Source organism: Indicator indicator, chromosome 7 (genome assembly GCF_027791375.1).
Source record: "Indicator indicator isolate 239-I01 chromosome 7, UM_Iind_1.1, whole genome shotgun sequence".
Lineage (NCBI taxonomy): Eukaryota > Metazoa > Chordata > Aves > Piciformes > Indicatoridae > Indicator > Indicator indicator.
Genome location: NC_072016.1, coordinates 29,089,030 through 29,233,208, shown reverse-complemented (window position 1 = coordinate 29,233,208; position 144,179 = coordinate 29,089,030). Strand labels below are relative to the sequence as shown.

The 144,179-nt window shown below is 42.4% G+C and overlaps 1 protein-coding gene across 2 annotated transcripts; it reads right to left on the bottom strand.

Annotated features, from left to right (window-relative positions):
- Positions 1-22,594: 22,594 nt before the first annotated feature.
- On the bottom strand, positions 22,595-139,104 carry ARID5B (AT-rich interaction domain 5B). Of its 2 annotated transcripts, XM_054382507.1 has the most exons (10): positions 139,084-139,104; positions 138,608-138,868; positions 125,878-126,103; positions 91,061-91,291; positions 57,704-57,816; positions 51,227-51,431; positions 48,856-48,908; positions 41,181-41,278; positions 28,687-28,885; positions 22,595-24,745 (listed from the first exon to the last, which is right to left on the bottom strand). In XM_054382507.1, exons 1-10 carry the CDS (start codon positions 139,102-139,104, stop codon positions 22,595-22,597), a joined length of 3,558 nt encoding a protein of 1,185 aa, XP_054238482.1. The 2 variants fall into 2 exon arrangements, with proteins under 2 accessions (XP_054238482.1, XP_054238481.1); XM_054382506.1 differs by lacking the exon at positions 139,084-139,104 and having other exon boundaries at positions 138,608-138,898.
- Between the last annotated feature and the right edge of the window lie 5,075 nt (positions 139,105-144,179).

Below are 144,179 nucleotides of genomic sequence, written 5' to 3'. Positions count from 1 at the left end.
AGAAATGTTATCTGAGATGCACCTTGTTTCCACAAGGGCCACAATTTTGGGCTCCCCAATTCAAGAGACACAGGGATATGCTGGAGGGAGTCCAACAGAGAGCTACAAGAATGATTGCAGGACTTGAACATCTCTCCTATGAAGAAAAACAGAGAGCCCTGGGGCTGTTTCATCTGGAGAAGGGAAGGCTGAGAGGGAATTTTACCAACATCTACAAATATCTCAGGGGTGGCTGTCAGGATGAAGGTGCCAGTCTCTTTTCAGTGGTGCCCGGTGACAGGACAAAGAACAGTGGGTACAAACTAGAACACAGGAGGTTCCACCTCAACATGAGACATTTCTTTATGGTGATGGAGCACTGGAACAGGCTGCCCAGAGAGGTTGTGGAGTCTCCTTCTCTGGAGACTTTAAAGACATGCCTGAATGTGTTCCTGTGCAGCCTGCCCTAGGTGATGCTGCTTTGTCAGTGGGGTTGGACTCCGTAATCTCTGGGAGGCCCTTCCAAACCCTAACATTCTGTGATTCTGTGAAATGTGCCTGAATGTTTTGGTGCTATGTTATTTCCTTCATTGCCTTGCAAGAGAACACATCATGAAGCAGATGGGATGTCATGCCATCTGGTTCGTATGGTGACTTTATAACTGAGCCACTGACACAACTAATGCCAGCCATTAATTTTTCCCTTTCAAAGGAAGGAAGGCAGCCTTGTCCTGAAGGGGAGCTCCTCTTCACCTCACCAGCTACAGCTCAGCGTAGCACTGCTAATTTAAGGCTAACTGTGCCACTCAAATAAAGTGTTCTGAAGTGTCATAAACATTGAGGGAATTGGTAGATGGTTTAATTTTGGAATATTTGACTGATTTAAGAGTCCACGAAAAAAACAAAGTATGACTGATAATTGCAAGGCAAGCCAATGCAGCTGAGTGATTTAATGAAATTCATGCTGCAGCTGAAGTTGCTGCAGTTTGCTTTAAGGGAGCATAGTAAAGTCAGATTTGATGACCTGTTCATATACCTATTAGCAAATGGTTATACTGTAATCCTTCCATATATATATTGTATACTCATATCATAATCCTTCCATATATATTTGTATACTCATGGAAAAATCTGTTTGCAAGACATAAGAAAAATGCTTTTCATGGGGAAAAAAAACAATCTTTCAAGATTTTTATATCAAGATAGCTTTCTCAATGTTCTCTGTGTATCTCCCCAAGGGAAGAAGAATTGCAGTAGCTCATGGATTGTCTTTTATTCTGTTAAGAATTTTCTTTGCATTTCTATGACCTTCTTCCAAAAGAGTTACAAAAGACACGTCAGCCAGAAGGTGATCAGGACCACCTGCAGAAGGAAGTTGTGGAGTTGTTTCATGCACAGAAAGCTTCTTCCTAGCCATTAATTGCAGACTCTTTTATATGCCTTTTATCTTGTCAAAGTCTCTCTTCATGTCTGTCTGGATGTGACAGTTGAAAGTAAAAAAGAAAAAGTATTTAAAATTTATTTAAATTTTGACATCACTGTTGCTTTGTAGAACCTGTGGTTCAATTATATGCCACAAGAGTTTTCTTTCCAGATCTACAAAAGTGTATATTTTCTTTTGCTAAGAGGGAAAGAGTCAATAATTGTCCATCACCACTTTTTTTTTTGCTACTGGCTATAACGGTGGTAACAAAATACAAATGTATTTGTTTGAGTTTTCTCATCTTGAAGGCAAATGGTCCTAATCTTTTCCATCTCGACTACTGCATCCAATTCTGGTGTCCCCATCATAAGAAGGACACAGAGCTGTCGGAGTGAGTCCAGGGAGGGCCAGAAAGATGATTCAAGGGATGGAACACCTCTGCTATGAGGATAGGCTTAGGGAGCTGGGATTGTTCAGCCTAGGGACGATAAGATTCTGGAGGGACCTTAGAGCTGCCTTCCAATACCTGAAGGGATCCTACAGGAAGGCTGCAGAGGGACTTTTCATAAGGATGTCTAGCGGTAGGACAAGGGGGAATGGTTTTAAGCTGAGGGAGAGTAGGTTTAGGCAGGATCTTAGGAAGAAGTTCCTCAGTATGAAGGTGTAGGCTGCCCAGGCAGGCTGTCGATGAGTCCTCCAAGGCCAGGCTGGCTGAGGCCTTGAGCAGACAAGTCTAGTTGAGAGGCATCCCTGCTCATGGCAGGGGGATTAGAGTGGATGATCTCTGAGATTGCTTCCAACCCAAGCCATTCTGTGATCATTTTTTGTATTATGTTTTCTATTTTCCAATTAGTATCTATTTCAAGTCTCGCATGTATTTTGACTATACCTTTCTCGAGTTGGGTACCCAGAGCTGAACATGCATTTCTACCTGAGGGGTGATTTACAAGAACAAATGTTCATTAGTATTGTCTCCATTTTAGCTGTTCATTCTGCTTTAGCAAGAAGCAAACAAATACATTTCCATCGCTCTATGGCCAGAATGGTCTGTGCTTAATGAAAGATGCCCTTTAGGAATGAGAAGATCATCCTAGTGCAGTTATGGTGGCTTAACATCTGACTTGCATATTTCTCAATAGCAGGAAAAACATTATGGATGTGTAGCTGGCACAAGTAAGCTGTTTTGTCCACACAACATTTGTTTTTCAGGTGGTAGCACCTGCTGTATCCTTTGGTTGTGAGTTATTCTTCAGTCCCTCATGTCTATATGCAAAGGTTGAGAGCTTTTGAAATACACAGAGAGCAGTTCAACTGACCATCTCATGATGTTGGATGTATCAGACAGAGTCACAATCGTTAAAGCACTGAGCTGCCAGGCTCTTAGCCTGTCTGTTTGGCTTGTGGGAGAAATAAGGGCCTCTGGCAACTTTGCCTTTCTTCTAAATCCAGACTTGCTGACTGAGCACAAAGGACAAGGCTGCTCTTCTCACCAGTGTAGCCTTCTCTCACAGCATGGCCTTTTTGAAATGATGTGGAGCAGAGTAGCTCTTCAAACATGGAAGAAACTTTACCAAGACTTAGAAGCATCTCACTTAATGAATTTAAGTAAATGAAAAGCTTTTTATTAAGGACAGATCCTACTAATGGTATTCCACACACAGCTCCAGGTCAGATTGAATTTACTATGCCATGCCTTTAATGTATCTGAATTTTAAATTGTTTTACTAGAATTCAATTGTGTGCCTAATAATACATCACGTTTTATTCATGACCTCATTAGAAAGTTTCTTAAATATTGGCTTGATCATTTATCCTTCAGTAAAGAATAGTCTGCTGTGTTGGGATGATCTTGGGTTTATCCTAGCTCATGGAGTAGCCATTTAAGCCCATAGACAGATGCATGCTCTTCCATTTATCCATTTAAAATAATTCCATAATTCCTTGTCAAGTAAAGTTGGTGATTTCCAAGCATTAATACCTAACCCACTGTTTACATTTTTCATAATGATAAACCAGGGCATACCAGACTCCTGCTCTACTCTACAGCTTGTTAGAGTGATTAAGACAAACTTTAACAATGTTCTGTTTATTTGCCTTTTTCTACACATCTCCTTCAGCAGGGCAAATCTGTCAACCATGCCTAAAAAAAAAAAAAAGATAGAGCCAGTTATTTAGTTAGGCTCCATCTGTCTCTTATTGAAGCACTAAAAAGACCTGAGAGGTTACTGCAGAAAAATTATTTCAGTCAGGGTACATAGTACATAAATTCAGTCCAGGCTCTTGCCTGTTTTTAACAAGAGCCAATGCAAGGGCCATGGCTCCTCAGCTCATCACCTATAAACAAGGACAGTTGTGATAGTAATTTCCATCACACTCTTTGAGGAATTAGTCCTGGATTTGGCAAAATAGTGCCACAGTTCATGACTGTAACCTCAATTGTGCCATCCTCACAGATTCTTCTGAGCTGTGGGCTTGCAGGAAAAGGAAAGGAAATTCTCCTCTTTTTTAGAGAATATTTTCAATGTAAGAACAGGACAGTTTTGAAAAAGTGACTGTTAGGAGTTTCATGTGACCCACAGAAAGTTAATTAGGATGTTTTCTGCAAAGCCACCTAACATTCTCACTACCCTCCACCTTACTGGGCAACTTTTTCATGTGTTTATAGTGACACAATATTTAGACATGGTTATGTCTAGTCCTTGTACTTTACTTTACTTTTGAAGCCACTTACAACAGGAGGTTTTGAACCTTTTAGCTCTCCTCGTTCAGTGTCACTGCAGGAATTAGACTTAGCTGGCAAGAACATACTTCATTTCAGCTGGTTTGCAAAGCATGCACAGTGCACAAGGTGAAAGAAGGAAGCGTGGCCTTATGCTTAGCCAGTGCACTCCAGGCTGTGACTCATTTATGTAGCAGCGTGTGGGACTGTCTCATGTGAGGCACTGTGGTGTCCCTTGTATTGCTGAAGGAGCAGTACGCAAATACCCCATGGACAAAGGAGCTGAAGAGAAAGCAGAAACTCCTTCCCAGGAGGCTTCAGTACATACCTAGATCAAGCTTCAGCAGTGATCCCACTATTTTAGACAATACTCTAGTCCCACAAAGCACCAATATGCACAGGTTAGATGCAAACTCTCCTGATGCTGCCCTGGACACAGCAGAGAAGGAAAGGTGCCAGCAGTGATGCCTTTCCCTAGTGTCTGCCCCCGAGCACTGCTGCCTACGGAGGCACTTTGGCCCAGCCATGTCCAGAATCAAGATGCCCACATGCCTTGCTCTGCTTTTCATCCCACTCCAGTGCAATCACAGCAGCTCCCTTTGGGAGACAGTCTTAAAGTGCTTTATAATCATTAAGCCTCATAATACCCTCTGGGTTAATTATTTGTATAGCAGGAAAAGTCAGCCGCAGAGGTTATATGTACAAAATATCCATGAGTCAGCCTTTATAGACCTGATTGTGCTCCGGTTTGTTTGGCCTTTTAGCAGCATCCTGAGCCTATAATTGAATGATCTGTGTGAGTTCTGAGGTTCATAAACCAAAGCTTAAGAGAACAAAAAAGCAAAGGAGCTTCTCTTCTGTTGCAGTCTGGCATTTCAAGGTGCAATCTTCAAGTGCTCCACAGAGCCAGTATGCAGCTCACCAAGCCCAAGTCCTTTCTGGTGCTCTCATTCTTGTGTTCTGTCAGACAGCATTTTCTTTGATTTTTTTAATCAAGATCTTCTTGACTGAGATCTTCAAAGCAATTAATTCAGTACTCTGTGATTTCAGCTGCTGAATAATTGTTTGTTAGAGTATTTTTTTCCCAGGCAGAGGATGTAAAATAGTTGCTCCCCTCAATAAACAAGTTGTCAAATGTGATTAGTTAATGGACTTGTAATCACACAACAGCATAAAGGTAAAGATTTGGTAAGTGCCATGTGAAAATGCATATTTAAATTAAAACTATAGGGGAAGATTTTTCCCATAGGAAATCTTAGTATCAATGCTGAAGTAGACTATTTATCATTCATAAAGATTAACTGTGGATCATTAACTAAAGAAAATGAGATTAGTCACCAAGCACTTCAAATTAAAGATACATTGCTTGTTTAAGTTACTTTCAGGTCTGGCTGGGAGATCAGGTTAATGCATAGGTCCTTGTGCCTGAGCCAGCCTTCCTGTGCAAACTGATATGCAGAAATTAAAGCCTGGTAACAATCACTGGGAATGTATTGGCCAATATTAAGGTCCAAGAGCCTGAAGTGTGATCCTGTGTTCATAGTCACCAGCCCTGTAATTCACTGTGCTATTGTTGGTAGATTCATCCTAAAACACAGGGACCATGGGTTCGGAGGAGAGAGGGAACATCTCGGTTTTTGGCAAATAAGTGCTAAAGTCCAACCTAAATGCAGTTACAGCAAATGTGTATTATAACCCCAAAAGTTAAATTGCTTCTTTTTATCTCTAAAGGTAGCTTTATTCTACCTTTCTGTCAGCTCTTTAGCAGAAATCTCAGACAGTCCTGCAGCAGCATCTGTGGAAAGTTGAAGTCCTGTGCAAAGAAGTCTTGCAAGGTTGGTTTTTCCCCCCCCCCCCCTCCTCACTTGTGAAATGTACATTCAGTGCTATCATTGCCTAGTTTTCCTTGGCAGAAACAGGAAAAGACCTTTTTTCCTTTTTTTTTTTTTTTAGTGTTAAAAGCTGTATCTATTATAGACATTTGATTTTCCATTTGGGAATTAAAAGCAGTAACACAGTAATAATAGCTGTTGGTTATCACACACTAATTTCAAACTGTTGCAGGCAGCTGCCTTCTGCTTTCTGTGCAATCTCTTAGCATTAGACTCCAGTATGAAATGAAATTACTCTAAACTGTCTGCCAAATTTGACTACTCTTTTAAAATTGTGTAGCTGTTACTTACATTATGTAAGAGCAATTTAATTACTAAGTCACACATGAAAAATAAGACTTCAGCCTGCAACCGTCAAGTAATTAACCACCTAACTACTGTTAAAAAGAAAATTATCAGGGCACACAATGCTGGGACTATGGTCATGTCAACATTGGTGATGTGCTGCATGGTCAGAGGCCGTAGGGTTATTGCTGCTTATAGCCAAAAAAGTAAGGGAATATTATTTGTATTGATGTTTTGCCCATTCAGGACAGTAGGTCATACTTTGAGGACAGTAGGTCATACTTTGAGGGCTTTTCTCCTCTGAGGCTATATTGTAATGAAAGTTGAGACTTGTGAATATGGTGGGTTTAGACAATCCCACGAGTTGACTGTTTAAAGCAAAACCCCACCATGTTTCAGTGTTGGCTCACTTACAGCTTTACCCCATGGTTTTACTGCAGCATTCCTCCAGCTCCATCTCCTCTGTAGCTACTTCAGGGCCTGTGCCACTCATTGTCTACATCATTGTTAGCTTCCATGTCACAACAGGATTCTCTGAATCCCCTTTCATCCCATTCCCTGCTTTTCCTGATGTGATATTTAAAGACAGTGGTTACATAAGAAAGTGTTTCAAGGTCCTGGACTTTTTGAAAGTGAGCAGGTTATCCAAAGGGTAGATCGTACACATAAAATACGGTTGTGTAGGACTTTGGCAGCCAGACTGTGATGTGGTTGGCCAAATGACATGATGCTCATAACAGTATCCTCCAAGCTAATGAGACTGAGGTTAGGACCTTAGGTTAATCCTTCCAAGAGCCATGTTGCTCACAAAGGGCAGCCAGGTTTTCCTTGAAGGCTACATGCTGGCTGGAGTGCCTGCATTCCTTCTTTGCCCACGTGCTGCTCAAGAGCCATCCTTGTCCTTGTTAGTATGCAGCTGGTGTGGTTCACCAGCTCTGCCAAGCAGAGCTTTTTTAATTCTCCCTTGCTGGAGAGAGGAAACTTCAGAACAAGAGAATGATTAATGGGAGGAGGGGAGAAAGAAGCAAACAAAATTAGGAAAGGAATAATAAAAACCTTCAATGAAAGTGAAACAATTAAGATTTATGAGAATTCTATGAATTCCTCACCCTTGTTCAAAGCAGGACTGTCTAAGCTGCAGCACATTGTACTCGGTGCATCTAGTAATAAGCTGAGCTGTGTCTGTGCTTTCATGTGCACCACCTTTGTGCCCACCAGACCCAAGCACCAGGCCTGTTCACACACGTAAGGGGAAAACCAGAAAGCCAGACTTGAGTAACTCGGGACAAGCTGGAAGGTTTTTGGCCATGAAGGGTGGGTCTTGCCTGCAGCACAGTTCAGAGGGGCCACATGGGACAACAGCTCCCAGGACAGGAACAGCTTAGGGGGGGAGCGGGGGGCACTACAGTGAAATCTGGTTTGTCACTACTCCACAATGCCTGGTGTATAGATAAATCTCAGTTTCCCTGGAAATTCTCACCAGCTCAGCATTCAGCAGTGTTCACTGCAGTCCTGGAGAGATCTGCCAGGAACATGTTTTCCTGCCATCCCCTCCACAGGATGGAAGTCAATGAAATGTCTCTGGTCAGGTTTCTTACTGTGGCTGTGGACACACAGACTTCCCATGCTCATATAGCTGTAAGCACAAAGCCAAACTGCACTGAGGGTGCCTTCAAGCAGCTTGGAATTAGAAATTGTTGGAGCATGTATACTTTAGTGGGACTTCTTCTCTGGAGAGAGTCCAGCAGAGGAGAAGTACCTGGCTCAGCTGTGAGACATTCGCAATGAACTGTCTTCATGCAAAATATGGAACTTGAATAAGAGCCCTCCACTCTCCATGAGAGTAGTGGTGGGTGTTTGAGCATTTTTATTCTAATAGCTCAGCTTTGCTCTGCACCCTTTATGCATCCCTTCACCACCAAACTCGCTCTTGTGTCTGTGGGCAGATAAGGGTGTTAACATCAGACTAACTTGGATGGTACAAGCTGGGAGAAATGGCATCGTTCCAAAGCACAGCTCTTAGCTAATTGTAGGTAGCACAATCTCACGTTTATTCAGCGTGACTCACAGAAGCTTTCCCATGTGATGTGTTGCAGGATAACCCATCGAAAAGTTGGTTATGATGAGTAGAGATGAGGAAAGATGATACCTGAGCACAGAAATATGTCAGCTCTTGCAGGAAGGGGTCACACCTGAACTGACGTTTGCAGTGCGTTCTTCTTTCATGGGTTGTGTTAACCCAGGACATCTCCTCAGTGCAACAAGCCAAAGACTGCAAACTTTTTTGAAGAGTTTTGCATGCCAGAGCAAACTGTTTGACCTATGCCAGAGCATTTAAGAAGCTGCCACTTCAATAAAGAGATTGTAATTCAGAGGCTGTGAAGAGGAGGAATGGAGGAAAAGGAATTGCATCCATGCTTATTCCAGATCCCATTCACTCCAGGTTGAAACATGGAAGCCTTTGTGCTGTCCATTGTGTGCACATGTGTATGTGTAAATTTTAACCCTGTCATCAGCCTATGAAGATACAAGCAGTAGGAACCTGAACAGTGGGGGCACAGGGTCTGCAGCACAGTCCCAGTGCTAGTAAAATACAACACCCAACTTCTACATGTTAAATCCTTCCCTTCTTCCTGCATTCTCAGTTGGATAAAGAAAATAAAATCAAACAGCGTGTGCAGAATTTTTCCAGTTCTTATGACTGTCTATCTAGATTATACCCAAGGGCTGCTCACCTAGTCCATGAAGCAATTCTTGCTTGGCTACAGGCCACTGCTGCTAATTTGCTGGCTGCATTTTCCATGCTAGTTGAGGTGAGGCAAGGCCCACATGCTGCAGCTCAGTGCTGAGTGGTGGTGGCCAGTTCAGCTCCAGATGATCTGGCACGTGGTCATAGTTAAGACTTTACAGAACAACCAGCCTGGGCAGGATAAGCAGCACCACCATCACAGCATCATGTACTGTGTTGTTCCAGTAGACACAGCTTGCTTTTTGAAGGCTTAATTAGCCCAAGCAGGAGTTCTACTGTACAGTTACTGCAGTTGATTTCAAAGTTGTGCTGTGCAGCTTAGTTACCCAAAGGGATCTCACAGAGTGGGCTCAGTGCTGGACCTCAGGGCAGGGGCCTGGGTGTGGGTGCATCCTTGCCTTGCAGGGCAAGTGACACACAGCCCTTAGATCTGGCTGCTCTGCTCTGGGCAGTCTCAGAGCAACAGGTACCAGCCAGTCTGGTCCAAAGAAAGATGTTTGTCAACAAAAAAAAAAAAAATGACAAACCTTCCCTTGACAGTACATAAGAAGTGGGATTAAAACAAAAGTGATGTCATAGACATACACACCAAAAGAAATAGAGAAAGGAAGCCCTCAGAAGGGGGAAAATTGAAGAATGTGCACTGTTGGGTGGACAGAAAGATCAGCCAGGACAGAAGTCTAGGACGAAGAGTTGCTTCAGCTACAAATGCACTAAGTGGTGCCCATTTCTACTGCCCAGTAAATTTGGGTGGTGCACATCTGCCTGGGGAAGACACAAAGGGTATTAGGAAACCATCACTGCCAATGGTGCCTGGCCAAGTTATTTTTCCATTGTTGAAGTATTCCACCACAAATTACTACGTTGCCCTTGCTTCCTGTGCTCTTGGCCCCCTCCATCTTAGTGACAAGAGACTGCTAGTGGTTTGTTGTGCCTGCTTAGGACATGGTGTCTCTGGGACCTTTTGGTCATTCTGTTTGCACCTCAAGCACATACAAGGCCCTGCCTCCTTGTCTAACATAGAGTCATTGCATTGTAAGGCAGCAAAGCAACTGCAGTGCAGGGAAATGTTAAAAAACCGTTGCTTTGGGGGAGAGTTATTAGCATGAAAATTAATACTTATCCAAACCCTGCTCCACCACAGAGAGGACCTGCATTGAAGAGCAGGCCAAGGGGTGGCAGCAACACAAGGGGTAGCACCAGCCAGGTTCAGAGGCCCCCACCAGCCCACCAGAGATGAGGGGGCCATGGGAGTTCTAGTCCAAGTAACCATGTTGCTTTGTTTGAAGTATCCAGTGTGCAGCTGTAATTCCTTTGTGTCTGATCTGTATGGAGATGTAGCCTTAGTCTACTAGCATGCAGATCCTTCTACCCTCTCTGGGGTTTCCATTACATAGCCTTATAAGGGTCTGTCCAAAAAAAAGGAGGCTTGACAGAGTTGGGAACTGCTGTATCCCACTGTGCTGATTTCAATCCCTTCATCCACTCATTTCCTCTGAATGGAGGAGGACTGATAACCAATAGGTGCTACAGGCAAGCTCTTTAGTGGGACTCCCTCTGAACTTGGATAAATCATTTGACCTCCTCTGCTACCATCAATCCTGTTGCAAAAGTAGCTTAACACTGGCTCTAAATGAAGAACAGATGCTCCTTCTGAGCAGAGCTACCATGAACCAGTGGAGAGTGAAGGGGATAAACAAACAAGCAGACACTGCAACTGCAGCCAGTGGAAAATGCAACTGGTGGCTCCCCTCTGGAGTTGTTCCTCTACCCTCCTTCTGCAGCTGAAAGCAGAAGATGCAGGGGAAGGGTAATAGCTGCTTTCTCAGAACTCCCCTGCAACCCTGCAGAGCCAGCAGCTCAGGGCATGGTGGACGGAGAACAAAAGATGACAGGGTATATGTCTGAGGGGTGATGGTACTCTGAGGTATGAGACCTGAATGCCTTTCACACCACATTTTTACACTACTGGAAACCCAGCTTTCTAGGAGCCCATTTGGGAGATTCTGATGAAAATCTGGGAATTATGTGATTTAGGAAATTCTGATAAAAATTAATACTAAGGGCACATTGAATGCTCTGCTCACCACAAAGCAGATACTAATGATACAGAAAAACAGGCTACATTTGGAAATCTGGAGTCACTGTATAGTAAGACCCCAGAGTTAAGGCCCAGATGCTCTGCATTGCACAGAAAAGCTGGTATAAAAACCACCCACCCCCTCACCCTCCTGCCAGATCCCCTTACCCCAGCTATGGATGGGTTTTACTAAGCACCAGAGTAAGATACCAGCCTTAAGCATGTCCCTGATGGGGCAGAGATGATTGGTTTGTAGCCACAGAGCTGTACTGACACCACCCACAGCTATGTGTGAGACTCCGAAGCGCTGGTGTTGGATCCCACAGCCTTCCAAGAGCAGTAGTTGGGTCCTGCTGACAGCTGCCCCACATATGGGAACCCACCTCACCCCAGCCCTCTTCCTCACTTGCTTTTTTGGAACCCTAGTTCTGCTAAAATTGTACTGAAAGATCAAAAAGAAAAAAAAAAAAAAAAAAAGAGCCAAACTCTTACTTTCTGATAATATCATCACAAAACCATCACTAGCTCCATGTGGAAAGCTATTCCACTGCAAAGCCACTAGTGGTCTTGTTAATCTCATTGCCCGCCTGGCAGATGCTGAGTCCTCAGTACTTTAAAGGTTAACAGAAACCCTCTTTGCTGCATTATTTTGTATTGGCCTCACTTCCTTGCCTACAAAACATTTGGAAAATGACTTATCCCTCACACCCAGCTGGTGTGAGCCAAGGGCAGCAGCCTGCCACCCTGACAGCGACTCAGTCTTGCAGACATGCAGTAAGAGCAGTGAACACACACACACACACACATGCACTCACTCGCTCACTCTATATGCCACTGTTGCATATAATTCAATATTTCTACTCCCTCCTTCCTCTTTTCTTCACCAGAAACTAGTGCTATCTGGTCACAGTTCGTCAAACATTGTGGGAGTCTAAGGGCAAACTCAGGACATTGGCAGTGCTCCGACAGCCAAACCCAGCATCTGAAGGAAAAGACAAATCCATGAGCATCCTCATTTTGTGGGCTTGATCACCTATGGAGATGCTGCTGGTGCAGTTGTGGTGTGTTTCTGGGTCTGCCTGTGTAATCCAATTTGTCTGCCACTTTCTTCAAAATATATTTTGAAAGTAACAGCAACCAAATAAGCTGTCAGAGAATCTCAGCCACCAGGGACAGAGGAGTAGCAGTCTCAAAGATAATGATTCATTTCACTGATATAATAAAAAGCAATATAATTATAGATTCATAAAATGGAATTGTATATATATATATATATATATATATATATATGTATAAATATATAACTAATATATTTCACAATATATTTTCATAATTACATATTGCATAATGCCCACAAGCGTTCAGAAACCCCACAGGTGATTGGAGGGGCAAGACAGCTGGTACCCCTCACCCCCGGCAGACCTGAAAGGCTGGACCAATCCTCACAAGCACTGGGGACCCCCAGGGGAAGAGCTGCTGGAGGGGAGATGAAGAATAAACCCTCCCTGAGGAGCTACCCATCAGAAGGCAGCCTCTCCAGCCCCACTGCAACCAGCTCTGCCCATTGGCACCTTTGCTGGCATGCTCAAACCTCTGGTACCTCTTCAAGCAAAGAGGAAAAAAAAAAAAAAAAGCCTCCTTCACAGACCCTTCTGAGGATGAGCTCCTCCAATTCACCTTCTCACTGTTTCAGGTGAGCACCAGGGAAAACATTCACTACATACCCTCCAAAAAGAAGTTTCTCAGCTAAACCAGAGAACATCAGCCTAGGTATTTGCAGTCCCAGCAGAAAGCAATCCTCTGCTCTCCTTCATTAATTTTTTTTTGGGGGAGGGTGGGGAGGAGAAGCAGGCAGGGATGATGACAGAGGGACTAGGTGACAGCTGGGCTGGAGCCGTTTCACATTCACTTTGTCCTGCATCACAAGAAATCAGAATTGGCATGGATTATTTTTGTCCCTCTTTTGTAGGTCACTTTTAATAGAAATGTTAATAATGCTTGCTATCTGTAGATCTGAAATCTTAGATGGTTGCTCTGTAATTCACTGGCTTTATCAGCCTTCTTTAATGTATAATTTAATGCTTGTGTAGCTATTTTGTTTGGGTATGCCTCTCAGAATTACGACTGAAAAAAATCTACATGCTAGTTAACTACTTTTTATGGAAAGTATTTCTTTCATGTTATTTTAAAACCATAGAGCCAGGGGAAGTATTTTATGGACCACAGAACCTCGCAGGGTAGTTAATTTCTGTTTGAGCCGGTTTCTCTGCTATTTTAAAGGGTGCCATCAATATCATTGCTATTTCTCTTGGTCAGGAGCCAGCTGACTCTTCTGCAGTTGCGACACATCCTCATGCTGTTACTAAAATAGTAAAGATGGGAGCTGGATGCCACATCACCCCGTGCTGATGGGTGGCACGAAGGAAGGAGGGAGGGTCTGTCTCACTGTCCCAGGCACCCCAGGGCTTGAAATTAAGCACTGAGGATGCTACCTCCTTCTTTGGATGGGCATAAATGATTTCAGCCTGGAAATAAGGGAATAAAAAATTTGGATGATGGCAACTCACATACCCCTGCCACCAGGTCCCATTGGAGCTGTCCTTCCAGCTGGGTGCAGGGAACTAGGTGTGTTGGTGCCAGCCCATGAAAGGTGCTTTCTTCCCATGGGCAGCAAACGGGCCTCGGTCACGTGCGAACTGCAGGCTCAATGGAGCATGTGGGTCTTTGCTGCACACGCCTCAGCTCAGAGTAAGAGCTCTCTGCTTTTAAAGCAGTAATTGGGAGGTTAGCTGAACCCTAGGCAAGCTTGAGTTACACACTAAATATTCTGCCTTTTGTTTCATAATGAATTATTTGGTCTATCTAAGCAAAGGTGTGGGGGGTGGGGTTCTTTTTGGTCTTTTCTCTGCATCTTGTTCCTAGCTTACTTGTGGGTGTGTGTTGAAATCTTTGCTTTTTGCTTATGAGGTCAAGTGCTTTAATCTGGAGCAAAAAATTTGCGTGCTTTAGTCCTAAATTCTTTGAGCAGCTGCCAAATATAATTAGAAACAAATGGCTTTATTCCTCATTTAAAAACTCCACAGACATTGGAGGGGGTGGCAGAAGGGGAAAGCTTTCTTTGCCTGGCTGGTTTTTGGGGAGCTTGCAGACAAAAACCATGAGGAAGCCCTGAGAGAGGAGGAGAGTCTCTTGTGCTCTCTGCAGAGGACAGGGAGTTTGAGCAGCAGTGCAGGAAGCAGTGCTTGGGGTAGCATGGTACCCCTTGCACATCTGCTTTGTGAGCAGCCCAGTGTTTTTCCAGCATTGCTACCAGGTAGGTGGTGGTGGTAGTGGTTTTGGGGGGAGGGGGCAGAGCAAGGTATTGGCCCAGCAAAGCTGCCTGGCTGTTGCTTGCCCACATAGCCACACACACTGCTTACATCCATGTTCCAGGCACCTTAGTGGAAGTCACAGTGGGCTTTAGACAGCCATGTGCAGGACATTTGAGGGTTTTAGTGCTCTCTGGGATTACTATCCCAGACCACCAGCAACTGAATCCCAACTAGATGTTCACATAAATAAATTATAAGAGCTGAAGTCAGCTCCAAGCCACGCCAGTCAGCACCAAGCCACACCAGTCAGCACCCTTCACTGCAGATACCCACTTTGCCTCTGCTTAAACACATCTGGATGGCCTGTAAACTCAATTAAATTGTATTTAGGTGCATCCAAAAACATCTGCAGTCTGAGAGAGATGTAATAATTTCATCCTACTGGTGTGATGTCCTACCATGTCCGTTACACCTATCTTAATTTTTTGGGCACGTGCTGCCCGCCACCTTTGCCCACCGTCCCCAGGCAAACCACTCTCCTCCCCGTGGTGCTGAGGATCCAGCCCCGCTGAGGTGCCTGGCTCCCCACAGGAGAAGCACACCCACTGGCCCTGGGAACGTGTGGTTATCTGCTGGCGCTGCAGCTCCCACAGCCTTGTGTGATGGCCCCTGAACAAACAGGGGCTGTTGCTCACCTCTCCGGCGCCTCCCCGTGTGAGGGGGGCCCCTGCTGTGTGCACAGGTGCTCGGAGGCCACAGGCCGCCTCTTGCAGCACAGAGGAGTTTTGGCACCAAAACGGCGGATGAGCAGTTCTGACTGGTTTCTACAAGATGTGAAGTTTTGCAGCATAGCATCACAGCATGGCAGTGCCTCAGGGCATCGCATTGCCTCATGGCAACACTTTGTAGCATAGCATCACCTCATGGCACAGTCTCACCTCACAGCATGACATGGCCTCATGGTATCACCTCAGGGCATGACATCGCCTCACAGCATGGCCTCACCTCATGGCATCCTTTCACAGCACGTTACACCTCACAGCGTGGCATCTCCTTGTGGCATCACGTCACCTTACAGTATCACCTCCGGGCATGGTGCTGCTCCATGGTGGCAGGGCCTGCAGCAGAGGAGGGGCACTGAAGGGAAATGGGGAGCCCCCAGCCACCAAGTTCTGAGGGATGGTCTGCCTCAGACACTGAGGGATGGGTATTCTTTTGCCTTTCCTGAGTAAATTTCAGAGCAAACTGGATAAAATTTGCAAGTCTGTGGTTTTCCTCTCTTTCTTCAAGACTTCCATGGGCAGCCTCAGCCACTCCCCCTTCTCCTGGAGGAGCAGGCCACATCCCTTCCCCTGGACAACCCATGGGGACACGGGTGGGCAAGTTTTTTACCCAGATGCAGGACTAGGCTCAGGCTAGGAGTCCTGGTGACTGCTGCAAGACAATCACCAATTTGTCGAATGCTTTTATGCCCATCACTGAGAAAAAAAACAGCAGTTGTTGAGCAGCTCTGTCTCTACAAGCAGGAGGAAGTGTAGCAAGCTACCAGGATTTTTCTGCCGCCTTGTTATATTGGAGGAGATAAGGTGCAGGGTGCACCACCCAAGGACAAGGCATAAATGCTGACCCCGAGGCCATGTCTCTCAGCGTCTCTTGCCCACCGGCAAACAGAGAGATATTTGCAGCTGGCAGTGCTCAGTTTTGGGTCTCCTGAATGTGACATTTGTACCTGAGCCACTGGTTTTCAGCAGCCACAAAAATCTTCATGAATTTGTCTAATCCAGTTTTGATCACATTAGTCCCCAACATCCCAGCCTGCTGGCCCTTGAAGTCCCAGTGCTGCAGGGAAGGAGGGGCTCAATGACCACCAGGACAGAGGACATCCCATCCTAGGCTTTGCCTGTGACTCAGGGGGCTCACTCCCCACATAAGACACTAGATGGAGCATTTTTTAACTCCCATAAAGGATAAATGGAAAAGCTGAATGAAAACACAGATTACTTTGTATCCCACAGCCCTCACGTCCCTGTCTGCTTGCTGGGCATATGCCACCTCAGAGGGCACTGCCTGGGCCCTGGCCACAGTCATAGTTTTCTCCTGCAGAAATACCAACCTCCAGTACTCACACGTCCAGGGCACATGAGGGAGATGGGATGCATTGTTGGCCACTCTTTTTGCTTTCCTTGATGCTATCCAACCCTCCCAGGTTTCAGCTGGAGAGGCAACATGGTCTGACAGCATCTCATTTGTGAGCATATCCAAACTGGGGAAGGCAGGCTTCCATTTTCTTGCTCTGCGAATAGCTGAAGGTGTCTGATATTCCTGGAAAGCCTGTGTGTGAGTGTTCCATTTCCCAGAACAATTACAGTGCCACAGGATTACTGGTGATGTCTGTACATAATCTGCTCCTCTCACCAGCAGAAACTTTTGTAAAAATGTTCCTGATATTTCTGGAGCAGAGACATTGCCAGTATGGCAGGGGGGAGAGGAAGGTCCCCACTTTCAACAGGTCGATGGAGTTAAGGGTAAGTCCCAAGATGCTGCTGGGAGATGCAGCTGCTGGCCAAGCATCTGCAACCAGCTACATACCCAGGATCCATCCAGGGAAGGGGGATCCTGCCCCAGTACCTCCACCTGCTTCCAGCCTTCCATGCTCTGCCTGCTGGTGAAAGGCCTGTGAAGAACCTGTGAGGTACTTGGGGCAGGGGGTGCGTGCCTCAGGTACGCAGGCTGCCATGGCTCCCAGAAGCACTGCTACAAATCTTTCTGGTGTGCTGGTTGTGAGCATTAAGGAGCATGGCATGGGGCACTGTTGTGTGATGGCAGAAAGGCAAGACAGCAAGAGACAGAACCAAGAGCCCTCAGCCCACTGTGGAAGTCCTTGTGCAGCCCACTCTGAAGGGCAGATGATTGAATAAGAACTTAGACATCAAAAGGGCATGTCAAGATATGCCAGACATGTCAAGGGCATTTCAGTGCATTTCAGTGCAGTGGTGACCCTCTTGCTGGTTCAGGAAGTGCCTTGCTGGCAGCCATGCCAGTGGGCCATGCCACAGGTGCCCATCCTGCCCTCATATTTCCACTCCTGGACTTGTCCTTATGGGAGAGGATGTGAGGGGTTGCACAGAGCTGCTCTGCACAGCTGAGTGTGGGAACTGGGCAGGAGGCACCCCAGCTTCCCCTGGGCGTACCCAGCCTGTGCACCAGCACAGCCTCAGTGAACTCCTGGCACTGCACTGCTTCACCTATGCCCAGTGGCTGCCTCTTCCTCCCAGCTGGTATTTCCCCTTATTTCCCAGTGCTCACAAGAAACACTTTGAGACCCTCCCTCAATCACACGGCGTATCTGGAAGCCTCACCTAATGATGACATCAACCCAGTCCACGCTAGCCTGGCTGCAGCACAGTTAGGGCAACAACTTCCCCGCAGTGTGCTGTGCTCTGTGACTTCCCCACAGGCTGGGGGTTACATCTCTGACAGCAGCCCGTACCATAACCGTACACCAGCCTCGGTCTGTAGCTTGTGCTGCCCTTGGAGACACCGAGTGGAAAAGAGCTCTGTGGGCATGGACAAACGTCCTCAGCTGTGCACCCAAAGCAGGGCAGAAGCACCCAGAGCAGCGGCAGCTGCTGATACTGGGCCTATCCATGGCTTTGACTCCTGAGATCCCAGGGATGGGGAAGGCTTCCCTGCACATACCCTGCCCAGGACCACAGAGCTAAGCTAAGCTACAATGTGAGATCAGCGAGTGGTCCTGGCCACCGGGCACACCTGCCCAGATGTGCCAGGCAAGGACAGTACCTGGTCCCGATTGACATCCAAACAAATGGTTTTCTCGTTTGTGGGACCAGGGGAATAACAGTGCTCCAACAGCACTCACTGTGGTAACAGCTTCTCAAAGGACCACCAGCTCTAGGGGTGCTTTTTGGACCTGTCAAGGAAGAGAGTACAAATTAATTTTACTTCATGGCTGTTTACTGTCATCAGGGGAATTAGTAGTCAGCACTCGGCTCCAAAATCTTATTCATAGCCAAGCTGGGAAGAACAGGGGGCGATTTTCAGATCCCAGATCAAGCCTGCAGTGCTGGTGGGAAAAAACCCTGCTCTGAGATGCAAACAGAGCAAATACGCTACTGGAGCCACTGGCTGAGCATGGATGTTATCCCCTTAAAGGCTATTCCTACAGTCAGCTTGACCATGGCCATGCTTTAATGAGAGCACCCTGTCAAAATAGAGGGGCTCTGACTGAAGATCTTGTCTCTTCCTCCTCTAGGCAATGGCAAACCTCCATTTCTTTAATCTAATAATTTGCAGGAGAAGATATTTTCTCTAGAAAAGCCAATATAAGAGGGCTGAAAGGTCGGATGGGATAATATGTAATCCACTGTGATAAGGACTGTTTACAGAATTATTAATCAAACACAAAAGGGAACAGATAGTAACATTTTTTATTAAATATTACAGTGGATCAAAAAGTACAAAATATCTTTTGCCTGCTATGTGATTGGGAAACTATTGGCACATAATACAGTATCAAAAGCATTAATAAGTACAATTTGGAAAACATACAAAAATCGACTGTTTATAGTTGGCTCAGCTTTATTTCTGGTAGTGTTTAAACTAACACAAAGGTTACTCAATAACCTTTTAAATGGGAAACTATATAATATTACTGGGCCATTTTTATATATACAAATCATCACCTTACAGAGCATATAGGCTACATAACTTGAATCACAAAAAGTATACAATATTTACAACAAAAGAAAGTTAAAAAAGTATAAACAGCTAGTAGATTATGCTGCCATTATTAGAACATATTTAAAACTGTGGGGCTGGGGGGAGAGGAGGGGCGGAGGAAGAGAACGAATGCGAATGAAATACCCACCAGGTGTACAGCAAACACTGCAGGAAGTGCTCAGGGGAGCACAACTAACACTGCCTGCCTCACACCAGTGCAACAAGTCTCATAGCTCATTAAAATCATCATAACTGCAAAGCCAGACCAGACGTGACCTTGCTGACCACTGCAAAGGACAGGACTGGGTGGCGAGTATTGCACCAGCAGTGCACCAGCAGTGGTGTGGCAGAGGTGCTGGTGGAGGCAGGTGCCGTGCTCACCTCCCATGCCAGCTCCAGGGACTGCCCAGCCGATTTCTCTGCAGCTGGGACAAACTACTTCCCTGGCACGACACACCAGGCAAACTTCTCAGGCCAGGCCAGCGTGCAGCCAAGACAGACCTGCTGCAAAATGCTGGCTTGTTCCCGTCCCACTTTGCTAGGGTTATGGATTTTACTAGGAGTCAGATCTGACTCCCCATGCCTTCTGAGAAGTCAGGCTCAGTGTGTGGCCAGAAGCTACAGGCGAGCTGTTTGCTGCCGAGCCTTCTCCTTTGAATCTCACAACCTTTAGCATCCCTAATGAATCCTGGACATAGTGCGTTTGAATTGCAACATTTCTTGGAACTGGCTCCTGGTAAATAGATTTATGACTCTATTGCCAATTAGATTCCACAGTTTCCTTTACCAACCTACCAATAACAATGGTTTGATTGCACAAAGAAAGGCTTGTGCAATTTCATTCAATAATAAGGCCCCTTGAACTCAAACAATGCAAACAAAGCCCAAGACATTAAAAAAAAAAAAAAAAAAAAAAGGACTTTTCAGCTAATGGAGAATTCAATAGTCTTTTGAAAGATTTCCAAGAATTCTCTTAAGAGTTTTCAAACAAATAATGCAGCGCTTCTGCTGGGAGTTTATACTACCATTCCTTTTCCTTTGCCCTGATGTTTTGCCCAGTATATTACGACCTTCCCCAGCCAGCAGCAGTGCATCTCTTTGTGAGGGTGGTGAGGAGCCTTCCTCCCCTCTCCCTGTCCTCCAGCCCCACACTGCCTCAGCATGGCTCCACACAGCCTACCATGGAACTCCAACAGGATGTAACCAAAAGGGAAATTGGACACTTAGCATAAACAAATGCACAACTCCAGGACACACAACTAAACCGAAACGAGGAAGAGAAGCATTTGCTTTACCAAACACACAAGCTTCTGTTTGCATTTGCTGTAGAGTTTTATATTCTCTCCCCTTCCCCCTGCCCTCCTCCTCTCCATCCTCAAACCCCTGATTCTCAGGTGATTCAGATCTAGTGCAACTTTACTAGAAATGTCCTCCACACTGTGAACTCTGCCCAGAGGAGCTTGCAGTTCATTTTCCTGTATTATTTGTGGAGCAGCAGGATGCCCTGCACTGGCACATCCATGTTCTAAGTTCTACTAGTCTGTTTATTGATCAATTAAATATAGTTTTACCACAGGAGTATAAAGTATTTAATTGAAGAAGCTGGATCTTTAACAGTAGATGAGTATATTATTCTGGTTTCCACCTTTGGATATTAAGTATGATATATTATATATTGTATTTGGCTTCATATCACGGGAAAAATTTAATGACATGCCTAGCATGCAAAGTGTTCCTTAGTAGTTTCCATTTTTCTTTTTGTATCGACTATGCTGTCTCTGAACAGTAACTGAGATGGTCCTGAATCACAACTGATGTTCACATTGTAAAAAGCCTCCAAGTCACACTTTGCTTTATTGACGTTTATGCTCAGCTGCGTCGTGGTGATGTCCTGCAAAGTGAATATACATCCATAGGGAAGCTCTTTCATAAGGAAAACCCAGCCCCTCCATGCCCAGGCTTTGCTCCTGCAAAAGGATGCCCAGGAAGCAGCTGAGATCACTGTGGGGGTGTGGAAGGACCATCCCAACCACTGAACACAACCCCCAACCCATCCTACCAAGCCTTGCCCATGCATGTGGGCACAGGACCTGTAAGACCCTGATCCAAATCCACACTGGCTCCTGTCCTAATTTCTGAAATTCTCAACATTCTAACAAACCTCAATTCCGTTTTCGGAACTCCTTTGTCATCCAGCAGCCTATGCCAGGTAGGTTTTGTTTTCTAGACTGTTTCTCTGGTAGGCAGGAGGGTTTCACAGCCTAGGTAAAGTGAAGTACAATGCTTGACAAATTCACAGACCACAATACAGGAAAGCAAAGCTCGGCGGGAGGGGAGAAGTGCGTAAGAGCCATCGCAACAACCAGAGGAGGGTGAGAGGTGCTCAGCACCCTGTAGGGGTGGATTGAGGGAAAAGGATTCTTGTTTTCATCCTTGCACAATAACATCACCTACAGTATGTATAACCATCAAGATTAAAATTAAATCAGTTGCTTCACTTTGTAAACAGTAAACGTTACCACAAAACCAAAACACTGCTCAAAAGTATAAAGAAACTGCAAAAATGACAAATATGTAAAAAAAAAAAAATTAGGACAGCCACAGCCTTTAAAAAAAGTTGCAGATAAAATGATACTGTTTAATTAAAAAAAAAAAAAGAAAAAAGAAACACAAAACAAATAAAGAAAAACAAACATAAAGAGCACAGAATATACTGGACAAACAAAACTATATAAATTACTGTGACCGAATGTGACACCGGTAGTTTGCGAAGTGGATATGTACAGTCAAATTAAACAGTGTTTACCCTTCTGTTCTAATAGTGTTAAAATGAAAAACCTATTGCCGTTTTACTATACATTGCATTGATTTAATCTTTAAAAGTCAGGAAAAGTTACCCAAAAAGCACATCCACTGATTGTATGGATTCTTGGCCTGCTTCTCCCTTCCAGGTTCAACTCGAGACCTCGACTCATTCGCAATAACGCAGGGCCCCTGGTCCTCAGCTCAGTGAAGGGCAAATGCAGCCCCCACCTGGGATTTCAGTGAGCACTGGACAGGGCCTGAATTTCCACGGCTCCCTTTGAACATTTGCTCTTACCATACACAAGTCCTTTCAGAAAACACATATGCAAAATCCAAGGATTTTTTTCTTTTTTTTTTTTTCTTCCATTTTTTTTTTGTTGGTTGGGTTTTGGGGTTTTTTTGCAGGGGCAGGGATAAGGGGTGAGGGTGCTGATGTGGGAGCCAGAATTAAAGAAGCAGTCCCATCTCCAAATTCTGAAGTGCTCTTCTAGGCGGGATATGACTGCGTCCTGGCTGACAAAACTGCAGAGTGCTACATCTGCGAGACATCATCATCGGGGGAGGAATGTCACTAACTTCTCCTCAGACCTTTTTTTTCTGAGCGAGGGGGTTTACAGTTTTGTGCTGGGATGTACAGAGGATAGCTGGGAAGGTGGGAACGCAGCTTGAGGGTTTATAGCAGCTAAAGGATAAATGCTGTTATGCAAAAGGTCACCGTAGGAACTTCCTACAGGTGTTGTTGCAGCTAAGTGTCTGTACAGTTGCTGAGAATTTGCAGGGGATGTGAGGAATTGTCTCTGCACCATAAAGGAGTGAAGAGCCAATGGCTGCATTAGTGGGGAGAGCACGGTCTGATTTTTCAAGTACTGCAGGGGATGAGAATACCCAGGTGGCAGGCGACTGTTCAGCCCTGTGCACAGGCTTCCTGGGTACAAGCCTGGGAAGATGGGGCCTGAAAGGGGAAATTTGTGGCTTTCTAGCATGCTGCCAGAATGGGGGCCATGCACTGGCTTGCTGCCTTCTCCCTCTGGGTCGAGAACCTTGTCTTTTGCCGAGGTCTCCTTTGGTAAGTGCATAGGAGAGACAGCTCGGATCTTTTTTTCAGAAATAACTTTGTCCAAATCCTCCAGGCTCCGTTTCAAGGGCCGGGCAGCCCCCACGTTTTGAGGGCTCGTTCTGCGGCCGATTATAGGATGCACCATCCCCTCCATCTTCCTCAGATTCTCCAGCCTCTGGGCCTGCTGCTTCCCAGATCTGTGGAGTAACTCACTGTGTTTTTTTGGAGCCGTCATGGCCATGGGGGACACACGGCAGGCTTTGGGGTTACAATCTAGGCTCACTGCTGGGCTGCTTGCAGCTTGGAATAGGGAGATGCCTTTGCTTTCTTGCTGGACCATGGATGAATGAGGGAGGCTGGAGCCTGGAGCCTTTGCAGTCTGTTTGTGTATGCTCTTTGGAAGACTCAAATCTGTTGGCTGATCATCTGAAGAGGCCTCCACCGCTGCCTTTTTTTCTTGCGGATGCAATGATGGGCAATAATTTAAACTTCGTTTTTCTTGGTGTTTGTGTTGAGTAAAATTAGAAGTATTTTCAGATTCTCTGAACATGTCCCGGGGGAGGTACTTTGATGTCTGTTCATTATTAAGGTGGTGTTCTGTGTGCCTATAAAGGCTGTGCAGATGAGGTGATGAATAAAAATCTGCCAAGAAAGTGGGCACATGGGAGTGTTGCAGTGCCCTTTTCTCACTCATTTTATCTTTGCAGTCCTGGATATCCATCTTCGGTACATATGAATCGGCAAGAGAACTGAGGTGATGTTTGGAAAAATCACAGCGCTGAAGATCCGGTTTACTTAGCATGTCATGTTTAAAAATGTTGTTAATTGATTTCCTTTCTTCCTTGGTTTTAAAACTCTGCACGTGTTGTATGACTGAGGGCCTATTGATTGCTACAGGATCAGAATTAGGGGCATGGGGACCTTGCGATATGCCTGAGGACAGTTCATCTCTGCTGTTCAGTTTCTTTTTGCTTATCAAAGGTGGAGGAGAACCGTAAGGATAGCTACACGATAGGGCTGCCCCGCTGACCTGCGACAGCAGCTTCTTCTTTGCCAGGGGTGACATGATGCCTGGATTACCCTTTGAGTAGAGCAGTGGTGTATAACCAAAAGTGGAGTCATCATTCAGGGACCCGGGCAGCTCCTTCTCCTTGAACATGTCGAAGTTCTGGACTACCAGTACTTTGGGTGTTTGCTTTAGTGCGTTGTGGATATCTTCGTTTCCCAGCTGGTCCACTTTGACTGTGCAGTTTGCGATGTAATCAGCCATCTCTGGCAATTTGTCATCTTCTGTGTCGCTCTGAGGGGGCAGCTGAACCGGGAAAGCCGTGAAGGGCATTTCTGAAGGTTCACTTTCTATGCTGTCATTAAAAGCTTTATGTAGTCTCAGTTCAGCCTTTGTATCTTCGAGGTCATCTGCTGGGGAGTGTAATCGTTTTGTGATGGTGGTATCCAGCACCGTGTCTTCTTCTGGGGACACAGATATACTTGAGAAAGAGGATGAGTGCTGAACTTCCTCTTTGGTTTTCTCGCTGCTCGTGCTGTTTTCTGCCAGGTCTGTCTTTTCCAGAGGCACTGTCTGAGATGTATCTGGTGGAAGAGCTGGAGGGCCTTGTACAGGTAGTTTCATCTCTCCCACTGTAGGATGCTCGGGAATATTTTTATGGTCTGCTGACTCTTGATCCTTTTCTTGTTCTGATGATATCTAATAAAAAGATTCAACAAACAGCAGTGAGAATGCAGTGCCTTTCGGCAGACTGTTCATAAGAATATACACAGTACACCATCACCTGCTTCTAGAGAAGTACTTCTCAATCACCTTGCTGTATCACGAAGGCTCTAACACCAGGTATTGGACTCAAATAAAGAGATGTACCTCCTGGAAATACGAAAAATACACCATCCCTGCCAAGGTCACAAAAAAGCATTTCAAAACAGCACATGCTTGTAACCTGATGAGAAGCACTGATGCCTCAACCAGACAGTGGTAAGAATGCAGTGCCTTTTGGCAGACTGTTCGTAAGAGTGTACATGGTACACCATTGCCTGCTTCTAGAGACTATACTTTTTAAAAATTAATTAAGCAAATGCAGGGGAGCATACTTCTTAACACAAATGATAAGGCTGTAGCAATTTTTTCTGCTAGCCAACTTCACCTACAACAACAACATGATTCCAATATTTTTTCTTACATAAAGTCTCTCCACTGTAGCTATCTTAAAATTCAGCGATCACAGAAGAGATCATTCACACTCAGTTCTACATTAAAGTGTGAAAATCATAGAAACGGCATACTAGGAATCCCTATTGTAGGCAGCAAATCACTGCCACAGCTTAACTAGGACACACATTTTTTTATTAAAGGATTAAAATGAAGTTGTCAACATTCAGTAAGTGTGTGTGCCTGCTATTACAAACATGGCTTTTATGCGATATCGTCAGCGGGCCCGCAGCTCTTTCTGCTCACCCATTAATAAAGCCTGTGTGCACAATTCACACTATTCATCCCATTATGTAGCTGGCTGAACTGTGACCCACAGAGGTCACCAGAGCGCCCCATCTGTGATCCAGCTGACTGACAGCCCTTTTCAAAACCGCTGTCACTCTCCTCTGACATGTCGTGGTAGAAGACAGTCATAAAACAGCAGCATTGTGTGAGTCCTTTATTATTATTGTTTTCTTTCTTTCTTCGTTGTAAAGATAAGACGCATCAAGAAAGTTATTATCTAAATGCTGCTTTATGGTCTGGCATAGGAGTGGGGGATTGGAGAAGGTCCTAATGAATCCAGCCCTCTCAGAGATTTATTTCTTCACAGCCGCTTTTAAATATTCCTGTCTGTTTGGCTGGCCTATTAGTTACAGTGTCTGTTAGTCGTCCTAACTTCTTCTTTTTAAACTCATAGATGCCTTTTGCAGCCAAAATACCATCATTAGGTCCTTTACAAAGTACCATTGCTCGTCTCTTGAGCTTATAAAATTACAGGAAAATACCAGACAGATGAGCAAAGAAAGGAGGATAAAAAAAAAAAGGAGAAATCATATTTAATAACTGTACATTCTTCTCTTTGTTTCTGTTAAGCAACACTTTGATTGAAGTTTCAGCTATTGTGAGGAAATGTGCAGTCTAAGGCTAATAGCATTTTGTCTGGTATCTCATTATATTGACAATGTCATTGTGACAGTGGGAAAACAGTGAAGAGCACAAAAGCAAATGCTATCCTAATAAATTAAAGTTATATTCTCTCCCTGCATACTTACAGTGTATTAGTTGGACATGCAATTGAGAGGACCACACATTTGTAACTTGATTATGCTTTTAGAGCTCACAGCTACAGCCAGCTTCTGGGCCACATGCAGAAATGGTTAAAGCAATAGCTTGATTGGAACCATGCATATATATGTGGTTATAGAAGCTTCCAGGCACCACCACTGCTGTGCCTGGATGAGGACTGCACCCAAATATGGAGCCTGAAACAGCGCTCCACTGCTATGGGACAGCTGGGGAGAGTGGGACATATAACGCTCTGCCTGGCTCCAGCAGAACTGGACTTTGCTCCAGCCAAAGAAGCTGGACATCTCCTTTCTGCTGGTCCTGTAAGGCAGTGCATTGATGAGCTCAGCAGATTGGCACCTGCTCTGGGTGGAAGCATCTGCCCCTGCAGGCTCCTTTGCTGCTTGGGCTTCATGTAACCACCTACTGGTACAGCGACCTTCTAAGGCTGAGGTCCTTAATTGACCACACTGTTTAGACAGGAGCAGGACAAATCTGCCACCCCCATCAGGGAGGAGACATTAATTCTGCTATAAAAGGTACCATTTTAGAATAGGAAATTGCTGTAATTGTACATTTTTATGGTCTTGTCTAGGCTCCCTACATTTCCGATAAGCGCAGCTTAAGAACTCTTCCTTCAAACCACACAAAACGCAGTTTTAAGCAGCAGGAAACTTGAGATAGGGAACAACAAAAGCAAGAAAATTCAAAGTTAAGGCTGATGCTCTGTTGCTGACTTGTTACATTGGTGCAGTTACATCGCTAAGCAGTGGTGGTATGGATGTTGTGTAACGTATCTTGATGATTCAAGACCCCTCGATAAATAACCAGGCATGACGGAGTGACAGGGGAAAGGAGCACAAGCCTTCACTTTGCATCTCTTTGCTTTGGGCAATTTGTATTGCAACCAGCCACTGAAGCAGGTTTGTGTGCATGCTCCTCTCTATGTATCTTCCATAAGAAGTGGAGGGGTTTTCCCCCATCAGGGTACCCCGCTTTAAAATTAGTGTGAGAGAAAACAGAAAACCCTCCCCTCTATGTGGAGTGCTTTTAACAGTAGATATTAAAGGTGCTGTTGGTCAAGGCAATTAAAACAAACAAACAAACAAACCAACCAACCATAATTTGGATGTGAGATGAAACTATAAAGAGGTTGTGGGACTCAAAAATGAAAATTCTCTATCAAAACTGGGTACACAAAGCCTCAGAGGTAGACATGTTTACTGGTCCTGCATTGTTTTTTATTTTAGACAATGAGGAGGAGTATTGTTGGTAGCTGACTCAATACCGATTTCCAAACTGGTTTAGAAACAGGACTGACAGATGACAATGAAGTCAAAGGAGCAGCCATAGTCTGCCGGGCACATCATGTGTTTCAACATTCTTTAAATACTTACTTCCACTGCAACGCCTTGAAGGCTGCTGTGATCTGGCAGACTGAGGAAAAGCAACATCTTGTGTAGGGGTTGTGTGTGAGGAGCATCACCGCCTCGTTCACACAGGGTGCAAGCAGGGCACAGGAGAGAGTGGGCAGGATGTGTGAAAGAAAGTGCGTAAGTAACACCGGAGCAAAAACCCCATTGATTTTGTATCATTTAGCAACACATGAAATTTACCCTTATTTGCAGACCAATATGAGTTCTACTGCTCTGCTTTACTCTGGGTGGTGAACAGAAAATCTCTTCAGTGAGGGCTGTCTTATGTCTGCAGGTAACATGGCTCTTTTTGGAAGCTGGGGCCTGCCACATAAAGCAGGTGACAGAATAGGAATCTATCTCAGCTGAAAACCATCTGTGGTATGTGAGAGGGAAGTTGGTCTCAATTAGCGCTAAGAAGTTGGTTCTCTCAACATCTGACCTTTTAGTCCATGGAGAAATTTAGTATAATGCAGTAAGAATCCTGGGGAGTGTTACATTTTTTGATAGACATGCATACATCTGTGAGCACAGAAGGGCTGATCCAGAGGTTACCCATTACAAAAATCAACTGTGTTCAACAGTTACCACAGCATTATCAGCAGTATTAGAGGTTCCCGCACCCTGTACTTAGATTGGGAAATAACTGTGGTAGCTGTGTGGTTTCCTTTTGGCAGCTGCTGATCTTTTAGTGGTGACCACTGTGTAATACAATGAGCAGAAATGGTACTTGTTACATACAGTGCTTGGTTTTCTGCCATCACTGCTACGCAGTATGGAACTAACTGGTTGCTGTATGTAGCCCAGCAAAATCCCAACACAGTACCACAACTGAATTGCCATGGCAAACTCAACTGGTTGGAATTCTCCGGTTTAAGTAGTGTATTTTATCATTGGATTTTGTATGATTAAAGCCGTTCATTTTTAATTGAAAAGTTGAAAAGAAGAAAGGCAACCAACCTCAGATGCATCTTGGGGTTTCTGTGCATTATCTTTTTCCTTCTTGCTCTTTTGGTTTTCATTTTTGATGCGTTTTGTTCCAGACACTTTTGTTTTTGCTTCACTCTCCTGGGAACTGTTATCCTGTTTTCGAGGTTTCACTGGAGGTAGTGGCTTATCTTCCTCTCCTTTAATAAATCTTTCATATGGCAGGATTAATCTAGGGGATTAAGGAACAAATAATTGATCAGGTTTCGCCATTCTAGCAAAGAACAAAATGTATCTACTACAAACAGTTTACTTAATAAATCCATTCTCTTCCCTGCCATAAAAGCAACAGTGTAAACTCTACATCTATAAGGCCAAGTATGATAAATCGATTTATTTGGCAAGATTATCAGGTGGCATAAATTCAGTGAAGTTTGAGTTGGTGTGGATCAGTAACACTGCGGTGATTTGTGTGGCTACATCAATTTGTACCAGATGAGGATATGAGCCACTATTTTTTAGACTGATTTAAGAAAAGAAAATACACCATTTATTTTTATTTTCTGTCCCTGCCCTTAAAAACATGCAGGAAACTCCAGGAAAACACCTACAAAGCCACAGCCATCTTGGTAACAGCTACACAATTTCCAGGCTGGTGGTTCCCCTGAGAGCAAGGGTGAGTGCCAGGGTCTTGGCAGAAGATGAGAACAGGGCTGCAGGAAAACACAGTAGTGGGCATAGCACCCGGCACACTGCACTGGCACCAGTCCATCACCAGCCTGGCAACACACCCATACCAGGACAGTCCCCACACTCCCTGCCTTTGCTAGTGAGGCTTTTTTAAAAGAAGAAGGAGAGAGAAGAGGTAAAAGTGAGGGAATTCTTCACTGTGGAAGTGTCCTCTACAAAGCACACAAAATCACTTTAAGAAAGCGAGAAAAAAATACAAAAAATATCCTCCCCTGCACACGCTGAGTTTTAATCTATCTGCTTTCCCTTTGCAGTTCTTGAGCTGAAAGGAAAAATAACTGATATAATTAAAAGGGATGGATTGCATTACAATCTCAGTTTCAACTTCAGTGATTAAAGTTTTTATCATGCATTTGGTATGATTAATGACTCACTGTGGGATTAATACTTTAAAAATATGAACTTTAATACAGTAAACATAATTTGTTTTGGTTTTTTTTAGAAAAAAGACAAGTTGACTCTATGAAGAAAATGTACTTTGCTTATAAACAACATAAATCTGTTCAAATACCAGGAATCTTTAATTATCTTTAATCTAAGACTCCAAGGCAGAAACCTCTTTGGTTCAGATATTCGTTTGTTATCCCAGAATCAGTTCCTAAGCATGCAATTTTGATTTACATACTTAGATGTTCAAACACAGTTTGGGCTTAAGAGAGCAGAAATTAGATTGCTCGTGATCATAATATTTTACATTTTAATAAAATACAACATAAATTATGTTAAAATATAAACCTAATTTATGCTATATTAGAAACAAAATTCATTAACTGAGCATGCTCTGACATGGTATGTGCAAAGAGGCATGAATAATACTTTCTAGCCCTGAATTTGGCAGGGCTCCAGTAATGAAGCTAAGCAGAGCCCACAGGGAATATTCATCTTCAGATCCCATTACAAACTGAGTTTAAACATGTTACAGCTGCTAAAACTGGAAACTGCTCCCTCTATGCAAACTTAGCAAAATAATACGTAGCTGCCAAATACCTGCTTCCCACTGTAATATTACAGTTAATGTTTATATAATAAAAAGCATAACTAAGCAGAATAAGAAAAAAATAATCTTGTTCATACTTGAGGCTGCTGCACTTCACTCGCAAAGCTCAAATATTGGTGAAAACACTGAATTCCTCCCCGCACTGCACAAAGCGCTTTAGACTTCACTAGAGGCAAGGTTGGGTTTCACACAGGGTAACGTTGAGGCTGCTCTGCCATGTGTTAAATATTTAAAATCGCTTTTAATAAAAACACGTTTTATTACAATAATTGTTAGCACTGTGAGGGGAGTGTTTGACTTTGTTTTGTTTCCATGGGAACACATCATCCATTAAAAATCTACATATTCCATCCGTAAAGGTCTCAGACGCTGTCCCACAGCCCACGGGAGACAGAGACACTCTCCTGACCCACCAGTGGGCCCTCCCATTAAAGATGCCACGTGATTAACCCTGTGGCTACAGCCAGGACGGGAGCAAGGCCTGGGCCAACATGATTAATCACTGCTCGCGTGCTCTCCACCAAGCCTTGTAGGGTAACGTGGGACACAAACACCTCCTCCTCCTGCTGCACCTCACCAGAACTCATTAGCTTTGCGCTAATTAGTAACCGTGGCTTAAATTTCCTTTTCTGATCTTAAGGGTTCATGTGGGAGTACAAGCTTTTCAGTTTAGTTATTTTTCACTGAGCTCAGCAGTTGGCAGGCCGACAGCAGTAAAAATACATTTCACATAGCCAGTCAAAGGCCTGGAAGCCAGCGGCAGGAAATCTGGAATTAAATGTTTTGTGTATCGGGGAGGCGGCATGACTAAGGTAAAACTGAATCAAAACACAGGGATGGCTTGTTCTAGGATTTTCCCCTCCTCATTTGAAATGAGGGCCAGCAGGCTGCTGTTCCCTGCTGCAGCCACTGAGGTAGCTTTTGGGGGCTACGGGGAGCAGCTGGAGAAGAGCTGGGCAGGACTGTGGGCTGTAAGACCCCAGGGAGCAGCACGGAGGCGAGCCACACCAACAATTGCCGCTCCACGTAGAGATTTCCGACGGTTGCAATTTTCACTGAATGTTTTTTCAGTTATCCTGTCATGGTACAAGACAATTACCCACAGGATATGATCTTATCATTTGATTATTAGAAGTTTTTATAGTGCAGGAGTAATAAAGCTCATACAGCTCTCAGAACATGTAAGCAGCCAGCTCACATGCCATGAAAGCAGACGGCTTAGCCAATTTAAGGTCAATATTGCCCAACATTGGAAGAATGCAATCTGCTGTTAGCCAAATAGTTTAGCAGAATGCGACATGTCTAAAACCAGCACGAGGTGGTTTTCTTTTTTTTGGTCAAACATTTGCAGCATAGGTAAGATTTAATCAATCTTTGTGCAAGGAGAGGTAAAGGCAATGTCCGAAAACAGGGAGCCAAATACCTTGAATGTGCCATATTTTGGAAACAAGAACTACGTTTTCAGTGACTTTGAACTGTGTCTGTTTTTCACAGTGGGGAGAAGTATCAAAGTATTCTTAAAAAAAGGAAAAGAGGGGGAATATTTTGTGGTCTGAAGAATATTTACTTGTAAAGCCTACAAGGAGTCCAAATAAAAGGGTCTTTATCACGATCAAGTTCCCAATATTAAGACTAATAAAATGTATTATTTATAAGTCAATTAACATAAATAGAATATGTAAGCACTACCGTACTAAAAAAATCTTTCCACAGGCAGCAGATTTTTAGCAGCATGAGGTTTTTTTTTTTCCCCTGGAATAATACAAGAATAACATTTTCCAGCCAAGAGCAGAAACAGTAGGGGAGTCTTTGCTATCACAGGGCTTCTTATTAAATTCAGTCATTGTGAAAAGCCAGTCTTTTTTTTTTTTGTTTTTTTTAAATAAAGCCAACTTAAAATCAATACAAGTTAGATTAACAAATCAGTACTATTCTAATCCTGATTTATTATGATCGGCAATATTAAGTTTAATCACGTATAAACTGCTACTCAAAAAAAGATTTTGCTTTACTAAGTCCTGAATTAAATAATGGTGCGGAGTGTACTGAGTTTTTAGATCTACATCATCCGATATTATGAAAAATTCAATGTACTTCTCTGCAGCAGATGTCAGAGGTCAGCAAATCTATTACAGTAATGTAAGTAATCTGGCTTTCTGCCAGCCTTTTTAAAAAAAAACACTGAAGCAGATAATTTTATATTTACAAATTCTAAAATCCTCCAGGGACTGAATCTCCTTCCCCACAAAAAGCAGAAACTTCACATTAGAGAAATGTATTTCACAGTATATCAAACATGTCTTCATCATTAGCATTTCATAAAAAGGAGAAAAAAAAAGCCCTTAATCTTTATTAGTCAACATTTGTTTTCCCAGCTACAGAACTAACAATGCAAGATCTCATCTGAGCCAGCAACCAGGACATTTTCAAGTATTGATTATGCAGAATGAATGACATTTTTGGCCCAACTCTGCTTCACAGTACACATAAGAGCACATCTATTTATAGACACGATAAAAAAAGCAGTTACAATAACGCAAAGGATCTGACCAGCCCAGAAAGAGGAAGGAAATGAAATGTTAAGGCTGCCAGTTTCCTCTTTAATTCTCCCCACTGTGTATGGATATGACGGGACTCTTGGGTCAGGGAGGAACCATATGCCCAGGACACACAAGGTGAAGGAGGGAAGGAGGCAGTTCAACACAAACCCTGCAGTATTTTCCATATTGCTAACTTCAGTGCTTATTTTTGTTTTCTATTTGGCATAAAAAAAAAAATATTCTAGCACGTCTCCCATTGACATCATCTTGCTTTCTCAAGGGCTCCATGCCCAACACAAAACTGTGTGCAATGGAGCCTCTCAGCCCCAAGAATAACCTAGGAAGGATTTAAAATACTGAAGGCCATTCCTTAGGAGATGCTGCCCCATTCCCATGCTTGGCCAGAAGGTTAAGAAGGTTGATTGCAATGGGAATGGAAAAAAGATTTAAGTCTGCTCTACCAAATGAATGCAGCAACTGGTTCACCTGTGGAACTCACTGCCAATGGATATCTTGGGCCCAAGGGATTAGTGAGATTATGCAAGGATTAGATGCTAATGTAAATCGTGAGAACATTAAGCTCTTAGAGTTTCAAAAACACTGAAAAGGGACAGGCAATAAATCTCGTGACTGGTAGGAGTTTGGAAAACACTTCCCTCCCGGGCACATTATGCCACACTGGCCCTTGCTCGTTCCTCTGCTGCTGGGGGATGAGATGACCAGTCTCACTGGTTCAACAGGGCAAGCTTCTGGTTCAACAGGGCCTCACAGTAGCTGAGCAGAGCTGCCTGCACTCCTGCAGCCATAGGGTCTGAGTGCAGGGCCAGGACAAGGGGCTACTGAGCTAGGTCAGCTTGGGGCAGCTCCACTGGGTAACCTCAGTGAGAGAAACCCAATTCTTTTTCCCTAGAAAGTCAGTGGCAAAACATTGATTTGTTTTAAGGGACCAGCAGGAATGCCCAAGCTCTGATGCCAATGGAAATCTTGCATTTTCTAACCTGATGCTCTTCAAAAGGGAAAAATCCTGGAGCAACGCTGTGAGCATAACCATGGGAAACCATCTTCAACTGCTGTTGAAGCTACAAGGGAAGGCCAGGAGAAGGAGGCAGCTCTCCTGGGCACCAATGACATTTGCAGCACAGAAGGGAGAAGAGGACTAACCCAAACTCTGAGGTTTCAGCCTGTTTTCCAAACTGGAAATAAAAAATACATTGAGGAAATGTAGCTGCATGGTCCTCAAGTCTGATTTTCCTAGGCCACATTGTAGAATCCATGGGCTGCAAAAGCAAGCCTTTTGTGCAGAACACAATAGCAATAGGTTTATTTGCATTTGTCTGAAGTATAAAACTGGCATATATTTTATCGGCAAAGACAAAATACGTCTGAGTTCAATTTTCTTCCTGAAGAACTTCCCTTCCTTAAAGAAATGGCTCTTTCATTCTTTTATCAACAACCTTCCTCAGAGCCCACTGGGAGCGCTCGTGGGTAATGAGAATTGCTCACTGCTGAAAGGTGGGAACTGCACTGCTGTAAGGGAATTCAAAGACACTTTGTTTTAAGTAAACTGGAAATTAGTGACATTACAAACACAGCTGTTGATTTAGCTGCACAGCCAGGGAAGCCCAAGCTATTCTCAGTCCTATGGCTCAGCAGGGGGAGATGAACAGCCCCATTTTTTTGCCTTTGCTGCAGATTTACTGCATGGGAAAGATTCAAAGGAAGGGTGATGGGGATGGAGTAGCTTCACCAGGTCACCCTACCAGACTTGCTACAAGCTTCTGTTTTGGCCTCAATCACCAGTTCTACACGTAAAAGCAGATGTACTTGTTTTGGTAGGTCCATACAGTCCCTGCAATGCTTGGTCCCTGTGCTCAGGACAAGCTTGACTTTACATGCCACTTTACATTGCCTGTGGGGTGCAGGTCTCCTGGAGGGACTCTAAAATTCTGTCGACCCTCACTGGGAGCTCTGAGCCACATCTCCATTGCACAAAGTTGAACAAAGCAGGGGTAATTTCTGCCATGTTAATATCCCCCATTTCTGCTGGGACAAACTCATGGGTTGAAAGAAGGATGCAGATGGGAAAAAAATTCTCTGTGAGGAAACAGATTATCTGTTTCCATGTACTGGAAGGCAGTGCCATACCGTCCAGCACTCTTACATCCAAGGACTCCTGCTGACTCCAGTGCTGGCCAGTAAGACTCTGAGGCTGAAAGCCCAGACATTTTGAAAAAAATATATGTTCTCAGATGTTTTGAGTGGACAGCTAAGGATCTGCTTTAATGATAAACAATTACATTCCTCTGTCATCTGATACTTTTTAAATTTTGGGGAGGGGGGAAGCTTTCTGAATTTTCAATAGTTCCTTTGTTAAAGCATCTGTTACTCACATAATTGAAAAGATGTTTGTTCAGTGGCATGCTTGAGAGTACAGTTATTTAATCTTAATGATAAAGCCCTGAGGGCAGAAAATCATAACTAGAAACCTCCTGTTATTTATAAAAAAAAAAAGAAAAAAAAGAAAAAAAAAAGCCCAGAAACCACCACCAAAAAAACCCAAACCAAAAACCCAGGAAAAGAGAGAACTGAGACACCTCATCTATCTTCAGGCTTAAATTTGTACTTGATGGAAAACTATTGAGACAATTTGCAACTTGCAAAGTTTTCTGGAAGTCTGGGACTAGCTGAAGTGGAAAGGGGAGGGGGCAGGGAAGTGGTGTGAAGACAAAAATAAAACAGCCAAGTTCATACAACAAGAAAAAACTGCTGCTTGGCAAGGTTGTGGGTGTTTTTTTTTTTTTGTCAAACAAAAAGCTAGCTGTAGTTTACAGCATGACATAACATTTGATTAATTTTTGCCTGAGGATATTTTCACACTTAACAGCGTAAATCAAAACCTTCTATTAATTACAACATGTATTAAAAGATAACCATAAGTATTTTCATATAGATGCTATACTAAGCCGCCTGTTTTTCGTTCCTTTTGAAAGCCTGGCTGTGTTTCCTGCAAAACTCCACTGAAATGCTTACACGCTACCAAAGTTATCCAAATGCTTTAACAAAACCAAACAGTTCTGTGTCATGGAACATGGGGCTCTCTTATGTATTGAATTACGGCATAAAATCCTTGGGGTTGAGAGACGTTACGGCTGTTAAAGGGAAACCATGCAAGGGACTTATTTTGACCTGCCTTGTGTTTCTGATAAATATATAATATACATGTGGGCAACTTAGAAAAATGGGAGAATGGACTCTGAACTGCACAAGACACTGTATCTCCCATGGTTTAGTCCCCTGGTAAGGCACAGATGTCCAGGGCACTCTGCAAGTGCCCAGAGATCACAGAGCCAGAGTAAAACCTTCTGTGTCCAAAGTGTGGGCACGGCCACTTTGCTGGGTTGTGAAGAATCATGACCCACTCTTGGGACCCATCTCACCGGATCTGTGAGGACCAGGGTAGGAGATGCACTGCTGAAGAGCAGGATATAGCCCATAGGATTCTCTGGCTCCATCCCTGCTAGAGACCTCAAGGGAAATGGGCTCCTTGCACCACTCAAAGAGGCCAGGAGGCCTACTGCTCTGTTGGACTGTCCATCTGCCTGTCATTACACCTTTGAACACTGACACATCTGTCCACCAAAGCAGCTGAGGTGTGTTACTGCATGCCATTGTGCACCACAATTCCCTGGCCCTTGCATGTTTGCATGCAGCTTGTGCACAAGGCTTGCTTTAGAGGAAATCAAGATGAATCACAGCCAGACTTGGAAGCTGAAAAAGGCCCCAACAGGCAATTGTTTGTACTTTTGTTTTGTTCAACAGATTTTACTGGAACATTTATATACCTTGCAAAATAGGAGGTTGGGGTTTTTTTTTGTTTGTTTGCCTTTTTTTTTTTTTTTTTAAGAGGAGGGTTGGTGGTGTGTAATAGATATGAAAAAATCCCTGACAACAATGGCGTCAGCACTGCAGAAACACAGCCTATCATTCATGCCAGAAAATTAAAGCTGCGGATCATGTGCTCTGTGTAAAAAACGTGAAAGAAACCTCAAACTCTGCATGTGAAAACCACATCTGCATTATTAGGGGAAGGAGCACTTCGCAGAAAAGTAGCCGTTTCTGAGGGTTTCTTGATAAGCGAAAGAGATGTAGGGTACTGACAAGGGCTGTAAGAGTTTCACAGGAAAGGTTCAGGCTGAATCAGCTACCAACCACACATGCCTCAAGCTTTCTGTGATCATGCAAGGTTAGTGCACTGAAGGAGCACAAATGAAGAAAATAACAACCAAAACAACAATTCGTAAGCTCTGCATGGTCTGAGTCATGAACAGAGCAACAGCCCTACAATGGGAAAACATTAATGCCTTTTATATTGGTAATCATCTGTTACACGAGCAATTAAGTACAGTACTAATGGACTATAGCCAAGAGCCTGGTACTAATATTAAAAACTGACAGAGATGAATAGGTTTGGAAGGAAAACTAGGCTGACAAAGACATTTTTATGAAGTGCTTGGGCCTATTTGGAACAACCCAATCAGAGGCAGGTTCAGACCAGCCATGCCTACAGTGACAATAACACATTCATTGGCATTATGCGATGCCTGCTATGCTTTAAATAAAAACACCCATTGCTTCTACACAACAACCTGCACTTTCATTATTATACTCATTAATAAAACAAAAGTTGTCTAACTAATATACAAATAACACTTACTGAAACACTGGCTGCCTTGCTTTGTTTTAAAATGAAACCAGTTACTGGAAACACAAACTGTGCTAGATGAAAAATGAATCAGTTGATAACACACACAAAATCTTTCCTTCCCTTTTACCAGGCAAACAAAGCAAACACCGCACAGAAGCAGTCTGCCTACCTATAGCACAACATCAACCACCACAACCCCTGCTCCAAACGGGGGGGGGCATGGAGAAGGGAGCAGAGCATTCCCCATAGCCTTTAAATCTTGCTTGCTTTCAGCTTTTGCCACCCTCACAACCACGGGTCTGCAGCTTTTTAGAGGTTATAAGCACCTTTTGGGAAAAACATTTCTAACATTTCTTCCTGGGATTTGCTAGACAGAGGTGATTCTGTTCTCTCCAGGTCTTAGAGTTGTTTGTTTAAAGAAAATTGGTTTGGTCCTCCCCCACCCTTGTTGTTGTTGTTGTGTTTTTTTTTTTTTCTTTTGTGTGTCCTTTTTTCTTTCCCTTAGCTTTGAAGTTGCCTGTGAAACCCTACCTTGCAGAGGGGAACTCGAAGAGGGCACGAAGGTGGAATACCCATAAAATACCTGAATAGGATGTATGTGCCATTCCACTCCTCAATATCCTAAGAAGTCACTGAAAGGTTGATGCCACCAAAGCAGCCCTGACACATTAAATGCTGTGCAAACAGCGAGGAGAAGGGGGAAGATTGGGTTGGATATTAGGAAAAATTTCCTCACTCCAAGGGTTGTGAGGCACTGGAACAGGCTGCCCAAGGAAGTGACGGAGTCACCATCCCTGGAAGCATTTAAAAGATGGGTAGATTTGACACTGAGGGACATGGTTTAGTGGTGGACTTAGCAGTGTTTGGCTTACAGTTGGACTTGATCTTAAAGTCTTTTCTGACCTAAATGATTCTCTGTCATCTTGGAAGAAGCTAGTTAACACAACACCAGTTATAGAGATGAATGGCAAGACTAAGTCAAACAGCAGGCAGGATCAGTGAAGTCAGGGAACTGCCTGTTCTGCCTCCAATATGCTAGGAAAGGCTAGTGGGATTAAAAAAGGAAAAATCATGAGGTTTATTCAGCATTTACTTCCCAGATTAATTCAATTTCCAGTTTAGCTTTACAGCTCACCTTCAAGTCAGTAAATGTATGCATGTCCCGAATCATGAACGTCTGTTCCTGCACTGCAGTTCTAGTTTTAGATTAAATGTCATCTGAGCACTTTGGCTACAAATGAGCATTACATTTACAGGTGCTACCGTTAGAATTACCAGCTGAAACAAACCATGACAATTTAATTTACTTTTTTTCGAAGTCTGAGACTTAATACAACTTTCCTGTGGTGGAAAAAAGGCTAGAAATATCTAGAGATTGGTCCAGTCACCGAGGCTTTTTGTATAGATGTTTTAGTTCTTCAAACCAGACTTGGTAAAGCATTTTTAGATAAGCTCAGGGCTTACCCAAAGATCCTATAAGACTTTTTCTCTAAATGCTGTATTTTGACAGCCAGAGACCTGGAAAGTAGCTGGGTGCATCATATCAGATCTAAGCCAGAACTACACAATATAGACCGGCATCCAAGAGCTCAGATTTGAGCTCTTTGGTGGGCTAAAACCAATCTAACCATAAAGTAGAGTTTTCCTCAGACTGGCTCAAGGCAAAGAGAAGTGTTTTTTGTCAGCCTGGACAGGTTTTTCAGTCTTGAAGGCACCATGAGCCTGCTCAGGTTTTCTAGTGAGTACAACAAGCTTTGTGGCACTTCATAGTATGCCCCTGACTACATCACATGGACGAGTCTCTATGCATTGAAGAGTAGTGGAGTCTGAGGGGTTTGCATGCGAAAAAATAAACCACTAGCATGAAAGCAGAAGAGAGCGACAGGGGTTCATGGAGTATTTGGGAATGGCTCATTTTTCCACAACCACAAGAGACAGTCTCTCGTGACTTGGATTTCAACAGAGCCTGGCGATGCTTGCTCCCTGTGTGACCTAAGCCTGCACAGACCTAGGTCTTGTGTGTACCTGGGTCTCCTCTGTCAAATAAACAATATCATATGAAGCACATCTGGAGAGGGAAGGCCCACACTGCCAGCTTGAAACCCATCAGCTGGCTTGGGTGCAAGGGAAGCCCTGAGATGCTTCGGTTTGTAATGATGAAAAGGAAGAGCCAAATCCCCACAGTCTGGTAAGTCAGTTAATATAATCTCTAACATTTGTCTGTAACACAATGGTGGGGAAAGCCCTGTCTGATGCATACAGAAACTCACTCCATTTCCTCTGCTGCTTGACCTCCAGAGAGCTTCTAACTTTTATAGTGGCATTACATTCAACTTCTTTGTGCACTGATCTTTTTGTTGGAGAAGCCTCCTGTAAATGAGGGTGATCAACCTCCTCCTGCATGAGCAGGGTGACATCTCCCTTAGAGTGGTCAACAGGTAAGGCACTAAGAAGGGGAAGGACTGCCCACTGAGCACAGCTCTGCTGTGCCGCCTTGTGCACATGCGAGTACAATCTCTTTCTGACCCCAGGAAATTAACTTCTTTGTGCCCTGGAACAAGAGACTGGACTTTTCTTTTCTGAGCTTGAAATTGCAAAGTTTTATTAGCATTTGCTTGTTTAAGAAAAAAAAAAAAAAAAGTAACAAAAGCGCCCCCCAGCCTCCAAACAAACAAAAAACCCCACCCATCCACACAAAAAACAACCCAAAAAAACAACCCAAAAAACCCTCAAACAACAATATTAACAAAAAACCCCCCCAAGAACTAAAACCAAACAAAACCCCCAACAACAAAAAACAACACAACCAAAAAACCAAAACCCAAACAAAAACAACAAAACCAAAAACAACAAAGTAAAAAAAAACAAAACCCAAAAAAAAAACAACAAGAGAGCTGTTTATAAAAACCATAACAAACCAAAATAACATTCCAGCTCCAGTCTTTTATTCAATGCATGCTGGCTTCACAAGCCCTGGAAGTTATTATCTACATGGGAAGAGTAAGAAATCAACAGTTCTGACCAGCAACAATGGCTGCAGAGAAAGAGAGTTTGGCAGCAGCTCGCAGGCAGGGAGGAGAGAAGGAATGCAATGAAGAAGAGGAATGCAATGCTCTGCATGACCTACAACATTAACAGCACCCTGCATTGTGGGCCACCCCATTATTTTGATCACAACCACAATTTGCTTAATTGGCATTCCTAAAAAACGACAGAAGACAAGTGTCTGCATCAATTAGCTGTCATTTCTTATTTTTCCTTGAGTACGTTTTGCTCAATTTTTCAGCTTCTTCAGCCAGAAAGCTGTTGTAAAAATTAAGATATGCACCAAAGAAAAATCAGATGCTTGTTTTATTTATACAGTCACTGGAGACACTCTGGTTTAAATAACAGATTATCTGACTAAATTGTGGGGGAAATATTTACTATGTCTTTAAGAACCCTCTCTCTTTTCTAATTCTTTATAAATGGCTTTGAAGGCTCTCTAAATTAATTTTTTCATTATTAAACAAGTATTTCAGATTTGTTATCTTACCTTTCATAATGTCTGCGAGTGCATGTAGCAGCACTTGTGCTTCCAGGGTTACCACCTAATTCATCATAAATATGTTTCCATTGTCGACGGGCTGTTATCTGTAAAAATGGCAATGGAAAATTTAATCTTGCATCTTCACAGATTCTACAGCCTTCGAGTTCACAACAACAAATGCATGTGTGACACTTTCAGAACAGCATGTACTACAAGCACTATAAAAGCCCTCACAGAATATATAGAGTGCACAGAGCTTTGGGTGTCCTTTTTTTGTAAGTTAACACTATGTCTATTTTCTTTCTCTCTAAAATGGAGTGATCTGTCTGATTCATTATCAAGTCACAAGGAATACAAAAGAGAATCTCAATCAATATAGGGCCATTAACCATCAGAAGTTATGCAGACAAATCCCACAGTGAATTATGAAAATGAAGCTCAAACCATACTCAGCACAAATAATGATTACATAGTTATTTTAACTGAATTAGAGAAAATAAATCTGCTGCAAAACCCAAATCCACCACTAAATTCTGTAAATCCACAAAAGCATAGCCTGTAACTTTATATGTTACAAGCTGTTTATTTTTATCCATTTATGTCACTAAAATATACAGATTAAATAGTAATAAAATCTTAACATACTCCAACGTTAATATCTGAGCTATGTACTTTATTGGGCCATGCTGATGAAAACAAACATCTTGGAACATATTGAGTTGCATACCATGTTTCTCCCCCCCCCAACCCCAAAATTAGGATTATACAGAACAACAGATGGAAGACCTGGCAAAAGAATTGTTTCTGAATACTACTTCATTATTTTATATATTCTGCTATATTTAAAACAGGAAGAAAAATAGGAATAGGACAAGAACAACAGATCACCCTCTTCTGCCTGCAGCTCATATAAAAGGGCAGTGGAAAATTGTGGGGGAAATTTGGGGAGAGTTTTGTCATTTTCTGTGGAATGCTGTGGATTTTAATATATTCAGCCCTGGAGGCTTCTTCAGCATTACCCACAGAGCAGTCAATGGCGTTTACTGAGTTGCTAAAGGCAGCAACCAGAAGAAAACAAATATTACAACCTGCAATCTGAAGCCTGTAATTTTAATCTAAACAAGAGCAGATAGCTACTATCATTAAATATTACAGGGTAAGAGGTGTTTCTTTTTTGTTCAATATACAAGGAAAATCTTTCATTTGCAGAAATTATCCTCTAAAGCCAAAAAGCATGGCTGGAGACTTATCATTTGATAAGTCATTAAAATTTCTTCTAGTTTATTCACACAATTCACCTCAGAACTCAGCAGCCTCTCCAACTCACCATTTGCATCTGCACATAGTTTGCACCTACGGATACTTGGGAAAGGAAAAAAGTGTTTTATCTCAAATACTATTTAAAGCAAAACTGACTGATGGCATCCACTACTTTTATTTTCTGCCATCTGTAATCAGCCCAAAGACCACAGGCACACGAGAGAGACTGCAATTCAAGGACAAGTTCTACATGAACTAATTATTTAAATACAAATCAAACACTCATCTCACTTTAAGTCTCTTTTGTTTAAATTCCTATGCTTTCTCTTATGCAGGCTACCCACACTTCTACGTATTATTATTGCTAAAGAGTTTGAAGAACTGAAGTCCTAATGAACCATAAAGAACATCACCTCCTGAGAACAGAAACAGATGCTCCTTCTTCAACCTGAAAGGTCAAAAAAATGTTGGGTAAGTATCCTGCTGTGGAGCAATGACTGGATGGGAAGCTACCTCTGGTCCTGTCTTCTACACCTATTCCACTCATCCTAAAGAGAGGCAAAGGACGAAGGCATGGCCAGACAGCCCTTGCTTTCTGGTAGCTCCCCAAAACCACAGATGCCCTGAGGACTGCTGCAAGTGTCTTATATTAAGTCAAGTCTCTGGCAGCTTCACGAACTAGGGGAACAAAGATACACAAAGCCAGCCTGTGCTCTGGCCCTCTGGCAAGAGCAGCCTGGCTGGCTTGTAAGGCTGTGGGCCAGGACCTGATACTTTGGCTAAGCACAGTGACGCTGTAGAGAAGCTATAAATGAAAGCAAAGGATTAGTCAGCAAGAGGACTACTGCAAGGCCCCATTTTAAACATCCCAATGTGACTGAGAAGTATGGTCTCCATTTTCAAAAAGAAAACGTTAACCTTAAGAACCCAAGAACACAAGTAAACAATCAGCTTTAAAGGGGAAAAGGGATCCCTCTGAAATTCCTGGATCATTTTTGGTGTCTCTTTCCTCTATGCTACTTAGAATAATAATAGTTATAAAAACATTTGCCCAGCTTTATCCAACACTGCCTCTGCAAGAGACCAGAACTCCTTGGCAATTAGCACAGCTGTGCCCTCCCACACGCAGGACTCAGTTTAAATTTGACATTCCCTGGAACGACTGTTATTCTAACAAAGCCTGGGGTTGAGTTTTCCCCTGCTCTGGAAAGTTTAGTTTTTTATGCTTAATAAACTTCAAAGGACTAAAGTAACTGATAAATTACATCCTTAAACAATCTGAACAAAATGCTGCACTGTAGAAGCTTCAGAGTTGCCATGCAGAGCAGTGCTGTTCAAGTTGAATGCTCAACCTGGCCATGTCCTAATCCAGGACTGTGTCCATTTCTTATTCATGCTCCTCTCAGCCAACTCAATGACTAGGAACTTCCTGAGGAGCCAGGAAAGGGCAGTGCTGGGCAATGCTTTGCTTATGGTTGCTGTTCCTACCAAAAATGTCTGTCTTGGCTGCAAGTTTTAAGATTGAAAGAGGTTCATATCTGCTCCTGAATAGTAACATATTCATGACCAGGAACAGAAAGCTAGATAACAAAAGGTATGAAAATTGTAAAATATTTTAGCTGTCTGGGCAGGCAATTAATTCCCCATAAATGAATTTCAAGAGAAAGATGTTGGTTTGTTTAAGGGTGTGGAGATATAACGGTGTAAAACAACTAAAACCCTGCGAAAGCTTTAATAAATGTCCTCAGTACTTTCATTTCATACTTTTAATTCAGCTTCAGTTTCCTGATGTAAACTGACCCCCTTCAGTAGAAAACATATAGAAGAGAAAGAAACTTTAGTGCTTTAGTTCTTGTATTTGTTTTTTCCTACTCCCACCAGTATATACACCCCTCCCTGTGCCTACCACATCTCTAAAAGCGTAGGATGCTCGAGGCTTGCCTATTAATCAAAGTAATTGCACAGGCCAGTCTCATCTCTGACAGCTTTCCATTCCAATGCTGGCTTTAGTTTTAAAGTAGTCTTCTGGTTTGCAGACCCATCACACAATTTGCTCCAGCCTGAAGCTCCATAACCCTACAGTTGGGTCCACTGGAAGCCAAGAGCTTTGAAAGCCTCCATTACATCTTTCCCAATCAGCAGAATTTGGAGTTAAAAGCAAGAGACTTATCTGCCCAGGCACCTGCAAGAGATCTCATCTGGTTCCTATAAGCACAGTTAGTACACAACTGGTACTCAGGAACAACCAAAAAAAAAAAAAAAAATCAATGATCTTAATGATCTTATCTACTAAAGGAGAGATTTGTTTATACAAATGCTTTACGCTTTCAATAGTGTCTTCTGCTTTGAGAAATCTGAAGGTCCCAGCTCCCTTCCTTATCAAAGGCTTCTTGCTTATTTCCTGCTGCAAATCTAATGGGGGATTTTCTGGTCATGGTATATGGTTTCCCAATACTCCTCAAAACAGCTCTGAATATTAGCTCTATATGAAACAAACCCAGGTAGCTTTGCATTCCACTGATATATCAGTTTCCTCAGGCCTGCCCAGACATAGGACTACTGTAGGTGTCAATCATTAATTTTTGAAAACTAAAGTACTTGATCGTTGCTTCCTGAAGGCAGCAGCTGAATGGGATCCTAATGACCTCCAGCAAAATTTAAGCTACTAGATATTGAAGGTTAAGCTCCAGCTAATTTTCTTTTTTACTTTTTATCTAAGACATCTCCAGGTAGAGTTCATTCAGCACCACAGCTTTCTGCAAACATGCCACAGCACTCTTTTTGTATTGGCTTGAAAGGAAAAAGGCCACTTCATGACTTGCTGAGGACAACTCTTTAGGTAAGTCCTGGAAGTTTTCCATCTATGGACATCTGCACCTTTTACTCACTTGACTTAGGGTGAATGAGAAAATTCCAGGCAATGGCTGTTAAATGCCACTGCAGCTGAGCCCCTCAGAATGTGACACTGTTTTGTATTTCATCCAGGGATTTGGGGACATTCTAAATCATTCATGCTGTGAAGGTCTGCTATAGAGAGACCTTTCCAATGCACTCTCCTATTATTACTAACAAAGATGCTTATTTCATGCGTCTTTGTTTAAGAGAAACATGATCCCACCAATTCCAGAGACAGCTTCATCTGTTAAGGACTTAAACCAATTTGTACAGGTTGCTATTTTTATTAAGCCTGTATTATGTCCAACAAGAAGTACAGGGAATTCTGGCATTACACAGTTACAGATGACAACTAACTAAGAATTAGTAATCAAATAGATAATGAACAGATGAGAAAAGACCCTCACAAGTACTTTTAACTGGAGAGCCCTTAAATATGGCATATGACACATAATCATGACATGAGACTACTAGGTATCTCATACATGTATCATGTATGTGCAGGTAGTATTCTCTGTCAAGCCTCACTGGATCCATTCAAGCCCCTAATACATGATAATAAAAGTCAGACAGATGGCTAAGAAAGTTGTTCTCTGTAACTCGAATCCAGTCTCTGGCTGTTTTGATTCACTTTTAAATCCTTAACTGATAGGAATGAACTCAGAGGTCTTGCACTGTTCGTGAATCTGGGCTGAAGCTGGAAAACACCGGATACAATCTCTGCTTGTTTCAAAAACCTATTTTTACAGCCCCATAGAAGTATCTATACATGGACAAGGTGGACAGGGTAGGGGATGAAACTGAAAATGGGCCAACTACCATTACTCTGTCAAACACAAGGACACAAAGTTTGCAACTGCTTTAACTGGGAGGGTTTCTACACTTACTAGTAAATAACTAGTCATCTGACCAGTCTTAAGTTCCCACATGTGATATTAACTATTTTTTTTTGTTTGCTTTCTGTTCATAAAATGGCTGCCACACACTGAAGCCAATTATGTACTTTTAAATAGTCTTTTCTTCACAGTAGTTCCAAAAGAAAAGACATTTCTATCCCAATGCATAAACCAGAAATCTGTGAAATTTTAAAACAAGTTAAAGATGATGAAGCTCCTATAACGGCCAAAGGACTTGTTGAAGTCAGATGGAAGGGTCCATATACATAGGTGTATTAATCAGAAAGCCTTTGCTCTGCACATGACTTTTCGTCATCCACAGATATTGACACCATGTGTGTGTGTGTCTAGCATAGATTCTGGACTTTTTGAATTACAGCACGCACTCTAAATTTCTACATCTAAGCAGACCTGCCTAAGATTCTGGAACTGATACTGAGGTCCATGTCACCCCAGTCATCCATAGCCTTGCTGAAAAATGAAACACCAATCAAACATGAAAGCCTCTCAGCAATGCCCGCTATGATAAAATATAAACAAACAAATGCAACTGGCAAACTCAATGAATATCAACTGGCCATAAAATAATAAAAAACAGGGTGTGCATAGGTCAAAGCATTGCAACAGCTATTGGTTTAACATTCAGGGAATGTAAAGCAAAGGCAGATCCATCTTGAGGATGAGACTGTTCAGAGAAGAGAATGAGATCAAGAAACCTCACACTGCATTTACAACTTTTACTGCATCACAACAGTCCTCCCAACTTCAGCTCTTCTACAGAGAGCACAGATGCCACTCATTATAAAACCAGGATCAGGCCCATCACTTCAGCCAGTCACTCTCAAAACAAGGCCGGGCTCTCAAGCATGTCAGCGGGTGTGAGCCATGCTTGCCTTGGCGTTTACTGACCTGCTTAGTTACTTCTCTATGAAATGTACTGCTTGTACACTTTCAGCAAAGGTGATGAATGCCCCTAAACTAGGGAGAACATCTATCACTGAGAGAAGGACAGGAGCTTTGAGATGACAGTGAACTAATTCTACTCTGGATGCCATTCTCATGTATGTGATTCTTCCTCTCTGATCCTCTCTTGCTCCTGCTACTGTTGGTAGACCTGGCTTGCTGGCTTTGTGTTCACAAACTCAGCATCCCATTTCTGCTCTGCCTCAGGCACGGAAGTTCACCTTCTCCATCATCTCTAAATCCACCTCTCTCCCTCTCATTCTGGCATGAAAACTCAGTTCTCTCCAGCAAGTCACCACTTTGGCATCCCTGCTCAGTCTCTTCAAGCAAATCTGAAACGTGAAAACTGCTCGCCTCCTCAAGCACTCTGAACATGCCACTCCCATTTCAGTCTCCCTTCTGGCCTTCCCTTGTGCTCTGTGTCAAGATCAAGATTCTAGCCCCCATTTTCATCACACTTTACAACTTACAGCAATTACCGCTGGCTCAGAATTGCTGTTACGATCTATCTATGGTAGCTATTCATTCACACATACCCATGAGCACACCTATGCACACCCCTGTACATTAAGCATGGTATGTGCTGATTAATGAAAGATTGAAGTACAAGAAAAGCCAAACCAAGCATGTATTTTTGTTAGGAATGTTAGATTTCGTGTTTCACAAAATCCCTGCCACACCCATGCTAATCAACCTGGGCTGCTGATTTACAGAACAATATGCTTTATTGTGAGCAAGGCAAGGAGTGAGCCTTGTATTTCAGTTCAAACAACTTTCAGTTTCTTGATAGTGCATTTCTTCTTGTCATTTCTCTACAGCACAGATATGTCCCAGATTACTTTGTAAACAAAGCAAAAATAATTTCTTTCATCCAACTGCAGCAGGAACTGAACAACTTAATCTGATCATTGTGTGCAAAGAAAATATTTCCAATGACGACATCTTCCTATGTCAATTGGTTTTTATTACAGATGTCATCTCGATGTGCCGTATTAATACAGCTCTTTCTTCTCGTTTCAAGATTTTAATCTAAGTTTGTTGCTCTAATATTTTATTGGTTCAAAATACATGCTGTAAAATCCATGGCCATTGAATTTTCCTGTGAGCTAAAAATAAACTGCTCTTGTCAGATATAGTTAGCTGATAAAAAGTGTCAGAGACTTTTCTGAATTACTTTGATAACTTCCTGTTTATGTGGTACTGACCCTTGTCTAATAAAGATCCTTTACACTTGGAATAAGAGAAGATACTGCAGCATACTATTCCTTAATGGACAATGCTGATTACTTCTGAAAGCCTTTAATACATTTCCCATATTAGACATGAACAGATGTCAGGGATGTTGCCAAGTGAAATTTCTTTTATGCAATCTTGGCTTGTTGTACAATAATAGCCCTTTCTCAACATGGGAAAAAATTACAGACCTAACTAATTTCCTTGACAGGGAAGAGTTACATATGTTTTCCACTTGTAGTTTTTATGACAAGTTTACAATTTTGCCAAATCTGGAACTAATTTGGACCGTTTCCAAAAACAGTCCAATAAACCCGCAATGTGTACAACTAGCCTAAAATGCAGCAAATTATTGTTTGCTTTTACTTCTTTTTTTTTGAACAGGGAAAAGTTAGATTGCACAATTATTTCATTTAAGTTACTTAAACACTTACTGTTTCATATCCTCCCAGTTTTTGAGCAGCTTGAAACATAGTCCAAAGGTTAACTGTTAGAGGGACAATAAGTATTTAGATAAGCATTGCATTAATCAACATTATTTCAAAGAAATGTAAATTAAACTAAATAGTTATTAAAAAAATAGAAAAGCAGAGAAAAAAAACACCTCACAGCCCCCGAAAAAGCTCCTGTGAAACATTTTTCAAAGACGTATTTACATAATCCTAAAGAGTACACATTGGCCCACACTATATAGATTTTTAATTACATATAAGCAAACACACTTAGATTCCTTAACAGGACTGGAAAAAATACACTGAGACAAAGATAATGGGCTCATTTGACTTTGCTGATAAAAGACACAGTATAATGACTGTAGCATGTTTCCATAACTTTGATAATAAAAATAACTCATTGGGAAGAATGTTGCTTTTAATTATTTGTTTAATACTGATTTCATTAGCAAGCAAGCATGAGCCACACACTGGGCTCACAGAGAAGGCCCTATTGATTAAAAAACAATATCCAATATTTACTGGAGCTCAGATAATGGTCTCCATAATCAATAAACAATAAGCTGCATTCTAACGGGTCCTGTGCGAATGGATCCAGAGGGAGCACAAGTAAGAATTACCACAATTATGGTAAGAGTGGTCGTGCCTTGCCCATGGCTGTGGGGTTGGAGGAACAGAGGCAACTCAATTCAAAGGACACGTTGGGAGATGCCTGTTACTTCCCACAGAATTCCTCTCCTCACACGTGATTTTCATCCTAGCCCACTGTCCCACGGGACCACTGCTTTATTTGATTATTTTATTTAATTGTAATCGATTACTTAGCTCTGTAAAAGGTGGATGCACTGTCCCACAAACAGTGATTCCCCACAGACGTACTACAAATACTTCAGGGTAGACTCAGCAATAATGCTGTGGACCTAAGAGGATGGGGTCTCTCTCTCAGTGGGGGGATGCTCATTTGTGCTGTACATACTGCTTCTTCCCACTAACCTATTTATATTGGCAATGTTTGCATGAGTCTTGGTGGACACATGCAGAGTTCCATCCAGCAAACGTTTCTGCTCTCCTCAGCATACTTTTATTTGGTATTTAAGTATTTGCTGGATCAGGCCCCTAATTTATAATCAATGCCAGGCAACTTTTGGTGTATTTCAGCTAAATGTTAGCAGGAGGCCCTACCCCCAGTGTGGAATTTTCTAAAAAAATATGGCAGCTTGTCTTTCAAGCCCACCCTGTCTCCATGCTTGAGGGAGTGCAGAATAAAATAGAGGTAGAGGGGGAAACCCTCTCTTCAACACAAAATGTTCTAAAAGCCTCATTGAACCTTGTACTGCTTCAAAGCTATCAAGAGCTTTGCTTAGGCCTTGATTTAATCTGAATCAATGCATAATGCAATGAAGCTGTTCATAGTGCATTAATTTTACTTCCATTTCGAGCAGCCAGTTTTCAGACAAACACTGTAATCATTTGGAGTTATATAAGTTTATAATGGCTGCTGGAGGCCTGTTGCAATCAGTGCCAATTGCTATTAGGTATGTAAATTGTTATGCAAAACATACAGGTCTGACATTCCTCATCAAAATAACACATGGTTTTAATCTGGGAGATAAATTAGAGTAAATAATATTTCAATCCATGGAGTTTTCCCTTTAAGGAAATAAAACATCATTCAATCTGTACATAAGGAGGAAAAATACCACCATTAACAGCTTTTGTTGGAAACAAAGATCTACTCTGCATTGCAATATTTATATAAAATTTAGTTACAACTGTATCTTTTCCACCTACAATTGCTTTACAGCTTGTGGCACTACAAACTGTATATGCCAAAGCAATTCTAAACATTGCATTCTGTATTAAACAGATACAGTCTAGCTTTATATTCTCCAAAGTCAGTAACTTATTAACTATAAACACATTTTGGGGCTTAAAAATATGATCCCTGTTGTGCCTTTCCTGGCCATCTTTAAAAGTCTTCCTTTAATATTTGTGCTTTCATAAAGAACATCTGGGCACAATAAAGATACGTCATATTATTAACTCAGAAGAAAGGCATTACAGACACTGCAGATTTACAAAACAGACAACTAGAGATTTTTCAACATGCCTATTTCTAGTCATAATCAGTGGATTTAAACCTATAAATATCCGGCAGTAACCACCCCAGAAGGAGGAGATGCAAATCTAGACATAAGACAGTGAAATGCCTGGACTGGAAAATGTGTAGACATAAACATGGTCCCCCCATCCATAAAGGCTTTAAAATAGGCTTTGTGTGCAAACGCTTTCTCTGGAAAATTCAAAACCACTCTAAAGTGTCAATAAGAAAGTGAAAAAAACAGATACTTACTCTGCTTAAAACCTAAATAGGGTATTCGTTCAATTGGTGTTTTCCTTTCTTTCATATATTTATAAAGAGCCACAAGGAAAGCCTGCTCATCAGCTCGGCATTCTTCACCTACGGCAATCTTTGATTTATCCTCACTTGAGCCTTTTTTACAGTTGCTGTTGTTACTCTTGGGTTTGGGCAAAGCTGACTTAGCCTCACATTTTACCTGGGAAAAGAAAAGATGTCATATCAAATCTGGGTAACCTTTAATTTTCACTTAAGGAATAAATATCCTCTCCTAGCAGAATGGACTGTTGAAGAAATGAAGGCCAAACCATGCATCTGTGTTTGAGGAGAAACAAAGGAAGCTATTTATAGAGCTAAATGTCTTGTTCTGAATCTTAGTCACAACATTTTAAAATAGCCACATCTTTAAATCATTATAACCCATTGGTAATGCTCTCCAGATCTGTATTTTTATGACTATACATTTCTATGTCACAGACAGCTCCCATCTCTCACATACACTTGCCATTAGCAAGTCTAATAATAACCCTTGTTCCAAGATTGACACTGAGCGCTGTCGACTCCCGTAGACAACCCTTGGAGCTGAGGGTGCTCAGCCCCTTCCAGGAATGCTCAGCAGTCAGCTCTGAAATGACATATTTTTCTCTGCTTTGGCCCACCAAAAGAGATGCAAACCTTTGGCAGGGCTTATACAGGCAGAGCTCTCAGCATATCCAAGTGGAAGTTCTGCTGTTGCATGGACTTAAGTCAAATGGGTTTGAGCATCTGCTTAAACGTAAGCACAGCCCTCAATATGTAGCAGACGGAAGAGACTGGTAGCTGGATCCTTTCCTGGTAGACACAGGCAGCTCCAGTACACAAATCTCAGAGTTACAGGTCTCCCACTGGCTTCCCTGGCAGACGTGTGCCATTCAGGAAATCAACAAATTGGAACCACTTTACTTCCTGTCAGTATTCAAACCTAGGGAAAAATATCCAGTGAGATAGGACTAATCCTATAGTACTCCTGAAGATAATCTTCTCTTTGAATCAAGCAAATTACAACTCCAGCATTCTCATAATTTATGTATACAAAAACCCAAATAATAATAATCCTGCAAGCTGATTTTTAAAAGCTCTTCATGACCAAGAGAGGATCAGTACATTTCCAGAGAAATACTGGGAGTCCTCTAATACAAGGTAGTGGAGATAGTCACAGGCATTTTGAATTTGCACTCTCCTCTCAATGTTTTTAAGTGCTGTGAGGAGTTTTCTGGCAGCTCTGTAACGCGTTCAAGACACATCGCTTGTGCTCCTAGAGGGAGCTAGGAGACCCTTAAGAGCCAGTATTTTGTACTTTAGGAGGACAGCAGGGGAGAGTAGGGCATCTCACTGAACAGGAAGGCAGAGGCTCTTGGCCAAGAAAGCCACTGACTCACTTTTACTCTCCTCACTTCTAAGCCAGGTATCTCCTGGGTACTTGTTGACATCTTGGAATTAAGTTCTATGAAGAGCATTATAGAAGTGCTTGTAAACAAACAACAAACATATAATTGCAAAGACTATAATATGCTTATTTTACCTCAGTAAAGACACCCCGTGTTTCAGGCTCAGGGAAATAAAAATCTTTTCTTTTACACTCTGCCAAGGTATTAATTTTGCAGAAAGCACTGACTTAAGGTTAGCTGCCTCCATTGTTTTCCAGAGATGCTGGACAAAGGCAATGCTAGCTCCTAAGCAAACAGGAGAAGCTGGCTCCTCCAAGACAAGCAGGGACTGAGAAATGGATTCCTGTGGAATTTTTCTTGATCATTTGCTGCTGAAGTATGTCTGCTGTATAGCTTGATATTGCCTGGTTGCACGGTTCAAAGAGATATTGTCTTCCTACGGCACAAGGCACTACACTTTGCCTTTTAGTAATAGATGTACCTGTTGATTAAACTTCTGTGAAGATCCTGGTTTCATCCAAAACTCAATGGAGCTAATGGGACATTTTCCTTCTTAAATGAACTTTGGATTTCCTTATCCACTTTTTAGTTCAGAGCTATATTCCCTTGACTTTTTCACTTTGGCTCCTTAAAAAATTATTTAACAGCTTCCCCCTACAAAGCTTAGATTACATTGTCAGAATTTTCACTGCTATACCAAAGACTGGGTTAACCCTCCTGATGCACCCATGACTTCATTAAGTTTAGTATTTTTGAGCTGCAAAGTTGTTGCAAGCTAAAACTTGTAACAAATTCACTGGACCCAGGACTGAATTAATTTTCTTTTTTTTTTTTTTTTTTACCCACTTGCTAGGTAAAGTCAATCAGTCTTTTACAGTGATTGAGCGTGAATGCTCAATGAAATCAAAGATCACAAGCAAACTACCAGCAAGGGATGTTAATCCCAAGGAAACAAAGAAAATAACATTAAAAAAAGCCACCAGGAGTGAGAGAACCCCATGCTACACACAACCTCTCTTTCTCCAGCGTACAGATAAGTGAGGTCAAAGCACCTGTTGAACTCAAAGGTGTCAAAATGCAAGGGACAGGTTCAAGGAAGCTTTGACGACGGCCACAATGCTTCATCCACTCTGTGTTTGAGGCATCAGCCTTGGTTTTGGAATCTCCTCACCATCTGACAGGACATATGTATGAATGCCATGACCAACAATTAATGAGAACTGTAAGGGCCAAATTCCATTCTGGGTAACACTGATGTAAATCCAGCATAAACCTTAACAAAGTCAGTGACAGCAATGCCAGACTTGCAACAGCCACCATAAACCACCCTTCTCTTCCAAAATCCAATTTTGAATCTTCGTACAGGGCAAAGAGCTTGAGGAAGGTCCTGAACGTGGCTCTGCTCTCTTTTCTGGTCTGCACAGAATGACCCCTATTCTGCTCAGAATGAGGGTTCCATTTCCACAGAAGGACTTCAAGCTCTTTCATTACAGCCTCAGTAATATCTCCAAAAATGACACTGAGTTAGCCTAAGGCCCTGACAGGTAATCTAGTGCTGCAGAGTGGATAAGCTGGGAGTGCATGGAGATGGGCTCTGACAACAGCTGACCACCTCCTACTGAGTGCTCCACCAGAGGTGTTATGATTCATGACCAAATGGCCAGTGAACACCCATCATGGGTGAAACCACATGTTTGTTTGTCTTCTCCTGACAGAGGTTACACACAGCACAGACCACTACAGACCTACATTTTGAAGTTTCAATCAGGTAACAGCTGAGGTGGTCAGAATAAACCTGCATGTCTGAGAGCACGCCAGGCCACCTGTGGTCACAGGAAAAGCATATCCTGGCAACTTTTAAACTAATTTCCCAGATCTTGCTGCACAAATGAAGTGAGAGATTTAACCTTAGCATTTGCACTAGGAGATGTAATGAGTAGATTCATTGGGGGGGACAATTTCTATGTTTAACAAGTTAATCCCTTCAGCTCTTTGAAAAAGCCTTAGAGTGGATTTCTGCACACTTTGAATGAGAACGCTCATTGGAATCATGAAGCAGGTAAGATGAAGGTCATACTGGAATCTGCAAGTCCCAAAAGCCTGTCCAGCACTGACAAAACATGAGGTATGAAAGTCTTCAGAATACTAGGAACGTGTGATAGAAGAGCTTGATATATGCCTTTCCTGGAGTGCTCAGCCTACCTCAGGAGATGGCCTCATATTCCTCTGACTTCTATTCCCTGCCCGGGGGAAACAACCCTGGGATCTTCCCCAGGATGCAGTGACCAGCAAGAAGATCCAGAAGAGGTACACATGGAAGACCTACTTCTGTGGGCAGCACCTCCAGGTCCAGAACCACACTGCCTGTCCAGTGGTTACTGTATTTTTAACAAGTCACTACATTAGAAGTTACTCAAGAGCTGCTCCTTCTCATTCAAATGCTCTTCTGTGTCAGATAACAGAAAGAGCATACAAAATGATCTGCTGATGGTTCCAAGTAAACATGTCTAATAAGAACTAAGATGCAAGAAGGTAGAAAATGTTCTAGTAATTGGCAGCTGGTAACATGAAATTCGAGAAGTTATTACAACCATGTGGCTTGTGTTCATCTCGGCAGGCTCAAAAATCAGTCTTCAGAATGCCAATTCTGCCATTTCCTGACCCAAACTATACCACCACTGCATTTCCATTAGAGTCATCACCCCACCACACAAGAAATAAGACTGCTGCCAGACGGTGGGTGCCATGACCTGAGGATAAAAGCAGTACAACTTCTGGCCAAAGGAATTTTAGCTGGAACAGGAATACGATTGGGACTGCTGCCAAACTGTTTCAGCACCTGACACAAGTGAATTTGTACTGTTTACACTAGCAGTGTTCACTCCTGCTCTCCACACATCCGTTGTCAGCATTAAACAGAGATGGAGCATGGACAGTGGAGGAAAATCAATGGTGAGCCCAACAAGGATGACAACACCCAACTGTTCTCAACAATGAGAAGACATTGGTGCATCTCCATTCCCCTACCTTCCCCAAATACACCTTCCCTCCTTCCCCAGAAACCCTTGGGCAGGGTCTGTACAAAGTGCAATCCATCTGCGGTAGAGAGTTTTTGATTCACTGTCCTCCTTTTAATGAGGTATATCCACAGCCCTGAGACACAGATTGATGTAAAGAGCCACAGTGAAGTCAGAGTAACTACATTCAAGGACACTGTATCATAAGCATGTCTATTATTTATAATGAAATTAAGCTGGCCAAGGTAATTAATGCTATTAGTACCTGCACAGTGATGAGCATAGTGTGACTAGATAAATAGGTGGCATTACTTCTCATCTGAAATATCCTCCCATTGGACTAGTAGGGTGAACCCAAATATAAACAGTATAAACAGTTTGGTATGAAGTGTTAGTGTTGTTTTTAATTAACTAATATGTACATATCAGGTTCTGAAGAGGCAGAACTACTCATGCTACAGTCTGGGGTGCTTTGATGACATGGTCCACAGTGCAGTTTGGTGGTAATATTTTAACATGAAAAATGACTTGAGGGAAGGGAGAAGTGAGGCAAATTGAGACATTTTCACACCACAAAAAAATGCAAAAACATTCAAACTCTGTAGTATGTGGCAGGACCCTGCAACTCAACACATCAGGCTCTATCGCCTTTTACCATGCCTGTCTAATACAAGTACAGACTCCAACCAAGCACAATAGGGCACAAAAAGAAGAGAAACAGTGACTTAAAGGGCAGAGCTTCATCATGAACTTCAGCTTCTTTTATCGTCATCAAGAGAAGGCAGAATTTTAACTGAACTCCTAGGGAGGAGGTAGAATTTAATTTGCCTTCCTATGAGAAACCGAGAGCAGAACACTTCCACTTGACCTCTTTAACCTCCTAATCTCCCAGAACATTCCCTGCATACAACAATACCAGTGCAAATGGATCTATAGATTCACTGTATTTCCTAATGAGATGGTCATAACAATGGAAGCACTTTTCAGACACACATCCATCTAACTTATTGAAACACTAGATTCAGTTGGCCGAAAAATTCAGCCTATGCAAACCTGGATAGCGGTTTAGCTTAAAAGTACCACAGTGGCAAAGTTCTGCCACAGATAAAAAACTACAAGTATTGCTTTAAGTAATTTTCCATCTTCACATCTTACAGTTTCAAATGAAATCATCTTGAAATGAGCCATTTCGGCTGTTTTTTTTTTTGTTTTAAAAGAGAACTCCAAATTTCTATTTAAAACTACAATGACAACAGAAAGTAGGATGTATATTATATGACAGAAACTCCATTTAAAAATATTTTAAGGAAAAGATGCAAACCTAGAAATACATAAAAGATTATGCCTATAAAAACTAAATCAATGATCCAATTTTTACTCTCAGCATGAGCTAAGCACTGCAACATGTGCAGAAGACTCTAAAAACATGCACTATTCAGCAAACCTTGGAACATGCAGATCAGTATTAAGTATTAAAGAAACAGTCCAGATTTAATTTTTTTTTAAGCTTTCATAGTGAATTTATTTTTATTTATTTTTTCCCCCCTTCTAATTTAAAAGTAGTTGAGACTTTAACATCAGGGCAATGTCATTTGTGTGGGCTTCTTAGAAACCATTACTGAAGTGGTTCTAGTTTCATAGTCTGTTTATCTTCAATCTTATATTTAGAAGTACATTGTAACAGGGTGAGCTGCTCCCAGGTTTATTTTTAATTCAATGATACTGTCACAAACTATGTTTGTGTGTCACAGAATGTGAAAACTAACACTAGATGCCAAGAAAGCTTAAGCACTACCAGTTACCAACAAGTTGATAGCATTAGATTGTTAAGTCATTATAGTTGCTGGTAACTTTTAACACAGGCATGATTTAAAGTGAAGAATAAAACTATTGGGAAAAAAAAATTACATTTATCTCCTCAAGAAAATAAGTTACATTTTTATTTGAAACAGCACGCGGGGAAACAAAGACAGGGCTGTACCTAAAAAAGGAATGCGTAGTGAGAAGAGTATTATTAAGTGATTTACCTTGGCAACAGCTTTGCTTTCAGAATTATTGTTGGAATCCTTAATGCCATTTAACAAATCTCTTCTCTGTGGGCAAGGCTTCTTTTTGCGTGGTCTGCCTTTAAGATTTGGCGCTGAAAATTAATGGAGAACAATTTAAGCACATTGTCTTATACTGGATTCTTAAACAGCTGAAAGCATAATAAATAATTCCACTACGATCAGTCACAGAAATGTACACATCTGTCTACAGTAAATGCTTATTATGAGATTCCCATCCTCCATGAGTTACATCTTGACATGTTATGCATTTCTATAGAATATCCCCCAAGGCTAATCTATTCTACTTTCACAGAGCTAATTAATACAAAGGCAAACACTGGTTTCCAAAGGACTTGGAGAGAAAGCACAAATATTTCTCCATGGGACAAAAAAAAAAAAAGAACAAAGTAGAATATTAATAGGTAACTTTGCATTAATCAGCCTGCTGCATTTATTATTTCTAATTTTCAAAAAAGAGTACTAGCTACTACTTCCAGGTTTGGGAAACATCTGGTTTTGGAAACATTCTGAAATATTGAAATTCCTTACAGCTCTAAGAAACGTTTATATATCCTGTCATTCTTGTCAAAGTTCTTCTAAAAAAAAGTTAAAAAAAAATAAAAACAAAATAAAAAAATACCCTCCAGTCCTGAAATGGATCAAAAAACCCCTTAACAACTAGTTCTGGAAGTTGACAAGTACTGAAATAAGTGATTGATTGTTTCATAAGGGTTATGTACCACACATACAAATTAACATGAATCACTTTCAGTTTTGTCCAATTCTTAAGATAAAACAGCTCTGAAATAACATGGTGACTAAATCCTGGCTGTGCTGAGCCATATGTAAAACGGGATATGGATCATCATAAAAAAAATATCAGACTCATCATTCAATGGTGATATTACAATATAAATTATGCTCACACAGAAATAATAGATGAAGCAGATGTTTGCTCATTATTATGTGTCCTGCCTGCTTTCAGATTTAAAAATCAGCCTCTGACTACTATGGAAACATTTAAAATGATAAACAATCATTAACTAATGACTGTACCAAAGAAGATAATTTCCTTTAAACCTTTAATTTCTAGGTAACCATTGTTTTCATTACTTAAAGGGATGATTAGAACAATGTCAGAAATCTCAACACCACAAACCTCTTGAGTGCCTTCTAATTGTTTCTAATCTTACATTTGTCACACAGTAAGCCAGTGGTTTCAGGACATTTTACATTTTAATTAGTTTGCAAACACAATAAAGGGTGCTAATTTGATTTTATAGTTTGAGTAACAGTGTCATATTTGGTCTGCTAAAAGAAAAAGAACAAGCCATGGGTTTAAAACCTAAAGTCCAAGACACATCCTTTTTCTTTCCCCAGCACTGGCACACAGTGAATATATACATACATATATATATACACACACACACACATATGCAAATGTGTAAGTCCACAAATGTGCCTCTATATAAGTATGTTTAGCTCTATTGAAATATCTCCATCTATCTCTGGTGAAGCACATTCTGCTTATTGAAAAGTACTGCAGAAAGCAACTCTGAAATTGTCATCTGAAGCTAACATGCAAAATCAAACAAAGAGAGAAAGAAATCATTACCCATTCCAGTCGACAAACATCTGCCTGATTTATATCTGTACTCATGAATGCTACAGCATGTGACTGCACACTACGTCGCTGGAAGTCTCAACTTGGTGTGGATGTCAGTCTTACACAAAATGAACACTAAGAGCATTTGCTCCGTGCTTACAAATCCCCTCCCCCAGCTGCTCCATTACTCATATAAACAGAGATGAGCGACTTGGCGGGAGCGTGGGATGAGCTCTGAGGGCTCCAGTGCCGGTTGCCAGACTGCCAGCTCCGGCCACGCCACCCTGCCTTATTTATAAACCCTGTTCATCCCCTCTGTCTTTCAGCTCTTCCCGATGCCTACTTCTTTTTGCACGTGACCCGGATGGGATGGGCAGATCCTCAACCATGGCTCACCCCAGCGCTTGTGACTTTTTCGAAGAAGGTAGTGAAGAATCCAGAAATGTTTTCTGAGGTTAGTACACCCTGGCACATGCAATAAGACAGTAACCTTCAAATGAATGGATCCCCCCAACCTGGTCCCACCAAGGGCCAGGGAGAGTTGTGGTTCAGCTAGGATCAAATACACTAGCATGTGAATGACTTCTTTTCTTTTTTTTTTTAAACGAATAAAGAAACTAGTTCAAGGCTCAATGTTTTCCAAACATACTTGTTATCCTGAGTTTTGGCACTGTTCGTATCGCACTATAAAGCGCTCCTAATGTTTTGCTAAAAGCTTTAAAACCAAGAAGGTTTTAAATTCCAGGTATATTGAGCTTGCATATAAACACTGTTTGAATTGGAGCCTTCCATGGCAGAACTGGCACAAACCCACTTTGAAAAGGGGTATTTGCATTCTCCCCATGGCTCAGGAGCTGCAGCTGGGAAGGTCTGTCTGTAACAGACATGAAGACTGTCCCACATACCCCCCACTCTGACCTGAGCTGAAATCACTTCAAGCCATTCCAGATCAGATGCACCATAAACGAGAAAGCAGCAACAGGAATTGATACCAGAAGAGAAGGTCCTTGCCTCTGGTACATACTCCATAGAAGAGTAATTTGAAGTAGTTCCAGTCACAGTTGAAACAAAACCATTAACATTTTCCCCCTAAATCACTACAAATAAATGCTTTATTCAAAGATTATTTATATGTCAGCTATACCCATTTTGTTCTCTTCAACTAGGAAATATGACTAGGATGAAAGGAATAATTTTCAAGTCACATACTTGTTCTATTTTTTTTTCTTTTTTGTTTCATTTACAACATATTCATGAGCACACTGCAGATTTCTTGAATTTGTTATTCCTAATTATTTTAGTGTAATTTTACAGACATGTTGTGGCTTAGTCCCAGTCAGTTTTCCTGATGATACTGAATGTTCAGTATGTACTGGACAGCTAAGTGAATATCCCATGCTTTTTTCTGTTTGCTGGTGGAAAAGGACTTCTGGCATGCCTACTTGAGAGTATCTGAAACAATTCAATTTCTTCACATGTTGGTGCATATGGCTTTCAAATTCATTTTCTAAAAGCATTTGTGGCAGTGAGACCTGGTAACTTGTGCATTCCCAGAAGGTGAGAACATAAGCAAAGGCAATAAAAGTTAAAAAAAAAAAGAAAAGAATGAATAACTAAAAAAAAAAAAAAATTTCATTTCTTTTTGCCACCTCTTCAATCTAAATGCCTGAAATGGGAGCAAGAGAGATATGACCTATTACCAGTTTAAATACTTTTTTTGACCTGTGCATTTGACAACATTTGCTTTTGCCAATTTCCCCTTCCTTCCCCCCTTTCTTTTCTTGCTTCCTGATGTATCTGAAAGAGGAAAATTCAGCTACTGAAATTTCCACTGGGACCCTTGATGGGCTGCTGGAAACTTTTTCTGACTCTACTCAAGTATGATTCAAAGGATGAGTATTAGCACAACACAGGTGCCCTGTATGGTTGAGGTTTGGGATGCAAACCAGAACACCCCCATGCCTGCCATCAGCCAGTGACAATGCCTTGGGAGAGCAGAGCTGCTGCTGTTCAAGACAGGGTGGCAGGGAAGGGCATCAGCAGAGATGTACATCTCGTACAATACAAATGGCCCAAACCTCTGGAGTTCCGACGTCTGGAAGAGAGGGGAGTTTGTCCACTTGAAGCCCACACACACCTCGGTCTTGCTGACTCAAGAGTCTCTTCTTGAGATTGCAGTGAGCCGCACAGGAAAGAGGAGCTCAGGGTTAATGCTGTTTAGACCAGCTTGTTTCTGTGAAGCTAGAGGTTCTCTCTGTTCGTGAAGCCATGAAAGAACATCATCGCTCAAAAATCACTTCTTCCCCTCCAGCACTCTCATGAGCCTGTGTAAGCATCAGGCTATTGTAGGTGACTGGGAGAGGGACAGAAAGCAAGGATGTAGACAGCTACACTGTCCACTCATTCAGAAAATTCGCAAGGTTGTGGACACTGCTCTCCTGCCACTGTCACCCTCAGCTGCTCAACTTCCAGGGACACTACTCAGCACGACATGGGAAACAAGCATTTCTAAGCCTCACGACCTTGTACAACTCCTACTCTGAGTTAAACCTGAGGATAGCAAGCTCTGTGCAGGGGAAGGAGAAGTTCCCAAGAATGAGATCCATGGGAGATGCTGAGGTCAGCCATAATTAAACACTACATATGGGGGGAAAGTGTAGGCCACTACAAAAAGACTGCATCTCCAGGATGAAGAGGTTATCAGTGCAGGTACCATCTACCTGTCAAGCAATCAAGCTGGCCTTACTTGAACCATGTCCATGCCGAGAATGCATTGTACTATGTACACACAGCCACTCCTAGATGCACAAGTAAGTCAAAAGATGATGGCTGTGGTTTGGGGGTAGCCAACTTCAGCAGGTTAGTTACAGTAGAATTATCTCTTTTTCAGGAGTCTGATTATCATTGGAAGTCCAAGGAGTTCAACCCACCCCATAAAACTGTTCTCTAGATGCAGATATTTTGGCTGACGTGGAAGCTGTGTTATTATAGGAAGGGTGTTAAAAAAAAATAGTGGCCTTCACACAGCTGAGGTCAAGCCATGTTGGCACATTGTCAAAATCAGTGGTGTAGCCAAGAGTTTTTAAATGAGCCTGGAATGCATTACCTCATTTGTCATACCTGGATCACTTACTCACGCTGAGTCCAAAATAACCTTGGACCTTGCTGGCTGCTCAACAAACTGTGTAAGTAAACATTACTGTACTCATGCCTAAAACATGCACTTTTTTTTTTTTCCTCACTCCATATTACTTAGAGAACATCTAAGCCTTTATAATACCTGTGATCAAAGTTCTTGACTTTTCCAGGCCTCTCTGATCTGCATAATTATTTCCTGATATGACTTTTGATTTTGGCTTGCTGGTTTCTCAGAAACACTTCAAAATTGGAAGAAAAAAAACTGAAAAGGAAAATACAAAGAGAAGGACATTCACTGGTGTATTTCGCTGAGGAAAGTACCAGGATAATTGCTCAGTACTCTAATGCAACTTAAGACTTAGGCTGCCAAGCAGATTCTGACTGCCTGTTTCTTTTGCAACCACGCTTCTGTCCTGTGGAAATATGAAGGGAAAGGAAGGAACAACAGTATTTTTGTCAACTGCAAGAATATGAAAACACAAACAATATCCCATCTGTAAAACTAACCACGACCATCAGCAAAGAAGGGCCAGTGGAAGATCTGATGCTACTACTGGGGTGGGCCTATGCAGTCAGGTGAGCTCTAAACATGAGAGATGGGAGTGTACCAGACTGAGGTAATCACAAAGCTTGAATTAAGGTGGAGCACTGGAAAGCACAAGAAATTAACAAATAGGAATGTACTGTGGTGCTGAGTTTGGACAAGAAGTATATTTGCATAAGACAAGCTGCAGTGCATCAGCCAAATGCATCAACAGTCTCTCCTCCCTTTGGGACACCTTGCAGAGCATCTCCTCACAAGTTTCCCTTTGCACTGTGCCAGTCCTTCATAGTTCTTCCAGTTTTCACACATGCACACAAAAGCTGCAATACCAGAACGCTTGGCCCTAAGCTGCAAAACCAGCAGCAGGTACAGAACAGATGAGGAGACTTTCCTTCTCAGGTAGGTGGAAAAGGCAGGATGCATCAGATCACAGAGCTATCCATGATCAGGTGCTAAACAGAAGCTGGAGGTGGCATATGGAGGTGCCTGGCCATCAAAGTAAAGGTGAGAAGAGTGGTCCCTGATCTCAAGAACATCCATGAACTGACGATGCCTGCTGGTACATGGCAAATAGCTGGTTGATGAGGACACCCCAACAGCAGCCTGGCCAAAGTTAGCTCTTGGCCAAAAAACATGGTTACATGTTGCACCTTTTAAAATGTAATGAATAGAAAGTTAACGGTTTTAATGGTTTTAACACTTAACCCCTCTAGGGGGCTTCTGGAATTCTGCAATATCTGAAAGTTAAGAAAAGCATATTGCTATATTTAAGAACAGTCTCAAAAACTGTTCAAAGGTTAGTTAATCTTGCATACTGCTCTGGAGTCCCAGATGCTGCCTCGATTTCCTCATCGCCTCCATCTCTCTGTTTTCTCTCATTCACCTCATTCCCTTTTCTGGATCCTGAGTTAGGATCTTACATTTAGTTTTTCTTTTTTCTCTAGTCTTTCTTCTTCACCCCTAAACATTTATTTAAAAGCTTCTGCCTCCTGGAAACAGGGTCAGAGTGGTCAGAGTCTGAGGGCCTGGGGTGTTTATTGCCTAGGCACACTGAGCAGAGCTGGTGAAGAGAAGCAAGTTGCAACCAACCCAGTATTGCATCAAACAGTCAGAAATCAAAGTGGCTAACAAATAAAGCAAAAGAGCAGACTACATTAAAAAACCCAGACCTTTGTTTAGGAAAGACTAGTATCAACTGAATTTTAGGAAACTCTCCACAATAGAAGTCTACCATCTACCAACAATTAAAGCTCTTGCTGAGCTCTGTAAGTTGCACAGCTTCTCCACAAACACAGATCTCTTGCTTCACATAAAACAATTCAAATATCAAAACCTATTTTTACCTCACTTTTTGTAAATGCCAACCCTTGTTTATTCCTTTCCTTATAACTAAACATGTCAGACCTGACCCGCAAAAGAGTACTGCAGCAAACACTAAGGATCCATGCTGCTTTCTAACCCACATGGATAAAGAGCGGACTTGTGCAGCCATTTCTGAAAGTTTTGTTTTGGAAATGAGATATCCCATGCTCCATGTGGGGAAAATCAATTTGCTACCTCTCTAAAGAAAACATTCCTCATTTGGAAGTAAGTAAAACAGACACTTCCTTGTGTGGATTAGTGTGGAGACATATGACTTGCTGCAGACTGTTGTTTTGACCCCCCTCCTGACCAGACAATCTCTGAAAAAAAAGCAAAAAGGTGGTTATTTTTCATGGATTACAGTTCAGACTAGCATTGCTTTTAATAGAAAAGTTCGAGGCACTGCAAATATCAGGTTGGCCATTTATGCCAAAAATTGAATGTTTTTCATTTCCATGAAAGATGTGGACAAAATTCAGAATGAGGCTTGGAGTCTCATTTTCTTCTTTTCAGTATGGTTGGAAGTTAAGATTTTTGCTTCATCTGGGCTGCTGACTAATTTGGGTTTAAAAAACAAAACAAAAATGGAAAAAGTGTTGGTTTGGGGGTTTTTTTTGCCAACAAAATCTATACATGTGTTAGAAATTATAAGTGCAGTAAATTGAAAAGGGAAGCTAAAAACTTCAGAGAAAAATCTATGCCTGACGAATACGTGACACTCAAGCAGACCTTAGAGCAAATTAAAATAATACTAATAAAAAAAATCCACTGTAGGCCTATTACTGGCTACAGATGACAGGATTGTTATTAACGATTCAAAAAGAGGCAGAGGTGTTTGGTAAATATTTGTTCCATATTTGCAAAGAAGCCAGATGATATGCTTGCAAAAGAATATAATTAAAGCCAGTCAATTGACTTAGCTTTACAGAAACTAGATCTTAAAACAACAGGAAAGAAAAATAAACAAAGCATCTTGTTTTATACTTTCAAAACTACAGGCTTGGCTACAGAAACCAGCTGAACACATCTAACTTACCTGCCTTTCAGTAAGAAAGCTGTTTTAAGACTAGATAACACTTGGATTAAAAAAACAGCTCTACAGAATTTTATTCAAATATATATGAAATGGATTAAGAACTGGCTGAATGGTAGAGCAGGCATCAGTGGGTGATTTCCATCAAAGGGAAATATTTCTGGTGGAATTCCACAGGGGCTGCTCTTAGCCTTGCTAGTATTCAACATTTTCCTCAGTGAAATAAATACAAGATATTAACACTCACACAGACACAAGGACTGGCACCGTGCTAACACTGAGTCACACAAATGAGTAATAAGAAGGGAAAATGGACCATGCAAACACAACGTTCTTCAGTACAGCTCCAGCATGAAACCCAAGAGCAAGGACTAAAGGTCCCACTGACTGAGGCCAAGGGTGACACTTTGCAGGCCACTCCTCAACCCAAGATTCAACCTACCCTATTAGGAAATGCTACAGCCAAAGGGAGGTCTGCTTTCTAATAAAAATGTCTGAATACCTCAAGTTGTGCAAATGACTGCTGAGTGACTTCACCCAGGTAATAAGAGTGCCTCAAAGGTGAGAAGCAAGGAGGCATAACCAGGTGTGCCTAAGCACTGCAGTTCACATATATGATCTCTTGCCAGTATACGGAGGCATGCGTACAACCAGCTTCAGAAGACCTTTCATGAAAAGCCTGAGGTAGACACAAGCTGGTGTGCAGAGTGCAGGAAGAAATGCACGCAATTTGAGGGGTTTTATCAAGATACCAGACTGGAGCTGGGTGTCTCGCCTCAGCCACAGCAAGGGCCAGGTCCAGGCTGCTGCCAGGAGAGAGTTGCTGCTGCAGGCGGCTGCAGCAGCCTGGCTGGCTGCACAGAGGAGGCGTCCAGCTGTCTGGCTGTAGTCCTTGCTCAAACAGCTGTTTCCCTTCTCCTTCAGAAAAAAGGTGGTGAACTGGATGAAAACGTTTGCTGGTAATTTTGGCTGATAAACCACTATTTGGGGTTCATACCAGATTGGATGACTCAGTAGTTCTTCTGGTGAGAAACTGCACGTCTATGGGATCAAATACAGTAAATTACTGTGCTATGCAGGACAAGGAACATGAAGAGCTGTAGCCCTGATTCAGCAAAGTACATGCCTAAATTGTCAAGACCTGGAGTATGCAAAAACCTCCCTCTGGTGACCTCACTAGAGCTATTCACATCTTTAAGGCTGAGCCCATGCTAAGCATTGAACATGACCAAGCCAGCATGATTCTCTCTGTCACCAACAAGAAAGAAATGTTCATGCCCTGAACAAAGAAATCATCATATCTCATCATGAAACACCATGTGCTTGGGCAGCATTGCACAATCAGACAGCAAGTTTCCCTCTCAGAAATCTGCAGTCAACCTCTGGCCTTGAAGCCCTCTGCCCCTAAAGGTCACCTCCTGGGATGCTGCACCCAGCAGACAGGGCTTCACTTTCTGTAGGAGGCTCACACCAATACTCAAGAAGTACGTATCTGACTGCTCAGAATAGTCCGGGGTGGAATAAAACAAAACAAAAAAAAAAAGGCAAAGAGAGGAAAGACTGGATGGATTATGTAATAGCCAAAACAAAAGCAGCACAAATATGGGCACGAGGAGTGAAAATGCATGGCAAATTCATGCAAGTCAGCCTATCTCATCAAAACTCATCAGAACATCCAAGACAGACTTCCTATTAGAGTGCTTTAGAAAATAAAAGGCAAATAAGAGCATGCAGAAAATCTTAAGGCAGCTTTCCTGGCAATATTTCCTTTTCTCTCCAGTAAGACCCAGCATTTGTGAAATTGCTGTCTAGCAGAGTCAGCAGTACCCAATGGAGATGTGACCTACATACCTTGGAAATACAGTAGATATGTAGACAGTCATATCCACATAGACAGATGAGATGGGCTAATTGACTGGTAAAGGATGGACACTGTGCGTGAATCCAAACAGGCTGAAATTCATGCAAGAAGCGTAAGATGGAAGGTTTTCCAAGACCCTGCTTTTGGGAATGACAACCGCAGGTAGGGAGCGATGACCATCCAGTTGCGCATGACACGAAAATGACAAATCTATTATTTAAATCTCTTACATTTCTGATTTGTAACTGATTATATAAGACAGATTTTAATTTTTCTTTTTTTTTTAGTGTACGAATATTACAATTTTCTTTCATATTTTTTCTTTGCACTTGATCACTGTACTGCGAACTAATCAAAATTTGTTAGGCATAATCAACCTGCAGGAAGGTATTAGTAAACCGACATGCAGAAACTACAGAGTAAGCTCCCCACTGATGGCTGCGTTCAGCTGCCACCACAATGAGCACTACACGATGCGTCAGGTGGAGACAGAAATATCAGCCACCGCCTAAGCCCTGCTCCTATTCACATCTCTGGGCCATCACCAACTTCACCAGCAGCAGTTAGTTTGCCAGGCACCCTGTCACAGCACACTCAGCCATAAAGAGGTTCAGGAAAAACTGCTTCCACAGAGAGGCTGGGACAAAGCCCTTGCATTCCTGCATACCCCTGACACAGCACTTTGATGCTGGGGTGTGGAGGTGAGCACTGGTGAACAGAGGAGGGATCTGCACTTTTCTGCGAGTAGGACACAGTGATGGAACTCCAGTAACTTCATCAGGTTGTGTACAAGTAGAAAGGTAATCTGCATAACCACCAAAACACGCCCAAAATGCCTGGTTTAAAGTCCTGACAGTAAGATCATGCACCCAGTTTAAAAGAGTGCACTCTGATCTCAGTGTAATCATCCCAAACATCAACACAAACAAAAGTGAGCCCATCTCTGCATTACAGCCCTGGGAAATCTCTAGCACTCAGAAAATCCAAACAAAACCAAGCTGTATTCATTAATTTATCTGAGTAGGGCAGAGTTTAAACAAAATATGAAGCTGGTTGTGCAATATTCTTTCATAGTCAATACTGGCTCTAAGGAAATTATCTGAGTGAATTAAGTGGAGTGACTATTAAACAATTTACACACTTCCTTGTGTTTCAGTTGTCTAATTATAGCCGTGTTTGTCTCTCCCCACAGAACTGTTGTATACCACATGGTATGCATATTTCAGCATCCAGCATTATTAACTCATGACCAACTGTCAGTTGATCATTATCTAACACATGGGGTCTGCAAAAAAAGCCTTATTTGGGCAAAAGCAGGCTTCTGACCCACTCCTGCCATATTTTTCCCCAGAAGAACTTCAGTTGGATTATTATTTGCTGTCAGTGGAAACTCAGAGGTTACATATGTGAAATCTGCAGACAGGAAAATAAATCCTTACTGAGTTTAAACATTTAGTTGATATTAAAACCATCTCCAGCCTGGTTGGTTTAAAGAAAACTCTCAGTTGCCCTCTAGTGTCATCTGGCTGCCATGCCAGGTAGCCTGCCTGCTACAGCCAAGGTCAAAAAATTTAACCCGATTTCATGTGATGAGATTTACTGTATGTGCAGTATTTCTTATAAAAGGGTGTGTATGGGGGTGCTCTTTCCTGTTGGAAATTTCAGGGCTTGGGCCTCTGGAAGCCCGGAGCTTGCATAATGTTTACCACTGTAATTGCAGCTCAGGACACGTGGGTTTTATGAGTGAGAATCTCTGAAATCACTCTGCACACTGTGCTCCATAAAGTTCATTCATAACTAAAAATAGACCAATGCACAAACTGATTTAGCATTATACTGAAGCTAGAGAACATAGGGAGTCTGTAGAATTCCCTAATATGGAAGAGAAGCTGCGTTTTCAAAAGCAGCAGTTTATTTGTTTCTGAAAATGGACAACATATGTAGAAGATTTAATATACAGAACCAGGTGTATATATAGCCTAGATCTTCATATGTGCCTGTTTCATTCTATATAAAGACTTTATACAGCCTGAAACTATAAATTTAATAATAGATTACTAAATTAAGTCTGTACAATCACTTCATAAAAAAAAAATCATTTCAATTTAAAATACAGCTGTAGGGGTTTGGACAATTTCCTGCATAATAGAGGCCCATCCCTGAAATGTAAATAACACTGGTATTAAAACAAGTCAATCAGGCACATCAGGAAAGAAATAACAGTACATGAAAACATAAATGCATTTTCCAGCCTATCCTAAGTAAAGATGCCAAACCTTTATTTTATTTGCTTTGATAAATCACTACTGCTTCAGCTGGATTTCCCTTCCCCACCCCACTCTCCCCCCCCCCTGCCAAATGTCCTGTTTTTCCTAAAAGAAATCCAGGGCTGATTAAGCCTTCACATTTTGAATACACCAAGACATCAGGGTTTTGCAATAAGAATTATTCACTTCTTTCCTGTGTACCATCAGCATTCCTAAAATACTGTTACTGTAAAATTAAACAGTGTGCTCTTCAGAAACTCATGACGTTGCCTGCTCTGTTTTTTTAAACTGTAATTATGCAATTTCAAAATTATTTTATTTCTCAATGCCTTTTTCCCCCCAAAAATACCTTTGGTAGTTAAGAAAGAACAAACCCAACTTTTTGGTTTGGTGGTTGGTTTTGGTTTTTTTGGGCATTTGTTTATTTTTTTCTTTTCTTTTCTTTTTTTTAGTGTTACAGGCCACCTATAACATTATTGACTGACTGCACAGTAAAAGTCACAGAATGGCTGAGGTTGGAAGGGATCTTAGACATCATCCACTCCAACCTCCCTGTGATGTGCAGGGACACCTCTCAACTAGACTTGGCTGCTCAAGGCCTCAGCCAACCTGGCCTTGAACACCCCCAGGGAGGAGGCATCCACAACTTCCCTGGGCAATCTATTCCAGAGTCCCACCACCCACGTACTGAAGAGCTTCTTCTTAAGATTCAGTCTAAACCTACTCTCCCTCAGCTTCAAACCATTCCCTTTTGTCCTACCACCAGGCACCCTTATGAAAAGTCCCTCTGCAGCCTTCCTGTAGGATCCCTTCAGGTATTGGAAGGCAGATCTAAGGTTCCCCCCAGAGTCTTTTCTACTCGAGGCTGAACAACCCCAGCTTCCTCAGCCTATCCTCATAGCAGAGATGTTCCAGTTCTTAGATCATCTTTGTGGCCCTCCCCTGGATGTCCTCCAAAAGCTCTGTGCCCTTCTTATAACAGGAACACCAGAACTGGATGCAGTATTTAAGGTGGGGTCTCACAAAAGCAAAAGGGTGGAATCACGTGACCTGCCGGCCATGATCCCCTTGATGCAGCCCAGGATACAAACATTACTTTATTTGGTATATACCCTAATTTAATTATAAAGCTTTCTCTTCTTAATTTGACAAGATTGAAATACCACAAGAGGTACATATGGCAACACAGAAAACATAATCAAGGAAAAAGTGAAATGAACATTTGAAAAGATAAATGACTTGATTTGCATACGCAGATATTTGTAAGGCGTTGCCTGAATGGCGCCTTGCTCTTGCTCTCACAGTGCAGCTCACAAGCACCATCACTGCACTTCCTACCCCAGTGTTGCCCTCTATCGGCTACTGGAGGCTTATCCTTGCAACTCCCAGTGATGCATGTGACATTGCGAAGAGGAGACACGGCCCCAACAGGCAAGGAAGCAGCAGGGAGGTGCCCAGGCTCCCTGTGCAGTGGCTGCTCCATCTGCACATGCTGCCCCAGCATCCCCACTTTTCAGAGGAAGGCTCTCTGTCAGTTTCAGCCTAAGCTGGGGCCCCAAAATACTGAAACTGCTACTGAAATGATAGGGGGATTATTATGGCCTCACTTGACAGGGTTTGGTCAGGGCTACGCTATTTGGTCTACACATCTAGTGGCTGCCCCTGGCTCTCAAGGAATGGGTAGCAAAGTTTCCAAGCCTGGCTCCCAGAATCAGGGATATATCAAGATCAGCAGAAGGGAGCAGGAATGGGGGAATAACTAATACTGACCTGTAGAAAGCCATTGTGATAGGGACAAAACTGGCCACTGAGCCCAGCATCAGCCCTATCCTGAGGCTGCCCTGATGCCAGATTTGTATCTCAGGAGAAGGGTAGGAACCCTGGCAAGCCACTGTTACCCCTTGCCTACAAATCGGTCTCTTGGGCTATGCTGTTCTTTAGTGCTACACTGCATCTAATGTTGTGCTCTGTGGGATTAGGCTGCTGGAAGACACAGAAAGCTCACAAACCTTGCCTCACAGAACAGCAAGAACTTTATTGACTAATGCTGGTCAGTCCCCGCCTCCTGACAGCATCTGAAAGGGGTTTCACATTGTACAAGAATCCCTATCCTCATTTCCAATAAAAGGATTGCTCCACTCCCATATTCATCTGCTTTGCCTGATGATGGATCTAGGTTTTTCCCAGAAGCCTCCCCCTCAGCCATGGCCTGACACTGCTTTGTTTAGGAATTCTGACAAAGTGACATGAGCAGCCAAACCTTTGTATATCCAATTTTAAACACGTAACAGTAGCATTAAGACAAATCAGCACCTCCTCTTCTGGATTTCCAAGAACACTATTAAGCGGACTTGGACTTAAGCAAAGGTGAGCATGAAGATTCATTGTCCCAAGAGATAAATATTGACTGAGGAAAAGCAAAGGTCAAATTGGTCAATATTTACTCAAGAAACTCTAAATCTTGATGCTGCATAACATACACTTTGAATGTCTTCATCAGCTATCTATGGAGATCTTCTCATTATGGCTGAGAATTTCAAAAGCATAATCTTCTCCCCTCTAAAATTCACATTTTAAAAAAAGAACCTCACACACACTTACTCCAAATAGGAAGCCTATGACTATGGCCTCAGCAAAAGGAGCTGTGTTGATTTTCAAATACTATCTGCTCAGTCTGCACGCCAGAACTCCGGAGCCCTGAACTCTGAGGACATGAAGTGTCATGTGATGGCACTATTTCAGACTATCACAAACAGGAATTTCTTCTTTGGTAAGGATTAATGCACTTCCTTCTCCCTTTGTCTTAAGTATCTGTAAATTAAGGAGGAAATTTTATCTCGTGCTTCTGTTCCACATAAGGAATTACTCTGAGACAATGCCAATCAAGTTTTGGGGGAGTTACGATCCTATGATTTACTGTGGCAAGTATATTAGTCCTAGTATTTATCTAAGGTTTCAAGTTTACTGTCAGGTTTCTGAAGATCTTCTACTATGCTATTTTTGTCTGAAGCCACAGCACTATGGACTCTTCTTTCCACCGAACAGCACTGTTGAAAACAAAAATTCCAGGAAATTTACAGAGGCTGATTATTTTGAAGATTCGTGAGGAAGGAAGATACTCAATCCTCTGGGGTTTCAATGAAGTTATTCACCGAGATCCTTTGGCATCTTCATATGGCCATTCAGTGACTGGGAAGGCACCAACCCTCCAACTCCTCTGTTCATTCAAACAGTCTAGCAGGTGGGGGAACTCTTATTTCTAACCTTTGTCTTCACTAAACAGTCAAACATAGCACAGCTTTGTTGCAATCACCATGGAGATCAGTTGGTTTCAAATTAGGTACAAACTTTTTGTTTCCCTTGCTATTTTTATTGTGTTTTAAAGCTATTATGCTCCTCCCATCCTCTCCTTTCTTTATCTTTATTGGCAAATCAGAAAATCTTACTTTACTGGGGAGTTAAAACCTAGGCATAGCCTCTCCTGGGCTCAGCTGGGGACAGCAGTGGTCCTCCCTTCTCATTTGTCTCCCTTGCTGGTTGGCAGCCAGTAAGACTGCACAAAGTCGGACTCACAGATGAGATGACACAAAACGCGGGCTTTGGTCTCATGTCTGCAATGGCATGGATGGACAACCAAGGTCTGCCGTGAGAGAAATGCTATTATCCTGGATAACAGAGAGGACTCAGTATGAAGATGAGACCTCGCAGCAAATAACATGAGGAACTGAGAAACAGGAGAACTGAAGCAATGGGGAGTGGGGGAAGCCAGACTTCAAAGACTGTTTAGATGACATGCAGAAAGCAAATAAATCCAGAAACAAGAAACCAGCTGCAAGTGTTACTCTTCCACCAGGCGACAACTGAGTTACTGCAGCTAGAGGCTACTGAGTATTCTCTTGCCATGGAAAGGGTACCACCAAAAGCATGGAGTTGTTATTTGACTCTCAAAGATGTGAAGTCTCTAACAGAAGTTCCTTTGGAGGCACAGAAAAAGACACAAGGACCGATAGTGCTGAATGTAGGTTTCCCACAGCCCAAGTCAATGGGCTTCCTGTGCCAAAAATGCAGGAGGCTGAGATCTGACAGTCCCAAAGATGCAAATGCCAAATGCAGTCCTTTCCCACAGTTCTGTGACAGGTACATTGCTGCCTGTAAAACAGCATCAACTCTCCACTAATCCATCCCTTCTCTTCTGGAATCATATGCAATCTATAATGTGAAGCTTAACTTTACATTCAAAGACCAATTAAAAAAAAAAAAAATCAATGAAAGGCTTTTATGAAACAGGAGATTGATCTGCAGCTTAAAACTTCCAGTAATGTAATATTTTAGAACTTTAATAAATAATGCTTTTATCTTGATTGCAAAATAATACCCTGCCATGAAAGCACAGAGCAGAGGTAGGAAACTGTTCAGCAAGAATTAGAATGTCACACTTTGCACAGAACGGAGCATTACAATTATTGGTGAAACACATTTTTCATACTTGTTAACACAAAATTAACAATTACATACATCAGTTAATTCTGTAAGTGCATATCTCAGAGTACCCATTAGTTAACCATGCCTAGTTCAGTTTTAATATACATGCAGGCTTTGCAGCACAGGGGGAATGTAACTATGAGAGCACTGGCACAGTAAAGCCTGAAATGGCAAGTGCCATTAAATTGAGATGCAATCACACTGAAAGGGAAACATTAACAAACAGCAGACAATTGAGAAGAAAATACAGGGTGCTTGTGTTCTAATACATGTGCTTCAAAACCTTATATAACTAGTCATTGTCTAGTTCATCTGGCCAGGGGCCCAGTTTGCTCTATGCTATGCTATACTAATTTTATAATAATAAACTGTTACACAAGCTTTATGCAGTCATGCATATGAAGAGGTTGCGGAAGACATTACATTTTGTCTTTCTAGCAAGGACACCATCTTGAAATTAAACAAAGCCTGCTAGAAGTATATAAAAAAAAAAAAAAAAGAAAAAAGTGAGTGTATCATAAAAAACCAAAACAACAGAAACCCCCACAAAAACTCCTTTCCAAAATCCTCTTTTTCTCCTTTGAATATCACCTTCACATTATGCATGACAGATGAATACCACTAATCCCATAATACAATGCAAGAATCTGCATGTTCCTGGACTATGTTAGTTCAAAGACAAACAGTGATTTTTAGAAATGTAGGTTTTGGTGTTTTTTTTTTTTTTTCCTTCTTGTAAATACACCTTCTTTTTCTAAAAACAAGACAAAATAGTTTACAAAGCCAGAAAGAATGCACGAAATTGCTGGGTTTAAAAATCTTTTATCTTATTTGTTGCTTTAGCATGAACCAACATGAACCACTGAGATGCTTCAGTTAAAGATTTATCTGTACCACAAAACATTTGTAGGATAGCAGTTGGAAACCATGGAGGTGAGAGAGATAGGGGAAACAAAAACATACACTGTATGAACGAGATACAATCCAGAAAAGTAATTTCATATCCCACATTGGCCTATGGAATTGTCTGAGAATTTTCTACTGGACATTATTTCCAGGTTCAAAACTGGCTATATTTAGTCACTGCCCAGTGCCAGAAAGCACTACCAGACTATAGGATCATGGCATATTTTAAGTTTGATATCTCAGCAACCATCAAGGCCAGAAATAAATGCCTTTTATAAATCAGAAAGAGTAATAGCCTCAGATCTCCAAGATACATAAGGAATTTTTTTCAGCTCTAAGTCATGAAGTATCAACCTCAAAAATCATATGATTTTGATTACAATTGTGCTTCTGCTATGTCCTCACTACCCCCACATATTTTGATTTCAACATTTTAACATCTAATCTAAAAAAATCCCACTAAAGCTAGCGAACCAATGTCCTATGTGGGGCCCCTGAGGCACTTCCACATGCAAATACCACCACCACATACCAAAAGCAGAGTCGGCAGTCAAGTGGCACTGAAATCAACGGGTGTAGGAGCAAACCCCAAAAAGCTTTAATGCCAGATTCTGATCTAAATCACATCACTGCCAATCCAAAGTAATTGACTCCTGTGGATTTACATGAGTGGAAAGGAGATTGTAATCTTGCTCTTAACCTTAACCTTTGAAGTAGAGAGGGTCATAAATACGATCTTTTTATCCAATAGGAAAATGTCAGAATTTCATCATTTTCTTCAAATTGGGGCACATAGTCAAAAAGGTCTGAGCAAGACTAACGGACAGTTCTCAGGCTCTTTAATTTTGATGTGTCTAATGAGAAGAAAACAACTGAAAATACTTCTACAGATCAAAATTCTTTTGTCTTACATGGCTTTGACATTAAAGACTGTCCCACTAAACTGCAGGTCTCAGAGACAGTGTTCCATGTTGAGCACTGAGCACAGAGCACCCTGAGCCGTTGCAAACGGTGTAACCATCAAGCAGACTGTGGTGTAGCACCAAGCCTTGTCCCAAGAAAGCAGAAGGCACTAGACATGACCACATTAGTATCAATGTGGCAGAGCCAAGAATATGTCCACTCAGCATGATAAAGTTGAATCCTTTCAACCCCAGACCAAGTATTTAATTTCAAACTTTCTGATGAAAAAAGAAATACATGGAAAAAAGACCAAAGTCCAAATAGATGTACAGTGGCTGTTACTGCATAAAAGATTTCCATTTCATTCAGATGGTATCTACCAGTGCTAAAATAAAGGCATCAAGGACTTAGAAGAGTGAGAAAACCTCCTGTGAGTTAAAAGTTATGCCAGAATGAAAACGCAAAATGAGACTAAGTGGGAATCATCTGGCATTGCAAGAGAAGGGCTGGAACCAAGCTCCATGCAAGGGGTATGTCTGGTGCTTAGACCACACCTGAAAACCTCCACCAAAGGAAACATGAACTTAACTCATTCTCTAACTGCAGATGAAATACAACACAAGGTGGTAAAACTTTCCTCAGCCATTAAGGAGTGTTTGTTGACTTTCTACAATTTATTTGAGCCCTTGTTTCATTGTTTTGGTCTAGGCTTCTGAAACTAAGGAAATCCAACTGACTGCAATGGATTCTGGCTGCACAGCTTATCTCTGCATCTGAATGACATAAAAGTTGGAGCTCATATTTTTTACTTTGGGAACGTCCAATTTTCATGGATATTCACGTTTAGATCCGAAGACTCAGATGAGCCCTGATGCCTTCTCCAGCTCACCTGAAATGGGAGCTGATGTTTCTGCTCATTCATCTACAGTTCCTTTGCTTGCCTGAATATTTCTGATGGTTGCTAGGCAACTATTGTTGAATACATGCATGAGGCATTAATTGTCTCTGCACTTTAAAAGAGGAAAATTCTTTAAAACTGAGGACACTGCCATACCAAAAATAGGATATTTCCTTTATGAAGGGCAACACTCGTGGCTGGGAATGTTGATGGCTGCAGTCTGTCAGAGGCTAGATGAGTCACCGAGATTACTCGCATGCAGTGCAGCACAAAAGAAGTATTTCAGAAGACCTGACTTTATTATAAAGTTTTATTTTACATGAAGTGCTTCAGATCTAGTTTTATGGTCCACATTTTAATGAAATTAATGGTGTTGGATCGAGCTGCTATTACAGACAGCATTCTAATTTGCTGAGCCTACCAATTCACTACCTGTGAAACCCAAAAGGGCAGTGGCAAGTACTCTTCTTTGCTACACTTCAAAGAGATGCTGTAGCCTCACTGCTGATCCTTCGTGTTCTGTGCAACTTATCCATAAATGTGGATTTCATTTTATAGGGTCTTTTTTTTCCCCCAAAATACATTCCAACGTCATGATCAAGGCAGTAAACACAGACTTCCATAAATTGAATTAAATGTCTAAACTAAACAACTGCTAGGATTTGCAGCTAGGTAATCTCCATTTTTTGGTGGTTGTTTTTTGTTGTTGTTTTATAACAAACCCATCTCTACCATAGCTAAACATTCAATATGTATGCATTCATCTTAATTATAGGTTGCCTTTCAAAAGAACCAACACCAAAAAAATTCTGAAGAACCATTTTTTTTTTTTGGCAAACCAACAAATAATTATGGTTCACTGCAAAATCAGGATGCTATAAAATAACGAGGAAACTATACTGCTGATTTTGAACATTGTATTCTGAGCTAAGAGCTGCTGAAGATCCTGGGAATTATCCATTCCATTTTTCAAACGTGCTCTACCTCCATGAAAAACATGTGATGGGACATAGGCTCTTCTCAGCAATATTCAGCAGAGGTTTCTAAGACCTTAAGATGAAGTGACTGACAATCACCAAAGTGAGAAGCATCATCATCAACACCTACTTAAACAGGCCACTCCACAGCAAAGACCTGTTTTCACTGGGAGTTTAACTTCTACTACAGTTGCAAATCCAGAGTGAAACACAGGAAAGTGATGACAGAGTTGGAAGGCTGCACAGTAACTTTCTGTGGAAGCAGCAGCATCTGTGAATGTCATGTATGTTAGCAGGATGATCACCATTAGCCTTTTCACTATTCTCTTACCTTTTCTAAGGGCTGAAACAGTTGATTTCAAATGAATTCCTCCTCTGCTATTACTCACTTGTTGCTAACACCTGATTTTTAATTATTATGCTCTTTAGGGTTATTACACAAAAGGTAAGGTGACTGGAGACATACCTCAGTTATATTAAGTCTGCAGATGATCTGGCAGTGTGTCACTGCATATTTAAATGAGATGCTATTGAGTTACACTTTCTATACTTCAACTTAGGAGACAGCCCTTTGTAGGAGTTACTAAAATGTCCTAAAATTCACCATATCCAATTCTTACTGAGCTGATCTCCCCAGCAGAGGACAGGCAAGAGACAAGAGCAGAGAATGTGCTGCTCTGTCAGCACTCTGAGACAGGCAATGGCTTATGGTGGATGGAGACTGGTAAGAACCAAGAGGACATGGCCTATCAACAGACACCAAGGTGGACCAGCGGACACACTGGTGCCTCGCTCCTAGTGCTCCAGCTTTTTCTGTAACCCTGTTCCTCAGCCTCCAGTCCACACAAAACTCTGTTTTATCTACTGAAGCGCAGAAGCAAATTTTAGAAAGATTTCTTCTGTTGTATGATAGACACAAGATCCAGAACAATCTAGGCTCTACAAATCACATACACGAACAGTTTTTCAGGACAGAAGGAATTGATAGGATATTAGCACCTTGTTTACTTTCTTCACATATTGCCTATACAATGTCAGTGACCACTGTATGAAGATAGTATCGTTTCCCTGAGTAAGGATCATGTCTTTTGGGAAGCAATCTTGATTTACAAGATTCAAGTAATAAAGATTCTGTCACTCCAACCTAAGTTGTTCCTATTAGTTAATTACCCCTCACTGCTAGATAATAGTTCCTTGGTTTCAACATTAATTTATCTGCTTCCACTTTGAAGCAGAAGGTTCTGCTATGTATCTCTTTGCCAGATTGAGCTTCTACCATTACAGGTCTTCTTCTCATGGACATATTAACAGATTATGATCAGGTCCCTTTGTTAGTCCTCTCGTCCATACACCAAACAAATTGACATTCTCTAGGCTTTCACTTGAAGGCAAGTTTTCTGTGCCATGAATTGTTTTTTGAGTCCTTCTTTAACCCAACCCAGTATTTCAATACAATGTGCAATGTATGGGCATCAGAATTGGGCACAAAGCTGAAAATAGGGGAAAAAAAATTGCTCTAATAAACTCTTCCATGTTCCTCTGCAGCCCATAGCTCAGAACAATACATCAGAGTATTAGTACTGCAGTTATCCCATGAGATTGTATCACACTTTTTGCAGAAAGCCATCATAATTTGACTTATTTACCAAAAATGTTAGCTCTTAGGGGGGTTGATAATGATTTCCTGCAGTGATCTATGCAGCAGCAGTAACTCCTCTTTATTTCTTTTCACAATTCCCCTGCTTACTCATCTAAGAAACCAGGTTTACTCTCCTACTCTAGTCAACTGGTTATCTGTCATAACTCTCCAGTAATTTATGACATTAAGACCAACACAGGCAGCCCTAAGGCATAAGGCTTGTCTGATCACTAAAAGACCAACACAAACTTCGCTGAAATGTAAGCTCTCACTTGTTTTACTGGCCTTTGGCCCATAATGGACAATACATTAATTAAAAAAAAAATTACAAAGTCCTAATTGCCAATGATGAATCTACTAAAAAAGCAACATATTTCTTCTTTTTCTTTTAAATTTGCCTTCCTATGCAGTACTTGGACATAAAACCAAGGTCCTACAAAGAAACTACCAGCATCCATCGGCTGGGAAGATGGATGTTTACACCATCATGGGTTGGTATCTTCTCCAGTGGACACAAAAAAAAAGGGATCGCAGAGGTCTCTTTAGCTGTTGGCATAGATGATAAACTAATTCACATATTGTCTGTGATCTGTCTGATGAGGTTTCCAAAGATGCTGACAGGCAACGAGAAAGTCCTCAAACAGCACTATTGTCAATAGAGTGAAAAATCTCCCCTCTAGATCACCTTTAATGCACTCACTCGATTTTAGAGACAGAGAACTAGAGGAAGAATTTTAATGCCCTATTTTGCCTCTTTTGCAATTTGATTTAAAAACAAATTCACAAAACCCCAGCCAGGGAATTTAAATTCGGCAGAAGTCTCATTCACTGGTAATTACTACTGCAGTGTTGAAAATTTTAAAAGAAAACAACCCCAAACCCGAACAAACCACGATTTTTCAATTAATTTTCTTCCTCTGATTTCTCTCCACATTGCATCATCTCCCAATTACTGTGATTTTGCTGAGTGTGCCAGTTTCTTAAAGACACAGCTATAAAATGTATGGACTAATTGTTGAGCAGAACTGAAGAGCTATTAAAACTGCAATAGTACAGCACTTCCAATGGTAGTCTATTATTTCTACATGATTGGTTTTGTACAGTCTAACTCATGCAGTGAAACTCTTAGATAAATTAACTCCTTCATTTTGACATAAACATCAAAGGAAGAATTAAAGGAGAAGGAATACTACTTTCTGCTGCTATTTATGATATACTGTTCATAACCCCCTTGAATCTTCCTGAAAAGTTACAAATTACTGAAACTGAGGAGGCCATTTGCTGTTTTATCAAGTCCATAATACATAAAATTTGACTCCAGGACTACCTCATTTTCCCATTTCATGTTTCCTTGTCATCTGCACGGTAGAGCATGTTTACAGAACTTTATAACTCTAATATACAATTCAGCCATTTCTAAACAGCTCTAGAAGAGCAAGTCTGAAATGTACACATTTTAAAGATTATTTAGTGAACACCAAACCCTTTCCCAGCTGCTTTAAATTTTGAATTTCCCAATAAATGAATAACATACTAAAAAAGCAAACAAGATCTGACATTATTTAGTCTAAGTTTCTAAAATGGCATAACATCTGTAGCTAAAAACAATTTTGAATTATTATATTTAACTAGAGCAGTGTTCTATTATTCATAGCTCATTTTCCTTACAGACCAAGGGACTTAATGTGGTGTTCAAACATTTCTTTTAATTGTTTAGTCCTTCCAATAGCCAAACTGCAGCAAAAAAAAAAAAAAAAAAAAGAAAGAAAAAAGAAAAAAGAGAGGGGAAAAAAAATTCTTCACTCATATCTTTTATATATATTCATGTGACCAGCTCATGATCTCAGTTAAGTGCCACAACTGTTCATTAACACACATCACAGCCCCCCAGTCAGTACTGTGAGCTTTGAAACCATGCCAGAAGCAGGGGCTCAACAAATGACACTTTGACCTTTTCACTACTAACTTCAATCTTTATTAAAATCTCTAAGACATCAGCTCTAAGACATCTTTTATCTGTTCCTGAAATACCTAATATCCATTCATTAAACGGGAAAGTTTGCTACACTCTTACGTAATGATAGATTCCCCTTTCACTTGCAATCGCCTTGTGAAATGCCTTTGATTAAAAAAAAGAACGAAACACACACACTCCCCGCCAAACAACTCTAAATTCAGATTGCTCACTCATTTCCAGGGAAATCAAGCATGCTGCCTAATATTAAAAAATCTCATGGCATCCAGGCAACTTTAGCTCTATTTTATGTTCCTTTTATTAAATTCCAACTTAGCAACACAGGAAATGCTCACCCTGCTCTTTGCTTGCTTTTTTAATTTCACATTTGCATCTTCACAGCCTGAGCGTTTGTGGGGGAATTTTTTTTTTGCTAACCATGGCTTCTGTTATCTACAGTAGCCACCAAAATCAGCAGTCCCATGGAGGAAAGTGTAACTGGAGATAAATAAGAGGCTTTGATCATATTTATGGTGCTCAAACATAGATTGCAGGGGAAGAGAAATCAGTATCTTTTTTTTTTTTTTTTGCCTAGCAGTAATTAATTACACATTAAGGAAAAAAAATCTGAAAACATTCACGAGTCATTTATGCGTTTTCATTCTTTGTCAGCTTTCTGGTGTACCCTAGGCACTTCGTTTCTTGCTTTAAATAAGTACTGGAAAATATGCATAGTATATGGAACTGAGGGGAATGACACATTAACTTCAAGTTTTCCTTGTGTAAGTTTGCATTTTTCAGATTTGAAATGAAACTTAAGGAAACCTAAGATTTGCCTGCAATCTTTAATTTATATCCCCCTTCATCCTTGGATTGTCTAGAAGGTATAAACTATTCATTTAAGCAGCACAGCGAAGTATCATCATTAGGTGACTTAGTTGCCTGGGATACTACTATCAGCCTGACCAGTAGGGAACCTGGGAAGCATGAGCTCTGAAGAGGGGGGGCTGGGAAGTAAACAAAGTAATGAATAACAGTTACAGCTCCTTAAAATGTGTACATTAACCCTAGGATTGGGAAACTATTTGCTTTTAGAGGCAGCACCCTCTGATTGAAATAATGATAAATATTTTGGAAATTCCATCTGAAGCCAAAATGAAATTACTCAAGTGCACTCTGGGAGAACAAAGCTTTTTAGTATACCTTTAAACGAACTCAGGTAGGTTTACAAATGGCCTATACCTAAAAGACCATTAACTAAAATTACATTTGTTTTTATTGAAAGACAGCCTCAAGTGCTGACATGTAATATATGACATGTGATACATAATAATACTCTTAAACCAGTTCTGACATAATATCTCCCAAGGCATAATAACCACAAATGACTGCTTTAGTTAAGAACTAGCCAGAAGCAAAATAGTTCCATGTAAAAGTAGCTTTAACCATAAATACCTCAACAATATTTTATGTCACTTTGTAAAAAAGTTAAAGGAGTCTCATATTAATTAACAACAAAAACTTCATGTTCTTTACAATTGTATGGTGGTTGTGAAAGGTTATTTCATAGTCCCACGGCTGCCAGTGCTGTAAATTATGCAGGCACCAAGAAGCATTAAGGAGAAATAATAGCAATTTAAACTAAGGCTGACGTAATTCATGATAAACAGTCATTGGAAAATATTACATTGTTGTCTTTTTTGAGTGGGTTTAATCAGAAGAACGTGACCATATTCTGACATAAACCACATCTCTTTTCCATTGTATGTGCACAGGAATGGGGCCTCTCTCTGGCGGCAAAGGTGTCCCCTGATCCTGGCCACAGCTGACCCACAACACCTTTGGGACAGTGCTCCCAAGGCTTGGGATGATGGTGGAGCGAAAGCTCACCCGAGACAAAGCTCAAGAGCCTGGGCAGGCTTGGTAGTCCAAGGGAGGTACTGAAACCAGGGTAACAGTCAAATGAGGCTGCTCTAATGAAGGCATACTGCAAAAAACCTTGATGGCTTCAGAAACGACAACATGCATGGTGGACATGGCTCATGATGAATGCAAACTGGCTTAGTTTTCACTGTAATGGCAAAAAGTGATTTTGATAGCTGAATCAAACTAGCCATTGAGTGGAAATCTTATATAGGAGGAATTAGTCATTTCTATCTGCAATCATTTAGTGAAGGGACACCAATAAAACAGACATGCATGTAATAGATGGCAAAGCCCATGTGAAAAGTTACATTTATCAGGCACAAAAGAACAGCTCACTTACTAACCCTTCATTTACTGGAATTAACCATTAGCTCTCTGCCAAATTCTAGCTAATAAACACATGTACACCCTACAATACCATCACATATTCACTACTCAATTAAAATCTGAAAAGAAGTTAAAAGTGCCAGACTGGAAGTGGGTGCACCTAGGCTCTTGGCTCTGCCATGGGTGTGTACAGGAGGGAAGGTATCTCCCCTCCCGTTCCATGAGAGCCCCAAGGTCTGGGCTGCTGCAACAGGGAGGCTGCACCAACCACCCTGCTGTTCACAGCTCTGATGCTGCCTTGAGCAGCTGAGTCATGGGCACCAGCACCATGCACTCACAGTGTGAGCCCCTCTCTCTACCAGACTGCTCCCCAAGGGCACCTGAAAAAGCAAGGTGCCATAGCAATTTTTGAAGTGCCCTCACCACAGGACCTATGGTCTAGCAATGGCTGGCTGCTGCAGTCTCCTTGGGCAGCTACCTTGCTACTCCATGCAAGACAGAGGGCCACCACCAGCCCCAGCTGAGAAGTGATGCCAAGGGGTCAGACGAAACAGGCAAAAGCAGCTTTTCAGGCAGCACTTGCCCCATCACTCAACATCTGCTGCCTTCCTGAGGGCAGTGCAAACATGCAACCCAAATAAGATCAAGTGTTCTCCAGGGAGGAGTTTTGATTATCAAGTGAAAAATAATATTATAACCCAGTTACAGCTATTGCTGCTAGTGAAAATGTACCAAAAAGAAAAGTGGAAGCTAACAGCATTTTATCTTTTTTACCACATATTACTTATGTTCACTTAACAGCTTGATGTTAACATTGGGTGAGATTCTGCTCTTGGTTAACTGGTGAAAATGTTGAGTAACAGCCACTGAAGTGGACTGAGTTATTTTGGATTTATGCCAAGAAGTGAGACAGAATGTGACCCCTTATCAGTGCCTTTTTACTGGGAGTATACAAATATTTTATGCATTTCAATGAGTGACAGAATGCAAAACTTGCAAATATTTATTTTTAGATGTATGGGGGAAAAGCAATTAGAGCTAAAAATGTTAAGAATGAAGAAATCACTTAACAGAAGCAATTATGTTGGGCACACAAACAGCTCTGCCTTCAGCCATTTTATTCAAATGCTGCAGAGCACACTAGAAAATATCAATTGTTTAAAAAAACATGCAAGTGTTTTTTCACAACTGAAAAATCAATCATTATAAACAACATCTGGGGACCATTAATATCTTACTCTGCAGTTGAACTAACAAAATAAGAAGTCTGACCAGAATCCAGAACATTTCCAGATTTGCTTTTTCAAGCTAAAAGCTTATGCTTGCAGTGGTGGGAGAGAAGAGGAAATGTACATTTATCTATATTGTATATAGCGCTATTATGCATTAATCATTACTTCCCCTCCAGCTATGTCCTGGTTTTGTCTTGAAAGAGTTAAAATTTGAAGTATTTAGCTAATCCACCCTGCCTGAGACCTCGGAAAAGATTTGCATATTTTTCAGACTGATGGAGATGCCACCATAAAGCTCCATCTAAGGAGGTCCCAGTAGCCATGCTAACAAAAGCCTCCACACTCTTCCTATTGCATTTCTAAATGTCTTAGCCGAGGAGCGCTAACACAAATTCAACTCCAACATCACACTTGTGTTAAAAAAACTACGAAGTCTAAAGCATCTACCTAGAAACTTCAGGGTTTTCTGACTTTCACAGATACAATTTATCCTACAGGAAGGCAAACCAGTCATTAACAATAATACTGATACTTCATATCAGCTGAGAAACATGAAAAATTCACACTTTCAGACCTAAGTCCAATTTTTGTACTAGAGCTGGTTTAAAAAGAAAAGTCAGTTTTGACTCACACAAAATAAGTCACTGAAAGGAAAACTCTGTTACATTTAGCCTGGAAACACCCCTTTTTTTTTTTTTTTTTTTTAAAGTCTCATTCCTTGCCAATGTTTTGTTTTGTTATGTTTCTCCCCTAAACAACTTGATTTTATCTGTGAGCCACTAGCTTCTGTAAACTGAGATGTATAATGAAAGCAAAGACCAAATTTCAGCCAGACCAGTAATAATGGCACCACTCTAGACCCTGAGGTCATCAGCTTTCATCCTACACATTTTTTCCAGTACACAGCCTATCCCTAAAAAGTTTCTTCTTTACAGTGCTGTTCTGCCACATCTAGTGACAAGACAGAAGGTAGTCCCTCTGAAACTGTGGGCTCAGGAACCTCAGTAGCACACTCCCAACCACTCCCTGCCAGCCCTGGAGGGAAGAGAATCTCCTTTCTGCCTTGTTTTACAGGGACATCTGAGTTGTGGAAGGTTTCAGGATTTGTTTTCGAATGTAGATGTTTTTTCCCCCACTGCAAGCACTATATCGGTAAGGGATTTTCTGGGGGGAAAGGGAGAGGAGGAAGTGGGGACTTGAATGCCCTTGACACACCATTATATTTTTTTCAATGAGCAGTTTCCCTCTGCTTGCTTATGTTATTTATGGTAAAAAGAATAAAGCTCCATTTTTCAGAAAAAAAAAACGGTATTCATACCGGAAGAGGATGCAGTTCTGTTACTGATATAAAATGTCCTATAAAAAATTGGCCTTTACATGGAAAATGAAACTTTTAACCTGCTTTTGGGGGTGATTAAGTGTTTACAGGACCCCAGGGACCAAACAGCTTGTTTATGGCATATCAGACCCAGCATGCTATAAAAATAATCCAGAATGATTTAAAATTTGCCAAATAGTTGTTAAAAAATAAGATTAATTCAGGTATTCAGTCTTTTCTCATACTCCTATTTACAGAGGAAGCAACCCCATGCTCACAAAATGCAAAAGAGCCGTCTGGTTCATCTTTAGCAGGCAGGATTTACAATGTTTATCTAGCGAAGCACCATGACAAATCCTTCTGTGCGAGATTTTCACCTGAAGAAGCTACGAAGCTGTAGAAATCCACCAACACCCAAGCACCTGACCCTTCTTGCTTCCAAGAGTCTGTTCCCACTGCCCTGCAAGTGCTCAAGCTTGGAGGTGGAGGTCACACTAACAGACGGGTTTTGCACTCCCTTGCTGTATGGGCCCATGTGCACTTGGCAGTGCAGCCCACAACTGGGTCACAGGATGATCCATGCTCATCAGTGTGCCCTGGAAGTCATTCTGTGAGGCGGAGCTGGCGCATGCCTGGTCTAAGCCCAAGTCACCTTCTTTGGACAATCAAACACAGAGGATATAGGCTACTCCAGCAACAACTGCACACTGCTTTCTGCCCAGTGACTGACAGATACACCTTCTAGGCACTGGGCAGGCAGCTTTGCCTCCAGCTAGATTTCTTCAGTCTATAATGAAAACTATTAGGATCCCTATTTTTGCATTCCTTGTCTCTGACCACGCAGCAAATGCCAGTAAGTTACATGCATTTACAAAAGTTATTCCGTAACAGTAAGCCCAGAGGCTGATGAATCAAAAAGATTTTGAAAAATGTCTTTACCAATGATGCTGAATTGAAGAGAAATAAATTGTTCAGCTGGCACATATTATTTTAAGGGAGCAGGGGAATGAGGAAATAGGGGTTTGTTTTTTTCCCGCATGCCAATTAGCAGGAGCAGTTAGATAAAGGAATGCGTAGGTGAACTCCAGTCCACTCAGAACACTAAAAGGACATGCCATGAGAACTGTTCCTGTTTGCTCACCCTGCTGTGTCCAACTGTTACCTCCATTGGGCAGGCAGACACAGCCTATGGGGCTGTGCCAAGGACACTGCTGCCATCGCTGACCACGTCCAGCCTGAGGTCTCTCAATGGCCCTTGTTCAGTGTCACCTGCAAGCCAGTATGAGCTGGTGGCACTGGTAGACAGGGCTCAAGTCTTTGTGCTTCGTTGCAGTTGTGGACAACTCTACTCCAACCTCCTGCACAGGTTAAAAAACTCAGATTTCTTGTTCCTAACCAGTAACACCAGAATGTCTTTGTTCTCTTGGACTGTTTCAGCCTGGTGAAGACCTCCAATTGCTCTTACTTCAGGAGAGGAAGAGATGTATTATCTGACTGTGGTCATATCCATGAACTTTGGCTATCAAGACATCCAAGTATGGTTTATGTCTTCTGCTTTCTGAAGAGAAGCAAGCTTTTGAGCCTATGACCATTCTGGAGGGGAACCCTCCAATGCTGTTAGATTAACTAATCAGTAGTTATATCAACAAGAATCAGATCATGAGGCTTCCCACTCACAGCAGTCTTTCCTCTGTAAATGGAGAGCAAGTCCTTCCCTGGCAGGCTGCAAAGAAATACATGCAAATGTTTGAGCTTTCCACCTGCTGAGCCGATTCCTCAGCAGTACACTTCTCCAATGTCCTCCTTGACAGGATGCTATAGCACAGTAAACCAAGTTAGAGGAGAATCAGAAGAGGATTCTCTAAGAAAACTGTTCCTGAACATACCTGCCCAAACATGCCATACAGCAGTGCACAGGCAGGACAGAGGCAGACACAGGGAGCTGCACTGCCAGCAGCAGATACTGGCTGTCATAGCCCACGCTGATGCTTACCACAGCCTGACCCTTACAGAAGCTCATCTGTAAATACAGAGGTCATCCACACAGGACTGCATCGAAGCATCTCTTCCAGCCATGCCTTTGGGAGCTCAAAGACAGCATCTACATACCTCCTCTACTTAAACATCAGAAAAGCATCATTACTGTCAACAAAATTTAGTAATTTTTCTTCTTCATTTCCTGCTTTATTTTTTGCTAAACTCTACAGAATTGGGGAAAAGAGGTGGGGGGGAGTATGAGAAATCAGAGCCAAACAAGATGTTTCTGTTAGAAATGTGCAAGAAAAGCATTTCCTGGAAAAACATTTGTTAGAGCTACCTAACAAGGCCAACAGCTTACACCCCATGGTGAATGGGGCTCTTTTGTAAAAGTGTCGCTTGTGACATGTTGTAGCCGTCGTGCAATATTCCAAAGTGCAGAGAACTTGTAACACCTTCCCCACCTGACAACAACATTTCTGAGGAAGACCTGGCATTTGTATCAAAAGCCAGTGCTTCCCAGATGAAAACTTTAGTAGACTGTATTTGCCAAATTTTTTACTTGCTTTAGAGTTTGGGGAACTTCAGGTGATAGGGAAACACAAATGTTCCTGTCTTGTTCCTTCTGCAGATTTCTTTCATTGGCAAGGTAAGAAACAGCCAAATCCTTCAAATTAAATGTGTCTTGACCTCCTTAGAGATACCTTTTAAGAATTTTAGTCACATTTCTGTAATCTGGTCTCTCCTCAGATTTGACTGATAAACACCAGTGCCTTAGAGTAATCCATTTATCTACTGTACCACCCTGCTTCTGTTTAGCTTTAGCAGTCAGCACTTTCCCCATGTGACATCAATCTACAGGATATCAATGTAAACTGTTTATATAACAAAGTGTTGTACATTTTACTGTCCTGCCAGCAAAGGACACTCTGCCTGTTGCTTTCAACAAAGGTAAATGTAATTGACACCATGTATTTTGCAACACAGTAATGGACCATGCATTGTCCAGGTTCTTTTCCTAACACAGCAGGGATTACAAATTTTACCACATCATTATTTTCATAAGAAGTATTTCTAAAGCATAGTATTTTTTGGTTTCGTAGGTATTTTTAAAAAATCTGCTTCTTAAACCAAACTAAATTTTAAATACACATTACTAATTTCTCCAGAAAATATTTCTGTGTCTTGATAATGAGATAATTGTCTTGCAAAGGTCAAAAGAATGGCAGAGCTACCTTTCAGAGACTGAACAAAGCACTTGCTGTGGTTCAGTAAGCATAGTTTCTGCATCAGTCCACAACTATTTGATTCATCTGTTACTAATATTCCATGATACACTTACATTATGGACCCAACTATCTCAACAAACCTGTAATCAAGGAGTGACCCCGAGTAAAATACTCCACAGAAAGTAGATGGTGTGCTCAAACATAGCCTAAAATAACCATTTCCATACAAAAAAATATCGTCAATAAGAACTGAACTTTATATTCTGAGCTGAAGCTCAGAGTAAATAAAAACCAACATGATACTATTGTGTTATTCGACCGAACTTCCATGGCATTTCATTCATTTTTTTCACCATCCCCACCCCTAAGAGCAACCAAACCTTCTATTCATAGTCTGTTCATGCATCTTACATTTTGAGTGTGACAACACTCAACGGTTTCAGCCTGATCCTGCAGGAGCTTGACATCACAAAATTAGAACTATTCACAGCAGTTATACACTCTAGCGATGAATCCATGGATCCTTCCTGCCTGTCGGGAGCTGGTGGGTGCAGCAAGATAGTATCAGTCCTGCAGTACCTCACAATATGCCCCAATGCCACCATTTGGGTCAGTGTTTCTCTACCAACACAAGGCCCGGACTGGACACCAAGCTCAAAGCCAGATAAGAGATGATTCTCCCATCAGAGCATCACTGAACTCCTTCCCTTTCAGTCCCATTATTTATGTTAAATGCGTAATCCGAAACTCTCTAAGAGACCACAAGAGGTTCCTTGCAGAGATATTGGGGTCTCACACAGAAAGGAGTACCCACTGCTATGCAAAAAATCTTTGCCAGCAATAGTTACAGTACTCATCCATCTGGTGATATGGATAATAAAATTCAATTCTCACAGCACAGGTACGCTGATGAAGGAATTGCACTGAACCCATACTGGAGTTACCCCGGGTGTGTAGACAGCACGCACTCCGCCACACTTCAGTAGCACATCCACTGCCCTTAGGTTGATCTGACACACAAAAAAAGGTGTGAAGTCACGTGGCAGGTATTGGGAATTGAATCTTACAGCTTTCTCTTCCAGCCGCAAGGGGCTGCCTGCTGCTCAGGAGCTGCAGAGTAGTCTCTACACCCTTTGAATTAAGAGGCCACCTCCCAGAAGTGCCTCTGCACATGTAAAACCAACCTAGCAGTAGCAAAGCTCCCCCTGAGGAAACCCATATTTCAAGGCGGCCAGAAACACACCAGCTATAGCTGAATTCTGTTCAGGGCCCTAGGGGCACATGCCTGGTCAGAGAGTGCTCTACCAATGCAATGGGACACACAGGGAGTCTTTCCTATTTTGCACTTGTTAGCACATTGTACCAACTAGAACTTAAAAAAAAAAAACCCACACTTCCTAAAGCTCCTGGAAAGACACAGGCTAGAAGTGAATAGTTAAGGCAGAACCTTCTATCACAAATTCCCAGTCCAGACAAAGAGAACCTCTCCTGCATACCAAGTAACTGTGCTACTCACTCTACCCATGTAACATGATCTCTGATTGTGATAAAGTCAAGTTGCAATACCAGTATCACTAATGACTAGAAGCCTTCAGTCTCACAGAGGAAGGAATGCATTTGGTACTTAACGTTTCAAACATAAACAGCATTGGTTCACTTCAAACGAATCTCATCTTCCTCTTGGAAATCAGTGGACACTTAAAAGACAGAAAAATACCTTTACTTGTAAGAAAGAAAATAGCTGTAATGTAACTTACCAAACTCATCACATATACTTTCATTTTCTATTAGTGTAGGATGATCAAACGTATCCCGACAGTAGAAGATTTGGGGGTTCTTGCTTGTTACTGCAATTCCTCCCAAGGCTAAAACAAACTGGTCTGTTAGTATTGAAGAAGGCTTGTCCTGGATGCGCTTTAACATAGAACGGTATCGACAATACTGTGGGTAGCTGAGAATGAGCAGGTTTGAATCTTCATCATCCTCACCTGGATGAAGAAAAAAAGAACAACAAACAACCCTCTTAGCATGTCAGAAAATACACAAATCAAGCGTCTGAGATAAAACGTGGTTCAGCCTTTTCTCAAGACCTACCTTTTATAGCACAGTAGTTTTAGAAAGGAAGGTTAAAAATAGGAGAATTTAAAAGTTTATTCAAACAGCTTCTTGTCTGGCTTTCCTTTTAGTTCTATGCTTACCCACAAGTACTCTACCTAGATAAGTAAGAAAACACTGCTCTGCAGAAGTTGGCCAACAGCCTATATCGAAGTGCTCTCCACACTTTGCCAACTTGGCTCCTCTGTTAGAAATATTAGCTGTCATTTTTACTCAACTCCCTACACAACCTCACAGAACTCATGTTTACACCACCTAACATCTTTTTAAAATAATATACAAGCACCACAGCATAGAGCTATTAATTCTCCTTTGAGTATCTGATACTATCAACTACCAAAGGGCCCCTGGGCCAGAGAGGTGGGCTGGTCTGACCTGACCTGGTCATTGCTGCTAAACTACCCCAACAGGTGGAAACAACTTTCCTCACATTAACAGCAAATGCAGCAGGACTCAATAAAACACCTGCAGAGCATAACGAGCAAATGAATTCTCAAACAGCTCATATTGTCAAAATGTGGGCTCAAAATATAAAGCAATCTAGAGCTCAAACCTTTCAGTTCCCCCAGGTTTTAGATGATATTAGGCATAAAGGCATCAGACTTTGAAATACCACAATCAAGTTTCATCATATGATAACCAGCAGGAAACCTAACAGCAGAAAAACACAACCAGAGACGCAACCATGAGAAATTACTCATTTGTAGGTATGCAGCCAGTACTTAACAGCACTTCTTTTTATGCTCATTTATCTCCTCAGGTGGGGTAACTGAACATGGCTTTCCATGCATGCCAATGAAGACCAAGCAAGAGCATTCACTTTACGTTTTCTGCTATACTCTGATTACTGAATAACTCAGCTATTTCTTCTGTCAGAGACAAAAGGTCTACTACTTAATCCCATTACCAATACCAAAATCATCTTTCTTACCCTTAAAGTAAAAATCATTTCAGATATTGAAAGAAATGTCAGATCAGTTCTCTCCACCTAAATACAAGAGCACAACTCATCTTGATTCACATGAGGCAACGGAAATGTTGACACATAAAAGGCTAAATTTTAAGAAGTCTCTGGAAGCGGATATATCACCTAGAATGTCATCACTGCAGCTGAATGCAATGCTGCAGAAAAACCCAAACAACATGGCAGAGGGACTTGGGAAATACTGGTTTTACAAGCCATCACTTTTAAAAACTCAGAACTTTCCCCAGTAGCCTGATGTAGGTGGGGAGCCCAAACCATTTGTATAAAAAAGTAAATGCAATACATTTCGTTAAGCATCACTGACATAACTTTTCTAAGAAAACAAAATTTATGGCCCTAAACCCTCTTTTGGTCAATAAGCACGTGATCATGCTTTTCTTTGTTTTCAAGTATCCCATAAGCCTACACAACAGCACGATTGAGCCAACTGCTCCTGGGTATAAGGCTCTCTATTAGGAAACTCAAAATCAGATCAGGAGAACTGTTCTAGGAATTAACAAGCACATGATCCATCCTTTAGCTCCTTCGAGAGTTTCATATATGCGTGTCTGACAGCTATTACTACTTTATACCTCTGTGTAGATAGTGGTGAGCTGAATCTGTTGATCTGAAAGCACTTTTCTTATGCCAGGATGTGGTCAGCTTTTTAAACAGGGTGTATATAAATGTATGTCCCATGTGCCTTTGCAGTAAACCATTAGTTTCTAGACAAATGTGCTGTAAGTCCCTGCACAGAATTACACAAACTTTCTATCCCTGACAACTGACGACTTAACTCAAACCCCTGGCATGAATTAAAATCAAGTCTTTTTTTTACAGGATCAGTTTTATACATGCTTGTGCAACTCCACTGAGTACTTTATGATGCATTTGTTTCCCTTCCTTTTCACTCCAGGTTCAATAGATAAATCTAAGAATGAACAAAGGCTGAATAAACTGAAGATTTGTTTAGTGAAAGACAAACACTGTTCTTGGAACAAAGACTTTTTTTTTCTCAACCACGCCCACATGAAAAAAAAAAGAAATCAAAGTGGACCAATCCCTAATAAAACACAAGCCCAAAGAAGAACTGTTTTTTTTCTTCCAGCAAAATCTAACACATGCCATTTAATGGTAGGCTTTGTATACTGCTGAGTATTTTTTAAAATATGATGAGAGTTCACTCTTAGGAGGAGCCAAGATGAAAATGAGGATCACATTCCATTAAAATCAAGTAAAAACAATATAAATTTTACAAGCATTTAACTGTGATCTTAGAAAACCCAGATGATGTATTTCTGAATCTCATTTTAGCTGCAAAAGAGAGAACATGGTGAAAGATAATACCTACAGTATGCTGTTTGTAAGGCTCAACTGAAATTACTCTAATCCCATGCTTATGTCACAATTGTGTGTTTTAATAACCCCCTCCAATGTCAATTTTTCATTTACTTATGTATTTCAGGGCTGAAAACAGAGAAACTGTAATTAGGAGGCAAGGTTCCACCCCTGCCTTCCAAGCACTGCCTATATATGCATAGATGTAATCCAACAGCTCCCTTTGTGAGGGGTAAAGAGAGCTGGGATTTGGCACAGCCTGGCATTTATGTTGGATTATATGTTCTTCAAGTTGTCTTTGTAAGTAAGAGATGCATGAAATGCCAAACACAATGAATCTATGCAAGAACTGACTTTTCAAATCAGCACAACCATTTTTAATATGTAACGTAAGACAATTAAAAGCCACAAAAGAAAAAAAAAGCGCCTGTTAAAAGCACAAATTCCTAACAAATCCATCCAGAGCCAGAATTATTTACAGAGAGAGCACAGAAATATAAAACTGTAGCCCCTTTATTGTTTGCTTGTTTCGGAAGCATCAGCCTATAATGTTATTGCTAACTGCCATAACCTACTCCTCAACATCAGTTAGCATTTTTTTTAAAAAAAAAAGACCTTCACACCAGGATTTTATAGAGCTTGATGGAAAAACTATGCATGTTCCTTCCTGTACCTAATTACCTCAACTGCTAAAGCTGCCAAGTATTTTGCCCTTTAGTTCTTTTAATCGTATTAGTGCAAATGCATGTGCATGCCAACAGAAACAAACATTTACAGATTTTTACTTAAAAGATTCCAAATATGTACGAGGCTGGTGCTAGGAAAGCACACTCCATTTCTTCCCAGAAGGCACAGAGTTATTTCTGTGGAAGAAATATGAATTTGTGCCTCTTGTAAGACTAAATGTCTAGTTTCGACCCAATTTAAGTAAAATAATGTCAATATGAACTGCTCTCACAATGATTTATGCTACCTTCTGTTACTTTATTACATTAGACATTCCTTTCTCTAAGCTTTATACTTTTCGCCGTGCTCCTAGCAACCACATAAAGGCTGAGCACCAACTTTACGCGCCTGGCACCCTTCCAGGCTCGACTGTTATTGATAATTATATTGAAGTTTCAATTTAATTGCTACTCTGTTGTGACACAGAATATTTTTTTTGTAATTAGGCATTTCCCATTTTCTGTCCATTCATTTTTTGTATTACTGAAAACAATTAATTTTTTTTCTCCAGAAAACATAAGCAGAACAATGATACAGATAAGGGCAGGTACATCTGTTACTATCATTACCAACAGAGTAATGTGAAGGGAAGAAAAAAACATTTAAAGGGGAAAAAAAAATCGTGAATATTATTTCTCAGAAGGTAATTTTCTTTTCAGTTTAAGTGCTCTTATTCTTCTTACAGTTACTCAATGATTTCCTGTTCTAATTACAAGACATTATACAGAAAGCAATTTTTTAAAAGGAAATGTACCAGAGCAGGAGGCTAAAAAGCATCATTTGCTTGGTATGGTTTGAAATTCCAAACTTTTGCATCTCTTTTATAAATTCTCTATATTGGTGCAATATCTTCTACCACAAATCTGCCATCTCTTTCAAGGCAGTTAACACAAATGTATATATCAAAGAGGAAAACACATTTGCAGTTAAACTGCCAGCAAAAGAAAAAAATATCATTTTTTTCCTCCTCACTGTAGCTGGTAAATTGGAGGCAAGCCAAGCCTAGGAGTGGAAAATATTAAAAAGGAAAAAGAAAAAAAAAGAAGAAAGCTTGATTAAAAAGCGAGAGAAGAGATATTCACTTCTAAATCTAAATGAATAAGCCACAAACTATTTCATAAAAACATGCTGTGACGTAAATTACACATCGGTATTGCACTGTTGTGGTTATTTTGAGAAATGGCTTGTACTGTAAGTCAGCTGGTAAAGCCCCACCCTTAATGATTTTGTAACTCTCCATACAGCAATCAACTGGAGCAGTCATGAAATTGCCAAGAAGGAAAACAGACAGAGCTGTAGAGAGTTTGTAATAAAAAGATAATGTACTTTTAACATAACAGAAGTAGAAGATTGGTTTTATTAACTAAAAAAAACTACTTAAAAGGTCCCAGACCTGCCATTTGTTTTGATAAATGTTAACACAGATCTCCATAAGATAAGCAATGGAAGTATCGGGGGAAGCAGATAAAATGGGACAATGCTTTGGTGTATGGGTAGCAAATTGAGCAAGGGAGTTATTTGGAATACAGAGCTAAAAATGAAGAAAGCTGCAGGGCTCTGTCCATGAAGCTCCTCTTTCCCAGAGTCCTTCCTACTCTGCCTTCTTTCTTTACTCTCAGTTACTAAGGGAGTCTCCCAGAGGATGCACATATCATAATTAGTTTATCATTCCTTGTATGCATGGCTTTGACCATATCATCTATATTCAGTAGACATGGAGGTAACAGAGAACGCATCTGAATGTCCAGAGGGTCTGGGAACAGGGAGGGTTAGCTGTGATAAAAGAACACAGCTGTGACCCTCCAGGTGGGATGGCTCTTAACTATTACAGGGCAACATTCATGTGTCACAACCCTCCCAAGACCCTCAGCAAACCAGTGGAGCACAAATGATGGGACTCATTTCATCTAATAACACAGTTTTAGTCTATGACACTTGTCCAGATCCCTCTGCAGACAGAGATCTCTCCTTCCAACTAGCTGTTTTATAAGACACTGATCAACTCACTCTGGAACTACTACTCCCTTATCAATGACAACTAGTTAGTCTAGAGATTGAACTTGCTGATCAAATTAAGTGAGTGAGTTCCACCTAAGTGACAAAGTAGTTTGCCTTGTGCCAAAGCAATGGTTCAAATGCATGCTAAAAAGCCCTCCCAGCAGGTACACTTGTCATCAAGATAAAAAAGGTTGATCTGCTCTGTGGCAATGGACTTTGGCTGTTATCTTAACATAGGATCCAATTCTCCTTCCCCTGTTCTACTCCTTTGGCAAGGACTTTCTGCAGTATGGACATGAGACCACAGGTCTAGATGAGACAAAGATGTGCACAGCTGACCCTTCACTGGACTGCAGGTCAGACAAGTTCTGGACATCTCAAAGCTGCCTGTTCTAGTACCAGCCCAAAGGGAGACAGCACAGCTTTTGAGCAAACAAAAACTCACTACACAACTACCTAAAACATCTCAAAAAGTCCAGAAGCAACAGAAACAACAGAGAAATGAAAGAGTAACCAGAAGGATGAAGAAGAATTTGTTTCTTTATTGACCTAAAAACTTCTAAGAGGAATCATGCAATGATGATACCTTCCCATATCACCATTCAGTCATAACCTGCCAAATACCCCCAAATCACTGCCCAGATAAATGCAGCTGGCCAAGAAGCAATGGCAATCACCTCCTATATCTCTGGGTATTCATACAAGAGAAAGGATGGCTCTCCCAACTAAATAACCTTCACAGGAGAGTAATGTCCGGCTCCTTGCTTGGCCACTTCTCACATCAAATCCTCTGTATAGACAAGAGGCTAAGAACCCCAGCAGGAATCCACATCTCTTTGCATCAGGCTGTCGCTGCGATCTAGAAGCAACAGCTGAGCAGTTCAGGTAGCTGCATCACCGTCATAAAACTATTTCTGCATGCTCTAGAAACCAAACTACACTCTCTGCAGTGATTAGGGAAGACTTATCAAACATAGCTCTTCCAATACCTCTTTATTCCTACAGTCTTTGATCACTCCAGTAACGCCACTTGGTGTGCCTTGGCTGGCTAATTAATCATAAGATCTAAAAATATTAGTCTAAGAATCACATTTCTCTCACAGATAAATTTAAGTATAGTAAAGATTTAGCCCCATGAAATGGGACAGGAAATCTGTGGTTTGGGGTTTAAATAAATTTGGGTAAATTGTTGACACAACAGGGACACAGCTTTGTTGGCAGGACCCATGCTACTCATCCTTGCTTTGAGAACCCCCCTCTATTTGAATGCTAATGCAATCAAGAACAAAGGCAACATGTTGCAGGATATGGAACACACTGATTACATTCACGTTTACTAGATAATGACGATGTTAACAAGTTCCCTGTAATTCTTACACAGACGTCTGCCTGCCTGATTTCACTTTTAAAGTGATCAAAACGTAAAAGCCATTTCTGCCAATATACAGAATAAAACCTGCAGCCTTTCTGCATTTATCACATATTTCTTCCCTTGTAAGAAGGAGACGGAACTAATTCTGAGAATTTCGTGCCATTTCCCCAGCCCTCCATTTTCTGTCACGGTGCCAAACAGAGCATCAGCCATTCAAAGAATTCCTAAGATTAGTTTAACATTTGAAAGAAAGAGAATACTTACAAATCTACTGGAGACTGAAACTACTGTTCAACTCAACAGCAATACAGAAAAGAAAATCGCACCATCTCATATGCACTTAAAGCACATTTTACAGTCAGTGATTTGGATCTGAGTTGTTCTAGTCCTACCTCAGAGAGACCAAACCAAGTCTCTTGATCAATGACTGACAGTATGTCCATATAATCAGATCTTCCATCTTGTTAAATCACTTTGGTTTTGAATCATAAGTTCAAATTTTGAAGAAGACAAAAAAAAATTAATATTGAAAAAAATTCCAACCAGGTATTCAACTTCCTTTTTCCTACCCTAATACAATATGCTGCTCCTCCTACACCTGCAGCTCCTACCCTGCACTCCCAGGATCCTCCTGAACTTTAGGAAGCAGCTTTATGAGGTATTTCTAGACTAAAAAGAAGAGTGGCTGACAATCGTAATTTCCAGCTTTTATATAACCCTTCCATCCACAGGCCTCAAACTGCTTTATAGAGAAGAGTAAAAATTATTATCCTCATTACACACAGAGAGAAACTGAGACAGAGAGAGCTTAAAGGATTTATTCCACAGCACCAGGCAACTTAAAGAGCAAGGGAGAGAGCAAACAGGCCAGGCAGAAATCATTGTTGGGTGTATTTCTGGGTGAGAGTTTCCTAAAATTCCTCCTAAAATTCCCTCAAGAGAGAATCTCTCTCTATTCTAGCCAACCTGCCTGCCTTCACCAGAGATAAAGGATGGACATGTCGAGGCTTCTCTCTTTCCACAATGGTTTTCCCTGTCCCACACAATCCCAGACACTCCTTCGTTTCATTTAGCTGTTGCCCAGCTGAGATTATCTTTCCCCTTCATGGAGGGTCTACAAAGCAGCAGTCTGTCCTCTGATGAACGGCAGGCAACAATGGCTGGAGGAGCACAAGTGAGTTGATGCTGGGGATGCAGCCACGTTCAGAGCTGGGCTGTGAAATTGCCTCCCTGCCTCCCAAAATTTCCTTCTGTCCTTACTCCTCAGGTCACAGGTATGGGCCAGCCCATGTTCAAGTAGCCAGGGATGGTTACAGAAACCCACTCAGATTTAAAAGGTTTTTAAACTGCCCTATTAGCTTTCTAAAGCAGATGGAGATGGGGGGGGGGGAGCGGGGGGAAGGGGGAGATTGATTGTAGAAGGGAGCACATGCTGTCTGTCCTCTTGAATGTTCTGGGTCATGTGGACCATTCAGGTTGGATGTGCATCAGCTTTAAAACAAGTATTTATCCTGGTTGTCGTGGTTACTGATAAGCAGCTTCAATTCTGCTGATAACAAAAACAAGAAAGAATTAAAAAGAGGAGAGGGGCTGAAAACATAATTTGGTAACATGATGAAGCCAAGAAGAGGAATTAAATCACATGAAACAAGCCAATTGTACTGTAAATGGCTCTGCCTCTGTATTTGCTTTTAAATCATCTACGGCTCTAACATGGCAGCTGCTTCAATTTTAACAAACAAACAGTAAAAATCCCTTTTAATAATGAAAGGCAATAATGATATACTTTGCTTTAGCTGAATTCAAACATAATTTAATTTTTCCTGAGGTGAGATTTGTACAGGGAACAATCAGATAATAAGTGTTATCATTCTCATAGACAAAACTGAACCAGCACTTTGCAATTCAAAGTGCTATTTAATGCACCGTTTTCAGCAATCTCTGAACACCATCCAACATACCACTGAACCACACTTGAGTACTTACACATAAAACCTGATCCTGCAAATACTTGAGCATGGGAGTTATGCTACAAACACAAGTACTTCCACTGCTGCTGTGGCTGAAGTTACACATTCCCTAACGCGCCTTCGTGAGGGGGGCCACCTCCAGTCATTTTTCCTACAACACCTTCTCATCTTTATTATTATTACTATGATTATGTGTCTTGGTCTCCCTTTCTTCTGAAGTGCAACATTGCACAGAGGAAATCCCGGAGAATGAAAAACTCTGCTCTCACAGAAACCTGCAACTAGAGCTGCTGGAAAGAGAGGGGCACATATTTTACAGCAGTAACAATTAACTGCTGGAAAAAATAAGCTCATGGACATAACAGGTTCCCCAATCCAGTGCTCAAGACCGTATCTTTTTTTTCTGAAGACAGTCTGATGAATTTTAAACTTGTGGTCTGTTATTTGCCCTCTGTGCTGAGGAGGTCCATGACAAATCCATGCCTGCTTGGGAAAATTCCAATGCATGGAAAAAATGGGGAAAAAGACAGAAAAGAAAAAAAAAAGCCACTGAGAGCTTAACATCAGAGTATCAGAGTAACTGGGTCTCCTGTTATCTTCTGTCCTTTACGTCTACACTGCATTGTAACACAAATGAGAGAAGCACATGCAGCCTTACTTATAAAGGACTGTTATACCACCTCTTCCACACAGCAGAATCAACCGCCTTCATTTTCCATTACCCCAAAAGCATGAGTCAAAAGCCTTATCTTGGTGTTTCACACGGGGCCCTTTCACTATCATTCTGAAAATTCAGAGGAACTGCGCCCTCCTTGAAATAGAAACGGCAGAGGCTGCAGGCCCCAGAGCTGTGACACAATGGGTGAAGGGTGGAAATGGTCCAGTGATTTAAACAGTCAAGCTCTGCTTTTGACATTTATGCCCTCTTTGAAACCCTTAATGAAGTAACAACCCCATTAATTCTTGCAGGGTATTTAGTACACATAAAACCTGCATTATCTACTATTTACAATTTATTACACACAAGCAGTATCTGGCTCTGTATTAAAAAACCCAAGCTCAGTGTAACCCCCTGCTCCCCAACCATACTGCTGATTTCTTTGACACATGGAGAAGTGAGAATAATTACATTTTACTGAGTGCGTCTCATTACACTGATTTAAGTAAGATTTCCAAAACTGCAAAAATATGCTTTTTCAATTTCATTTGTTTCTAGCAATTCACTCTGAAGATGGTTAGTAAAACCTTCAGAGATCATCATCAATATGGATAAAAATTGTACCCTTCTCATGTGGACATTTGACAGAGGGATAATAGGTCTAGAAACACCACAGTCAGACATTGCTTTTCTATTTAATGTTTCCTTCTGTGCCAAACATAATATAACAGACAAGTGTTAGAAAGACTTGCAGGGGGGAGCCTGAATAGAGAGCGTAAAGAGGTCCTTAATAGAGAAGCTGTATGCTTAGTCTTCAACAGCATTCAATGGCAATTTATTTGCAGCCATTTTCTCATGTAACCTTTCACATGGGAGCAGGTAAGACAGAGCACAAGACAATTTGTCAACTGCCAGATATGAACAAAAGAAACCATTTTTAATAAGCGTCAGTGGCCCCTTCTGTTTGTTTTGCAGCATGTTAATAACTTTTTTGGAAGCCAATCAAAGACAAGAAGAGAAAAAAAGTCAAGCTGGGAAACAAAAACCACAGTTAAAAGGATTTTACAGATAAACTTGTGTTTTCATCTGCAGTGTAATAACTGCTTAAACCCAGGAGTGGCACGGAATTACAACTAGAATGATGCCATTTCTTTTTTGGGAAAAAAAAAAAAAAAAAGGCAATGACAAAAATATTAGCAATTTTTTTCCCCCAAGAATTTGCTGTTCCTTATCCCAATGTAGTACCTGCCTGTTATCAAGTACAACTTTACTCTGGCTCCCTTCCTTCCTGGTGATGAAACTAAATAACAAGACTACGATGAGGAATAAGCAGTTGAGAGCTGCCAAACGGTCCACCAACCCAACTCCCCTGCATGACATCCCCTAGCTATTTTGAGAGTCTCATCTCCCAATTCAGCTTCTCATGTTGCACCACATAATCCCTGAATTGTTGCTCTGAAAAACAACACAAATGTAGATTCAGTAGCTGTTACAGGTATATGAGTAAGCCTGTGATTGCTCATTAAATTTGATTCTGCATCACAACAAAGTAAATTCAAGCTGAAGAGGAGTAATAGGAAGAAATGTAAAGCAAAAGGGAGTTAATGTATTCTTCCACCTAGAATAAGAGAACCAAAAATGGAATGACATGCAGGACAAGATGAACAAACCAACTGTGATGAAATTTATCAATGCCAGAGCCTTCCTGTGCACCCAGGGTCACACTACTAGGTGCTTTTGTGGCACAGCCTCATTTCTATGGAAAAGGGGTTAGTCGCAGCCATATAAGAGTTTGTGGGCCTGTTGCTTTTGATACCTTCCTCTGCAGGCACAAGAAGAGGTGCAGAAAACCTCCTCAATATGGTGTACCTACTGACACCCATGCCAAAAAGGTTTCTGCAGGACTAAAGTTCAATCATTGGATCAACTGCTCATATGTGTCCTCAGTCCCATTTCTTAGGGAAGTGTCTTTACGTAGTGAAGAAAAGTCAGAGTGCCCAAACAGGGAATCATCAAACCCCCAGCAACATGCACTGAAAAATGTGATGAAGGGTTGAGCAATTTCATTAAAATTGTTAAAATGTAGAAAATTCCCTTGGAAAACTTCACAGAAGCTTTCCCATCTTGTTGCACATTACTCATGGCCTGAGAGGTGTGAGGAGCAAATGGAGAAAAATAAAACTTCTCTCCATTCAATTTGGATCAAGTCCTAGTCTCACTGGTAGAAACACCAGGCTTGTGTGGTTCAGTGAGAACAGGGCTGGGTCCTTTGAACTGGATTATTATGGCATCTGTAAGAGAGGCAGAAAAGTATATGGTGAGAGAAGATGCACCAGAGAACAAAAGGAGGTGCCGGTCAGACGACAATCCTCCTAGTTACGGTGATGAAAAGACTCCCACACTTCAGCAGACACACACCTGCAGCATTTAGTATCCTATCCCTAAAATTAGATGTTGCTTTCTAGGGACTTTGCAGAGGAGTCTGTTACCCAGTGAAGAATGTAAGCATTTCTTTTAAATACGAAATGGCTTCCTTCAGTGGGAACCTACCAGCCCAGCCCCATTCTCCTCCTGAGATTACTCTTACTCTTCTGCAGGACCAGGAAACCATTCCTGGAGAAGAGAAGCCGTGCTACCTGAATTATCTGAAAAGGCCTCAGGTGAAGGCAGGGTGAGAAAGGATTTCAGGACAAGTTATGCCTGTGAGCTGAGGAGAACAAGCAAGTATCCTCCCACTCTTTTCTCTAGGCAAACTCTCCTTCCAAGCTTTGAACAAGAGCATCAGTCTCCAGTGACTCTGCCCAGGAAGGGCCCAGCAGAGTGCTGCCAATCTTCTGGAAAACGCCAGGTGGCTTGCACTCAGCTGCTGATGGGCTTCAGTCCCACACCCAGCAGAGGAAAACTCCTCAATAGAAAACAATCCTAAGGTACTATCTACTAGTCTGGAGCAAGCTCTAATAATAGATAGCACTGTCTATTTCAAAGCACTTTAATGGACACTAATTAGCCCTCAGGGCACTCCTATAAAGCTCGTAGATAGATAAGTATTATTTCCCCTCTTTTACATATGAAGTAATCTTCTGACTTGCTTAAGGCCACCAAATGAGTCAATGAGCTCAGCTCTCAGCAGGTCCTGGATCCCAGACCTGGGCTTAGACCTCTCAGCCATACTTCTTTCACAAGTGCAAAATCTTCACTTCAAACGTGGAGGGAGAGAGGGAAGATGATCAAGGAGGGGTGATAACACTGGGAAAAATATTCTCTGGGAAAGGAGCTTCGAGAAGAATGACAAGACAGAGCCTTCTATCTACTGAATGGCAGATATGCAATCTAGGGCAAGAACAGATGAAAAAGATACTCAGATACAAAATTGTAAGGGGTTTTGTTATACATTCTTCAGTCACAGCTCTTCATTGTGATTTGTAACCACCACTAATGTCAGTTAAATAGTTTTAGACTCCTAATTACTAGCATGGCTATGAGTGTTAAAGAACATACAAGGGCAGCAGGCAGCAGTCCTGAATGCAGAGAATATCTATGTTTAGTACAAATATGTAAGTTACGTGCCCACACCCTCCGAATTGCACTGAGTTGTTCCACACTAGAGACTTGGTAACTTCAGATACCACACTGCCTTGATAGGCACAAACACATCAATGATGGATTTTCTCTCTCTTTGGCAAAGAGCAGCAAATGGTTTCAGCCACTGTTCACGACAGCCAGAAGTTGCAAGACACCAGATATTAAATAACACATGCTTCCTCAAACCAACAGCATGCTGCATCTCCCACTACTGACTCCTCTTGACCACTGTAGACAGAGCAAGATGGGAAGAGTATGCCCTGAACTTTTAAGATTCCAAATCTAATACATTTTCCACATTTCTGAACATGCCTCTCAGTGACACCTTCCCTTTCAGCCCACACTCCCCTGTCCCAGTGACTCCTCATGCTCCCCAAGATCACAGTGTCCCCATGGCTCTGGGATCCTCCTCACCAACCGTGGCTGTCAGGGACCACCAGCATCAGGCAGCTGCAGTCCAGTGCTTGCTCCCCAGGAATATCTGTCTCTCAGAAACCCAGGCTAACTAATGCTGGTCATGGGCTGCAGAGTCTCATATCTCATCTGTGCAGGGCCATGGGATTACCCTTCTCTCATTTCTCCCAGGGGAAAGGCTCTGCTGGCCTGTGTCCACTGTTCCTACGGGCAAGGCAGTGACACTTCCTCTGCTGGGCTAGCCCCCCAGAACTGGCCAGGACAGAAGAGGTGCAAGGTGCTGCAGGGACCACTCCCATGCCAGAGAGGTGCTAAAAGCACCAACACACACAGGATCCATGTGGAGATGAGAGAATAGCAGGACTGAGTGTACCAGTCTCATGTTTCTTCCTGCAGACACCAGTATCTGGGCATTTCTGACTCTCAACTACAAAATTAAGTCAACCGGGGCCCTTGGAAAAGCAAATGCAGTATGTCAGACCCCCAGAAAGTTCATTAATCGTTTGTACTAAAAATAATCTTAATTTTTTCTTCTATGGGATTCAAGGACCAATCTCCAGCAACTAGAGGCTATTCTTTTTCAGAAGGGAAAAATTATTTATGCAGTGCATTATCAATCTCAAATGGTGATGTTCAAGCACAAGTTTGATGAACTATATGCAGCATAATACAGCTGCTTTGCATTTTGATTCCTTTATTTATAGGCCATGGCAAATTAATAACTCAAAAATGTTGTTTCAGGCAAAGTAATGGACACACAATAAAACTATTCATTTCCTCAAAGGTCACTCTAGGAGAAGCATACATTGTTTAGAAACCTCCCAACAATGCTATTGTTCCAAAGAAAAGTGAAAATATATAATGAGCAGTTAGTGTGTATATCTGCATCGGAGACCCTAGGCTAATTTAAAGTTCAATCCTAAGGCAATCAATCATACTCTAAAATTACTTCATTTTCCAAACTGTTTACACTTTTTAAGTTACAAATCCACTTTCTGCTATTTCAACTCACGATTTACAGCTACAGATTTAGCCTGCCTTGGCTTGCTGCCAAGCTCTAGTCATGAGGGAGCTAATGATCTGAACAGATCAGTGTTTTATAATGGAGAAAAGCGCATGTAAATTTCCAGCATGTCTGCAAGTAATCAAGGCATGCTGACTATAAATGAGGCGGCCTCACATTTATTTTAGGAGAAATATCTTAAAGCTCCACTTTTTATTGGGGCCAACAACCACCAAAAAAAGTAAAAAAAAAAAATAAAATAAAATCTTTTTTAAAAGGTACTCCAAGATTATTCCAAACGATTCTAAATGAAACTGCTAGGCAAACAATACGTAAAAGAATAGTACAATAGCTAATTTCCTTTAGTGTTTGTATCTCAAAGAGATCATATCCTTATCATGGCAAGCTGGAACATTAAACTCTCTAGTTCATGGAACCAAAACATAAGAGTGCTTCATATTACGTTATAGAAAAATGAGCCATTCCCTACAAACAAGGTCAGATTTCTGGAATGCCAAAGGTCTACATTTAAACAGGACTGGGAGGAGGGGAGGCTTTGCCCACTCCGCTCTCTAAAAAGCAGTGGGAAACTAGACCAGCAACTTAAATTTGTTTTAATAGCCAAAATGGTAGGAGGATAGCAAGAAATCCTTTGAGACGTGATACGTAAGTATGATCTTTATTGTTTCATTACAGTGGCACAGCCAAATAATGACTTTGTGTTACTGTAAAAATAATGCTGGATCCTCATTTTCTAGTGGAAGTAATTACTTTATTCCACTATTTTCTGCTTATCATCAACCTACACTCCCCTCCCCATGTAGGCAATGGGTTGTGGTAGGTTTGGGGCTGGACTGAGAAAAGTTTCAGATTTTCTCCTGTTTTTAAAGGCCATAATAAGGAGGCATATTCTGACCCAAGAGTGGCTTTAAGAATGGATCTATAAATATTCTTGTCTCATACTTCATGAAATTCAATCCATCATGATGGATATTTCTGTTCTAATATTATTACTTGCCTAAACTCAATTGTATAATTGCATAGGGCCAGAAACAATAATCTGGCATGGTTTTGTTATAGTATAGTACAGCTTTAAAATACCTGTAATCATAAATCAACATAATTATTTGAAGTTCTGTCACGAAGCAGAACAGGAAAAGAAAAATTAAAATAAACTGGCTGGTAAAGAATCTCATTTTACTTTCTAGAGACTGAAATTTTTTTAACAGCCATGAGTCTTACCACCACTACAACTGGGATGGTCTTTCTCCTTTCTATATTGCCTTGAAAGGTACCACTTCCTGCAAGATTTTGCTTCCTTATAGCTTTCCAAAACAACCAGCAGGGCTGCACTGCAGAATCCCACTACTCCACAGTACGGTGGACATTGCAGCTGTTGAGAACAGGGTAACAGGGAGCCAGACTGGAAGAGACAAAGTGATCCAAGCCACCTTGCAGCCAGCTGAACACTTGGTGGGCTACAGGTTCAGGGGCCAAGTACTGGCTGTTGCTGCTGGCACAGCTGGTCATGCTAAAAGCCTTAGAGGGAGATAGCTGAAGTCACTCCTTGCTGTAGGAACAGAGTTAACTACGCATTTTTTGTCCCAGCTTGTGAAATATTTTGCTGCTCATCCACACAAAATAATTTACTAACTCCTTCCTGACCTCTTTGGACTTCTTACTTCACCACAGTCAGGACCAAAACTAACTGACCTTTTCTTGCTCTTTTTCTATCTCCAGGTCACATAAATAAGAGTTGGAGGGCAGTTTTGATGGACAGTCCCTGAATCTGAAAAATGTTTGCTGCCTGCTAGTTTATTTTTAATTACTGCTACGCAGCTGCCATTGGGAGCTGGCCTTTGGGAGACCATTGCCCAGTTGAGGCAGAAGACCAAGCTGAGGTGAGCACAAGTACCCTCCAGTGCCTGCCCCAACATATGGGAACACCACAAAGTGCTTTGGGATGGACTGCACGGTGTTACTGTTAAGAGGCAAAAGCACCAGCGGTGGCAGAAGCATTTCTTCCTTCCCCTCACCTACAGTTACCCAACAGTTCTTCAAATCTCACCTCCACCTACCTTCCAGCCATGCCAAGCTTCATGCTCACTAAAGGCACTGGGCTACAGCATGACTTAAGTTCATGTTAAAACATTGAATCCTCTTACAGCTTCACTGAAAAATCCCCACCCGACTGTATTCACAGATATCTCTAGGAATCTTCTTGTTCTGCTCTTCTTGCTGCTATTACAGTTTTTTTAAAGCTCTTTTTTTCTCTCTTCTTTCTCTTTTGATCTCAAAACAATGTAGAACTTCTTAGGAAGAACTTCTTTCAGTGCGAGGCTGGTGGGACTATGGAATAGGCTACCCAGGGAGATTGTGGATGCCTGGTGGTGTTCAAGGCCCGGTTGGATGAGGCCTTGAGCAGCTGAGTGTAGTTGAGGCATCCCTGCCCATGGCGGGGAGGATGGAGTAGATGATCTCCAAGATCACTTCCAAACTAATCCATTCTATGATTCTATTTTATTATTTCTGGTACTTAGGTGAAGAACGTGAAGTTTTTTGTGAAGATACTCTTTTGGGTAAGTGCTTGATGGGTACCAGAGCTCAGCAAAATCTACAGCTGTGTTTGTGTATATGCATTCCTATATGTACAGTTTCAGCATAGGTGACTATATGTATATACATACAGAATAAACAATTACTGTAACTTCATTAAAACCCACAATTTCTCAGCTTCCCTACTTTAACACACTATGACATCATAAATTGGAGAAGTAGCTGAAAATAGGTAAGATCTGAATTTCCCAGGTTAAAGAAGAAAACCCCTTAATCTTTCGATATGTCTAAAATAAGCAAAAAAGGGAGGGAACAGGCCAATCAACTCCAGCTCAGCAAAAATTTCTAAAAGATAAAAAATGGGTATAAATAAGAAAGGAAGTGATGTGAACAATGCTTGAGAACAAAAAAGCATTTGATATCGTCAGAGTTGGTGTCACAGCATGGCTATTAACCAGCATAAACATTCATTTTCAGTCCCACTGAGTCACCCAGAAAAACTGGCTCTCAAATAATGAGGCTGATGGAGCCTACGATCCAGTTCCACTTTTCTTTACTCCAACTTGGAACTGTTGCACAATTACAATACTGAACGTCAGGATATGATAAACAGAACTGAAAAAGGGAAAGAAAACATTTTTTTCCCCTACAAGTCAGGTTCAGTGTTTTTGCCTATTAAAGTAACCAAATATGTTTCTCTCTGAAATCAAAGCCAAAAGGCAGCATGCCAGGCACAGTTAACAGATAAATCAATGTTCCCAAAGGGCGGGCTTTTTTGTTTAGGGGGTTTCTGCCTGACAACAATCTTGCGGCGAGCAAACAGAACACCCACCACACATCTTGTCAATCTAGCTCACATGAAACAGGGAAGGAAATGTGAATACTTTTGAAGATCTAGGCAATGTTTGGAAAAACTTCATGTTCTAACCTCCCTGTCAAAGGTCATGGTTTTCATAACTATGAAGTCTGCAGTTATTGTAAAGCTCACTACATATAACGTGTAATTGCAGTTAAGTTATCACTAAGGTCATTGTATACTAGCTGGGAGTTTGTAAACAAGAATGAATCACAGGTTTCATTTTTGTGTCCCTTTCAAACTGGAAGACCTAACAGTTTCCTGTTCCAACATAGAAAATAGTATTGCTTCTATAAACCTACTCGGGTCTCTTTGCCAGCAGTTTCCATTTAATTAAACTGACAGCAAAACAGGGCCCTTGCTAATGTGATCCAGACCAGTTTCCCTTCAATGTAAATTCTCAGGCATGAAATTACATCTGAAACAGACACAATAATCCCTCTATATCTTAGTCGTAAGTTTAATCTATACTAAAATAACATTTTCTTTGTCTGTATTGGAAGTCTGGTTTAGAATTCAATGATCTTGTCTTCTTTTCCCAGTTAAAGTTCAGGGAATTATTCAACTTCCATTCACCTTACAGTCAATTCAGAATTTTCTTCTTCCCTGTAATTTATACAATCATTGTTGGTTTCTAGGTCATGCACAGCAAAATGATCTTGTGTGTGAGAAATTAGATTTGGGACCTACTTCAAACTTTTACTTTCTGGATACAAAATAGGCTGGTAGCACTGTAAAACTAGTTCACAGTTGCTTAAAGCAATCTAAGTTGCTGGAGCTAACAGCCTGATCTTCCACACAGAAGGGTCAACTGGCTGTAAAGAAGTAAATGGATGAGATTTATGGGTACCTTCAATAAAATGAAGGTGAGGCTGTTTGTTTGTTTAATGACCCATAACATTTCACTTTCCTCTAATCATTCTCATCAGTACTCAACTGATGCCCTAATTCCTACACGAGCAGAATATGCAAAAGAATAGTTACTTATTGCACAGTAACCACGGTATTCATGATGAGCAACTCACTAAATTGCAGGGTGCATTTATGCGAGATGCAAGTGAGATGGGAATTTCTGAGAGACATAAAGCATTCTGTTCCTGGCTCACAGGCTGCCTCCTCCTGTAACAGCACTAGGACAAGCCTGTGAATGCTACAGCACCCTTGCAATTCACACTTGCAATATCAGAGGGCTTTGAAAAACAGGGAAGGACAGTATCCAGAGAGCAAAATCTAGAAAAGTCAGTGTCAGTGGGGAAAGCGCAAAATAACTGATCTTTTCTTACTTAAGCCACTGTGTGCCACTGTGACTGCCAAGCCACACATTCCACTTTATAGGATGAAGAAGTTTTATCTCTATCAGTTAAAAAGTGATTGAAGAAATGGTCTCCCAAACTCCTGATCTCATAGCCAAGTCCAGGAATGACAGATTCCTGATGCTGGGAGAACGCATCACCCAAGTTCTGCAGCAGCAGGTCTCCAAGCTCAACATGAGGACGAACTTCTTTACAGTGAGTGTGCCAGAGCACTGGAACAGGCTGCCCAGGGAGGTTGTGGAGTCTCCTTCTCTGGATGCATTCAAAACCCATCTGGATGCATTCCTGTGCAGACTACCCCAGGTGATCTTGCTTTGGTATGGGGGGTTGGACCCGATGATCTCTGGAGGTCCCTTCCATACTCTAATGTACTGTGGTACTGTAATCACACAACGCTTAGCCAGCAACACGTAATGATACGTTTGGACCTTCATTTTGAGACACTGTAGTAGGATGGCCTGAGCTCCACAGTGCCTAGCAGTGACTGTCACCTCAGAGAGACCTGTCAACAGCTGTAAGGACAGTACTCATAAGGTACCAGTTACCCTCACAAGTTTGCAAATGGGGGAAGCAATGGCAAGGATTTACTATAGCTCTGTGTCTGGTACGGTGACGTCTCTGCACGTTATATAGAGACATCAAACGGTTCTTGCACCAAATAAAACTCAGGATTCACTTTGGTATCACTCTGGTCTCTGCATTCAGGCTGCCATACACCAGAGGGCATCTTGATACAGTGTCCAGCAATTGTTGGCATGGAATTGGTGTCACTTCATCTGCTGAAAGGGAATGCACAAGACAAAGAAAGCTGTTGCTGTAGCTACCCCTCCAAGGAGCCTTGTACCCTAGTTTGATTTGGGCAATCTGGCTAGCAAACTGACTGGAGCATGAAGATGGTAGGAAATCCTTATGGGTAACTGGAGCAAAGATCTGTGAGGCATACACAGAACTCCAATCCTACATGCAATCCAGACAAGATCTGAAAGAAAAGGAGCAACAAAATGGAAACTGTAGTGCCATTTTTCTATTCACACCATTCCATTCTGTTATGTCTAAATAACAAAGTGCCCTGTCAGCCACACAGAGCTCAGAGCACTCCTCATACCACCTGTGACATTTAGTGTGGGACTGGACACAAGGACTTCTGCTTCCTGAGAGCTTGTGCTCCAGCTGGAGATGCTATGACTGTAAGAATCACAAGTGACAAAACCACTGTAAAAACAAGAGAAAACTGAACCACAGCGTATTTTCCAAGTTTCTACTCACCCAAACACACATTTGCAAAACCTTAGTTACATGCCGAACTAAAAATACCTGCTGCACAAGAAGCGTTACATGACTTTCAAGTAAGAAATCTGCTGTATGTCCAGCAAGGTATAAATGACACTTTTAGACAAATGCACTCAAAATGTTTTCAGAGCCTGGACAAAAATATTTAGAAGTACTGTTGTCACAATCTTCCTCTTTAAATAAGATTTTTAATTGCATTGTTTTCCTCAAGAGTAGAAAGTGCAGTGCTTATTTAAGAAAACTAGTCATACACTAAGTAGTCTGACATTCTAGGGAAAAACAAATAAATAAAACTTCATTCGTGAAGCAGAAGACAACAGTCACTCATTCGCCTGATCAGTAATCCTTCTGGCAACTGCTATTCTGTTTCACTGTTTGTGAAGGCTCTTGTTATAAATACCATACTCAAGAAGTAGTATTTTACCAGTATCCTCCTGGTAAAATACGTAAATATTTTCTTACTTTTATACTGACTTTGTCTACAAGGTGACAAGTAAAAAAGAGTCTAACAGAGAGGAGCAGTCTCCTCATCTGTGGCTGTTAAGAATCAGCTCCCTGAGCTTCCCTAAGCCAACACAGATGCAAAGCCTATACCCAATTGCCCAGAGATGAGGGAATGACTTTTCATACTAACTTATATGGATTTGCTGATATGTCTGATCAGTTAGAAGTCAACAAGGCAGAAAAAATACTGATAGTTTCTGTTGAGCAAACATGTTAGGCTTGTATGATCAAACCCTTGAATTCCTGTCCAACTATCTCCATCTCTCCTGTGTACCCTGCCATCAAAACATCAGAGACAAAACTAGCCTCATTTCCTGGATATCTCATATAGATCCATATGTTCTTAGGTATGTTGTCAAGGAGCATATTTTAAGGATGCCATATGCACACCTGATCTCCTACTCTGTGCTTATAAGATATCAAATAGACTGTACCAAATAAATCTCATGTTTTGTGCCTTGGAATCACATGGTATCTGAAATCACCAAAGGCACCCTTCACATTTATTACATGCGAGTCAGAGCACCCTGGTCTGAAAACCAGAAGTAAAAACTGAGCACCAACCTTCCCTGCAGGGAAAGTTAACAAAAAAATCCATGCCACTCACACTAAAAAAACCCAGTGGCAAGTTAGGGAAGCAGCCCTTATTGCTCTCTCCAGCCATCCTCATCCCTGCTCCCATTCCAGCTTGGTAGCACCTCCCTCTTACTCCATCATGGAGGAATCAAAGCTGGAGGTCATGGAGGGGTATGGCCTCAGCACTGACCTTCTCACATGTCCCAGGCTAGTCTGAAAGTCTACAGAAAATGGCACTAACCACTCAAAACCCAAGTGGGACGATTATCCCAGAGGCTCTTTCCTGTTGAGGGATATAATAACTGGGTAGACAAAACAAAACAACTCTCTTTCTAAGTTTTTCACAAAGGCACAGAGGACCCGATTTTCCTGCTGCTCACACTGCTGAAAGGTTTGCTGGTAAGCATCTCAGCAGCAAGCCTAAACCCATGGTATAACATTGAGTAGTTACAACAAGAAAAAGAACTTCAAGTTCTCCCTGCCAGATCTGGAAGGCTGCCCTAAGGGAAGAGTGGAGCAGGCAGATGACAAAGCTCAACACCTCTCAAGGGAGCAAGCCCCCTGCCCTTGCTCAAGATGACCAGGCTACTGAAACACCACGAGTCTCCCCCACACAAAACTACAGGATCTCATCTTTGATGTTTTACAATAGCACAAAGACAACATATAAAACACATTCAAGAAACACTGTGGGAAACATGCCAGCATTTTAAGGAACATTCCCTTTGGACATGAAGCCTTTTTTAGCCAAACCACTATGATCTTGTTTTAGTGACTCATAGGAACGAATTCTAGATTAAGGTTTAAAAATGGGCTATTTTCTCTTCTGCACCTAGGTTCATCTCCAGCCATGTGAATGAAAAAATAGCAGTAAGAATATTAGGCTGGATTTACATTCACCACAGACACTAAATAAGGATCTACTAAATTTGTAAAGTTTAGCTGAAGTTTCAAATATATAATTCTGAAAATGCAATTCCTCCTGAAGCTGGGCAGGGCAAGGATCATAAAAGTATAAAAAGATACTTTGTCCCTAAAGGATTTCAAGAAGCTAATCATTAGCCACCTGTTTGTAGTGTTTACCTTTTTATTACATTATTCTGGTATTTTCTCTTCACAAGGCCCTACTCCTTCTTTCAACCATATGGGTAACACAAAAGATCCACTGCCTGTAGGCAAAGTGTTTTTAACGACAAAGGCATTTGCAGAATTAAAAACAAACATACAAACAAAGTGTACATAAATTTGTGTTTGACTACTGTCAGGCATGTGGAACAGCACACATTTTCTTTGGAAAAATTTTCTTTCCTTTTTCTTTTTTTTTTAAATACAAATGACAGTAAAATATGTACCCAGAAGCAAATTGAGAGAACTAAATTTAAAACGTACTTTCAGACCAGTCTTTCATTTTTTTCTTTTTTAACTTCTTTTTTCAGAGGCGAGAGGGGAGGAGGGAGCTTGTACCAATGTTTTGCAGTACTGTAAGTTCTTCTGCCTTTTAACAGAAATATGTAAACAAGGTGTATGACTGTAGGGTAATGTTCTAGTCACAAAGCATTCAAGAGCCAGAGTGAAGCTATTTAAAGAATGGAGTATTCAATTCCTGAGGCCAGATGCTAGTATAAATATGAAACTATGTTCACACTGCAGATTAAATTATTTTTAGTTTCTGCATTTGAACTGCCAAAATTATTTGGGTTGGGTTCTTTTTTTTTTTTTAACTGTACCTCAGACCTTATGGGGCCAGATTTTTATGTATCTGAACACAGAATTAAAAACACAAGCACAAAAGGGCTTTTTCAGCTATTTTCTCTGCGCAACAAAACTAGACATGCATAGTGACAAATAGTGTCACAAATAAGGGTCATTCAAGGAGTGAGAAAACTAAAACTAAAGATAGAGCCAAAACATTTGAGATTCTAGAAATAGATTTTTATAGTACCTTATCATTTAATTTTCGTTCCACAAAGCTTTTAATCTGGAAATACTCAGTGTGAAAGAAAAGTAGAGACTGTGGTTTTAAAATAATTAAAGAGACAAACATGCATTAAGATTGCATTACACCCTGGGTTTGCCATCAGAGCTCACACAGATATTGCTAGAAATATCAAATTAAAGTCACTAGTAATCAATTAAAACAAATAATAACCCCAGGACCTTGCCATAGCAAAAGCATGTAAGGATTCAAGACAGAAAGACGATGACATAAACTGTCAGCAACTGAAGAAAATTCAGGCTCGGTGACTGGGTGAGTAGCTGGGTGAGGACAGTGTGAGGACACATACTAAAGACTACAAGTCACCTAAAAGGCTACCAAGGACTACCCTCATGCTGATGACCAAATACTTGGTGTTATTTTTTTGGTACTGTAATTATCTTCTCTTTGCTTTGCCAATTGACAAGGATGGAAGGTCCTGGAGATATCTCAACAAAATCATTCATCTGCGCTTACCAGGGGGTCAGTCTACCAAGAAACTAGAAGTAAAACAGTATGGAAGGACATCAACCAAACCATAAACTCTTCCCACTGTGAATACCACAGATGCCCTGGAAGGCCTGGACGTTCAGCCAGGAGCATAAACCTGTGAAAATGGTAAGCGGAAAGACTGTAGCTTGGTTGGTCAAGAGACCTCCTGCAACACTTAAGGAATGTGGAATTACTGAGCAGACTTGCTCTGCACCATGCTGAACATGCATATTTTGCTGATGACTTACAAGAAGGATGAGACCAGTAACACCATACGGCTGGCTGGAGGAAAGACTCTAGGAGGGGAAGGGGTCCTGCAGTACTGGGGCGGTAACCCATCTAATATTGAGATGTGTGAACCGACACTAAGTACCTGTGGAGACCGTCACCGTCCCAGTTCAGCAAGGCAGGGGACACCAGACTTAATTACAAACAGGTGATGTGGGACATGCTGAAAGCTGAACATGCTCTTGAGTATCATGTCAGGTTCAGCCCTGGTTCCTAATTAACTGTTCTTATCAGGCACAGATCTGGTATCACAACAGCAAAGACTCCTTTGGGTGGACAGGCTGGCAATCCCTGCTTTCCCTGGGTACTTAGAACATGCTTTTAAAATACATTAGCCTGCACTTTAAAGAAACCTGGGACCAGAACATCTGGGCTTTGGTTGTTTTGTTTCTTAGTAATAAAAAGTTTAAAAAAATGATGCAGCTGTGGATAAAACATTCAGGAACACAGCAGCTACCTTGCCATCCTTTACTTATCTTCCCTTCACTATCCTCATTCACAGGAGCAGAACAGGACATGGGGGAACTTGGAGGAGGCCAAGAGAATGTTTCCCACCTTCTTGTTAAATTATATTTTTCATTTGTTTTAGGATCCTTGAATTGTACACCATGTAAGGATCTATTCCACTCATCACACACACACATAACTCCCCTTGGCACTAAGGAATGACGAATGCGTTGTGAGAGGAGAACTGCCCCCTAAAACTGCAGGAGTGTGAACAAGGTTGTAAATATACCTCAAGGTTCTGGTAACATTAGAAACCAGCCTAGTGAATTTCTCATGGTTTATTATGATATCACCAAATCCTCTCTATGTATTTATACCCTTGTAATTCACAATTATTCTGGGTCCATAAATGTTTTTGGCATCTGAATGTAGAACTGATACTATTATTTCACATATTATGGTACTGTCCGTGAATGCTAAATTTATTCCTGCAGAGACTCCTGGAGTTCATTCATCAGATATTTTATGCTACTGTTCTTTTAATGATTCATTTATCCTTAGTAATATTTGTATTCTGAAGTGTGGTGTCTCCAGCCGACAGCACAATGCTCTGCTGAATTATCTTTTTCTTTCACAGCATAACAAAGTAGAGCACAGTCAAATTGAAGATGGCCTTTAGTACACTGTCAGAACAATACTGCTTACCAAGCATATCCAGACACATTTCTCAAACCACATGTAATGCTCTGGCTGCCAACATGCTCATAAAGTCATTAACTGGCATCTTAAAATGAGGGTGTGATACATATATTTAAATGTTTAGGAAAATCAAATGTGTGCTCTTCTAGAAGCTTATTTTGAATTTCAGCTTCTACACATCAATTATGCAGCAGCGTGCAGATGTAAAAATTCACCTTCATTTTCCACAAGCTGCTAAAATATATTCCTGCTAAAATAATACACATTATCTATCACTAACAAAAGCTTCTTTATGGTGTTAATTATTTGTCCTTCACAATGTAACAAAGCAAGAAGACCCAAACTGAAGGTTTACACTGCTGAGGATTCATTTTTACAGGCAAATTATTGTTTGCAGTAAAATTAAGGAGGAATTTATTTTACATGGTACAGATTTTAGTAAATGAAGCAAATTAAGGTTATGCCACACTGCTCTCCAATACAAACCTACCCAGTGAATCACAACTCATGCTGTTATATTTTTTTAAATACAGGCTTTCTCTGTCACTTACTCCCATAAACTCCAATTTATACCTGCACTAGGCTTAACCCCTCCCTTCCCAAACACCTTTGTCTGTCAATCACACAAGGATCACCATGCCAGCAAAGACAATCATGAACTAAATTAACCAAAAGAGATTAAGCAGTCAAAATATTGATACCAAGAGTCTTAAAACTCAGTTTGGCAAGTGCAAGGATGCCAGAATCACAGTCTTCTCCTGCGTTCCCCACAGCCCATCTTGATGTTCACAAAGCTAACACACAATGCTGTGGGAGATCCCTGGGCTGCCCATGTTGGGAAGGCAGGTTTGCTACTGCATACTCAGCTGCTGAAGCCAAGGTCCTTCCCACACTCTTGTCCAACACCTTCTTTCTCTTTCTTGCCTGCTCATCTTTCACCTTCTCTTGCCTGTCCAAGCAAAGCTACACCCCAGCAAGCTCAGAGCCCATCCCCTCCTGTTGCTGAGGTCCTCACAAATGCTGACATAGCCATTTGCTGGTATTACACCCCACCAGAAACTGCTCCTGTGTGCCTCTGTCCTAGCAAGTGATTCTGTGAAAAAGAAGGGGCAGAAGAACCAAGTCTCCTCCTTCAGTTTCAGATACACAAAGGATGCTTTTCCTCTGACAAACTCCCATGGCCTAAGACGAGTCATCCATAAGAAGATGAATATTGTATCTCAGAGAACATGTGCTAGTCTCTCTTGCAACATGGCAGCCAGAATCTGACTAAGATATTTAGGAAGACAGAAGATGACAGGCCAGGTACATTGCAGTGTGCCTGTAAACAAAAGGTAAGCCACATTCCAGGGCACAGGAGTAATAAAGATTAATTCAGAAGAGCAACTTGGAAAGAAGGCAGTGAGTAAACTGAGTCTGTCTGTTCTCCTTCCCCCTCGAAGGGAACTGACACCCAGGCCTGGCCACGGTGTCAACAGCACCCACAGAAGAGCCTGAGCATCTGAGAATGGCAGACCAGGTCACAAGCCAGAATGATTCATGAGCTTGTATGAAGACAGCTTTGACTTGATTAACGGAGGGCTCAAAGATGACCACAGCACTCCAGGTCCCGGGCTCCAGCAGTGCAGAATTACAGCACAGGAAAGCAGACAGGCAGGAAAAGGAGGATGTTCACCCAACTATACCACAATATTATATAGGTGCTCAGTTTACAGATCTCAGTACTCAGCAATTTTTGGTTGTCTGCATGGTAAGGATACAATGCTGGATAAAGGCATCAATGATCTATGAGGGACCCACAGCTCTAACCAGCAACCATGGCACACAGAGGAGACTAGTCATCACCTTCCTCCACAGCACTGGCAAGGGAAGTACAGGGACACAAAACAATAGATGTCCCAAACTTGGTCCCCCTGGGACCCAGAAACAATATGGGCAGGGACGGAAACTAGAGGGAAGGCTGAGGAGGGAAAACAGCTCCCTCTAAACTTGAAGTTAAAAGAAAAAAAAATTAAAAAGAAAAAAAAAAAGGAAAAAAGAAAAAAGCAGACACTGAGATAAAGTCATATTCAGAGCACAGCAGCGCTGCTGCAGGAGACACACGTTTTCAGTTACTGGAACAAAACCTCATGGTCAGTAAGAATTAAATACAAGATCCAAGAGTGACTAGAAGGGAAAAAATCCTGGAGAGCAGACACATGTGGGTTATTACACAGCCTGGCAAGGTCAATCTCGGTGCTAAAAACAGACAAAAATTTAAAAAGCCGTCAAACATTTTTAAAGGGACACTGTCCCACCACACTGGCTGCTTTGACACTGTGAATGGTCCTTATTTTTTTATCTACTCATTTTCTAATTATGTAGGCTACTTCAGTTCCAACCAAAGGCTGCAACAGAACTCTTATTGACAGTGCAAACTGCTGCAACTTTGGCTTTAGGAGAATGTGGGGTAGTTCCCTCTAGCTTCACAAGGCAGCAAAATTTAACTCTTCCTCCTCTCACTTTGCAGAAGTGATTCTTTCCCTGAAGTCTCTGAATAGACCAGAACTTTAATTGTAAATGGCTGTGCTCTACACCAACGACAAAGTGCTCTGTCATACCAATACATAATTGAAAATGCTGACACAGTGACAACTGCTATCAGCAGAATTCTGATAATCATGTTAGCTTGTTCCTGCTGCAGGAACCAGTGGGTGTGAGGAACAGCCACTGTGATTTAGGGGCTACCTAGAGAGAAGTTATGTGGGATTTTGTGTACATTTCTTGGTAGACCTTCCACATTTCAAAGACCAAAATACCCACCTCCTCAATTCCCAGAGGCAATGATACTACCCTCTTTTACAAGAGCTCAAAGGCGGGTCAAAGTTTGAGCAGTAACCCAAATTTTCTCTTTTGATAAGGCACGCTTGAAGTTTGAGACGTGTGCTGTTAGAACTCCTTTCAAGAGCCACAAACAGATGAGGCTCGACACAATCCAGTGGTGAATGAAAGGCTTCCATAGCCAGTGCTGCATATTAAAATGTTTTTGTCATCCCAATACACTTCCTCTGTAATGAAGTAGGCTGTCTCCAGAGAAAGGAAGAAATTAACAGCACTTAAATCATCCCAGCATTGCTTGGGCAAATATGTGGCCTCAGGAAGGACCAGGTGGCTGCAGGCAACCTCCCAAGGACCCCACCAACCTCCTCCCAGGGAGGCTAAGAAGATGCAGAGGAGAGCTGCAGAGGCTCAGGAGAGAGGGGCAAGCGAGCAGGGGGAGCCCTAAAATGGTGTGGGAGGCAGGGTCACTTTCAGGGGAAAACATGTCATTATTACAGGAATATTGAGGGTACACTACACCAAACAATGGCATCAAATTCCAGCATTTAAAAGGCAGACAGCAACTGAAGCAAACAGGCCAACAAGTATTAGCTATCTTAAACTAGATAGTTGACAAATAACAAAATAAACTTCTATCTTGCCCTCTTCATGCAAGGCCAGACAAAATTGTCTGTCTGCTCAGCACCCTGGGTTACCTCCAATCCCAAATGCATTAACGCTAAAGGTAGGCGGTAATTAAACCAAAGATGTACAACCAAAGGAAGCCTTCCTGCTCCAAGGCCTCTCTGAAGAGCAAGCCCAAAAGCACAACTTCACAGCCTGCCATTGTTCTTGTTCTGCTGCACAGTGCCAGCACGTGCCAGGAGCTGCTCAAACAAAGAAGAAAATGCCAGGCCACAGCCCTTTTTCTCCAAGGGAGCCGTCCTCCTCCGCGCAGGCTCCATGGAGCACAGCAGACAAGTCATGTAATAGGCTCATCTACAGCAAAAGAGCTGTATCCACTGGGCGGGTTAAATGAGTTACGGAGGTCATTCTGACCCACGAGACAAAAACCAGCATAGGGTGTACAAGGGCAAAGAGGGGAAAATGGGATAATGGGACAGTTACAGGAGCTTTATCAAGATCAAAATGGCATTTGGTTAGGGCAATGGGGACAGGAAGGCACAAAGAAGAGGCAAAGACTGCAGACAAACAGGGAAGGAAGGGAGGGGAAGAGTTGGAGGCATGACTTAGGCACAAAGTATCCCAAGTAGCTGTACTCTCAATAGCTAACAATTAGTTGGTCAGAAAATTATTGCATCAAGTTAAGCCAGGCGAGTCTGCATTCAGCAGCACATGCCAAACAATGAAAAAGGAGAGTCAGCCTCAGTTCAGAAGTCACCACAAGTGTCTGAGCACACTACAGCTGCAGATTATCAGTTTTGATAATACTATAGTTTGATTACATATATATGACTTGATAATCTTCATGTGGAGAAGCCCTGTCTGTTGCAAGGCCACTAGCAAGTGAAATCAAAAGTCCCATGCAAGAGCCTGGTGCCCACTGGGGCTGGGCACAAGTGACTTGCCTAGGCATGGAGGGGTCAGCACCTTTCTGGAAGATAGTTCATCCTTGCTCTGCTTTTCCTTCCAAAGTCTCTGCAATCTGCTGTGGATCAGTCAAGTTACACATCAACACAAGACCTGATGATGAGCCTCAATTTCCCGGATGAAGCTATGCAAATTAGGTAATGGTAAAGAGGAGAAGGAAATGTGAGGGAGAGCCAGTCCTGCAGCATCCAGTCCCGCAGCATCCAGTCCCTGCCTGGCAAGCAATGTTGGAAGGTTCAAGACATAAGAAGGAAACAACTGCTGGAAAACCACCTATGGACTAGAAAAGGGCAACTGCTAAAATATAAACCTCAGATAGAAGCAGTACTTGATTTTCCTGGATCTCACAGAGAACAAAGACCCAGATTCTACATCCTTAAATGCATTACTGTGGGGGAAGAAATCAGGACAGGACTGATTGTTACATTTTCTTTGGGTTCTCCCTCACTGGATCCAAACAAACAAGCAGCAATTGCAGCAAGCCCAGCTGCAGTATAGACCAGAGCTTGCTCATGCCCATTACTAATGCTGCCGGTGCAGGAATTGGAGTACCTACCATGTGGCAACCTCAACCATACATTCTGGCATCATAAAAACTCCTAAAAGGTCAAATAAAAAGAACAGCAATGACAGTTTGGGGACCAAACCCAGACCTCTCTCATGACAGACTCATGAGCCATAGGGATGCAGACTGCCCGGCTGGGGCAACAGCTGCTCCCAAATCCCCAGCCCAGCCTGGGGCACTGGGGCCATTTGTTCCTTGGCTAAACCCAGGCAGCACCACAGCCCAGCCTAACCCAGACAAACAGAGATGGTGAGCACTAAATTCAGTCATTTTCCCCTCAGTTTCTTCTCTCAATTTCAGCTCTGACTCCTCTATCTTTTATTTCTTTTTCTAAAGACACATTTAGAGATGAAACCATTCATAACTGCCTATCCACAGACAGTTTGTGGCAGCATAATTGACAATGAGTCTGCTGCAAAAATGAAAATGCTGTTTTAATAACCTTGGCCTAAAATACATTCTGTTGTATGCCTCAAAGGGTTTCAATAAAAAGTCAACCTGTAGAGACATATTTTCTTGGCTTAAACAACAATCCAAAGCTTATAAATGTAGTCCAACTATAATGACATATTTATAGGCCAATAAAGCTTACACTGCAGCTTTCATACTTCACTTAAAGGAAGTCTGTAAGAAGCAGTGTTATATAAAATAATTTGAATTTTTTTCAAACTATAGCCTGAGGAATACAAATATGCAACTTTGCCATATTTAACTGAGAGTGTTTACATTGCTTAGTTGCTAAAAATTTTGTAAAATGAAGTAATTCCTCATTTGGTGACTTCCCACTAGTTTACCAAATATGGGTATACGAGTCCATTTATTACAAAGAAAAATCCCCTAAATAATTCTAAAGACAAAAATAAACAACTAGCGGCCTTAGTAGTGAATGATTTAATCAGACCAATTCTTCTGGAAAAACAGGTTCTCATGTTCATTATGAATAATACATTCCTGAGCAACTCTATTTTTATATGCTGCATTGTTGTTATTCTTTATTTTTCTCAACATTTGAAAGAAATATTCAGAAAGCTATAAATAGCATTCAATATTGACGTATTTGTAGAAAGGGACAGAATGTATGACATATATATCTCAAGAGGCAGAAAGAAATAATTCTTAAAAAACATTTTTCAGGCTGAAATCTTGAAGCTCACACACAAAAAATGCCGTTGCTAGATCTATTCCTTAATATAATCCTAAGGAGAAGTTCTGCATAATTCACTAGTGATAAAAGCAATGGTGTTTTACAGAACTAAACCCAGTTTCTGCAGAAAAGAAAGGCAAGAGAGAAGAAAAGGAGAAAAGAAGAAATAAGAAAAAAACCCACAAGAGACCAAAAAAAAAAGAAAAAAGAAAGGGGAAAGGCAGAACGAAAGACACAGAGCTACCAAATTTGAATTAGGATCAACTTTCAGTTAGAGGTGCCTGATTTCTCTGGGTTGTGGATTAACCAGATGTCACCTTAGTTTGGGCTAAGCAAGTGCCACAGAGCATATAGCACAGGGTATACACTGCTCACACAGGGGCCCTGCTCCCAGCAGCAATGTGTTCAATTCAATATGCTTGCACAGTGCCACTTCTATGGTTCTGCATCAGCCATGTCTTCATCTCATCCGGGTTATTTCACCTTCACCGCTCCTGGATAGTGTGAGAAAACTGACTTTCTTCTGTAAAGTTTTTTGATCTCTCTGGTAGGGATATGATTTCCTATTGCCTTCTACAGCTCAGTTCAAAAAACATCTAATAGGAAAAATTTCAGAATCTACTCACTTTTATGGGATTTCTCTGTAATGCAAACATGCTGTTTCATAGGAAAAAAAGGGGTCTAGAAGATCACTTTGCTTATCCAGGCTATTTCAACACCTGGTTTAGCAAATTCCTTGTCTACAGCTAGGGTTAAATGTGGGCATCTCTACAGACTCATGCATGGCCTGCCAAACTAGTACAAAAAGGGCTTTGCTCCCTTCAGATCCAAGTTCTGTACAAAGTGGTTTGCACCATCACAGCTGCCTCATGCTGCCCAGTGAGGAAGCCCTCTGTGAAACATCTCCATCCTGATCAGGATAGGAACTGCACTGTGGTGTTTGAAATGGTGGATGTGCAGTAGATTGCCTCTCTCTTTTGTCGGATTAGCCTTGCTAATATAGCTGTGCTCATGCTCTCACCAGAGACACCTTTGCATGACAGTGCACTGCACTCCCTCGCAGGTTTACAACCCCATCCCACTGTGGTGGAGACCTACTGCAGAAGTTCTTGCTCATAGATCTTTGATCACTGCAGCTGAGCATTGCTCTGTTGGCATGATGCTCAGTATTGGTAAAGGTCTGTGGGCACATGTCAGAACAGGTAGTAAACCTGCCATTTTCACAGCAGAGAAGATACACACCAGCAGCTCACATCTGTATGCCTTTGCCTACAGCTAGGGAGAGGACGACTGCCAGAGTGCAATACCAACCACTCAGAATGAGAGAAGTAAATCTCCTTCATCTGGTAGGTGTTAAACCTCCATTCCATAGTTAAGCCAAACACCAGAGCTCATGGGGTGTCTACAGAACACAACCAAATAGGTCTGCTTCAGAAGCAATGAAGATCATGGTTTTTTCTGAGTTTTTCTCAGATCCAGGAAGCAAAATATGCTTAAATTCTTGGGTCTTTCGAATAGTAAAGGAATCATTCTAGTACTAGATTTAAGATATTTCTTTGGTTGCCTTTCCAAGGCTAGATCAGTGGTCTGTATCAACGTGCCTAACCAGTTACTGGTCTTCTTGAACCTTTGGTTTCAGTCTTGTCAACCAGTCATAATGAAGAAAAATACAATGATAACCAAACATTAGTCAAAATACTGTTTTCAAGTGGAAAAAACCCAAAAAACTAAAAGACCCAATAAGAAAGCCAGAGCCACCAACTGAAAATGAGCAACATCAGAATGTGGATTATCAAAATTATACCGTATAGTTTGCATTCCACAAGCATTTTCAGTATAACCCCTACACGCAACTATAAGCTTTAGGCTTGAAGATCATTTTCTTTGGCTCCTAGGGTAGATAATAACAATTTCATCACTTACCACAAGGGGTTTTTTTGTTTGTTAAACACAAAAACAACAAAACATTAACACACAAAAGTTCTTCTGACACAACAAACAAATGCAAATAAATGTACTGCATAAAGAAGATGCCAGGGCAATAGGAGAGAAAATTACTGCATGTAATTATGAACCAGAAGACACCATATAGAAGAGCAAAAGAAAAGAGAAAGAATTGCATGGGTTATTTTTTTTCCTGGAGAAGTAATGAAAAATAAGAACAACTTCCAGTCATACTTTAATCTTGCAACCTACATATCTAATGGTGAAATGTGAGATTGACAAAATCACTGCACCATTTGATAAGATCAGAAAAACGAGATGCAGAAGATAAATCCTCCAAGACAGATCTTCAATTTAGTGTAAGTTGGCTTTGATGCCAACATAGTAACGTCGTTATAAAACTGACCTTGGCCTGCATCTCCTATTCACGTAGGTGAAAAAGCATTTCCTCACATGCATCAGCTTCAGCTTTCAATTTCTTACCTTTCCACCCATTATGTCCTAATCTTGATGCTCTTTAAACTTTAGACATTTGTTAAAAGTTTGGGACAACAGAGAAACATCCCTCTGACAGTTATTACACATCCAAGGTCCTAAAACCACAAATGGGCATATATACCAACAGGAGATCCACTGCCCTAGAACCTCAGGCCCCACCACAGATTTTGGATGTGTCACTGTCTGAACACCAAAGCCACCCCAGAGTTGCAAGCTTGTCTGCAACCATCCCATGTAGCAGAGCTACTATTTTCCTCCCTAGAAACAGACAGGGCTAGAAAGCACAGGTCTGTCTTGAGAGAACGGTGGCAAGCTTGCAAAGGCCTATGCTAGGAAGTAGCATCAAGCTTATAATGGAAGACTATAGAAGGCTAAGGAAGGGACATCTCCCTTCTGAACAAAGCTGATTACATGCAGACAGCACAAGCCCCAGAAGGAGGTGATAATCCTGTGCTTCCAGAAGATGAGACATGAGAAAAGCTTCAGCTCTCCCATACCTGTCGAAGGAGGCTTTGGGAAGATGTGTCAGGCTCCTCTCCCCACAACATGCAGCTCTGACCTCATCTGGCCTGCCAAGCCCCAGGGAGAGCCCTTAACAATTACTTGTGCATGCATCTTCAGGGTTTGAGCCTTAGTCCTCAGGGACATGTCTATGGAGCAGACAGGTATCACAGACCCACCCCATGCTAATATTTGAAGGAGCCTGAAACGAGCTCACCACCACTCAGCTCAAGTACTTCATCACCACACCTCTGCCCAAAGCAAAGCACAGACATACCTTGGGCTTGGCGATCTCCTGGCAGGATTGGGCTCATCCACCTCTGAAAGATGCTCACCCACAGGCTACTCCCCAAAGGAGAAAGTAAGGGATACTCACCAAGGTCCGCTTTTTCCTTCAGGATGTCTTTGAAGTTCAAGCCACTGTTGAGTGTGGATTGCCTGTATCTCATTAAGGCTTCCTTCTGCCCATTCTTCCCTACATCCATCAGCTTGACCGGCTCAGCCCGGAAACCACACTTCCACTTGGAGAAATCGGACTGTGCCCATTTTGCCAAGTCCTCAAGCTTCACAGTAACTTTCTCTGAAACAGCAATAACTTCATCCTGCAAGAAGAATGAGAGTACAACACGTCACGTGGGGCTCCATGATGACGAATAAGCTCCTAATGCCACCTGCCTCAGGAAAGTCTATCTTGCTGTCAGCAGGTTAATTTTTCTGTAATACAGAATAGCCAGTACTTCATTTATTCCTCCTGCCACCTAATATTAGTTATTTATTCAAAGCAAATATACATGATCTAAAGACAATTTCTAGGACGAGGGCAATGATCCTAAAAGGCATCTGAAATGCAGGTTGCCAAATCACATTCTGTATAACCCAAGGCCTTGAGGGAAAGTTTGTTTCTTAGGTGCAATTAGCTACAAATGTAAAAATTCATGTCTGGATGACTAATGGTTATAGCTAGACCTGAAATAAATGGACTAAGTAAATCTCAGATTCTTGGAACTCTGACTCACCAGAAAATTCCTGTGTTTATGGTACATTTTCCCTTGGCTTATACACAAATATTGAATTTAACTTTTGTCCTAAAAATTAAATAAAACTGTGATGTAATCCCCAAAGAAATACTACATAAATGTTATATGCTTCCCACCAAAAGAAACTTGCACATTCTCATGTTTCTTAAAACCTTTTTCAAGATCAGAACTGTAATTTTTTTTCCCCTTCTTAAACATACATTCTAAGAAAAGCACTTAAACTTAGTTTAGCCTCCAGAACATATACTCAAATTAAACAGCTCTAATTGCTGAATTTTATCTTTCCAGGAAACAATCAACTCCTCTCAGTCATGATGAATAAGCAGAATGTTTTATAGCCGACTCCAGTGAGCAAGGGCTCAAGAAAGCCTCTAAAAAAACAAACAAACAAACACGCATCCAGCAAGATATTCCTCCAGATTTTTTACGTAAAACAGCAGAAATAATTTATGCTGTAATGAGAGCTGGCTGCACACCACACCTTGCACACCACATGCTTCTAGCACTAAGTAAGGTTACAGCTTCTTGAAATAAATAAACCAGAATCCATTTTTTCTATTAAATAAACACAAGTATTTGCAAAGGGGAGAGAAATTCTTTGAGTTATTAAACAAAGAGAAAAGCATGATTGATTCTCTGTGTGTGTTGTTGTTTTTTTTCCACTGAACATTCCTCAGGAAATAAAATACTGCTCAATAGGAAAAAAAAAAGCATTATTGTGATAAGTTACACACAATACAAACCCTGGAGTATCTCTAGTGAAAAACAGCTCAGATATTCCACTCTCCCTTATATAATACAAAATCGTTTTATAAGCAGCACCTTCATTACATTTAGTGCAATAGCAAATATTTGCTCAGAAATGAACGACATGCTTGTATGTTAAGTAAGCTTGTAATAAAATCTTCCTTTATCACTGCACAGCATAAGAGCTTCCACCAAACAACAAACAATAACAGTGATGTTTTAAATCTCTGTTTATGACAAATGTCAATACTTTGTAAACTGGCACTGGGTACTGCAAAGTACAATTTCAATGGATGGTTTCATCCAATTTCATTATACCATCCACTTGAAATAAAAAAGCTGTAGTTGCTATGCATTTTATAGCTATTACATGGTGATTATCAAATGTTAAGATGGAAAAAAGAAAAACATATATATAAATACTAGGCTGCCTGCAGACAGTCTCAGCAACTTCTGGATGAAGTTCTCTTTTAGGATATTGAATACCAGCACCAGCTACTACACAATTTCTAGTATTTGACACTAGTGAAATTAATTTAGCAGCAGTTTAAAAAAAAAATATTTGGAGATCAGACACGGGTTTGGTTAAAATATTATTTTCCAAATAGCTCTCACGATCAAATGATTATGATTTCAATTACTAGTTTCTTCATATCCTTTCCAAGAACTGGTATGACTAATTTTGGCTGGCATACAAAGTAAGCTGCGCAGACAATTTATTAACCAAAAGAAAAGTACAATCACTATTACATCATCAATGAATAAACTTGTTTTTGAGAATACAACCTTCACACACACGCACATGATGTATACACAGGGAAAAAAAGGAAAAAAAAAAAAAAAAAAAGAAATCCTCCTGTAACAAGGGTGAAGCAATGCCAGAGCACTTAGTGGCTCTGCCCAGGCTGCCATGGACAGAGAACCAGAGAGGCATGAGCAGGGGAAAGGGGGCTTTTAGGGCGCAGGAGAGAGCACAACACAGCCATGTGCTTTGTGTGGCAACGGCATGGCCATGGCCACGAAAACATGTGGTGCTCAGTATCCCAACACTGCCATGAGGGGCCAGAAGACCCTGTGCCACCAGTGAGCAACAGCAGCACCCACTTCACTCTTGGCTGTTGGGCCAAGAGGGTCTATCCTGCACCTGCTCTAACTGCTGCTCCACTGCTGTCAACTCTCCCAAAAGCCAGAGCTGTTCCTAACATTAAAGACACCACTGTGGGACTTTGGCATCACCCTGAAAGAGGGGGACAAGGTTAGGCCTGGCCTGCAGAGATGATGGCCACTGGATGAGCCCCTCATGAGGAAGGCTGGGCAGCACCACCTCTCCAGCACCCAGCAGTGCTCAGCTATCCTCCACACCTGCGCTGCCTTGTGTCCTCCCCCTGCAGCACTAGTGATCACCATGACTGCACCAGGGAAACGCAGCCGAGTTCACTTTTAGCCAGAAAACAGAAAAGTTAGCCTGCGTATTTCAGGGCCTGCCTTGGGTGACCCGGCCCCATGCACACTGGAACTGGGTACACGTGCTTTCTCTCACTGCTGATTTTTTGAGCTCTTGACGATTTTGAGTCCAATTCAAAGACAACCAGCCATGTCTCCCCCAACTCCCCACACACCAGAGTAGTCATGGGTCCAACCACCATCCTCCTCCAAGTGCCACTGCTAATGCCAATCTCATCAGCTAGGGCCTGTATCTCCAGAATGTTCACCCTGACCTCAACGTTTTCTTTCTGAATAGTCTGAGCCATGGGCAGCTTCCGCAGAGACTCTCTTCCCCACACTGTGGCAGTTTGCTAACACAAGAGGTCATCTGCCCCAATGCGACCCAAATGGAGGTCACCCAACTATTTCATCAGCTCTAGGTTTTCGATATGCCTTGCCAACTTTTCACACATCCTCTTTAGCAACCTTTCTAAAGTGCTCAGACCCAAACTATGAGTTGTGGGCTTTTTTTAATTAGTTTTCTGGAGCAGCAAGTTACAAAAGGGTCTCTCTCCTTTTTTGTTAAGCAAAAATGTCTTGCAGCCCTGTGTCACGACTAAACTTGCTTCACAACCTGCAGGGCTTTGCCAGTCAGATGAGCCTGCATAGCCTTTCAGCATCAACTGCTGTGTACCTACTGACGCAGCCCTTCTAGAGAAATGCTTTCAGCAAGATGACAAAGGCATACAGATGTTAAATAAATAAAAAACAGGTACATGGTGACACATGACTAACAAACTTTTAGAAGATTAAAGAAATCTGCTGTATAACCTTCATGTCATTCATAATTGTATCTTTGTGTAAACATCAAAAACCACCCACATCACATACAGTGCATATATCTATACAAAAATCAACTCATCGTGTATTAGCTGTGCTCTGAAGTGATATGTTTATGAGGTGTCCATTGCACAGTTAAATCTTTAATTGCAGGGTTTTTCCTACTACGGAAAGATGAGGTTTGCAGGAGGAACAGCTAGCAGATTTCAGCACCACTCAGGAATGAGATTTATCTTGGATGGGCCTTTTTGGATGCTGACCGAACAATGGCAATGCTTTTCTCAGCCACAAAGTGGTCTAAATCTCGAAATAAGCACTACCTATAAAAAGGCACTTTTTCTTCTGTTACTATAAAAGTGGGTATCTAGTCAGCCTATAATTTAATGCATCTTACAAGACTCCTAAAGAAAGTATAATTTCACCTATGGGGAGAAGGTTAAGAAAGATGGCGATACAAACCATTCTCATCCCTCTTATTTTTTTAAGAGTGTATTTGATTTGCATTTTCAGAAAAGTCATCCAGGGAGAACAGGACAGTATCTTCCTGAGAGCCATTATGCTTAAATATTATGTCACTGTTGTCTAAGCAACCATCACAGCCTCCCGAAAGCACAGAATGCTATATTGCCTGACTCAGCAGATGGTTGAAATACTTACATTCAGGGAAAGAGGTCAGGTAGTTGTAATAGTTTAAAGCAGAATATTGTTTTTTTAAGAAGAAATATTAACTCTTACAAGGCAGATAGTCACAGGGCAGCGCTTGGAGGTTGTACATCTTGATCGCACATCTGCATACAGTACGTCACAACTCCTCACTCATTGCCAGTAACTAGGAAAGATTTATATTTTAAAGATGTCCAGGCAGCCTTAAAAGAATTATGGTGACTGAGATAGCTCAAAATTTTGACGTACTGAGACTGTTTTCACTCCAGTGCTTCCAGAGGTCATTTAAGGAATTCTGGAGGGCACGAGTGAGTTGAACACCTGCTTGGCTGTCTCCTAACATCAAATACATGGCCTAGAGAAAGAGGAGATATACTGTAAAAACTCTTGCTGATAATTACAGGAGACACTGCATGCCATTTATCTGATCAGTGTGACTTGCATTAAAAAACATTACAAAACATCTTCAAGCCTTTTTACTGAAACCTTTAGCACGGTAGATAGCTGGGGATGCATATTTTACAACCTAGTACATTGCTGATGAAAACATTCATCCACGGGAGCAAAAAATACTGTGCGACTCTTGCGGACTGCATTCACCAAGGATAATAGAACTGCATATTTCATTTGAGCATAAAGGCCTCTATTACTCTGGGCTTTTTTTACATCCTGTGTATTTTTTATTTTTTATGATTTAGATGAAAAGAATCTTCCCATACTTTGCACAGTAACAATGTACTTGTTACCCCAGGAGTCTGGTTCCCTGCTCTAGATCCCTTTAAGGAGCAGAAGGTTGTGTTGCGGAGGTGGAAAAAGGAAGGAGGGGACTTATTTCTAATAAACACCTCTCCTGTAGCAATGCATTTACCTGAGTGTTTGAGCAAAGCATTGTCACCCTTACTTGATAGCACTGTCAGACTAAAAGACCTTGTTTAGTAGAATCTACAGTTATGAGATCTTCTCTGCCATACAGATGATACCAAGGCTTTAGGACAGTGGTGGAAATCAAGTCATCTCAATTCAGCCCTAACTCACTTGCCAGAAGTCACTTGGGAACTTGAACCCAAGTCTTCCAACTCATTTCCTATGAGCAGCACTTCACCCAAGCTTTCTTCCAAGGACCATATTCAGCTCTAAAGGGGCCAGGAAAGTTTGTACAGGACCACTTTGCCCTCAGAGGCTTCCTCTACTGTAAGACGATTCTGCCTCCCATCCACCTGCTGTAGGCTGGAAGTACACACGAGGGTTTTTAAAACTGCAGGATCACAGATTAGCTAAAACACTGTCACCGAGGGACAGGAAAGCCTCACAAAATGCTTCAGCACTTGGCAAAAGCAGGGACAGCTTTTCTTTCTCCTTTCCCTGCCCTGATTGCCCCATTTTGTTCCATCTCCTCAGGAATCTCCTAGCCCAAGGCAGACAGCAGTGTCCCAATGGATGCATGGAGAAAAACTGCCTGCTGGGTTTGAGTCTGCAATGTTCCCCAGAGATGCCAGTCTGCAGGCAGAGACCACTGCTCTCCACCCATGAACCTTTGGGGAGAAAGGAAACACAAGCAGTCCAGGAGTTCAATCAGCACACAGGAGAATTTAAAAGAGGCCAAAGCAGAACCTTTCATCTGGTAATCCTTTGCTAATTACTTTAAAGGTCTACAATGATCCTGTTAAAATTCAGGTGACAGGTATTTCCCTAGCCTAAGCACAGCTACACAGAGCTGTCTGAAACTCTACATCCCAACATATCCATCCCATCTGCCAGGGTCCAAAACCCAAAAGAAGAGGCTAAGATAAAGGACACAGGTGAAGCACATGAAGTCCTATGGTATTCGCTTTCCCTTATATTAGCAAGCGGCTTTCTCCGCATGACTCAGTATTTTCCGAAGTGAGAAAAGCAAAATGTCCTGGGGCAAGACAGCACTGTGTCTTTGTAGGATGCTTTGTGGGACTCTGGTACATCTGGGCCAGAACTCAGGTGGAGATGGAGCGCACAGACGGATGGCTCTGAGCAGCTAGACTTGGCATTTCTACTATGATGCTCCTTCTTTATTTCTGGAGTGATTTTTTCTCCCTCCTCCCAATCCTGAGCAGAGGTTCAAATTGAATTTATATCTGTCATTGCAGATAGAAGTTCTGACCAAAGAGAAAATAGGCTTCAGTCAAAATGTTTTCCCATCAGATAGCGCACAGATCTCAAAGAGCGGTTTTAGTTTAGGCAAGTTGACAAGCAATTCATTCCTAATTTTGCCTACTACAGTTACAGTATGGAAAGCTTTCCTCGTAGATTACATAATTATATTTTTCTTAACAAGGACTACATTGCATTAGCAGGTTTAAATTATGCAAGCTTATTCTTTTGTCTTTTGTTATATTGTGTTCTATTGTGCTGGTAAAACAATATGTGCTTTAATTAGCAAATATCTGTAAATAATTTACTTGCTTTTCATACAGCAGAACAATGGAGCCAATTTTCACATACATCCACTGAGCATGTCTAGGGGGTTTCTTGCCAGAACCTTCCATTGTTCAGTATCTGTATCAATCTCCCCACCATTAGCAGCTAATGTTCAACAACCCAGGAAGACATTGAAGTTTTGGCCCCCAGGAGCAGTCCAAAGCCCCCCCAAACCCAAGGCTATGCTTTGCAAAGAAAGATGAAAATATCCAGAAAATGAAAACAAACTCTTTTTATTATCTATAACCCTGGCACCTTTGCACAGAAACATGGATGTCTGCCAAGCATTAAGGTCACTGGATTAATGCCATAAAATGCTGATGTTCATCTGACCTTCTGACTGCATTTTAGCTACAAAATAAAAAGCTCAACTTGATATGACACTATGAATCATACAAGCGTCTAGGCTCTGCAGGGTTAAAGCTGGGTGTGAACCCACACTGCACATGCACAAACGCACACACAAAGAAAAAAAGCTCTTAAATCAAGAATGGATGACTGTTCAGAGACTTAAGGCATTGTTATTTTGAATGCGAATGAAAGGGCCAGAACAAGCATTGCAAGAATATTTCAATTATGTATTTCCCAGAACTACATCTCTGAGCAACTAATGCAAATATTGCTCCCATAGCAGAACTTCCCGAATAAAAGCATATACGAACTTGAATCAGAACATACTTTCTATATCATTCGCATATTGTTTGAATATTATTAAAAATGCAAAATCTATGTATGCGTTACTCTCCCGAGCAATACAGTAATTATGATTAAGGGACAAGCAGCAAAAAAAAGAGCCAATTTATCTTACTTGTGCTTAGGAATACTATTGTGTAACTAAGCAACTAAAGACAAAATATAGTCTAATTAATTCACTCCTATGCTTATTTAAAAGACACAATTAGAACATTTTTATTTTCCAGCCTGCACAGTATCTCAACATGCTTGAGGGTGTACCATGTGAGGCCTATTATTCTCCAAAGACAAGAGTTTAATGTTTAGTGCCACTGATCAGACTGGGAACAGCAACTCTGGAGTGCAGTGGGTGTATTTTACAGTCTGAATGCACTGGGAAGCAGCAGGGGGAAAAAAATTAAAAAATTTTAAAAGGAATCTGCCTTAAATGACCAGATACACCAGGTTGCTGGCTAATGGCTAGCAACATGTGGCTTGTCTGAGTAAAATCATTGCCCTCTCTTTCCTTTGCCAGCATATGCTACTGGTGGTGAGAGATAAAAACATAGAGTGGATATGCAATTACCAAAACCCATGATATTTTATGACAAATGCCATTTCTTTAACACTGCTATTACAGCGCGCCTGATTTCCAAAGCTGAATTAATTTGAGCAAGTGTACATTGGAGATTGATGCTATTAGCATGATTTTTAAAGCACCCTTTAATAATCATAATCTGCATGTTTGAAACGTGTTGTCATTGCCAGTGTTGACAGATATGAGCATAAGGCACACACCGTGGAGACTAAACCAGGGCTGTTCTCATTTCCAATACAAGTGCACAGATTTTTACGTCTCTCAAAAAATCTACTGCTGTGCAGAGTGAGGAGTACGTTTTTCAAGGGGGGGGAACAATAAGCACCAGCAGTGTAAGACACCATGCTTGGGCCAGCCTACGCTACCTTCACACACTGGGATAGGTCCCTACACATAGACAGCCCCTTGGAACGAATTAAACTTCTGAGGGAGGCTGTGAGCATCTGTCCTGAAATAAAAGAGAGAATAAACACGCTGCCTCCCTTAACTTTCTGGAAGAATCTCTTCTGCAATTATAAATAACATACATTTATGGAGAGACTTTTTTTCCTTTCCCTCAATTAGTCTGAAAATGCAAAATACTGCTAGGGAAATAATTACAGGAAACCAGCTCTCTCCTCTCCTCTGTATGAGCAACGCTTACTCATGTAAATTACTTGCATGAGTAAGGATTATTTGCAAGGCGAAAAGCATTGCATCAGATGCCCAGTTTGAGAAGAGATGAAATCAACATGAGTTCATAGTAAACTTAGCTGCTGATGAATGAACCAAAGGCAGATCCCCATTGACAGTCCAGCCTCAGCAGAAGCAGTATTCACCACGAAGTGGGGCAAGGCAGGAATGTCATACCATGCAAAATGAATTAGTTATTCGTTTGGGTTTTCAGGAATTGTACACATTACATCAAACACCATCCCTGAAATTAATGAGTAACAGCTTTGATAGTTGATGTATATCTTTAAGCCCACTCTAGTTAATGCCAACACCTTTAAAAACATGAAAATACAAAGCACTATCAAGCATTTTGCTTTAGAACTGCTTCTGCAAAGGTCAGCCGTTCCATAGCCCCACACTACACCTCGGAGCAGAGAGCAATAAATGAGCTGAAGGCAGGTTTGGCCAGGACCCCCGTGGGCTGCAGGATTCAGGGACTGAGCCCACGTCATGCTCCCAGATTGCCAGAGGTCTAGGGCATGGGGCAGGGGCTTTCTGCCAGCAGACAGCTGGCATCTACTTCTCACAGTCAAGCGTTGGAAAAGCTGGGGACTGCTTTTCACAGATGCCCCATGAGGCACAGCCTCACAGCCACTCAATCTGGACCTTCACAGACCCACAAAGCATCCTCCTCCAAGCCCTGCATGAGGTGCCTGCTGTCCCATCCTGTGCAGGAGGTGACACAGGGAACCACACTGGCTCATGAGTGGCCGAGAAACCTGGGGCAATGTAGTGTCTTCCTTGGTGGTGACCCTCCCAAGAACGGAGGACAGCCACTTTTTTGCCCCTGGAGGGAATGGGGAGAAAGCTGCTCCCACTCTCTGACCAGTGCTTCACCTGCTGCAATGTTTGGGCTCGACAGTAATCTTAGAAGCAGCCCCTGAGTTTTAGAATCAGCAGTGAAGTTTTAAGTGGAGTAGAGAAAACCTCTTCTAGCTCACCTAACAGTATCCCCAAAGGTACCACTGCTCCCACAAAAAGGTTTCCACTGCTCCTGTGCAGCAAGACCCCTGGCCCGTGCATGATGCTGGAGCTAGTCCCAGCCTTTCCATGGACATCGCTCTGGGATGCAATGAGCACTTGGGCCAGGAGGGCTCATACCTGCAGTGTGTGACCCATCCTATGTTTGCCATCCACTGATGCTCCCCAGGAAGCAATCTCCAGCTGGCTCCTTGTGGCATATTGAGGGTTGGAGGAGAGCTTCTCTGCTGTGCTTAGGGGGCTGCTGAGCCTTAGGCAGGAGGGAGGGGTACCATGGTGGAAGCCCACCTGGACTAGAACCCTTTGCTGCATCTGGGCATCAGCATATGGAAACATGAGATTTTAGCAGCAGTCAGGGGTTATATTTAAATCTGGATGATGAATTCAACTAGCTATAAAAAGACTTATATTTACACTTATCTCTGATTAGCTCAAACATTTGCAATCAGATAAAATACGCCATCAGAAATTTCTGACTAATAGAAGCATTACATACCTCCTTGCTTCTCCTCCCTTCTTCCATCCACTAGCTGAATATTGTCATAGTGTCAATGCTGCTCTTACAGAAAGCAGGCAGTGAGTTGCTTCTGTTAATCATGCCACCAGTGCAGGTAGCTGCCAGCAACCGTGCCTAAACCTCACGTGCCTGAGATTCCCCAACTCGCTCTCCTCACCAACAACATTATTGACAGCGAGTGCCCCGTCACCCTTTGCCTCCAACACAGCAGGTTTGCAATACACATTTTAAGCACTGTCTCACTTCATCCCGCTCCCTGAACATGGGACAAGGTGATTTAGCCTCTCCACAGTCCTATACCACCAGGGGTATCTACCCGATGGCTATAAGACACCTTGAGATTTGCATCTCCTCCTGCAGAAGAAGCCTAGCTTGGAGTTAAGAAGTCTTGTGACCCCAGAGGTGGCCCTGCCACCACTTTCAGGACAGATGTGGTTATCCCTTACCCAAGGAACTACAACAGGGGGGTGGCCAGGTGAAACAGCTGCCCCACGCACCAATGAAGCCAGTGACCCCCACCCAGACAGCCCTTCGCGAAGCACCAAGAGAGCACCCAGCCCTTTGTCTCTCAGCTGCCGGTGCCTTCCTGAGTGCAATACGGATTGCTCCAAACTATTAAAAATCGATAATAAAAAATCATTCCGATGTCTATAAACAAGTTAATGGAGTAAGCGAAAACAAAGTACATTTCTTAATGGGAGTGTTATGTTGCCCTCTCTAGGCCCTGGCTCTCAGTGCCGGTTTCTGTAGGCTCCCTGCCAGAGAAGTATCACTCAGAGCCGTTGCTGCTGCTATTCTGCTAATGAATGACTAACTCAGGCCAGAGGGGAAATGACATCACCGGGGTGTAAAACACAACTGCATTAGGAAACTTTTTACCTGCTTTACATTTGTCATAATTATTCTACACAATACGGCCAGCATTTGCATAATTTCAAGGTGTGCCATTATCTTAATTGAAAATTGTTTTCATATGGTTGAATAATGCAGAATGACATCAGTTAAAGCCCCAATGAAATGCACAAGTATAATCACACGGCTAATTACTAGCAGTGTTTGCATGTAAAAATAAATAAAATTGTGCATATTATTAGGAAGGTGCACGCAGATGAGAACTCTCGTACGAGAGCAGTGCTTTACTTGTAATGGTAGGATTAATTTTCTCTGATGTTCCTACCACAGTAACATGAGCTGATCATTAAGGCGTATTAAAATGATTTGTGTCCCTGTCCCCACCCCCTCCCTTCCAAATATCTTTCATTTTACACACACGCACACACACGAGACACACAGAAGCACAGTTTTAAATAGTCACCACGGGCAATTTCAGAGCATCCATTGCTCACTGTCATCTCCCTGATTCTTAGGAAAAGGCTCCCTTATCTCGGCGGCACGCACAGAAAATTAAAGTGAAGAGGTGGCAGCGAGCGAAGGTGGCTCTGAAATGCGTTTTGACTGCGTACGCATGTATACGGGCACACGGCTACGTGGGCACCTACAGCCAGCCACGGGTGCTCCCTACAACAGCTCCTGCGGGCAGCAGACTCTTATTTGCACCCACACCGTGCCAGCATCTCCAACAGAAGTTCCCCCAAAACATCTCGTACCCCTCTGCCTGGCTTCCAGCCCCTCTCGGGGACCATCTCCATCTCCGCAGCTCTTCCTGGGTATCTTATCCCTCCCCCTCCCCACACCACGGACCCTGCTGAATCAATACATTCGAAAAGCAAATAACGGGAAAGGCGGGGAACGCAGCTCGGGGCGGGGATGGGGCGGGGGGCGCACCCTGCACGGCTCCATGCCGGCGGTGTGGGGCAGGCGCGAGGCCACGGTGGGTGCCGGTGCTGGATACCGGCGGTGGTAGCCGGTGTGCAGCGTGTCCGCGCCGCCGACCCGGCGGCTCCAAAATACACCCAGGCATATCTGCAAGTTATTTGAATGTATTATTCCCGTACCTGTCATTTATCACTTTATTCAACACGTCCCTGGCAGCTCTATAGCTTTTGATCTCCCTCAGCCTCCATTTCGTAATTTCCGCCCTCTTAAACATATCCAATACCAAAAAAAAAGCCCCGAACAATATCGACCCCCTCCATGTGTTTTGTTGGGTTTTTTTAAACTCTTTTTGTGTGTTTTGGAATTTTTTTTTGTTGACGAAGCAGGAGATGGGCAGGGCGAGCCCCGCACACACTCCGCTACCCTCCGGGCCGCGGGCGCCCGTACCCCGATATCACCCGCCCTCCCAAGTTCCCGGGCAGTGCGCATCGGAGCGCCCCGACGGCGCGGCCCCTCCGCGCGGCCCCGCCACGCACAGCGGGAGGGGGACGCGGGGAGGAGGGGTAGGGGTAGTACAGGGAGTGGGGGTAGCCGAGCCTGGACATGCAGGTGGGGCTGGGCACAGACGGGAGGGAGGGGGAGAAAAGGGGGCGCGGAGGGGGGGTGCCGGCGCTGCGTTTACCACCTCGCCATGGTCACTGGTCCTGCCCTGGGGGGTGTCCTCGGGGAGAAAATAAAGTTTGGCGCTGGAGAGAAGTTGCCGGCTGGTGCGCTCTTCCCAGAGCAGCTGCAGCTCCGCGATGCAGGCAGGCTCCTCCGCGCGGCACCGCACGAAGAAGAAGTCGCCGAGGGAGAGGACCCGCGCCCGGCCGCCGCCACGGTGCTGGAAGCGGAACGCCCTGTAGAAGACGTAGGGGCCGTGCGAGCCGCACGGGGCGCCGACCCACTGCGGGGAACAACAACACGGCAGCGGCATCAGCGCCGGCTCCGCGCCGCGCCGCGCAGCGCCGCGCAGGAGGAGGGAGGGCGGGCGGAGGGCGGGCAGGAGGGAACGGAGGGCGGGAGGGGGGGAGGTGTGTGCGGCGGGGAGGGAGGGGGCGCGCAGCGGCGCGGAGGCTCCGCGGCGGCGGGGCGGGGCGCGGGCGCGGGGCGGCGCGGTACCTGCAGTGCGCTGCGCTCCATCGCGGCTCCGGCGCGATTGAACTCAACATTCTCCCAAACTTGTTGGCGTGAATGGAGCCCGGCAGGTCCTGGCAGGGCAAAGCGGGCCCCACCGCCTGCCGACCCCCGCCGCCGCCGCCCCCGCGCCGTCCCGCCGCCGCTGCCGCCCCCCGGCCCCACCGCGCCGGCGACGCCCCCCCCCGCTGCCCGCCCCCCACTCGACCCCCCCGACACCGCCCCGCCGCGCCCCGCCGACGCCAACGCCCGACGCCGGCCGGCCCCTCGACGCCCGACCCGGCTCGGCAAAAATGCCGCGGGCTGGCAGCGCGCCCCAGGGGGATGGCGAGAGGGCGGCGGAACGGCGGCTGAGTTTCCCGCGGGGCCCAGCGATTTTTGGGAGCCCGAAAAGGCTGGCGGGCGCGCTGCAGATCTGACAGGACCTGCCTGTATATGTCTAATATAAAGACCATTTCCTGCGGCGCGAGGGGCGCTGCTCGTCCCCGCGCGCGCCCGGCGGGGCCGCCGCGATCCCACCACTGCGCCCTGCGCGGAGCGGTGCGGAGGGACGCGGGGCTGCCCGCATATAAGCCCCTCACACGGCCGGCGGGCCCAGCCGACCGCTCCGGCGGCTCTATGAGGGCGGGTGGCTCGCCCTTCATTTATTTATCTATCGTTTTTCTCCGGGAGCGGAGGAAAGTGGGTTATCGATTATATAAACACATCAATATTCATGCGCCGCCGCCGCCGCGCTGCGCGGGGAAACGCGGCTCGGCCAGGAAAAAACGAGCCGGGGGAAAGGGCGCAGGGAGGCGCGTCCCGTTGCGGGGATGGGCGCGTTTCCTCCGCGCCCGCGGAGCGCGCAGAGGGACGTGCCGACGTTGTCGATCCTCCACGCGCTGTGGGAACTGCCACTGGGAGGCCTCGATACTCCGCGGGAGCGGAGGGAAGAGGAGTGGCGAGCAGGGCGGTTATGCGCCCCGCGGATGGGGGCCGGCGTCTCACCTGTGCCCTGTGAGCCGCACGTCGGGGAGACCCGCGGACTCTGCGCATCTCGCGGAGCCTCCGCGATTCTGCGCTAACGCGGACAGCTTGGCGTGTAGCCGTAGCCGCGGACAGTGCCGGCGAGGAAACGGGGCGGGGGGAACGGCCAGCCCCGTAGGGGGCTGCTCCTGCACTGTACCCGCGCAAGGGTAGCCCGTCGTGCCGGGCACAGAAAGTTTCCATCGGGGCCCCATGAGCTGCAGCGCCGCAGGTAGACGCCACTGCGGCGGTGCGCGATCCTCCGCGCCCGCGGGTCCCCCACCCATAAGCCTCCGGCACTAACGGGCAGGTCACTTTTTTTGGTGGTGGGGATGAGGGGTGTCCGTCCTTTCCCCGAATGCTGTCTCGCTCCGCGCCAGCGCAGACAGCTGCGGTTCGGCAGGGCGGTGGGGAAACGATGCGAAAGGGCACCGAAAGGACTTCCATCCCGCCCCGCTGTTCCTCGAACTGGCCTCTTCCCTCTTTTGGCTCATTCCTCCCAAGACCCCTCTGCCGACCCTCTTCTGGGGGGGGACGGGACACGACGGCGCGGACACGCGCTAGAAGCCGCACCCTTCCCCTTTTCCTCCTCGCCGCGAAACGGCGGGTACGCAAATAGATTAATAAACAAGTAAATACTAAGGATCTTTAGTAATGACTGCGGTGACGTCAGCACTGCGTGCATCACGACACAGCGCGTGGGGGGCAGCAACAAGTGCGCGCGGCGGCGGCGCTGCCTGGGCGCCCCCTGGCGGGCGCACTGCTCCCCGCTGAGCACCGCCTCGCCGGCTATAGCGCGGCCCCACGGTCCGCCGCTGACGTCCAGAGCAAAAACGACCATTCCGCGCCCAAACCCAGACTGTTGTGTCGTGCATATGGCTACAATGGCTTTGCTGCAGCGAAGCCGGGGCTGCCTCAGCGCTCTGCGCACCTGGCTGGGTATGGGGGGCCGTCCCACTGTCAGCCACTGTCAGGTGGTTTTTGGTGAGTGGGGGGTAAAGAACCAGACGCGGTCCAGCGCTCTCTTGGCTCTGGCCAGAAGGCAAGGAACAAGCATGGGAATTTGGACAGTGCTTGCAATACCATCGTGCAGGTGAGGGACTTCATTCCAACATCCTTGCCGCTCGTGTCTCTGGGATTCCCAGGGATGGTGGGTGCTTCTCCAGAGGGAGTCTGCCTTCCTGCTGAACACTCAAGAGTACTCCAAACTCTTCATTCCAGTTAAACCCACCAGGAGGGTTTTTATCTCTCCTGCTCTCCATCTCTCTAAGATGCCCCAGAGGCCAGTCTGTGGACCCTGCAGCTCTCAACTGACAGGGCAGAGAGGTGGCAGAAAGGCATCCTCAGCACCTTGGAAAGGGTATTTCCTTCCAGCCAGAGATGAAGACTCTGGAGCTCAGGCTGTGGGAAAGCTGCTGTGCTCTCCTGGGGCTTCAGACAGCAGGGACAAGCAGGGCAAGCGCTGGAGCAGCTGGGCTGTGGGGCTAGAACATTGGATGGGGCAGCTTGTGGGAAGCCAGCAGGTACCAATGCTTGGGCTTTCACCCAGCACCAGTGACTTGTGTCTTGGATGGGAAAGACCAGCAGAACAGCTGGGGAGACTCACTCTTTTGGCCACTGAAGTCTGATGCTCAGGGGAGCTCAGTCCCCTGGCAGAAAGATGTTTCCTGGGGACTGGCTAGGTATCTGAGGGGGTGCAAGGGAGACCCACAACTCAACGCACCCCTGCAGAACAGGGGGTGCTGCTCCATTTCACCCACAGTGAACTCCCAGCTGAAATAATTCTCATTTCTTCATCTATTCACCTTTGGTTTTACCAACCTTGGCTTGTTTCATCAGGGTTCTACTCTCACACAGGAAAAAAGGTCCTTGAACAATTGCTAGAATATATTTGGCACAAACAGGTTTTTAGTTGTTTATTCATTTTCTTTATCTCAGGCAGGTAGGGCTGCTCCTTTCCCACAATATATAGTATTATATAGTATATCCAGTAGCAAAGAGAACTTCACATCTCCATTTGTGCCTAGATCCCTCTGCTTCTGCTGAAGCAGCCCGGGCCTGGGCACTGCTGGCAGCCTCAGTGCTTTCCCTGAGTTCCTGCCCGTGGCACGGAGCACCACTCATGGCTAGATAGTTGCAGAGTCCCATCCTTCCCACCAGACACAATATTGCTTCTTGGGCAGCAAGTATCCTTCCAAAACATGGTGTTGTATCTGCTGTTAAGGAGGTGTTGAGGCTAGATAAGCACACAAGGGCACTTTTGGTCCTCTCAGCAGGGATAGCTTACCTCTGCAGCACACTGGGAGGTAGGGGTTACACAAAATGACCAGAGCCACTACTTTATGCATTGTGTTCCTGCAGGGATCCATCTCATCTCCAGATTCTGGAAGAGCTCAAGTCCAGAGTCTTAAGCTTACATCCATAAGGGATACATCTAATGCCAGAATTCAGATGGTGGGATGATCTATTATTCACTTAAAGACCTTGGTCTCTAACATCTAAATAGTCCACTGAGTAGGTAGGTTTCTTCTCAATGAACTTCGATTGTCTGAAGATTTGGTGTCTGGTATGAGCTGGTGGCTCAGCTCCACACCTTAGAAACAGCAAAAGGAATTTCCCAAGGGCCAGTAGCTACATGCAGGGGACACCCTGGTCTCCCACGTGAAGCAAAGGTGCACAAAGCCATCAGAAGAGTACAAGGTGTGTGTAACCATCTGCCCATTGCCTCACAGGTCCCTTCTGTGCCACCCCCCAGTGTCTGGGGGGCAGGGAGAGGCTCAGCATGGGCAAAAGTAGGGGTTCACTCTCCATCTCCATGTCTTCATCCCCCAGCCCATGGTGTCTCTTCAGCCAGTGCTTCTGGCCATTAGGAACACCAGCATCCTGCTTAAATTTCTCATGTTGGTAGCATTTTGAATGCAATAGCAACAGAGCCTGTGGCAGCAGAGAGTAGTACGTATTCCCAGCAACAAGGGCAAGCATATTCATCATTGCTCTGACATCAGTTGTAGGGGAGCTTTCTGTCCACCCTCTTTACACTTCAAAATAGTAAAAAAAAAAATAAAAAAAAAAATTAAAAATCCACTGCCTGTTTATAGTAGAAATTGAAATTCCACATGTAATCAAAAGTTGGATTTTGTCCTGCAGGCACTGAGTAAGTTTCTTTGTATGAATATTTTGTAACTTTCTCTGGCCAAAAGAAATGTGCAAAGTGTTGTAATGTTTCTGTGTGCTTTCCTTTGGAAATTCCAGGCTTTTGCTTAAGCTTCTCATAAAAGGCTATTTTCAGTGAAGGAAAAAAAAAGCAGCCTGCAGTATGCCGAGTCAGTAAAGTAAAGCAGAGCCCATAAAGCACAGCAATGATAACAACAGAAGATCAGTAGATTACAGCGGAAATAAGATGGGGATCAGATAGAGCAGTAGCTGGAAATGAACCTGTAGAAGCCAAAATAAGATTGTCCTAATAAACAGCCAAAGTTGAACCAAAAAGCATTCAAAGTGTTAATTTAATTAATAACTTTATTTTCATGCCTTACAATTAAAAATAGTTGTGGTCAGGCATGTTGGGAGACAGGAAGCAACTGGAGCCTTCAAGCTTGGTTTGTGCTTGGAAGGAAAGCCAGCCGGACCCACTCTGTGAGCTGGGCTGTGCCTGTGCAGGGGCTGGCAAGCCTGCCTGGCTTTGGGGTGCTCTAGCTCACTTAATGATCTTCTGCACAGTGCTCTTCCAGGCTGTGAAGGCATGGGGGAGTTTTACAGGTAGTGCTCTGAGTGGGAGATGGAGCCATGGTGGGGCTGCAACAGTGCCGCAAACCCTGCTTCTGCTCGGCACACAGGGTGGGATGCAAAGCCCTTTTGAAGTTGCCCGCATTCACTTCAGCAGGTTTTGGGATTAGTCTCTCACTTTGGGAGCCTTTTAGATCAGAAGGTAGAATCACCAGCTCAAAGCATTAAAAATACCAGGAGTCAGAGGTTTATCTTCCCTCCAAAAAATCCCACAGCCCCAGTCAGTCAACTAACTGAGCATAAAACCCCACACAAGATCAGCTTTCAAATCCCAGCCTTTAATTCATATG

Bases quoted from the DNA above. Each gene is read 5' to 3' on its own strand.
- ARID5B (XM_054382506.1), bottom strand. From the start codon at position 138,898: ATGCCGCTGCCGTGTTGTTGTTCCCCGCAGTGGGTCGGCGCCCCGTGC. The intron at 51,432-57,703 runs GTAAATCACTTA...TTCTTTTCCCAG, and splicing joins AAAGCAAAGCTGTTGCCAAG to GTAAAATGTGAGGCTAAGTC. The intron at 24,746-28,686 runs GTTGGTTGCCTT...TCTTTTTATTAG, and splicing joins AACCCCAAGATGCATCTGAG to ATATCATCAGAACAAGAAAA.